The sequence below is a fragment of the Ascaphus truei genome, chromosome 1 (genome assembly GCF_040206685.1).
Source record: "Ascaphus truei isolate aAscTru1 chromosome 1, aAscTru1.hap1, whole genome shotgun sequence".
Lineage (NCBI taxonomy): Eukaryota > Metazoa > Chordata > Amphibia > Anura > Ascaphidae > Ascaphus > Ascaphus truei.
The window spans coordinates 335905772-336031069 of record NC_134483.1 but is presented as its reverse complement, the minus strand read 5'-3'; the positions used below and the strand labels follow the sequence as shown (position 1 = coordinate 336031069).

The window sequence follows — 125298 nt, the reverse complement described above, 5'->3', positions numbered from 1 at the left end:
TCATTTAATGTAACCATGTATTGTTATAACTCTGTGCCCTGGACATACTTGAAAACGAGAGGTAACTCTCAATGTATTACTTCCTGGTAAAACATTTTATAAACAAATAAATAAATATTGCACCATCGGTTTTGTGTTTCTTTGTTTACATTCTCAGGACTCCATGCTCCCCTTCTTTGGAGAAAACTAGACATAGAGGTTCCTAGGAGACGGTTCCCATATTTGCTGAGTTTGAGTCGAGGATTACCCTAAATTATTACTTTAATAGTTTGCACTTAAATAGTACTTGAATATAATCTATTTCACTATTGTTACACTTGGTTTTATTTGATTTCTGTGTAATGCACTTTTTAATGCCTAAATTAAGAGCACATGATTACATTCACTGCTATTACTGTTTGTACGCATGCTAACAGCTAAATATTTTCTTATTTCACTGGTTGTGTGGAGAGCGCCAACTGAAACATACTTTAGACTTATAATATCCATCAAGGAAATGTATGAGGGGAGTTCTCTCTATCGAGACTTCATAACATTCCATAAGGCCACATATTGGCTCAATGTACAGGGAACATTTATATAAAACCAACCAGTGGATTAGCATCACAAAGAGGCAATGATGTACATAATGAGTTGTAATGTTTAAGGAAACAAGAGATTATTCTGCACCTACATGGCGTGTCTTTACGCGAATACCACAAAGAAAAGCGTATTCCATGGGACTTTCGTGTGCAGTATCTATACCATCCACCGGGATATATTTATAAATAAATACAGTATATACACACACACACATTAAGCCGCTTGTATGTGTATATACACGTCTTGTAGCATATAAATATTTCTATACATATATATGTATGTAAGAACAGTGAAGGGAACACACTGATATTAGTGATGGCTGTCATAGGTGCACTGTAATAATAAACCAAGGCCAGTTATAAGAATCACGTCAGTATATTCAAAACAGGCACTCCAGTGAACTTATTAACTATTTATTCATCCAATTCATTTTGTATATATTTTTAAGCTACTAATGTGTGGCAGCAGATGGATTTTTAAGACATTTTTAACCTTTTTTGATCAACAGTATAAGATATTTTGTATCTCTTTCTGGTGTATATACACTTTGGGACACCCTTTATACTCTTGATTCAATAGAGTTTAATTAGTTACAGACGGGTTGCCCTATGTCTGTCCCTGTTAGTTTTTTCATTTGAGACACTTCATGTGTCATACACAGTGGTAAAACTCCAGGACAGAAGAAGTGCACCTATCTCCGCTCGCAGTTGCAGATACGTATCAGTTCTCTATTCAACAATATCTTTATTTGAGTGGTCATAAGCACCTGATAAGTCCATTTAGGGATATATTTATTAGTAAGATGTCAGTGTTTTGTCCCCTTTATCAAGGTGTCTGATAAAGACCAGTTCCTGGGCCGAAACATGGACATGTAATATATATGGCACCAATAAGTGGTATCTGTATATACATTATATTCTTCATGGCAATGTTCCGTTGTCAGCAAACATGGAAACCTCTGCAGAAGATTAAAGGAAAATGTACAGATGCAGGTGAGTGTCCCACAGCTTCACGATACATCATAGCTGTTATGGATACAGTGCCGTATGTCTGCTCACCTGTCTGATCGTCATGCAGATGCATGCCGAGTCTACTACATTTATTTTGCGATCATGTGTCCACATAGATCTTCTGTCCACATAATAGCATACTATCCAGTCAAACAGCAAAGTCTCAGTGAGTGGTTATGGCCATTAGATATACAGTATACTCAACCGAATATGTCCACAATCGTATCTATGGGCTCTGCTTGATATCGCTGTGCTCTCTCATATATGGATTCCTATGCTTTCCAAAGTAATGGATACGATTGTGTGGGTATATCCTGTAGATAGTTAATGAGATAGATACACATACAAATTTATAATATAATGTATAACTTTTCATTCATAATATCTAAAAAATATATACACACACACACATACATATACATATATATATATATAAATATATACATACATATTATATATATATATATATATATATATATATATATATATATATATATCATCATAATCATCATCATATTCAGCCCTTGCTGAACCACTGTTGGATGAAGAACTCCCCAATGATCTTCCAGGTACCGTATTTGCAAGCCTTTCATCTTTATGTTGCTCCAACAAATTTTCTGATTTCATCCTCCCATCTTACTTTTGGTCATCATCTTGGTCTTTTAATTTCCCTTATAATCGAGTCGACTACCATATTTGTCCAACGATGATCATTTCTTCTTGCGATATGTCCGGCCCACTGCCATTTTAATTTCTTCACACTTTTGATGATGTCACAGACTTTTGTTTGGTTTCAAACCCATTCATTTTCTTTCCTGTCTCTTTGGGTAATACCCAGCATACATCTCTCCATACTTTGAGTTGTCTGAAGCTTCAAAATTATCTTCGCATTTAGGGTGCAGGTTTCACATCCATATGTGAGCACAGGCAGAATACATTGGTCAAAAACTTTCCTCTTCAATCAGAGTCCTAGAAATGCACCGGTAATGATGTCCGTTTACGGGTCAAGACAGAAAGCAGTCAAGGATGGTCAAGTCACAGTTCCGAGGTTGAGGCAGGCATCAGGCAAGAATCGTCAGGTCACAGTTCCAAGGTCGAGGCAGGCTGAGTTCAAGACAGGGGATAGTCAGGTCACAGTTCCAAGGTCACAAAAAAATCAATAGCAAGGACAGGAAAAACTACAGGACAAGGAAGCACACCCAGTATAATAATACTTTGCACAGGCTCTGGCTGAGAGCAACTGGCTACTATTTAAAGCCCTGGAGCAGGTGCTGACAATCATTCAATCAGAGGGAGGCTGACTTCCTGGTATGGTGGCGATGTTAGTTGGGGCAAGAGAGTCCTAGTCCGTCGGTCATCTTGGCTGCAGAGCGAATCCTCACATTCAGGCACAGTGGAAGATTCACTTGAAAGATTGTCTTCTTTCTTCCAAATGCGCTCCATCCCATCTTCATTCTACTGTTGATTTCGTTGAAAAGGTTCCTATTCTTTGTTACGTTTCCAAACAAGCCTCCCATGCCTACTCAACCAACTAATGACCTGGAAATTTTTCACACCTTGGGGTTAATGTATCGAGACAAAAGGGAAACTATTCTGGGTCCAAAATACTGCAGAAGATATATCAAAGAAAAAAAAATCATATTATTTGATACATACTGTATGGCAGTTATTTTGTCCCAGAGTTGCTCATCTTCTGCCTTACACATAAACCCTCTAAAGTTAAATTGGCAAAACAAAACTTCACAAAGTTCACATTTTTTAATATGCCATTGAAAGCTGAGTAGTTGCCATGTGACTGCATCCGCAGCATTATATTTTTGAGGCGTTCTACACTTGTATTCTACACTTTCGTGTTCTTAAATAAACTGGAAAGTTCACATTCTCTGTTGGAACTTCTTTGGAATCTGTAATACCTTGCTTTAGTGCAAAGCAATACACTATAAATAGCATAAATACAATATATAAATATATGTATATATATTTTTTTATATATATATATATATATATATATATATATATATAAATAAAGAATAATAATGAAAAGGGCAGACACACCTGAGAGATCCTGATATCTAGAAATGTTAGGATCTCTCAGGTGTGTCAGCCATTTTCATTATTATTATTATATATTTAGCTGAAACACGGCCCCCCAATCTCACATACTGTAGGGACCAGTGCTGGGGAGATAGCCATATTACCAGGTGTGTGATGCTATATCTGTAGGCTGCAGGAATTCTGAGTCGTCTGCTTAGATGGTAATGAGACAGGAACAGGACAGGCTTAGGTGAATCTATGTGTTCTTCTTCCTTGGTGTTTCAGCGCCTCCAGCTGTGATGGAACCGAGGGTATGTGGGTGTCAGACCCCATCACTGCACTCCTCACACCTCCTGCCCAGTGAGTGACAACAGGCAGAAGTATAGTTGAACAGGATTTATTGGATAGTATTCTGGCAGCAGTTCTTTCTAGCAGCATTGTCTCTCTGAAGTCCCAGGACTTCAGATGGTGCTACCCCGGTAGTGTGGGGCCTTGGTCTGGGTGTTCTCTAGGCCTCCTGGACCTAGAGTGGGCAAGCTCATCCTCGCAATGGGAGAGACTTACAGCCCTTCCTCTCTCCACGAGGAGCGGAGGCAGACTCTCTAACTTTGGTGCTCCTCCCAGGAAAACTCTGGAAGGGGTGGTTCTCATGGACTGCACCCACCTCTAAGGGGCTGTACACAGGCCATGAGTCACCATATCTCTTCCTTCACTTTCCAGAATAGCAGAAGGGGGGTCACTGGCCCATATATTAACCTGCTACTGCCTAGAATTTAACAGGACTTACATAACAGATATAATATATGGGGAAAGAAAGGTACATTGGGACATACCCTGTTATATAGCATTTCTATTTTTATGTCATTTTATTGTATTGCTTTGCACTATGTTTTTTTTCTCAATCTAACCCCCCCTTTGGGATTACTATGACCTTAAAGGTTTAACTGTGAGTGCCCACACAGAGTAATTGCCCGTTCCCATCATATGGCACTGGGGTGACTCAGCAGAAGTTAAGCTCCATCGACTTGTGCCTGGAAACAGTGACATCACAAGGAGAGAGAGAGAGAATGAGAGAGAGAGAATGAGAGAGAATTTCCTTTGTTGTTTCCCCATTTAGGTAGCGTCCCACAAAGATGGCTAGTTTCACCATTTAAAGGTTCATGGAGAGGCAGACTATACTCAGCGTCTGCCTCAACAGGCCGTAGCCCAGAGGCATAGTTCGACCTGCCCCAATGGAGGGTCCATAGCTGGACTCAATCCAGACTGCCACAATGTGGTACGCAGTGCCCACCGGAAGGACACTGATAACGACAGGAGAGTAGTACTAAGATCGACAAGGGTCCATACAAGATGGAATCCTTCCGAAGGCACCCAGAAGAGGGTTTCCTTCGGTAACACAAAAGGATTAAGCCTCAGCAACCTCACTAGCAGGACGACATGGGGCAGTTAGGGAAGTAAGGTTCAGACAGCACAGGGAGTATGCAGTTATGTCCATACCAAGATTACTGTGTATATGGATGTAACAATAAAGATACTTTTGAATGAATAAAGTTCCTGGCACCCATCATTGCTATATCATCGCCCAGACACACGAATTCAACAACCTGACAAGGTAATCAACACTGAGCAAACCAAGATAAGACATTGATGTAAACTTCCTAGGAGCCGGGCAGGGAGGATTACATTATAAGCGCTTTTTATAAGTGATAGTGTTGTGCACTTTTTCCATGCTTGTTTATTGTAGTTATTGGGAGTCAGTCATATATCTATGCAGGTCCTTTGTAAGTCAACGTGTATTTCATAAACTTCTCCAATGTAAATTTAAAAAAATGCAATTGGTACACATACTCCAAATCTCACTTATTTTTGGTCACTTACACCTTCCAGCCTCTAAGTCACAGTAGCATTATCCCTTTCTCAAAATTACAAACATCAACTTCCAAAGGAACTCATCATGTGAGATTTGGGGGTTTTGGACTAAGGTACAAACAAGTTACTTTTAATAAAAACATGCTGCCTGTCCAGAATGAGACTGTATTGAAAATCGACCATGCCAAAAAATGTATGACTCCTAGCAGGAAGGTCACCAGGCTGCTAAGGGATGAATGAATGTGCACTTTCAGGCTGACACGCTACTCTGAACTGTTCTGTTCTGTCTAATTGTCGCATTCAAATAAAGCTGTGGTATTTTGAATCGTTTCCCCCTTCCCCGGCCAGCGCAAGGTATGCTGGGAGTTGTAGTCCCTCCTCCTCCTCTTCCCCAGCTCTTCCTCTCCCGGCCGACACGAAGCTGCATCATCCCAGGTCAGCATTCTACCCCCGCTACCCACCTAGCACTGTGTATTGCCTATAGAGAGAGGGGCACAGGGTGGTCATGTGATAGGGTCCCTGCCTACACCCTAGTATTACCTACTCCTGCCAGCCTTGTTTAATGCGGCAGCAGAAACCTGCTGACACATTTCAATGGGGGGCGCATTTCCTTATAGCAAAAAGAAAAAGAGAGGTGGGTCAATTGCATAATTTCTGGCTTCATCATCCTCATTGTAGCCCACCCGGCACTCTCTTTGTGCTGTAGAATGCTTGCTTAAGGATGATGGCTTCTGCTCCACAGCATAATAATGAATTAAAAAGTATATTAGAGGGTGGCACACAGAATTTAACAAGGTAGTTTGCAAGCAAAATGCATTAAAAAATGAGTTACGTGTACAACACTTTTTTTTAAAAAGCATTTAACGTCATTCTCATTCAATAGTTGTACGATTACGTTGTAACTTGATTACGTAATTGATACTATTGAATATCTTTTTGTTTTTCTTAAACGTATGGCGTCCGTAAACGTTTAAAAATATATCTATGCTACATCATGTACTAGTTCTGCACCCGTTGTGTCAGAGTATGTATGTATATCTATATTTATATAGCGCCATCCATGGACTTAGCGCTTTACAGCAGTAACACCCGTGACATAATGGTAAAAAAGCGCTTCATACATAAAAGTAGACATTCGGCAAAGGTGTTGCTGCCCTGGAGAGTTTACAATCTTCGAAGTGATTGTAATGTGTATGTATATGCCTGCCTTGAGACAGGTCCTGTTTGGAGGACCGAAACGGAGGGAGATTTGTATCATAATGCCGTTTACTACAAAATTGCTAAATGTTTCTCAGGTTTTTTTTTTGTCCATGAAAAATATGTATGACCCATATGGTGTAAGTACTGTATGTAGTTCAGTGTTTTAGCTGAGGAAGAATGTAGATTTGTTGTAGGTTGCGATACCTTCTAAGTGACTATATATATTTTTTTTCTTGGCTGTCCCCACTCCTTTGATTTAATGCAGAGAGGTTGGCAAAGGCATTAAAACTCCTTAATATCACACATGCGGGAGTCACCAGGCTAAGGCCGTGCATATAGTGCTGTCGATGGCGACACGGCGGATGACGTCACTCGTCGCCACCGGCAAAAGTTATGTTTCGCCGGGCGGCGGTGGCACAGGATTCCGGCAATTTGATTTGTTCAAGGGCCATCACGTGACGCAACAGCCCTTGAAAAATCAAATTTTGCCGGCTTCCGGTTTCCGCGCCGTCGCTTTGTCGCCGTCACGCGCACTATAAGCGCACGCGGCGGCGGCAATGTATTTGTTTTCGGGCGACGTCGAATCACCGGCACTATAAGCGGGGCTTAAGGGATGTGTGTAGGTAGAGTAATGTAGGTAATTCTACTTGAGTTGGAATAGAAAGCTTTAGTGAATAGGTTTCATAGTTACCACTGACTGCTTTTCCACCGTAGTGGCACCCAAAGCACATTACTTTGCACTGTAGGTGGTTACTGTGTCTTTATAGACAGCGGCTCTTTGAGTACTGACACTTCTCATTCATGCACAGATACACAAATGCTGCCCTTCCCGTGCTGGGACGCTATGTTGCTTTGTGTGACTTGTGTTATCTTCCACAAGTTCAATTGAATGAAACTGAAATGTTCCCTAGCAAGAGGAAGACTGCCTCATCACAGCATGTTGCATAGGGCCCCCAAAGAGCAAATGGCTCAAATTGCAATGAATGTCCCAATAGCAACAGATGTTTGGTCTTTGCAATGCTCAGGCGGCGCTTATAGTGCCGGCGAAGGTGACGTCAGGCTACGGTCGCTGGAAAAATCAAATTGAGATGACTTCCAGCGAACGCAACCAAGCCGGCACTCCGTCGCACGCGACGGCAGCAATGCATTTGTTTTGACGCGACATTGTGTTGCTGTCGACGGCACTATAAGCGCAGCCGTACTCACATCATAACAGCGTCAACAATAAACACTTTGAAGTGGTAATTTCTACTCAATTGGCAGGCTCTGGTACTTACGGGTTCTGCTCTAAAGTGTTGGTGCCAATCGGACATTAATGCACAGAAACGCCCATTGATGTCAGTGGGAGTTTCCGTGCATTGGTGCCTTGTGGACATAACCGCTCTTATGAGTATGACCCCCCTTATAAAGGTCTGCGAGTAGCTTCCTCTCTCTTCTACCGGAAGGAGGGGTCCTGTTGTGACCAATTGTCTTATAGATTTAACCCTTTTATTGGCAGAACACCTGGGGGCACAAATTGGCAGACATTGTGGCTCCAGGCCATGTTATCTGGAGTTGTTCCAAGGGCATTTAAAGGGTTAATTTTGAAAAGGGGACCTCGGAAAAATAACAGAGTAACCTAGAAGGGCCTGCAGAAGATCGCAATATATGATAGTACAATGCAACAATCCCACCCTTTTTCTTCTAGAATCAAAACCAAAACGCGCTATTCTCAACACCCCTGGTAATTGAGATAGTAACATTTTAATTTGCCATTTTTTCTATTTTCCCTTTTGGGAAATAAAAATGGAATCTGGAGCAGCCGCCCCCCCCCCCCCCCCCGTTCCCACAATAGGAAACCACAACGTCCTCAGCGCTTGACATCGTTGATTTCTGTTGGATGACCCCAGCAACCATCTTGCTGTTTTTGTTTTAATTTTTACCAGTGCATGAAAAGATTAATTTCTCAGGGGTTGCGAATATCTCTGTTCAGCTCCAGAGGCTGAGACGTGGGGGGTTGCTTTGTAAACGAACATTGCATAAATTCTCTATTTACCCTGTTTTCTTTTTTCTTTCTATATCCACTTTCCGGCAGTGCACAGAAGACAAACTGCTCATCATGGCCGCGGACTCGATGGAAATCGATGATAGTTTATACAGGTTAGGAATAGTTTATCTCTGATACCATGAAGAGAAGTAGTGGATGTGAGCTGGCAGTGCTGTCAGGGCGTGGGCATCTCCCCTCCCCCTGAGCAGGGAAAGAAGCTCATCTGTTCTGACAATTTATGACTTCAGAGGTCAATGCAGAAATGGAAGCCGGGGTAGCGTTCTGCATAGTCATTTATGCATCCACACAGCTTTAGAAGAGCATTATTACTCTGCTCCACCGATGTATCTAAACAGGAAGTTATACTCTGGTGTTTGGGGGCAGGTGTAATGTGTTGTGACACACAACTTTTTACATGGCACTCTTTAGGTCCTGTTCACTAGGGCAGGGGGGCGCAAACTTTTTTCCCTGCGCCCCCCTGCCGGCTGTCCCCTCACTCCCGCGCCCCCCCCAACCCCAACTTACCCGCGCTCCGGCGTAATGACGTCACGTTGCCATAGCAACGTGACGTCACATGACCTCGCAGCGTCATTTTGACGCCGCGTTGCCATGGCGACGCAGGGAGGAAGCCGCCGGAGCCACGGTAAGTGAGGTTTACAGAGGCGCTGCAGCTCCCCCGGCACTTAATTTAAGTGCCTTCGGGAAGCGCGCGGGGCCTCTGTAAACCCCGCGCCCCCCGTTGGCAGTCTCGCGCCCCCCCTGGGGGTCGCGCCCCACAGTTTGCGCACCGCTGCACTAGGGCACCTTTTCAATATACTCTAAATCCTTGCGAGGGAAGCCGTAAAGGTGCAATCCCACATAGTCAGCCAGCTACATTTCTTAGGGGCATCTGGATGGGGAACCATTTGTCAATAAAGTGTTTTCTTTACCTTTATCCCACCCTGACCTCACCCAAATAACCAATAAAGTTAAAGGGTTGAGGTGGGATGGGGAGTTCTGGCTGTACAAGCCCTTGCTGAACACAAAGGGACATCACATAAAAGGGAGCAGCCAGAGAAAATCTAACCTCTCCCAAGTCCAACTTAATAAAAAAATCATTAAAAATACTTACAGGTGTCAGATTTGGGAAAAAAGGTTACTAATTACCCAGTTAACACCCCTTAAATATGTCGCTGTAATTAGTTCAGATTTGTCCTAGGATGAATTGCCCTTTTAAGCCTTATTCACGAGTCCTCCTCGTGTCCAAAGTGCTTGTTATTGTCCTTTGTGACAACCACAGTCCAAGTTAGACTTTAATAGTCGTCCGGTGAAAGAGGTACAGTATGTCATGTGCCACCCCAGCCAACTATTACAATGCCCTCTGCCACATACAATTACAGCTACTCCTACACTCGGCAATATACTGTTGACCTTGGAAAATTACCTCCTACACGACTGAGTCCATATGTCCTAGCTAGAGGCCTGCAATGCGTTGCAGGGCCCTCTGGCACCAAAAGGTTTAAGAAGTGAGTTTCTTTTGTCTGTGTTGACTTTCTGCGTTTAATCCTTTACATTGTTAAGCTTCACATGATCATGAAATGAAAACAATAGTCACTCTTTTTGGTGCGAGACGCTGTTAATGATTTTCATTTGTTTTACAGCCGGCAGAGATATGTTCTTGGTGACACAGCTATGCAGAAGATGGCTCAGTCTCATGTTTTCCTTAGTGGGATGGGCGGACTTGGTGTGGAGATAGGTAATGTCACGGGAGACCAGGACTACTACCAAAGATCAATATCGCCAGACAGAACACGAGCATTTATAAAATTAATTTATTGGAAAAGTATATCCACAACTATACAAAACACACAAACATCACACATACGCAACTGGGGGATATCCTGCATATCTAGTCGCAGGCACCTCCTTGCAATGATTTACCCTGTCTCTCTTCTTGCCCAGTGCCTACGGGACTGGTTTTCAGGCTTGAGACCAGCACTGGAGTGGACACTGCAGTTTCTTCTTGTCACAGCCACATCTCTGTAACTCTGCAGGCTCTGTCTCCTAGGGGTCTCCCTCCCCACCTTTTTATACACTTAAAATATAATATTGCAACACTCAGGGCCAGGTGCTGCCTACATGCCCAGGCCCTGATTGGTAGGTAGAACTTCAATATAACATTTGCAACATAACAAGGATACAGGGAAAGGTCACAGACCAAGTTGCAACAATTCTCCTGCAAACATTTTAATTCCTTAGGTGCTTGAACCAAGTAAAGACATACATATATACATAACATATACAATACCAATGTATTTCTGACAGGTAGGGGTAATGACAGACTTCACCTTTATTAGCAGCAGCCATATTTACCCCTACCGTCACACCTCCCCCCTTAAGCGGAGAGCTCTGGGGTAGTGACCCCAACGGGTTCATACCCAAGTGTGACACCTGAAGGTCCGAGCTAAGCCGGCCCAGGATCGTCCTGCCAGGAAAGTCCATCAGCATTGCGTGCTCACTCCCTTTTTTGTGCTGTACGGTAAAGTCATATTCTTGGCTGGTCAGACTCTACCGCAGCAGCTTGGCGTTATCCCCTGACACCCGCTGCAACCAGCTCAGGGGATTGTGGTCATTAATGACCGTAAATGGATAAATGGGTGGCCATACACATGGTTGAAGCTTCCTGAGGGCCCATACTATAGCCAGACACTCAATCGTAGCATTATCAGCCTCCCGGTCTAATAACTTGCGGCTCAGGTACATGATTGGGTGTTTAACTCCATCGGCACCCACCTGACTCAACACTGCACCAATGCCAAAGTTAGAGGCATCAGTTTGAATCAGGAACCGCTTATCATTATTGGGAGCTGCTAGGATTGGAGCGCTTGCCAGGGCAGCCTTGAGAGCTGAGAAGGCACTCTCACAGTCCGGTGACCAGGTTACCGTGCGAGGGAGCCTCTTTTTAGTCAGGTCAGTGGCCACAGCACTGTAATTGGGTACAAATTTGCGGTAATACCCGGCGGTTCCCAAAAAGGCTAGCACCTGTTTCTTAGTTCTGGGAACTGGCCACCTCACAATGGATTACACCTTAGCGGGCTCAGGTTTGAGATGCCCTCCCGCCTACCCTGTGCCCGAGATATACAACCTATGCCATCCCTATTTGGCACATAGCTGGCTTTAACGTTAGCCTGGCATCCTGGATGCTGGATAAGACTGACGCTACATGCTTAAGATGGTCAGCCCAGGAATTACTAAAGACTGCCAGGTCGTCCAAGTACGCCTTAGCCTACCCTTGCATTCCGTCTAGCAGATGGTTGACCAGACGCGGAAAGGTAGCCGGTGCATTCTTCGTCCAAATGGCATGACGGAAAACTCATACAAGCCACTTGGGGTGATAAAGGCCGACTTCTCCCGCGCCTCCGGGGTCAATGGGATCTGCCAGTATCCCCGGCTCAGATCCATGGTTGTCCGATACCTTGCCCCGGCGAGCTCGTCTAACAGCCAATCCATATGTGGCATGGTATAGGAAAAAAGTTTGGCAGGAAGCAAAGATTGCGCCGCATCACGAACAAAAAACGGTGAAGAGGGTGTAATAAAAACGATTTATTCCTAACCGGAGAAACTCACTTTGAGAGAGCTTGTGGGAGCGAAACATGTCAGTGTGTTTCTTTGGTTGGGAATAAATCGTTTTTATTACACCCTCTTCACATGTTTTTGTTCGTGGTGCGGCACAATCTTTGGCTTCCTGCCAAACATTTTTCTTGTGGCTATTTCATGCAACGCACACCTCTGGAGACAAATGCCCTGCAAGTTTGCAATTGTGGATACAACAAGACATCTCACAGTGAATAACATCTAATTTATAATAGAGATTCCTTCATTGTAAGGAGGTTGTCATAGTTACTGGCATATGGTTGACTCATTGCATGCTCTAGTTAGAGCTAGAGTCTAGCCTAGTAACATCCTCCAATATATGAGAGAAGCTGTTACTCTATACATGTGCAGAATTTATACTTGCTAGAGGGTCAGGCACCGTTTAAAGTATTATACCTACCAGTGAAGGACTGATACTATTAGGTATCCAGGTTCTAACAAAGACCACTATGTATCCCATCCCTTGAGCCCCGGTGTATCCCCTTGAAAGGATTATTTTTTCTTGTGGCATGGTATAGGCATCCTACACTGTCTGGGCATTTAACTGCCGGTAGTCTATGCAGAACCGGGTGGTTCCATCTTTTTTGGGAACAAGGACCACTTGCGAGGCCCAGGGACTCTTTCACCTGGAGTACACTCTTATCTCAATCTCCTCCATGCTCCGCTTTACCTCCACAGACACTTGGTAGGCGGACTTATGAAGGGGTCTCTGATCACCAGTGTTGACCGGGTGATCAGAGGTGAGTCCATCCCGGCTTGTCCGTGAACAGACACCCATACCTTCATAACAACTCTTGCACCTGCTACCGTTGGGAAGCCGCGAGCTGGGACCTTATCCCTAAGTCCTCCCTGCATAGTCTCCCTGCATAGTCTCCCGTAGGAGATCGGGCAGAGCTCTGCTTGCCACATCTCCCAATGGTGGGCTACACACGCCATCACCAGCGGTCCACTCACATGATATTCTTTTAACATGTTGATGTGGTAGCTCCGATGTCTACCTAACTCCTGATCCAGAGCTACCACGTAATTTGACTCGTTGACCCACCGGATTACCGGATACGGACCAGACCAGGCAGCTAGGAGTTTGTTCTGGCGTGTTGGCTTCAGAACAAGCACCTGCTGCCCCAGGTTGAACTCTCTACTACGGCATTTCTATCAAACCAGCGCTTCTGCCTGGTCTGAGATCCCTTGATGTTAGCCTGCACTAAGTCTATCAGATCTGCCAACCAATCTCTGAGCTCCACCACATACTGGAGCACCGGTGCATCCATTGTGGGCATCTCCCCATCCCTCCTGGAACAGGTCGAGCAGTACACGGACCCGTGCCCATATAGAAGCTTGCAGGGTGAGAAACCGGTAGACTCCTGTGGCACCTCCCTGTATGCGAAAAGTAGGTGCTGCAGGTGTGCTTCCCAGTCCCCTCCCTCGGCCTCCACAAACGCCAGCAGCATCTGCTTCAGGGTGCCATTGAACCACTTGCACAGTCCGTTGGTTTGAGGGTGATACGGGGCCGTGCAGAGAGAGGTCACCCTGCACGCAGCCCAGAGACTTTGCAGCAGCTCACTCATGAACTGTGCTCCCTGGTCAGTCAGGATCTCACTAGGAAAACCTACCCTAGTGAAAATATTTATTAGTGCCTCTGCCACCTTCCGGGTGTCAATGGAGGTAAGAGCTACCGCCTCCGGGTACCTGGTCGCAAAATCCACGACCGTTAAAATAAATCTTTTCCATGACCTACTGGGAATCATCAGAGGCCCGATAATGTCTTACCGCTACCCGCTGAAATGGTTCCCCTATCACCGGTAGCGGCTTCAGGGGGGCCTTCGCCCGATCACCTTGCCTCCCCACTCGCTGGCAGGCATCACAGATGCAGCAGAACGCCAATGCCTCCTGTGATACCCACGACCAGTAGAAACTCTGGGTCAGCTTGGCTCTTGTATGGGTAACCCCCTGATTCCCTGCCAATGGGATCGCATGCGCTAAGTGCAATAACTGTGCGCAGTACTTAGTAGTTACCACTAACTGACATTTGGCTGTCCATGGTCTGTCCGAAGCTGCCAGGGCTTTTTCCCAGTGTAAGAGTTCACAACACCACAGGATCCGCTCGGATCTGGACTCGGCCGGTTCAGCAGCACGCTGCCTCAAGCCCTCCAAGCTCGGGTCCATCCGTACAGCATCCCGGAATGTCTGGCTCTGCTCCGGCCCACTGACCCTCATCGCACAGTCAGGGATATCAGTCTCAGTCAAGCAGGCTCGATATACCTGGTCAACCTTCTCCAGAACATCCACGACTTGGGGTTCCAAGGCCTGGGAAGTGATGGGTTCAGGATTGGGACCCTGATCCGCAGCTGAGTCTGGGATGGGACCCCGGCGACTGGCTCTAAGTCACCACAGCTACGGCATCGTCATCCTCGTAACTGCATCGGAGTCCACCCAAGTCATTGCCCAACAGTACAGGAGCATCTACGGCGGGCAGAATGCCGACCTCGCGGATGCCTTGGCCCGCGCCTTAGTCCAGGAACACATGTGCCACTTGGAGGGATTTGCTGCCCCCATCAGCCAGTCACCCTCATTTCCTCCCTGGGTAAAAGGTGTTCTGGCCCGACCATATCAGGCCGAACCAGAGTAACAGCGGCACCGGAATCCAGCATCCCAGCGGTCATCCGGTCCCCATAGGTCACTGGTCGAAGGTGCATGATCCTGACATCCGTGGGACCAAGACCGACCGTGGCAACCTGTGAAGCTGGTTCGACTGGAACAAAGGGGTTGGTCGCTTGGGTCGCTGCGACTAGCATCGGGAACGTAGGTGAGGGGGATGGATCGTCTGGGCTGCCTATTCAGGCAACGGTCCAGGCCACTGGGGTATGTTGCTCAGCCCCTACACCCTGGGGCTGGAGAAAGAAGCTTGGGACAGTCGCCTTTCGTGTGCCCCGTGTGGTTGCACCTGAAGCATCGCCGTTCATGGACGAGCTCGGTAGGCTCCGGCTGGGTGCTGTTAGGCACTGCTGCTGGCTGCCAGGAGCTCATGCTGGTTCGACAGGGTGCCCGACTGGCACGGGACCTCTGACTTCCCAACGATGGTCAGCTCTAACCCCTGAGCGCTGCGCCTCATACGCTAGCAAGTCGGCGATCAGCTGCGTCTTGTTGCGGTTTCCGGTAGGTATTCCGCACTCCTCACACCGGAGTACGATCCGGTCGTTGGTCCAGGACCTATAATTGTCTGACATCCTTGTAGTATTGTCTGTACGTTGACTTAGCTACAGGGACTGGTAAGGGTGTGTCTGAGTATTGTACAGTTGTAACTCTGAGTTCTGTGGTCTTCAAAATGGAGACCTCACTCAGGACAGATATTCCCTGAAGAATATTGGTGCTGAGCCTGGCGATCCCACCCCTGCCACCAGAAGATAGCCTGTCACGGGAGACCAGGACTAATACCAGGGATAAATATCACCAGACAGAACACGAGAATTTATAAAATTAATTTATTGGAAAAGTATATCTACAACTGTACAAAACACATAAACATAACACATACCCAACAGGGGAAACGGGGATACCCTGCATACTAGTTGCAGGGACGTCCTTGCAGAGATTTCCCCTGCCTCTCTTCTTGCCCAGTGCCTACGGGACTGGTTTTCAAGCCTGAGACCGGCACAGGAGTGGACACTGCAGTTTCTCCCTGTCACAGCCACACCCACAGGCTCGGTCTCCTAGGGGTCTCCCTCCCTACCTTTTTATACATTTAAACCATAATATTGCAACACTCTGGGCCAGGTACTGCCTACATGCCCAGGCCCTGATTGGTGGGTAGAACTGCAACAAAACATTTGCAACATAACAAGGATACAGGGAAAGGTCACAGACCAAGTTGCAACAATACTCGTAAATAAACATATTAACCCCTGATTCCTGAGGTGCTGGAACCAAGCAAAGACATACACATATCATATAATACAATACCAATGTATTACTGACAGGTAGGGGTAATGGCAGACTTAACCTTTATTAATAGCTGCCATATTTACCCCTACCGTCACAGGTATGTATTGGTTTATTTACTCTGGTTGTGTGCATATGTATTTTTGTTTACATGCCCTGTATACTGTGATGCTTCAACGACCCCATTTTGAAGGGGTTTTTTTCCCAACACTGTTTGACGTACACAGATAGAAGAAACGCTTTAAGATGCACAGATCAGTTTGTATGTTTCAGGTCCCCCAACCTTATTCTTAGAGAATTTAACTTTAGAGTAACTCAATCGCTTGTCAGGTCTGTTATATTGTTTTGTACTGTTACCTTCCTCTCTGGTCTCCAACATAGAATGAAAGCCTATAGCTGAGCAAGCTTCTCCTGCACAAGTAGTTTCTCTCTTCAATTTAGAGGCTGGAGGGATGTTGGTGTAGGCAATGCGGGTCTGCAGGTGCATGGTCTTTGTAGGGCTGCAGTTTTGGGTAATTCTTGTACCCATTGGCTTATATTCCACATACTCGTATAGTACACAAAATAGACAGACAGAGCCCCTGGTGGTAGCACTCTATTCCAAAATGATATGGTGATTCTTTAAAATAACTTTATTAATGACAATAACGTTAAAATATTGGGGTCTAAAACAAAGATTAAATATTCCAAGTGTGTGCGTCTCTATTGGATAGATGTGTCCAGAAGAGTGTACATAATTGGGTTAATGTCCAGTGTTTGGGTAGTTCACTGGCCCTAGTGTTCCTCGTGTAGAGTGAATTGACTAGTTGGTGCTCTTAAGTATGGGACCTATGCTGTGCTATTGCGTGATGGCATACTAGTATACAGCACACCTCAGACATCAACAGCTATAGATGTTTATGTACCAAGCACCATACACCCTATTCAACATACCATCTATTGTATAGGGAGGTGACGGGAACATACAATAGGTGCACTTTGACCAAGTTTTGTTCAATACAACAACTTTATTATGCTTTAGCTGCCATCACGCAATAGCACAGCATAGGTCCCATACTTAAGAGCACCAACTAGTATATTTTACTGGGGCACTGCATGTGTGGCCCAAACTGCTGACAATCCAATAGTACTCTAGTCAATTCACTCTACACGAGGAACACTAGGGCCAGTGAACTACCCAAACACTGGACATTAACCCAATTATGTACACTCTTCTGGACACATCTATCCAATAGAGACGCACACACTTGGAATATTTAATCTTTGTTTTAGACCCCAATATTTTAACGTTATTGTCATTAATAAAGTTATTTTAAAGAATCACCATATCATTTTGGAATAGAGTGCTACCACCAGGGGCTCTGTCTGTCTATTTTGTGTACTAAGTTACATGCCCCTTGCAGCACCACTCCCTCTGTAATATATCCAAGCTGAAGCGGGGGTACACCATAAGTTTCTAATCGTATAGTACATAGTCATACATTTAATATTGCTCAATGCAGCAATGTATTCATTTCCACGGGTGGGACCTCCGCTCAGAAGTGCCGCTTTTAGGATAAAAGTAGCCAAATAATTGCAAATATTATTGGGCTTTCACAAACTACCTCATGAATAAAATATTCATTTAAGCTTTTCCGTCCATTACCAGAGTACTGCTGAGGTGGTTTTTTACACGTCATACGAGTAACAAAAATCTGCATTAATCCATCCCACCCATAGTTTATTGGTCTAACATATATTGGACGTCTTTGCCCTCTGTGCTATAGGACACTAGTTTGTTGAGGCCCCTTCAGCACAAATAGGGTTAAATGATATAGTAACTGTTACTATGTTTATTAAAGTCTTCCCCTACCGGGTTCTGATACATAAGGCCAATCCTTCCATCTGTGAGGCTCTCAGAGTTTATAGCAGGGTATCTCCCATGTAGAAAAGGAGTCTGCACATTTGCAGACACATATTTCATAGCTTCTCATTTGCAAAGTGGCTTGGACAGCAGCCACCTCTTAGTGAAGGACGCTCATTACGTACGATAAAGGTTCTTTTACACCAACTGTTGTAGCATCTGTAAATGAAATACTGATATATTAGTTTTTTTTTGTTTCTTTTAGCCAAGAACATTGTTCTCGCTGGAATAAAGGTAAATCTAAAAATTCTTGATTGCCTTTTGTTTTTTCCTCTTCTTTAAATCCGGATTTGACTATTATTTTTGAAGTTGCAGTTTAATCCAGAGGAAAGGCAACAGAATCCTTTTTAGTTGTACGGCATATACTAGCTTTGTCTTAATTGAGATGTGCTTTTTCAGCTCCCATGTTTTATTCCGTGCAGCAGTCTTGCCTTTGCATTGGAAGATTTAAGCTTCAGTGATCTGAATGCCATCACCACAGTTGCTCGACTCGAGACGTTTTGAATGAATCTACATACTGTCCGTGTTCTACAATATGAGCTGATAACAGCTCATGTACGTCTCATTTTTTTGTTGAAATAAGAAATAGACCTACAGTAGGTGATCTTGAAACCATTCTAATCACTGTGCTATCCCAAAAACGTATAAGCCGCTATGTATAATTTTTGGTTGGTTTCACTAGAGTTGCCATTATTAAAAATGTAAATAAAGTTTTGGAAAGAAAGTACATTTTAAAATATTTTTTACTCCTTTTTGTATTGTTTTTTTTTAAAGTCATAGTTCAGGTTCTTTGCAACTGAAAGACAGGTACAAGCTGTTGTAACATTTATCAGGCTCTATGAATGTGGGAGTACTATTGAATCAATACATGTTTCTTATCGACATCAAATTTTATTCTGATTATGGGCCTTTCAAATTGTGACACATTAGCTATTGGTCTTTGTATTCTAGAGAAAGTAAACTCCTGTCAATGCCATACATATTCTTGATTGCATTCATGTATCTTGTCAGGCTCTGACTATTCATGACACCAGACACTGTGAAACATGGGATCTTGGAACCAATTTCTTTATCAGGGAAGAGGATGTCAAAGCTAAAAAAAACAGGTTAGTGCACATATAATCCTGTACATAATAGATTTTTTTAAAATACACAGGGAAACTTATTTGAAGCAAAGTACTTTGTGGAAATTATGGTGCATCCAAATTATTTGGGTATCAGGAACATACTGACCCTGTTAATCTATTAACTGGCAGACTATTACTTTCCAACTGACTATCTAAGCAAGAGCGAAGGAGCCCTACCCAGAAGTGCTTACACATTAATTGTGCCTCTAGGGAGATAAATGACCATATTTACCAAATAATTCCTTGCAGTCCATTCACTTAAATGGGTCACACAGTGTTTTCCAGGGCATGGCACCGTTCCAAAGTGACTTGCTCAAGGGCACAAGGAGAGCTGACATTTGAATTTAAACCAGGTTTACCCACTTCCATGGCAGTGTTCTCCCCACTAAGGTGCTCCAGTAGTGTCAATCAAACATCACAAGGGTTTGTCGCATTCTGTTTTGTTAACTCCCACCCAGTGGTTCTGTTTCCGTGCAAAATGGAACCATTGCTACCTAGGACTGAGAATGTCATGATAACCTGGAGTTATGTTGGTAACACTTCATCTAGAGACAGCGCTTTACAGTTAAAAGTAGGACTTAATTTTTTTTTTTAATGAGGACACTCATAAAATGTAAGGCGTCTCATGATTTCAGGATAACGCTGCGTTATCTTCAAATGTGCCGTTATTTAAGTCTTGACGTTACTCCAACACAGATCCTGAAATAGGGCTTTTGCTAAGAAGAGAGGGAGAGCGAGGTGGAGATATCTCCGATGTATTCGGGTATGTACACGGATATCGCTCTACGTAGAGTATTGGTTAATCATTTTGTAGGTATAGACGTTAATGGGCACCCTCCTAGATCAGTCTCCATATCTCCTCCTCTAGCAGAAGTGCTATTTCAGTGTCTGGACGGGAGTAACACCAGAGTTAGGTCATTACTTAAATAACAATACGTTATAGCCTAGTGTTAACCTTAACGGGGTGAATCTGGGATGAATATCATTTAGGCTGTAATAAACCATGGGATGAAAACCTGGTTAACGTCACATTATTTGCTCTCTTGAAGACAGCGTTCTGTTTAACGGGTGTGAATGCCACAGGTTAACCGAGCTTGGTAATCTGGGCCTAGGTGCTTTAAAAATACAATTTCTTAATTGAAGTATAGTCCTCATATCAACAGGGAGGATTTAAAAAAAAAAAAAATAGACCTATTTTTTTGTGGGTTTTGTATATTGGTATGAATTACAGTCAAAAAGTGAACCCATTGTTCTGCAGTGCGTAGCTGTTCCCCTCTGGCAGTGAAGGGGTTAATGGTTCCTGCCTTGTTTATAGCTTCCTACCCCAGTTACCACCTGATGTTTTTTTCAACCCCACTTTGTAAATATAAAATGTGCTGATACATGTACAACCACACTGCATGCATACATATAGTGTCTGAACACAGGCATACACACATATACATACACACACCGATTTGCATGCTCACATGGACATCTTTACTTATTTACTTTACACACTGGTGAAATGACAAGCCTGGACCCTTTCGGGTGCGTGGGTGCTACAACCCTGGTCATACTCTGTGTGGCAATCTGTGGTTTACAAATCTGCTTCTCTACAATGAGAGCAGTACAGCTCTCTTCCTAAATTAAGCTGACAATCCCCATTCGTTCCAGAGCCGAGTCCTGTCTTCGCCACATTGCAGAGCTCAACCCTTACGTCAGCGTCTCGTCATCTACCGTGCCACTGGATGAGACCACCAACCTCTCATTCCTGAAGCAGTATCAGGTATTGCGGGTGCTATTCAAGACTTCTCCTTTCCCCATCACAGTGTTTTTCAACAGGGGTTCCTTGGATTCCCCGGTGTCCCTAAAGGGCTCCCTGCAATTTTCAGGTCATTTGAAAATCGTACTAAATACAGAAAAATGTACAATGCATCTGATCTCAGACACGCTAGTAGAGAGGGTTAGGGTTCCTTACAATGCATCTGATCTCAGTCACACTATTAGAGAGGGTTGGGGTTCCTTACAATGCATCTGATCTCAGACGCGCTAGTTGAGAGGGTTGGGGGTTCTTTACAATGCATCTGATCTGAGACGCGCTATTAGAGAGGGTTGGGGTTCCTTACAATGCATCTGATCTCAGACGTGCTGTTAGAAGTTTGGGGTTCTTCAGAATTTCACCATATAATTATAGGGTTCCTTAACCAAAAAAAAGATTTTAAAAAAACACCGCTCCATCAAATAACTACATTGTATGCGAAACCAGTACCAACGGTTTCTTTTTAATAAGTGGTCTGTAGGATTTCTGTATCTAGGAAATGTTAGAGCTGGGTTGAGACGGAGACTGTAATTTTCCTCTTGCATCTCTTAGCGTCAATGTATTAATGGAAAAGTAGTCGTCAGCATGTGATTTTGTCATCCTCCTTATGAGGAGATAGGAAGAAGTTATATGATGCACCAAATGCAAGAAACGTAATTAAGAAGTTTGGAATTTCAAACAACGCCAAGCAAGAAATTGGTTTGTGTGTGTCAAAGCAAACGTTTCTGGATATTAAAACTTCGAGTCTTTGTGCATATGTTTCTTTTTCTTATATGTTCCTCCCCGCTTGCCTCTCCTGTTTCTGTGGACATATGATGTTAGACTACCAAAGCATTCATGGTTCTTATATGAAGTCATGTTGTTTGTTTTTATTTTTTTCATCCATTGCTTTGACTTGTGTGACTCTTTAATTCTCACTCTACCATCCATGTCTCTCCTGAGGCCTTCATTGGTATAAGGATTCAGTCAAATTAAATGTTATTTCATTTGCCCATAAATTATGGGGGCAAAAAAAGGGAAATTTAAGTAAACCTTGTTAAATTTTTAGTGACTTAGTATTCTTGTACCAAAAGACCCACAACGTTTCTTATTGTATTTTTTTTAATGGTACTTATGGGATATTTTTTTTATTTTTTGGACACTTGCTCAACATTTTAGCCTAATTTAACAAGATGACAAAGGATGGGATGTGCATTTTAACATGCTCGACACATTTCTCTCTGGTTATAAAATCAGACTAAAAGGGCCTTTATCATACAGACCATTTGATATATGTAGAGAGAGATCTAGGGATGGCGAGTTAAAGGTTGAATTATAAGTTCAGGCAAGAGTTGATCACATGTAGAAAACACAAGCTGAATCCAAGCTTCCTTTTCACCTTCTTAACAAGTCATCTCAGGACCCGGCTTTGGCGCAAAATCAGCTTCTTTTTCAAATCAGGCTGATGTAAAACTGCTGCATGTTTTCTTCTCATGTTTGCACAGTGTGTGATACTAACTGAAACCAGACTGTCCCTGCGAAAGATGATCAACAACTTCTGCCATGCTCAACAGCCACCTATCAAGGTAATGCCTTAAAGTAGCAAACGTAGACACCCAAGACTATGTACGGATGTAGCCAGACTTAACGTTTTCCGTTTGGTGTCTGAGGCACTGAAGGATTAACTCGGCGGTGGTCTGCTTGAGAAGCATGATCCCCCGCCCCCCCCTCCCTGCTGCAGCGCGATCGCAGCAGACACTGTCCCCAGCGCCGCAGAATTTTGCTTATTTGTCCGCAGGGGGGCAGTAAGTCTTGCCACATCTGTAAGTACAGAGCCTGCATATGGAGGTACATATACAGTGGTGCACTCAGTTTATCCTGCACTATTAGCAGCTATTAGTTTTACTGGGATAGATTAAATAGGAAGTATCCTATTCTTGGCAGCTACCCTTGTGGAGGTTACACATTTTGTAAGTGTGATACCGTGTGATTGGGTTATTAGCCTTGTGATTAATAAAAGTTACAAAATGTCTACCTATGTCGACAGTCAAAAGAGAATATGAAATGTATTCGTCGTACTGTAGTTGCCACAAACATGTAGGTAAAAGCACTAGACCATAAAAGACACGCATTTCTGAACATGTGAGATTTATTAGTAAAGGAGATGATAAACCTGAACGTGTGGAAAATTGAGGGGGGTGGGGGTAGAAAGCACCATGTGGACATAGGCTGCTGCCAAAAATCTTCAGAAGCAGACGTGTCAATCACGGCTCTGCTTCCTGAACTTTAGCTCCATAAAGCTTTATGTAGCGCTCCACAAGACATTGTGGGGTGTGACTTGGAGAAGCAGACTAGTGATCAGCAGCCTTTCTGTAGATGTTCTGCAGCAATGCTCGGGCTTTCCTGCACCGGACCGGCGGTGGACGAATTGCTTCCTGCGCTGGACCAGTGCAGGAAGTTTCATTTTTCCAGCCATGATGATGAGCATCCAGTTTTCAGACACTTTGGGAAAATGTGTATTGGATGCATGATATTTTTGAAAGGTTTCAGGCGGCAGAGTGCTGGAGTGTTAACTCTTTGTAACATTGTGCATTTTTGTTTTGTGTGTGTTGTCCTCTGCCAGTTCATCAGCTCGGACTCATATGGTGTATGCGCATGTCTATTTTGTGACTTTGGAGACGAGTTTGAAGTGCTGGACACCACAGGAGAAGAACCAAAAGAGATCTTTATTTCTAATATAACACAGGTAAGGTGTGTGTGTGTGTGTGTGTGTGTCTTGAAACACCATCAAAGTTTAAAAATGGAAGTGAACTACGCCTGATTTATTTCTGAATGAATCGTGTGCAGACTTTTTGCATGAAAAGCTTGCATTATATGTTACATTAGTTGCGTGATTTGCAGAGTTCAGCACATTTAGGAGATTCATATCCCTTTTTCTGTGGTATTTTGGACTTGGAGTAGAGCTTAAACTGTGACAGGCTTAAACTGTGTTGCTGCTTACAGCTCTAGTTCTTAAACAGCAAACTTAAAACAAAAATAAATAATTATTGTAACTATCACTAAACATCTAATTTATTACAAGCACTCAATCACCCCAGGGGTGATGCATACTTTGTCTGTTTTCCAATGAAGGAGAAAGCAGCACACTCTTAAACTGCACTTTTGAGCCCCTATGAAGGTCATTATATTACATTAAAAAAGTACACAAGGAATTGAACTAGGCTCCCCTGCTTCAAACTTGGTGTCATTGTTTACACCTGAGGTGGGAAAAAGCAGGAATTGCCATGTGAACACAACTGCCAAAGCTTTTGGGTCTTTTATATAGCAATGAAAATAAACTGTAACAGAAATGTTGATAATCTGCTTTTAAGGGGTATCACATGGAGCTCACTTTTACAAATCTTCATATATGGGGGAAACGCCACATTTACAGAGCCTGGGAAATAAAGTCCCGTTAAAGCCCTTGCACTGCTGCATGAGCAGTTATTTTAGCTCACTATTATCAGCCTTGCATTATCGGCATTGGACACTAGAAATGACGTTTCATCGATGCTTCCAGGCGGCTTTCTGGAGATGGTAGAGTTTCAGCCACCAGCCAGGCTTACCTAATAATAACATTTCTCTGTTGTCAGTCCAATCCTGGGGTGGTCACCTGCTTTGAGAACCGGCCACACAAGCTTGAAACTGGACAGTTTGTAACCTTCCGGGAAGTCAATGGAATGGCGTCATTGAACGGGACCATGCAGCAGATCTCTGGTAAATTGCTTCAGACCATTACACAGAATATTTACACACACTATGCTCCGTGACATTTTCCCTTGGCTCTTGCACTGCTTTTTGCCGTCAGAGGCCTGCAGCACACGGCAAAGGTGGCAAAAGGGAGCGACTACACTAAAACTCCTCCCAGTTCTCGGCACATTATGCCACTACCAGCTTCACATTGCAAAGTCGGTAACCAACCTCACACTGATGACTCAAACGGTCGAAACAGCTGTCTGGGTAGGTTTATTGGCTCTGCACTTCTTTATCCCAGGCTGTACTGAAAAGCTGTGTAATGCGGCAGGCATACACTTACAGGGGTCCATGTTAAAATGGGCAAGAAGCAAAAGGTGACACTGTGTGCTTATTTCCATGTCATTACCCAGAATCCCTGGCTACAGTGGAAGCACTGTATGCTAAGGTATAATGGTGAAAAGCAGGGCTGCAGACCTGTCTTAAACATGTGGATGTACTCACGAGTGATATATATACATATAGATTTTTTTTTAATGTTTACAAGCTAACTTTAAAAAAATGATTTTAAAATACTTATGGGTGTCAAATTTTGGTGAGAAAAATCAATGGGTGGGCATTGATCCCCCAACTGTAACCCTGAAACATTTCACCGCCATTAGTACACTTTTGTCCTAGGAGGGACTGCCCCTTTATCACAAGGGGGTAGCCCATGATTCTTGACAAAAATACTCTGTATCCCTCACCAAACCTAGTTCTGCTCTGAATCGCCTTGCTGACTTCTGTAGCATTTCAGATCTGCTTTTACACGAAAAGATTTTATTTTGTAGTGGATGTTACAAATGACTGTTGTACGGTATTTTATATCTCCTGTTTCTATATATTGTTTTTGTTCTTGTTTTTAGTGATATCCCCGTATTCATTCAGCTTTGGAAATACATCAGACATGGAGCCTTATCAACACGGAGGGATAGCTGTTCAGATTAAAATGCCCAAGTCATTTTCCTTTGTAAGTAGCATCATGTGCACAGCCAGCCGGGAACAGACATGCTGCAATACTTCAGTATCTTAAGCAAACCTGTGACAAGCCGTGAATGACCATACAAAATCAGGGTCCACTGCAAGTATTAATTCACTTAATGCTGTGAGCTTGAGACTATAAATAGGGTACGCACAGCATGTTTTTCCGCTTATGGTCTGGCAAGATTTCGCTAAAAGCTTACTCATTTGGCAACATTATTAGCCCTTTGAGGCTAGATTACATGTTTTGCAGGAAATCGATTTTGGGGACAAAAACACTAAATATTTTGCACCTGCAATTTGGAGAGTTTCACACATCTCTAGTCACCAGTGGGGAAAAAGTGGAAAAGAGGTTGTTTTTGGGGGGGGGGGGGGGGGAAGATGCCAGTCCAAAGGAAATGGACCAGAGTAGGAAGAAGTAGTTTTGAGACTGATGTATAGAGGAACAATAGTCTGCAGTAATATGTAGTGTTGATTAGAGCGTAGGTCATGGAGTGGATTGGCTCATCGGGGCACTGGGCAAATGCCGGTGAGACCATGGGCAGCACCGGCCCACAGCACGCCTGTGCTATGCATACGGTTAGAGGCCCCACGCTCTTCCCCACAGCAATTGAACTGATTGCCGCGGGAGAGAGCGGGACCTCTGTAACAGAGCAGCCCTCCTCCATGAACGTCGTGGCTTCATGTGACGCTATGGCGATGTGTTGCCATGACGAGCAGTTACATGACGCAGTGAAGTCATGACGTCACAGGAGAAGTGCCAGCAGGTAGGTGAAATGCCAGGGCCACATTTCACCTTTAATCCGCCCCTGCATAGGACTACATAAAAATGTACTTTTCGATCTTCCCTCTGATCTCCTTCAGACCTAATAGAATTTTTTTGTTGGTTAGCACGGCCCCTACCAAACACCCAATTTAATGATCGCATCTGGCATTGTGCCATGCATGTAAATTAATAAGTAGCAGAGCTGCAAAGTACTTAAGTATTTTCTTTTTCTTTCTTTGTGTTAGTAGAGTTTTTGGAGAGGCGCAGAAAGAAGCCCTCAGTTTGTCAGAAGACCTCTCAACCTGAGCATGAGTTGACGTCTCTTATTCAGAGACAAGTACGTTCTTGTGCTTTGTTACATTTATTATTTCGTTTTTTTTCTCCCTTCCAGGAAAGACTGGAGAAGCAGTTGGAGAAACCAAAGTATCTTCCTGCAGATTTCAGCAAGCCAGAGGTGAGGATATTGCTTTCTATTCATCATAGATCATTAGTTGAATGCCCGTAACGCAAACCAATTTTACATGTATATGGGTCTTGCTGCCCTTCTTTCTATACAAGTTACAATACTTATATTCTGTTATCTGCTTTTAAAACACTATACATTTGTGCCATATACTGTATTAACTTTGAGGGTCTGATTTGCCAGGTCCATTGTTAAAAAGGAATAACAGACGTACTCTTAATTATGGAAAATGAAATTAATGGGAAAAGCATAACAAACCGGATATACATAGAGTGCCAATATAAAAAATAAAAAAAAGTACTGACCGTGCAAGCAGCTCTGTACATCACATTTTGCAAGCACAACCAGTCTCTGCCCCATAGAGCATACAATCTAATTTTGGTGCCTGAGGCACAGAAAGATAAAGTGACTTGCCCACGGTCACAAGGAGCTGACCCCAGGATTTGAACCAGGCTCCCCTGCTTCAAACTTGGTGTCCCTGTTTTCAAAGTGAGTACCTATATTCACTCCAGGCCTAGACAAATATATTACATTAGCCGCATAGAATGCTTCTGAAAGAACTCGAGAATTGGCACAAGTATTGGAAACCCTGTTACTAAATATGCGGTGCTTCAAAATTTGAGCCCCCGTATTCATTTATTGTCCCTTTTCTTACATTTTAGCTGCATTATATACTTTAAAATGTGAAATGATGTTTTATTTCTCTTCCATTTCATTTCTCTTCGTATTCATTTACTTGTCCTTCCTATGTTGAACACATTATCTTAGAAGATATTTGCCATTACATAACTTTGGCTGCGTGTTCAATTATACAGAGCTATTCACAGGACACACAGAGCAGTTTTACGAAAGCAGTCTCTTCTCGTGGTTGTAATTTGCGTGCCAGAATAGATAAAGACCAAAAAGACCAATTACCTTCTTTCTTCCTTCTCTTGTAGGCACCCTTGAATATCCACGCTGGGATGCTGGCGTTGGATCGTTTTCAAGAGAACCACAGTCGCCTACCAAACATAGGGTATCTGTCTGGCGAGCGGAGTAGTGAATCCATAAACCATTTAACACAAGGATAAGCTTAGGAATGAGTGGATCGTGCCATTCATAGCTTACTTAGCCACCCAATCAATCAGAGACAAGTGTAGCTTTACATACGCGTGTGATAGCAGTGGAACCATTTACTGTGCACAGGTTTATTCATGGTGGCTTTCCATCGCTTTCACAGCTGCTGTGCTCTTCATATTCCATAAATACTAAGCAAAGAAAAAGTCATCCCAGTTGTGGGCACTCCAAACCCCCCAGGACAATGAAATGATGGCAGGTGATAAAAATTGACCTTTAATAAGTACTGTAGTTTAAAATAATGGGAGTAACTAAACAACGATATATAACGGCACCAAATAATACACCCTAATAGAGTGCAAAAGTGAACTAAGCGCTGCTCTCAGCTCTGCCACAGATGCACACAGCTTAAAGGATCCAACCAAAAAGTAAATGTGGTACAGTAAATAGCAACACCCACATTGGAGTTGCTAATGTTACTGTGACCTCCTCTAATGATGGGAAGTATTCCTAGGAAGTCACTTGTATAGCTTCAGTATAAATCTATATAGCTATTGTACATAAAATCAGTAACGAATAGACACGCAGCTATGTATACATTTTATTTATATATATATATAATCGGTGCCCTGTCGCTTGTAATGAGCAGCACACTCCACAACACTCTGCTTGAGATACACTGCAGTCTGTGCACGCACCGCCATGCGCCCATGTAGCAGGGAGGACTGGGGCCGTTACCTCAGTGTTAGACACTGCTCTATGCCTCTAACCCCACCAGGGAGCTCCGTGGTAATATTAGCCAGGCATGGAGAGGATTAGGTCATTTCTTACCTTACTCCCATTCCTTTACGCTTCATATCTGTTGGCATTTGCTGTGTGTCACTTGTTACACTCTTCACTTACCTTGCTGTTATCCACGTATATTGGCTACAGTGTATCTAAGGCTTTGTCCACAGTAGGGCAGCCCGCGCTCCTCCGCGCTGACACTGAGGCTCACCTGCTCAATCAGGAGCGATTTCATGGACTAGCGGGCGAGCCAGCATGCGCAATCGGGAGGCAGAGCTATGACGTCACAGGGTCAACGGGTCGAAGCGCCAACGTTCCGGCATCAACATCACGATGCTTCACCCTGATTGGATGTTGGCAGCCACGTAACGTCCTCAGCGCGGTTTGAAAACATTTTCTCCTGTCGGATGAAAATCCCTGCGCCTCAGCACGCCTGCGTACGCTCGCAGAAGCCCCCTCTCGAGACATCCTCATTGAGGATGACGGGGCTCATCGCGGAGCGTCCGCACTGCTCAGAGCTGTCGGTCCTTCTATGGACTCAGCCTTACGCAGAGTGTTGTGGAGTGTGCTGCTCATTACAAGCGACAGGGTACCGATCCCTTTTTATATATAATTGTATACATAGCTGCGTGTCTATTCGTTACTGATTTTATGTACAATAGCTATATAGATTTATACTGAAGCTATACAAGTGACTTCCTAGGAATACTTCCCATCATTAGAGGAGGTCACAGTAACATTAGCAACTCCAATGTGGGTGTTGCTATTTACTGTACCACATTTACTTTTTGGTTGGATCCTTTAAGCTGTGTGCATCTGTGGCAGAGCTGAGAGCAGCGCCTAGTTCACTTTTGCACTCTATTAGGGTGTATTATTTGGTGCCGTTGCATATCGTTGTTTAGTTACTCCCATTATTTTAAACTACTTATTAAAGGTCACTTTTTATCACCTACCATCATTTCATTATCCTGGGGGGTTTGGAGTGCCCACAACTGGGATTACTTTTGTTTTGTTTAGTATACACTTCACAGGCCCTTAAATTTTCCCCCAAAATCACCCTCCCCCACCCCCCTAGGTAGGATGCAGTGGTCTCCGGAGCTGAACCCTGTTAATTTCAGCTCCGGGGAGCCCCTGCTTCCTGAGATACTTACCTCCTTAGGGGCTGCCGGTATCTCCTGCTCAGGTTTAGCTGTCCCATCACATGGTCCAATAGGAAGCCATGACGTCATAGCCGGCTTCCTATTGGCCCATGTGACCAGAGGATTTGACCCTGAGCAGGAGATACCGGCACCCCCTAAGGAAGGAAATATCTCAGGACGCAGGGGGTCACTGGAGCTGAAATGAATGGGGTTCAACTTCGGAGATCCCCTTCCGGTACAAGCACTTGCTGAACACGCAGAGGAGGAGCCAGAGTAAATCAAACCCCTCCCAAGTCTAACTTTTAAAAAAATTATAATAAATACTTCTAGGTATCAGATTTGGGTAAAACATAACTACTCAGGTGTGACCCCTTAAACATGTCACTAGAATTAGTTCACTTTGGTCCTAGGAAGGATTGCCCGTTTAAATGTAGTATCTATCTCTGTGCCCAAATATTCAATATTATGAGAAATGGGGTGTTTACATCGACCAAAATACGCATTTTTATCATCTTCAGACACTGATCCTATGACCCATTTTCCCAAGCATGCAGTCAGTCTATTAAATGTGCTGTGAGGGGGAGGCCTTAGTAAATACCTCTGTTATTGACATGCATGTTTATAAAGGGATTATATTTAAAAAGCTTGCAAAAAAAGCAACTAGAGGTGCGGCATCTCAATGGTGTTATGGATGCCAAAGGCAGTATAAAAGCCGGCACTGGTCCTTTTTACAAAAATGTGGCAGCACCGCTCTTTTTCAAAAATGGATATTTTATCACTGTTCTCTAAGGATTCTTATAGTCGTGCTGTTATTGTTCACACTTGCACTAAAATATTTTATTTGCCCTTGTAAGTGAATTTGACTGGGAGTGTTAGAGTGCCACCTTTTTGTATTTTTGTCAGTATAAAATGCATGTTCATGTTTCAAATGTACACTTGAAAACCAAAGTTACCAATTCTTTTGCTTCTCAGATTCAGCGACATGATACGGTTTTAACGTGGGCATCTTCTTTCCACAGATGCCTTCAGGATGCTGAAGAGATGCAGAAATTAGCAGAATCTGTCATCGAAACGCTCCAGAGCAGAGTAAGTATCACAGACCAGACTTGTTCAGCGCCGGTGGAGGAATGCTACAATCTATCCTTCTTTTTTTTTATATATATATATAAATAAATGTATTCGTTCTATTTAATGCCTTTAAAATTGGCTACTAAAACAGACTTTGCTTCTCTGTTCAAACTTCTTCTATTTATTAGTAAACGACAGGGAGCCCCAATGCTACATCTAACATGACAAATCATATCCACGGTTACTACCCTGCTAAACGTTTGCAATGAAATCCAGGGTGGAATGGAACTGGTGCAATATTCCTAGATCTTGCAAAGGCTTTTGATACTGTTGATCATGCTATCCTGCTTAACAAACCCCAGAGCTCTGGAATAGGGAAGCATGCTTTAAACTGGTTTCATTCCTACATATCAGGAAGATCCCAACATGTGTCCATCTCAGGCACTAACTCCAACCTCAATACACATGTATGCAGATGACACAATCTTATATGCACATAGCCCTAGCCTCTCCAACCTTGAACACATACTTCAATCTGACTTTTTGAGACTTGAAAATTGGATTTCCCAAACTAAACTGTTTTTAAACACTGACAAGACTGTAAGGCTAAGGCCCCGCTGCCTCAGACCACGCGCCCGCACTGCAGACAGGCGGCGCGTGGAGAGTCACTTGGGGCTTTTTCCGGTCCAAAGGGACCATTTTTGCGGGGGGGGGGGAGGGGGGCGCGGCTATGACTGGGGGGGGTGGCCATGACGTGAGGGGGCGGGACCGGCCCTCAGCCGTTCAGCCCCTCAATCATGTATTAATAGACACTAAGTTGTTTGATGTTGCATTTATTTAATGAATGTACATGTTGTATACAACCACTCCATAATAGCTCAACTGTTCAGCCCCTCAACTGTTTAGCCCCTCAACTGTTTAGCCCCTCAACTCCTCAACTGTTTAGCCCCTCAACTCCTCAGCCGCTCACACACACAGACAGGCACTCAGGCACACACACACATACATACACACACACAGACAGGCACTCACGCTGCTTTCCCCCCACACTCTCCTCCCCACTCCCCAAAGCCTCCCCTCCTCATTGGCTCACAGCCACACCACGTGACGTGCGCCGCTTGGGATTACAATTCTCTTGAATCCCCTGCCGGCTGACGCGTCACAGCGTGTAGTGAGCTGTGCTGTGAGGGGGGACTGGGACCGGCTCGGGAGGATTCCCCTGCTGGTGGGGAACGCTCGTGCGGCCGCCCGCACCGCCAGGCGCAGCGGGTCCCAGCCCTAACAATGGTATTTGGGCTACATTTCTAAAGCTTCCAATGACTGAGCTCCAGATCCGAACCAACGATAACACCACCCTAACTCATGTTACTAGTTTTAAATTCTTGGGCATTTGGTTTGACTCCCATTTAACATTTGGGTTGCACATTGATACCCTGACATCCAAAACCTATGCCAAACTAAGTGTACTTTACAGGAACAAATCCTCCCTAAGTCTGCGGGTCAGAAAGCGTATCGCACAGCAGATGCTAATGCAAATTATCAACTATGGGGACATAGTATAAAGCTCGGCACCCCAAAACCACCTTAGCAAACTTGACACCCTTTACAATTCAATATGTCGTTTTGTTCTCCAATGCAACTACAACACACATCACTGCGAAATGCTCAAAGAACTAGATTGGTCATTACTTGAGTCTAGGCGCAAAGTTCATCTTTCCTGTCTTGTTTTCAAATAATTTCTGGGCAAGCTACTCATCTATCTGAACAAGCTCATCACCCCTACCACATGCAGCACTTATCATCTGAGATCAGACTCCAAAAGACTGTTCATGGTCCCAAGGTTCATCAAAGTATCCGGCCGCTCCTCCTTCTCTTACCGTGCACCCCAAAACTGGAACAATCTACCGGAGACTCTCACTCCCGCCACCAGTCTAAGTTCGTTCAAAACTAAAGCTGTCTCACATTTTAATCTGGTCTGTAACTGTTACAAACGCCTATAATATATGTTATCTCTAAGGCTGAGTCCATGCTCCATGCTTGCTCGCTGAGGGTTGCGGTTGCTTACCGCACGCGCCGTCAGTGGGCCGTCAGGGGGCGGGCGCGTCACTGGCCGGGGGCGGGCCAGTGACGTCACGGAGCTGGTTCGCCCTCATTGGGCGAACCGCTCACGTGACCGGCCTGTCGCGCCGGCAAGCGGGGGAATTTTAAATTCCCCTAAGACCTGCGCTTCCGCAAGCGCGCGGAAGCGCAGGTGAGCCCCTACTAAAGCCGCTCTAATTGCGGCTGTAGGGGCTCAGTGCTGAGCGCACGCTTCCGCCAGCAAGCAGTAAACATGGCCGTGGCCTAACTGTGCATGCAATGTCTTGTATATTTTGGTACTTACCTTTACTACTTGTGCACCTTTCCCATCACTATCTCTTTTAATGAGAAGGCTGAAACAGGAGTTCACCCCCTCTCTGTGCATAGTGTTACTAAGCTTTCAAGACCTCGTTAGTGCGGAAGATTCTAAAGCTTATGTATAATTCCCTCTGTGTGTGAATATCGTCATCACGTCCCCCTGCTTCGCTGCTCATCTGTGTTCACTTCACCTCAGATGCTCTTAGAAACAACACCTGATTCGCAGCAAAGGCGTCAGTAAAAGTGTGTCAGACATTTGCTGATACAGCTGTTCAGTTATTGGTCTTGGGTAAAATATTTCAGATGTATATTGATGCTTTTCCATCTTTATACTGCTCTCACAGCTCAACCTCCGTACAATCCCACTTACTACTTCCCCAACGCCAACTCGTTCAAATAACAAGCAGCTATCCGAAACACACCAACCTGCTTATCCCCATGTACCGTATATTTCCACTTACCCTTCCTTATAGATTGTACGCTCATTGAAGCAGGGCCTCTTTACTTACTGTATGTTAATTAGGTAATAATCCCTGAAGAACAGGGCATTACTGGCCAATAATGCCCTGGCTGGAAGAGTTGAAGGCCCGAGGCGAAGGCAAGGATGAGTTTTGGGGGGCTGAGGATTATTCTTTGGGTCAGGGGGATCACTTGGGAGTATTGATCAGCAGGGGAGATTCATCAGTACCCCCCTTGAGTTTGGTTATGGGGATCCCTGGGCAACATTTAAAACGGGAATAAATAATACATAATATTGGTAGGTAGGCGTGGATGACACTGGGGAAAGCAAATGGGAGAAGGAAAAAGGGGGGGGGCGGGAGAGGGAAGGGAGGTAGCAAAGAGGTGGATGAATGCCCCCTCAAATGGATTGCCTTTATGCACCAGAAAAAACATATTACCAGATGCCAGCAAACCATAAAATAAACAGTGATCTAATACCAGTATACTGCCTGCGCGCACGCCTGCAGCCCAAGCGATTTGTGAACTTGGCTGCAGGAGATTGTACACGCGTGGCGGGGGCGTCACAAAGCTGGTTTGTCCTCATTGGCTGAACCAGCTCATGTGCGCTGACGTCATGTGATTTGGATTACATCAGGCAGGGGGGCCCGAGAAATTTCATTGATGAAAAGGGGGGCTCAGCATAAAAAGTTTGCTCACCCCTGGTATAGAGAATAGAGTGCAGTGACAGGTAAATGAGAGTAAATACAAAACAGGTGAGGGAGTTGGTTCGTGACAACAAAACACTACAAGTTCGTGGTTTTAGTGTTGATCAATGGTCACTGTAACAATTAGTGCAGCATATGCAGATGATAGTAGAGTTGACAAGCGGAGTAGAAAAATGGACTGCTGATGCTGCAATATGTTCAAAGAATATTTCAAACATAAAGCACATACCAAAAAATCCCCTACTGGGGCACTTACAGTTGCTCATGCCCTATAGGCACATAATGGTATCTTTAAACGGTCTCTTATCCTCCGACACTATGAACCGGTGTGGGTCGTCAATGAACCTTCTGTCACCCCGAAAGCGGCTGCTGGGGTTGGCGTACCCTGGTATCTGGTTCCGTCAGCTTCCTACTGCTTGTCCAGTCTACAGACACACACAAAACACTCTGCACCCCTCCTCCACCCACAAAACATACACTGCAGACACACACACAAACCAACAGCCACCACTACATCCACAAAGCTCAGACCAGTAGCCCCCTCTTTACACCCACTCCTGTTCCCGTGGAAACCCACACACTATTGTCCAGGCTTGCACAACATACGGCCCGTGTGGCCTTCGATGGACCCCCTTCCCCCCTCCCCTCCCCCCCCTTCCCCGGTAGGGAAAGGAAGAGTGCGCTCCAGGGTAGGAGAGCGCTTCAGCAATCTGTTTGAATGTGCGCTCTGTCCTAATCCCCCTAACACCCCCCCCCATCCCCCTCAGCCTGCTCCAGCAGGTGGACGCGCTCCAGCAGTTAAGCACGACCTGAAACTTCCGGGTCTGCTGCTAGAGCGCGCTTCGCTCACGCTTCTGTTGCCGCCGACGCCACCTCTCTTGCCGCCAATGCCAACATCATCAGGTAGGCATTGGGGGTGGGGGGGTTCATTCATGCGGTGGGCTGCTGAAATGGAATGGGCTGTGGGGCCTGCTGAAAGGCCTCGGGGGGGGGGATGCTGACTTGGGGGGGGGCTGCTGACCTGGGATGCTGACTTGGCGGGGGGGGGGCTGCTGAAATGAAATGGGCTGGAGGGCTGCGGAAATGACTTGGGGGGCTGCTGACTTGGGGGGGGGGGGGCTGCTGACATGGGATGCTGACTTGGGGGTGGGATGCTGACATGGGATGATGACTTGGGGGGGGAGGGGGGAGCTGCTGACATGAGATGCTGACTTGGTGGGGGGGATGCTGACATAGGATGCTGACTTGGGCGTGGGGCTGCTGACATGAAATGGGCTGGGGGGGGCTGCTGAAATGGGGGGCTGCTGACTTTACTCGTGCGGCCCGACTCTGTTTTCCTTGTGAGGTGCAGGGGGGGAGAGTGATGTGAGGTGCAGGGGGGGAGAGTGATGTGAGGTGCAGGGGGGGAGAGTGATGTGAGGTGCAGGGGGTAGAGTGATGGGAGGTGCAGGGAGGGATGTGTTTTATGTGGGGGGGATTGTGTGTTTGATGTGGAGGGGGGTAGTGTGTGTTTGATGTGGAGGGGGAGTAGTGTGTGGGTGATGGGGAGAGATGGGGCTATGAGAGATAGATGGGGAGTATCACAAAGGTTGATAGTGAGGGGTTCTGGGGGAGATATGAGGATGATGATGATGAGAGGTGCTGGAGGAGATGATGATGATGATTTTACCCGTGCAGCCCACATTTTTTTTCCTTGGAGCAGTTCGGCCCTTCTCACTTTACGAGTTGTGCAGGCCCGCTATAGACACACACATCAACAAAACACTCTGCATCCCTCCTTCACCCACAAAACACTGAAGACACACACTGCACCCCCTCCCCCCCCCCCTACACCCACAAAACACACACAGCAGACACACACAAACAAAACAGACTCTGCTGGCCCCTTTACACCCACCAAACACACAACGGACACACAAACCTTTCCTCTCACTCTCCTGTGCGGAGCTCTCTGCAGGAAGGGTGGGGGAGGAGCAAGTGCCTTACTCCTGCCTCCTGTCCAATCACCTCCCCTGTCCGAGTGATGATCTCTTTTTAAATGAGAACTGAAAGCTGATTGGCTGAAATGAAATTGGCTGATTGGCATTATCAAATCGGAGAGCAGGAATTTCAATAATGCCCGGAATTTAACAGCTTTACCCTATAATATGATACTTTATTGTTTTTGTTCTCCAACCCTATTGTACTGCGCTATGGAATATGTTGGTATGTTATAAATAACAATGATAATAATCTTTGAGACACTGTCCTTTAAAAGCTATCACATGCAGAAGAGCCCTCTGACCAACCTACATTTGCCCAGAACTAATACGGTTGCTGGACCTTTGCACACTCTTAGGATGTCATGTTTGTAGTAGAAGCCTTTAGCATTCCCACTCCCCATTCGTGCATGTTCTGTAACTCCACCTGCCTGTTTTTACACTGCAGCCACTGTTGGATGAGCGCTTGGTGAAGTGGCTGTCCTGGACAGCTCGGGGATTTTTGGCTCCTCTCGCAGCAACTATGGGAGGCATCGCCAGCCAAGAGGTCTTGAAAGCAGTGACCGGAAAGTTTTCTCCTTTGCAACAATGGGTATGTTTCTCCCCTGTTCTAGAACTCGGCCATCGACTTGTGTATAGAAAAACTTATGGGCTGTGTTTACTAAAAAGTGCTGCTCCATTTGACCTTCCATACTTGAAGACACCTTTACGACCCATTTAAGTGAATGGGCCATATTTACTAAGCTACTGTATGGCACGTTGTACTCTGTTACTCTTGTCTTTCTGTGGGTCAACATAAACATTTTATATAGATGTGGCGGTCAAGCTGTCATGACTTTTTCATCTGGACCAAGGACATGTACATTCTGTGTTGGCTCAAAAGTTAATGACCGGTAATGCACCAGTGTATGATGGTTCAGTTAAAAATGCATTTCTTACTTGTTTTAGAAGGCTAAGACGATTAAAGCCCCCCCAAAAATAGTGTGTGCTCTGCCTTTTAAATTAATTAAATGATTGTGACCATTAGGCAGGAAAACCATTACTTCCCATGAGCAATAACTGCGTTTTCTACAAACTCTAGGTTAGGGGGCGTAAACTTTTGATGCTGCGCCCCCCCTGCCTGGCCTCCCCCGGTCTTGCGCCCCCTCTCCTACCTGGCAGCAGCGTTAAATGCCGCTCCGGGGTGATGTCACGTCACGTTACCCGCGGCGTCATTTGATGCCGGTCACGTCGCATGGCCCCGCAGCTTCATTTGTCGCTGCGTTGCAATGGAGATGCGTCTGAATCCCGGTATGTTTTCGTGTTGCAGAGGCCTCACGCGATCCCCCAGCATTCATTTAAATGCCTTGGGGAGGAGCGCGGGACCTCTGCAAACGCCCGTGCCCTCCCCCCCCCCCCCCCAGACAAATCTTCCCCCCCAGTTTGCGCACCGCTGCTCTTGGTACACTTAGAAAACGTAAACTGGTTATCTGGGGCTAAAGCAGAACAAGCCAGATAGGAATTGCTTAAACAGGCAATCCCTTCTAGAACCGAAGTATACTAATGGCTGTGACCTGTTTAAGGGGTTAAATCCCAGTGATTTCTTATTTATTTTTTTATCAAAATTACGCCAAAAAGTATTTAAAATAAATAGTGTTCATTTGCAAGCATGGTAAACGGAGACATAGGTGGGTTTGATTCCCTCTGTCCCCTCCCGTTTATCTGATGTCACTGTTTCTTCAGCAGGTGCCTGTACAGCCAGAGTCCGCACCTCTCCCTGTCTCGTTATCTTTATTGGTTCTCAGAGTGGGAAGGTGCAGAGCACAGATTCCCAACCCCAGTTCTCAAGGACCATTCACAGCGCAGGTTGTAAGATACAGTACCCCTGCTGGAGCGCAGGTGTTCAGTCAAAATGATTGGGCCACCTTTTCTAATGAGCGGATAGCCGTAAAACCTGCACTGTATCGTGTTTCTTGAGGACTGGAGCTGGGAATCTCTGCTGTAGCGGAAACATTTGATTGGCAAACATTTCTCCCATTCACAGGCCCTGAAGAAAAATACAGTGCGCTACATTTCCAAAGAAACTAAATCCACGAAATCTTTGCTTTTAGCGTTGTACATTTGTTTAAAATGGCGACCGTGGCTGCTGGGGATATTTTTTGACAGGGTGGAAACCAGAGGCTATTACTGTGCTATTTTCAGCTCCAGGAACCCGCTGGTTCCCAAGATACTTACTGGCTCAGTTAGAGGTGTCTCGGCCACTTCAGGGAAAACAAAATGGCTGTTCAAATATTGCAGGTGCCAAGACGCAATAGATAGCCACAGTGTCCTACAAACGGGGGGATTGCCGTTTTAAGGAAACCAATAAATTCTAACTACATGTTTTATTTTGGTCCGCTATCAGGGGTTGCACGTTTGAAAAGCAGTTAAAAGGCCGCATTAACAATAAAAGTATGTTATTCAATCCTGCTCATTCCCCCCCCTCCCTCCCGGACCCCCAGCTAGGTTACAATACCTTTTTGTTTTGCTTTGCACTGTAACCGTGTTCTCCAGTCTATCCTCGGCAAGCACTTTACACTCTTCTATTTGTAGTTACTTTCTTCCGTTTGAATCAGCCAGAGAGGTTTATGCTGCCGAGTTCAGGGTTTTTTTTAACTTGCAGGGACGTGACAAATGATGGCTGGGATCCCAGGATTGATACTTACTATTATAATCGCCGATTGTGTAGCTTCTCCTATTGCTCCATATACACACTGCCCAAATATTGATACAAAGCATTAGTACATCGTAACACCCATTCAAATGCATGTTTGAGCTCTATACAAAACCCCTTACATAAGCATATGTTCTCCCCCCCCCCCCCCAAAAAAATAATATCCCCCCAGGTGTGAAGCAGGGGGTTTCTGGATCTGAATTGTGTTCATTTCAGGTCCGGGGACCCCCTTCTCCCAGAGATAGATATCTCAGTAGTGGCTGCCGGTATCTCCTCCTGCACAGGTTTAAATGTCCCTGTCACGCGGGCCAATAGGAAGCCGCAAGGGATGACGTCACTGCTTCCTCTTGGCACGCGTGACCCGAAGTTTAAAGCCGCAATTTCGATAGCTGAGCCGGAGCGATTACCGGCACTCGATATAGAGGTAAGTATCTCGGGAAGCAGGGGGGTCCCTGGAGCTGAAATGAATGCGGTTCAGCTCCGGAGACCCCCTGTTTCACACCTATAACTATTTTTTTTTTTAAACGAATTGCTGCTTTAATTGGTGAGGCTTGTACAGTATAACAAGCGCATACATTTTGAGAAACATCTTGAATTTTTTTGTGTATTCATAGTTTTAACATTAAGTCCAAACAATGGTTTTTTTTTTTTTAATTGCTGAAAGGTTTAAGTGAAATAATGCACAAAGAAATAGGATATAGAACTGTAGCTGTAGCGTCTGTACAGTGTTCCTGTTGCTCACTATGCTGTTCTGTCATACTGTATGTTTTCAGCTTTATGTGGATGCCATGGACATTGTCTACTCATTGGAGAAGACCAGTCGAGATGAGTTCCTTCCAAGGTACAGTCATCCTTCAAATTCTTCATCCGATAGTTGTCTATAGCTGGTCTTGCAGGGTTGTGGTATTCTCTGTAAGAACAGTTTTATGTGCACTATTTTGGATACATTGTTAATATAATGATACTTGTAGACAGTCAAGCGTACCCATATAAGAGCCACAACTACAAAAAATTGTGACTTTGCTGAAACTTCTTCGCATTGTTTCATGGACTGTTGGATGTTTGTCAGTGGTCTGCGTGATAGCATCTATCAATATACAGAGTACATGGCATCTTGTCATCCTGTCAGTGCCCTTCGATCCTCCACCGCAGTTTATACCTTCTAGGTGATATCATGTTTTGTGTTTCGATGAACATTTACCCAGGGCCGCCTACAGGGGGGGGGCACTTAATATAATACATTACTCAGGAATTATTTTTGAACTGTGGCTTAATGTTCCTCAGGATGAAACACAAAACAGGATTAAATACCACACATTGGTGGACAAAGAACAAATTCTGCACTCCTTCCAATTGGGCTAAAATATACTAGTGACATGTTAACATTTAGATCCTAAGTCTGTGTGACAAAGGAATCAAAACATGATTCCAGCCTGCCAACCTCATGTTTTCATCAAAAGATGCAACCAAATGACTCCTTTGTCACACAGACTTAGGTTCTAAATGTCCACATGTCACTAGTATATTTTAGCACAATTGGTAGGAGCGCAGGATCTGTTCTTTTGATTTCAATATACATAAGGCCAATCCTTTTACCAGCAGCACACTTCTAAAGGGAGGAGCGTGGTAATATGTACAGTCTACCCAGGGCTGCCGACAGGGGGGACAAGTGTCCCGGGCCTGGTGGCAGAAGGGGGGCCTGGCTGGCCGGCACTGCAAGTTGAGCCCAACCTCTGGCCAGGCCCGGCTGTCAGTCACAGCCGTGCCCCGGCTCTCCCTCAGCTGCAGGCCTTTCCCTCACTCTGTCCCAGTGGGGAGTGAGGATATTTTTTATATGTATTGGGGGGTTTGGGTGTCTTTTTAATATGTATTTGGTGGGGGGGGGGGTTATGGCATGTACGTTTGTGTGGGGGGGATTGATCGAGAGTGGGGCAATTGACGGAAGGTGAGGGCGAGAAACACATGCGAGGCGGGAGGGTGAGAGGGGGCAAGTGAGGAAGAGGATGTGAAACGGGATGGGAGAGAAATACATGGGAAGAAGGGGGGGGGGGCGTAACTCTAGTCCTGGGCCCCAGGAAATCTGTCTGCGGCCCTGCGTTTACTGTCTATGTAGAGATTGGTTGTAAGTGCCAAAATAAATTAATATTGGGCTTTAAGAAGGTGGAAACAGAGGTTGCTGGGGTATTTCAGAGATGCTTTTTAGAGCAGATGTAGGGAGCGGTGGAATAAAGAGTGGCATGCTTGTGTCGAGGCGGAGTGTGTGTGTGATGGGGTATAACTGCAGATGAATGATAGAGACAGAGGTATGTAATGCCTTGAAGGACAAAAGAAGCTTAAAGGAATACAGGGTTTAGGCGGGAGCTAGCAGAGAGGGGTAGTTGAAACGATCCTTGCTGGAGAGTATAGGAGAAATGATAGGCAGGAAGGCTTATAAGAAGTATATTACAGTAGTCTTGGTGAGAGAAGATGAGCATGGACAAAAAATGTTTAGCCATAGATGGAGATGAGCCAGTGTATATCGTTGCTATGTTGCGCCGGAAGAAACCGGATTTAGCAAAGGTGTGAGCAGAGAAGCAGGGAAGAATCAAATGTGGCAGCGAGCATTTGTGACGGGATCTATGCTGTGCTGTCGTCTGTTATTTCATCTTGATCACATGGTGCATTCCGTAATGTTCTATGTTGATGAAAAGACTTTATTTTATTTTTCTACAAATTGCTTTACAACTCGGCCATGATTACTTCAACGTTGGAATGACAGTAAAACTTTTGTATTTGTCAAGTCTCCGTCTAAGCCGTCAGAGAAAAGTGTGTGTGTGTGTGTGTGTGTGTGTGTGTGTGTGTGTGTGTGTGTGTGTGTGTGTGTGTGTGTGTGTGTGTGTGTGTGTGTGTGTGTTATTTTACATTTGTTGCTGTGATTTAGCAGTTTCCCCTCGAATCTTACATTTGCAAAATAAACTGTAAAAAAATAAAACACTATGGCTTCTTAACACCAAAGTGTATATGTTGGTGAGTGGGACTGCACCTTCGAGACAATTCTGTGCTGTTTCTCCCCCCCACTCTCCCTGGAAAAAAGGACCATCCAGTTCCCACACCTCACATCATCCTTGATAAATCATTCCAAGTATTACCTGGCTTATGTCTCTGGTGGGCTTTGAATTGCAGATTCGACTCTTGTAGATCAGTTGGTCTAAAGGTAAATGGAGATGGGCAGTACACTAAAGGGGAAAAAAGAAAGCAGAGCAGCCAAGGGTGGATGTGACTTGCTGTATTTCAATCTATTTTGTACTGAGGTTGATCAACTTTCGAGCACGTTATTTCCTGGATGATGCCCTTTTTTTTACCACTGGAACTGTATGTGAACTTGTTCCCCAGATCTCCCTTAAACAGATCATTGGGTGTAGCCGAGTACATTCCTGCGATCATCTGATTCACTAGCATAGTTGCTCTTTCAGCTGTGCTATCATCATTGTTTCATGCGCTTAATGATGTTTATTAAACGCATTGTACTTGTTTGCATTTGCATCCACAGAGGAGATCGATATGATGCTTTACGAGCTTGCATCGGAGACTCTTTTTGCCAGAAGATTCACAACCTAAATGTTTTCCTGGTGAGTATCTTCCCGTACAGTCGTGTGGTTATAAAGGATCAGAGGGGCTCTCGGTGAATCGGATAATCCTTGCATTCTTGCCCGATGGACAAACCAGGAGATTGGGAACAATGCGCGCAATTTAGTTTTTGTAGTTTCTTTCTTAAAGCTTACCTGAACCAGGAGATCCCCAGAGCTGATCTGTGACACACACACCCCCCCCCCCCCCCCAGGTTCAAATAAGCTTCTTCTTTTTTATTATTATTATTTAAAAAAATTTTACGAATAAAGGGAATTGCGGCTTTAAAAAAACCTTGCTCAGTCGCTCCTAGAACAAGCATGCACAGTCCCAATGAGTTCTGTGATAAGGTATTTATTTGATGTACAGAGGACAGCTGTTTGTCAAAGTGTATGCAACAATGTCATCGGTAACTTTTCATATAACCCGTGAACAATTCACTTGTACAATCCACGTGCAATTTTTCCTCCCAAAATATAAATGCGTTTCTAATTATAATAAAATAACATTGCAGCATTGAAGCAGAGAAGGTTTTGTTTCTTCTACATATGGAAACAAAGAAGGGTGGGACGCCGTGCTTGGTCATTTCTTCCATGTAGTAGCAAGGGAGGGAGTAGGTGGGTATGATGCCTTGTATTGGACCAGCACGTAGGTCCGAAAGCTTTATGACATTTCCACTACAGTAGAATCTCTGTTAACCGGCACTCCGTTTTATCCGACATGCCTAAACCCCCCCTCTCACTTACCAGGCTCAGCCGTGGCACAGGAGTCCGGGAGCGGGGCGGCAGTAGAAGACGAGGTCAGCGGAGGGAAGACGTTAAGACGGGGGGCTTGGCTGTGGAAGGGAAAGACATCCGATCGGAGCAGGAGCACAGGAGACTGCAGGGGTGGTAGGCGCTGTAGCGCCTGAAGTCAGACGCTGGTCAACGTCAGGTGTTACTGCGCAAACCTCGCCTGCCGTCTCCTGTGCTCCTGCTCCGATCGGATGTCTTCACCTGTCACTGCAAAGTCACCGCCGTCCACTGTCACAACGTCTTCCCTCCGCTGACATCGTTTTCAACTGCCGCTCCGCGACTCCTGTGCCGCCGCCAAGCCTGGTAAGTGAGGATGGGGGGGGGGGGGGGGGTGCAAATGTCAGATGGTACTTTCCATATTATCCGACATTTATTGGTTATCCGACACGGTATTGGTCCCGTTTAGGTTGGATAACAAGAACTCGACTGTACTTGTACTGTATTGGTCCAATAAAAGGTATCACACAACCTACTCCATCTTCCTCCTTTGCTACTACATATGGAAGTAACATTGGTGAATGTTACACTGTTACTCTATACAATTGTGGTTATTTTGTTTCTCCATCATTTTGGTTAACACGTCTTAAAACTTCAATTGTTTTTTTACAGTCATAGCCTTACATTTCCCTACAATTTATGAAATTGTTGTACACAGGTGAAGTGTGAAATGGTTCTGTACTTTATTGTTGCCGAAAAACTGAAATCCTCCCCTTTCATTGTGTAGGTTGGATGCGGTGCAATTGGTTGTGAAATGCTGAAAAACTTTGCACTTCTAGGCGTTGGCAGTGGCTCAGAGAGAGGCACGGTGAGTAGTAGTAATCAAAGAGCAGTCATGTGCTACATGCAACAAAGTGCAGGAGGGAAGCATGTTTCAGAGAGAGGAGTGCTAGAACAAGGTCATGCAGGCAGGAAGGAGGATGTACATCACAGTATAAAGGGTTGTGGATTTGCAGAAGAGCCTCCCAACACAGGTGGTAGAGGCCAACACAGTAAGGGCTGGGACCCGCTGCGCCCGGCGGCGCGGGCGGCCGCGTGAGCGTTCCCCACCAGCAGGGGAATCCTCCCGAGCCGGTCCCAGTCCCCCCTCACGGCACAGCTCACTACACGCTGTGACGCGTCAGCCGCCAGGGGATTCAAGAGAATTGTAATCCCAAGCGGCGACGCGTCACGTGGTGTGGCTGTGAGCCAATGAGGAGGGGAGGCTTCGGGGAGCGGGGAGGAGAGTGTGGGGGGGAAAGCAGCGATTTTAAATAAACTGCAGCACCAAGGAAGTCCCCCCTGTTCCCTCCCACAGACTCTCTCCTCTTGGTGGGGGGTCCCCCTTCCGATTTCCCCCCCCCTGCTCCGATTCACCCCCCACCCCCTGTGTGTATTTGTGAGTGCCTGTCTGTGTGTGTGTCTGTGTGTGAGTAGTTGAGGGGCTGAACGGCTGACGGGCGGTCCCGCTCCCTCACGTCATGGCCGCGCCTCCCACGTCATGGCTGCGCCCCCCCACCCGTTTTGGCCACCCCCCCCCCCCCCCTGCTCGCAAAAATGGTCCGGAAAAAGCCCCAAGTGCCTCTCCACGCGCCGCCTGCCCGCAGTGCGGGCGCGTGGTCTGAGGCAGCGAGGCCTTAGCCTAAGGCTATGCTGAATATGAGAGAAACCAGAGAATCTAATTGTGTGTGGCGTTTCACAGCGGATAGAAGAATGGGCAGACGAGGAGAGTCACATGGTTTCTTATTCGCTATCAAATTCTATGTTGCTAACCCCTCAGTGGTGGTTATACAGTACAAGCGTTCGATAAAATGCCTGTCTGTCGTGCGTAACAGATGACAATATACAGGGAGGAGACGAGGGATGATCTTTTGATGGATATTTTCAAAACTCTGCTCTAAAAGTCCTAACTCCCATGGCACTCTAATTTTTGTTGAACAGCAGCCACTTGGTTGTGCTAGTTATCATGTTTAGGTAGGGCAGCATGTTTCAGGTTTCATTGACTGGAAAAACGTAATTACAGATCAATATATTAATTATAGTATGACAAAGTGTGTGTAAAGGTCCCATTTGGGACCGAGACATTGGAAGGTGGATGAATAAACTACCCTTTTTGCAAGGGGGGAAGGGGGGTGGTAGTGTGTCATAAAGCAGTCGTCATTAACTTTAGGTTGGCTTTTCCTCTGTGCACATCTAGATCACCGTCACAGACCCTGACTTAATTGAAAAATCCAACTTAAACAGGCAGTTCCTTTTCCGACCTCATCACATACAGGTATGTTTCTAATCAATTACCCTAAACCGTATCTCATAACGTTGATATATTAACCATCCATAGCCTGAATTTAGAGGCCGAGCAAAGGCTGTAAAGGCTTCCTGCAAGCGGGGCCAGTAACACATGGTAATGCGCTGCAAGAAGTTGTCGTAGTGAAAGAAAATTATAGCTTTGCGTAAGCTTTGTGTTTCATCTTCGTTACTCCAAATCATTTGTTTTTCTAATGGATATGGATACACTACATAATACGAATAATTGTTGCAGCGTTAACCTATGAACCTCCTCTTCTCCTTAAAGATCTCATATATATATATGTGTATATATATATATATATATGTGTATATATATATATACATATATATATATATATATATATATATATATATATACATATATACAGTATACTAGAAAAAAAGAGAAAGGAAAAGCGCCCAATCCATGTGTAAAATCCAATAATAAAGGTTTAATTGACACGAACAAAGACAAATGCACACACACTTTGCCAGTATATAAAAAGCGTTCTATGGGACAGGCCCATGCACCAAACATGTGTCAGACTGTAGCAAGTTCCTTCCGTTCCGTCTCGCTGTATGAACTGCAAGGCTTCACTGCTGCTGGTGTCACTGTCTCAGCGTCTCTCCGGCAACCCGAATGAGCAGCCTGCAGTTCCTGTTCAGCACGGCACGTCTTGGATCAAATTCAGGGAACTTCTTTGCTGGTGTCTGATTTTGGCATCTGAACTGCTCCACCACCGTAGTTCATTAACCACATGACCCTACGCGTTTCTGCCGACTCAGCGGATTTCATCGGCGGATACATATATATATATATATATATATACATATATACATATATTCATACATATATATATATACACACATACACGCAGCCTTTGTTTACCTTTATTGAAAACAAATAACCTAAGCTGCCGATCGATTCGTTCTCCTGTGATCGACCAGCAAAGTTCCTGCTTCCCTGGGTTCACCTAATGGCTGCCTTTTCAGTTTCATTCAATCCTTTAGTCAGTATAACTCAGCAGCTACAACGTATTCTTGTAATTTACCTATTATTATAGTTTACAGCTCAAACTGTTGAACATTTGCAATACATTATCACAAACAGGAAAGTGTTGCATTGCTTAGGTGTGCTAAAACCTGCTATAGAAATCAATGGATGCTTCGTATGTTAAAACTCATTAAGAATGACCTTAAGAGTTGAATAATGAAAAAAAAAATGCAGTAAATATTACAGAACTGATTTTTAATAATAAAAAAAAATCTCCTTTAACAGACCTTTATATGAGACTAGTCATGAGGTGTCATTCCACAACAGTATACAACAGTTGTACACATTGCAAAAATAAATTGAGCTCAACAAATACTTCTTTGCAACATTCATTATTTTGATCTTGTTCCAGTCTGATCCCTTTACCTCTGCATGCATAATGTTATACTTTATCATCTTATCAGAAACCGAAAAGCTGCACTGCTGCTGCTGTAACCCAAAACATCAACCCACAGTTGAAAATCGACGCTCGCCTGGACAAAGTCTGTCCTGCCACAGAGAACATTTACAGAGATGAGTTCTACACCAGGCAGGATATCGTCGTGACTGCACTGGACAATGTGGAGGCAAGAAGATATGTAGATAGGTAAGTGTGTGCCAGGGTACGTAATCGCTGCATCTGAGACTTTCCCTTCCCCTGCCTGGTAGGTTGTGTTCAGCGCTCCACAGAACACGAACTCCCCATACAGAACGAGCTGAAAGACCGTGACGTAACCACTGTGTCATGATGCGCCTGGGGTGCCGGACCCCATAACGTGGTGGCTACATCATGTGGCACGCACTACGGAATTTGGTTAGGAAAGGCTTTATACATTTTTTTTCCACTGAAGCCATATATTGGGTTTCTTTTTTGTTGCAGTCGTTCTGTGTCAAACCTCTGCCCTCTTCTTGACTCTGGGACCATGGGGACAAAAGGGCACACAGAAGTGATTGTACCCCACTTGACCGAATCGTACAACAGCTATGTAAGTATTGTAATGGGAGGATAGGTGCTTCCCCGTGTCACAGCGCCATGCACCAATTACAACACAACCGTGGAAACAGCCGTCTTACAGCAGGGATCGGAATACATTTATGAACAGAAGGGCCACAAGAGCATTGTAATGTAATTTTAAGATAGACTTAAAAAAATATTATACTTGCATTGTGCAAGCATCTGTATTATCTGTATTATCTGAATTATATATATTTATATGCAAAAAATAACTAGCGTTCCAGCACTCTCTGATTCATACAAAGTCCATAAAACTAGGTGTATGCCACAAACGTAAATAATTTCATATATGCACAAGATAATGTAGCACAACTTGGAGTAACGTTTCGGGGGGAGACCCCTTCCTCAGGCCCTCTGAAACGTTGCCCCCCTGGTTACCCTCCACCCCTCCCCCCATTTGTGTTGTCCCCACTCTCCTTGCCTAGTGTCTATCCCACACCCTATCCCTGTGTATTGTCACCCCTACCACCGTGTTTGTTTATTCATTTGCACTGCATTACTGTAAGTTGTGCTACATTATCTTGTGCATATATTAAATTATTTACGTTTATTTTTTGACTATTGGTTGTGGGGGAATTTGGGTCCTCCTGGTTCCTTGAGCACCCTGCACATCTATATTTATACGGATTTAGTGAGTGCTGTCTATCCTATTTGTGTAGGCGCATATATATTTATATGACGATGTTTAGAAATGAGTTTCGGTATTAAATCTTGCCCCAGCTAATTTCACTGCAGTTAAGTACAGACACTCCAAGGCCCTTCCCACATGGGTTTTTGGCCCACGACCAGCAGTTGAAGAGCCCTGTCCTACAACTGAAAGATAAATCAAACTGGTCTGTATGCTGTATATATCACTAAAGTAATGGGTTTCTTCTAACTGAACTGGTAGGAATAAAAGGGTAGTTTTACCTGTTTAATGCATTCATTCAACACATGTTGAGCAGTGTTTTGCACATCTATCCAGGGCTATGGACCATTTATACTAAGCAGTGCTGCTTCATAAGACACTATCGGCACCAGAAGACACTTTACTGCCTATTCAAGAGAATGGGCAGTAAGGTGTCTTTTTAAATATAACCACAGAAAATATGGCCATAAGGGGTCAACATTTTCTATGTTATTTATCAACCAACAGGAAGTTTTGCATAATTACACAATTGCGTCACAATAATTATTACTTGGTATTCTGTTGTGAATAGATGTGTTTCTGGTGACTTTTAAGATTTAGGTTGGCAAATGTAATCTAAATAACCATTTTTTTATTTGCATTTATTTTTGTAGCGTGACCCGCCTGAAGAAGAAATCCCGTTCTGCACTTTAAAGTCATTTCCAGCAAATATTGAGCACACTATCCAATGGGCAAGAGATAAGGTGAATTTCTCGCTGCGGAGGGCCCTAATGATGAATAATACTGTTTCTAAGACTGCTGCATTCACAATGTGTTCTAACTTGTTTTTGGTTCTGTCTCCTCTTGATTCCCAGTTCGAGAGTTCATTTTCCCACAAGCCTTCGTTGTACAACAAATTTTGGCAGACGTATACATCTGCACAAGAAGTGTTGAAGGTATGAATAGGGAGCTGTGCTAATAAGGATGCCCGTACACTTGACTGATAAATTTGGATAGCACAAGTCTGACACGGTCTGCACAAAACATTTAACACTTTATTAAAAGCTACTCTCATTCGTTTTGTTGGGAAATAGATTTATAGAGCTGTATTTATCAAGCTGCACCTGAGAGCAGATAGGCTATTGAAATGAGTACATAATATAGCCACTGCTGTAGAGTAAATGAGATGCCTTGGCCCATATATATTGGGCAATACTGTTCCACAAGACACCTGCAAGTACTAGAAGACGCCTTACAAACCTATTCAAGTGAATGGTCTGTAAGGTGTCTTCCGGCGCCAAAAGATGTTTTATGGAGTAGCACGATTAGGTGTAAATATGGTCACCATTTTTTTTTTTGTTTTGTTTTTTTTAAACGGATGAACTTTTCAGTTTCTAATATTATTCAGGGGTGGAACTAGTGATCGGGTGGACCCCGGTGCAAGTAAAATGATGAAGGACTTACCTGTGTGCGGGGTGTGAGGGGCCTTTTGTAGCGACGAAGGGAGTCCACCCAGGTGTAAATTGCAGAAGTTGGGCCTAACGTCCATGTTGGGGCGGCCTGACCTCTCTGCAGCCGGATAAGGCAGGCAGGGACTGGGGGGGGGGAGGCTCAGTGAGCCCCCTACAACTACAGGATCACCGTTCTGGCTGCTGAAATAAGTGCAGGAATAGTGTTCCGGTACGGGGGAGGATGGGTCCCGAAGAGTCACGGCCCTGGTGCAGCTGAACCGGCGGTATTTCCACAACCGCTTCTGATCAATCATAACTTAGCCGTGCAGGTTACATTGTCCTTGGTATCTGTGGTGTTTTGTCATTGTGGGTAACCAGGAAATTTGTTTAAGGAGCTGCAAAATTAACGGCCGCACTTGTCAGATTTATATTTGTTCATTTGTTCTAATATTAACCAAAGAAGTGGGATCTCTGGTTTGGCTCCTCCTCATTGATTGGCTGTCATGACCAGCACCCATTTCCACCTAAGTCTGAGTCCCCGCTGGCGCTCAAAGCATGCGTGGCGGGTGTCCTGCGTCTGCTCGCGCACGGGGGGGGGGAGGGAGGGCGGCATTGCCTAATATTGAGCGAGCGGGAAAGTATAAAATTTGTATTTATCTAAGCGCTGAGCGTGTGTGCACGCGCTTCGCGTGAGCGGGGACTTGCATATATATATATATATATATATATATATAGTCACCTCGCTAAGTGCCGCCAGCTCAGCGCTAGCGGGGACGCAGCCTAAGTCTGACACTGTAAGAGGTGTCAACTTTCCCGGCCATTTGCATGACATTTTTATTCAATATATTTTTTTCTTCTTGTAGCACTGACCGTGTATGCAGCTCTGTACATAGTTTTCCAGGCACAGGTCCCTACCCCATAGAGCTTACAATCTATTTTTAGTTTTTCAAAATCCAGGGGAGCGAAGGATGGATGCCAAAAAAAGAAGAAAAAATATATATAGTGTAATACATTCAAATACAATAAATTTAATAAGATGGGGCTCCCAGATTCCTACTCACATCTTATTAAATGTATTGTATTGAATGTATTACACTATATATATATATTTTTTCTTCTTTTTTTGGCATCCATCCTCCCCTTCCTTGGATTTTGAAAAGCTGTGTATTTCTAGACTCTTGAAACGGTCTAAGTGATGGGATTGAGTGATATCTGGTTTGCCTTTATCTTACTATACACTTTATTACACACTCTTTATTTAATTTCACTGGTATATAGTTTGCATGTTATTGGTGAAGTATTGGGTATATTTATATTTTATAATTGGGAAGTGTCAGAGCGCCGTCTAGTGATTTTTGTTATAATCCATTTTTAGTTCCAGAGGCACAGGGAAATAAAGTGAGTTAGTTATCTAAGATCATAAGTACTGTAGCCGACACCAGGAATGGAACCAGGCTCCCCTGATTTAATCTGTGTCCGTGTTTTCAGTCCGTGCTCATGCAGGAAGCTTTGTTTACTCGAGCAAAAAAATGGAGCAGTGTGTCAAAACAAACGTCTACTTCCGCTTTGTTTCCCTTGATACTGTACATTATCCCGGTGCAAGAGGGCAAAGTATTATAAGCCATGATTATTGCATTTGATTTGAATGGCAGTAACCTCCTTTCTGTTCCCAGAAGTCTAACCGTTCTAAGCAAATGTCTTGAAACTGTTAAAAGGTTTATTGAACAATCTGATGTCCCCCCTGGTGTGTGTCTTCCCTTCCAGAGAATACAGTCGGGAGAGAGTTTAGAAGGTTGTTTTCATGTTGTTAAACTACTTAGCCAGAAGCCTAGGACTTGGCCACATTGTGTGGCGCTTGCAAGACTAAAGTTTGAAAAGTATTTTAACCACAAGGTTAGTATAAATCTAATGTTGTAATGCCAGCTTGTGACTTGTTCTTTAAGATCATTGTTGACTCCTTTAACCCCGTGTTGCTATGCAATAGAGCAGTGTTTCCCAACGCCAGTCCTCGTGGGCCATTAACAGTGCAGGTTTTAAGTATTCCCCCTGCTTGAGCATAGGTTCAGTCAAAATGATTGAGCCACCGTTGCTAAAGTGGATAGCCTTAAAATCTGGGCTGTTAGTGGTACTTGAGGACTGGAGTTGTGATCGCTGTTGAAGTTACCCTGGCCAACAAATATTGAATCTGATATATATATATATATATATATATATATATATATATATATATATATATATATATATATATATATATATATATATATATATATATATATATATATATAAAAAATAGAGAGCAGTTGGCACACTGTAAACAGATTATCCACTGATGCTTATCCCATATATGCACATACACAAAAAGATTTTACCAGATGGAGATCCAGGAAAAACGAGACAGCACACAGTCAGGGAAATCCAAAGCTGTTGTATTCAGGATAAATACATAGGCACTGCATCCAACGTTTCGGTCATCAAAACGTGACCTTCCCTGATTTTGATGACCGAAACGTTGGATGCAGTGCCTATGTATTTATCCTGAATACAACAGCTTTGGATTTCCCTGACTGTGCTGTCTCGTTTTTCCTGGATCTCCATCTGGTAAAATCTTTTTGTGTATATATATATTTTATTATTTTATTTTTTTGAATCTGCTATAAATTTTATGCGGTTTGCAATAATGAGGTGGGATAATATCACATACATACCCAGGGATAGATGCTAGCAGCGCTTCCCCTTTCTATTTAATTATTTTTTCATATAAAAGTTGAAGTAGAATTGTGTTAATAAAATTAGGATTTAAAAAAAATCGCTCCATATTGGTTTATTTCCTCACATCAAATTGTAGGCGAACTTGTATCTCCTCCTATAATAAGACATGGGTAGACCAGAGAGTTCTGATCGTTAAAACCACATGGAAACCGCATCTAAAACCCGCTCCTTCATAGTGCTGTGTTAAGGATCATGCTCCTGTGATTTTATTCGTTGAGTTTCCTCCGTGCTGGAGTCAGAGTCTTTGCATATAATAGTACGGTTGTACAGTACTGCCAGGCAATAAAGGGTTTGGTTAAATCTTGTCCCTAGCCGTGTTGAATTGAATGAAATATGTTGCTGTGTTCATCCTAGGCGCAACAACTACTGCATTCATTCCCTCTGGATACACGATTAAAAGACGGAAGTGAGTAGAATTAATATCTGATATTAGGATTTTCTTCAACTCTCTGAAAATGTTTTATAATGGACTTCTCTCCCCCTCCCCCCCCCCCAGGTTTATTTTGGCAGTCTCCAAAGCGGCTACCTTCTCCAATAGAGTTTGATATAGAGGACCCATTGTAAGTATGTTTTAATACGTGAAGGAATCTTTAAAAGGACACATTGGACTTATAGAAGGCACTCGTAGCCATATGCACACATTTACACAAACCTATAAATATATGGTACATACTAGACACACAGATACATGGGAATAGGCGCACACTAGATACGCACACTTCCTAATATGGATAATGCAATAAATCCGTTGTGTTGTATTGTAAATGTCTTGAGTACTTCTTGGTCTGCACTGCATACAGCTTAATGTAATGTTTGTTATATCCCCAGGCATTTCAGCTTCATAGTTAGTGCGTCCAAACTTTTTGCACAAGTGCATAGTATCCCTTTAACTGAAAAGGTAAGGAATTGAGAGGTGCCAAAAACCTGAAATGCAATAATTATTACTGCTTATCCCAAACTGTGGTGGTGGGGCGATGGTGACACCAGCATGCTAGAGAAGATTATACTGGGGTGATATAGGGACCCCAGCATGCTAGGGAAAATTATACTGGGGTGATATAGTGACACCAGCATGCTAGGGAAGATTATACTGGGGTGATATAGTGACACCAGCATGCTAGGGAAAATTATTCTGGGGTGATATAGGACACCAGCATGCTAGGGGAAATTATACTGGGGTGATATAGTGACACCAGCATGCTAGGGTAGATTATACTGGGGTGATATAGTGACACCAGCATGCTAGGGAAGATTATACTGGGGTGATATAGTGACACCAGCATGCTAGGGAAGATTATACTGGGGTGATATAGTGATACCAGCATGCTAGGGAAGATTATACTGGGAGTGATCTAGTGACACCAGCATGCTAGGGAAGATTATACTGGGGTGATATAGTGACACCAGCATGCTAGAGAAGATTATTCTGGGGTGATATAGTGACACCAGCATGCTAGGGAAGATTATACTGGGGTGATATAGTGACACCAGCATGCTAGGGAAGATTATACTGGGGTGATATAGTGACACCAGCATGCTAGGGAAGATTATACTGGGGTGATATAGTGACACCAGCATGCTAGGGAAGATTATACTGGGGTTGCTTAAGCACAGGGTTTCACACACTTGTCTTTACGAACCATTAGGATAAACAGGTTTTACAAATGCCCAAAACCTTACACCCGCATTTGAATTCACCCTATTTGGATAGATATCTTGCAGTACTTATTCAGGAATATTCTTTTTTTTTTTTTTTTTTTTTTTTTTTTTGGTTCACGATGTCTTTGCTTACTTTTTGTTTCTAAACAGGACTTGTCACAAGAAGTCCTCATGAAAATCGCATCAGCAATGACCATCAAAGGATTTACGCCTTCAAACAAGGTATGTATATTTGTCAGCGATACCTGGCTGTGCTTCCTTCGCTTGTTGTGTTAAACCTGAATCTAATGCTTTCTGTTGACATATCCAAATCTTACTGGTCAGAACCATATTAAATGTATCAATTGCATTAGATCAGATTTTGGTAGCTTTCCCAGTAGCCGATATATACCTCCTGTATACTTTTGACTCCTTCACACATGACCAAAGAAAATATAAAGAATATGCACTTACATGTGGCCCTATTCTATCTGTTTGTCTCCTGTTATAAGACCTACAGTGGCTTCTGAAATGCCCCGTGCCGCCTCCTTGACTATTGTTTTATTAGCTGCCTCATAACTGTCTGCCCTACAGCCTATAAAAACCAACTCTTGTGCTGGGCTCCTCTCGCTGCATTTAAGATCAGTCTGTGTTTCTCCCCTTGCAGGCTTCCAATTAAGTTCTGCATTTAATGATACAATTCCTCTCCTTACTTTCAAGGCACTCCACTACCCCTTCTTCCATATCACCTCTAACCTTTCTCCATGACCCCGTTTGTTTTGTGTGCCCCGTTCAACGCGGTCTCCGATCTGCACCGTGTGTGTTCCTCTGTCGAGCCTTCAACTTTTCTCGCTCCTCCCTACCTCTGGAACTCTCTTCTGGTCACTATCCACTGACCTCCTTCTCTGCCCAGGACACACCTACACGATCCTCTCCAAATGCTCTCACTCCTCTCCTTAGCCATTCTTGGTGAATTTTTACACTTGCACGTACTTGCTTAGGTCTCTCAAGGACCCTCCATGTATATTACATGGGCGGGAACTTGATTCTCCCATTATTCACTTTGTATGTTTGATGCACTTATGAAAGTTTTGCATCATATCTCCTAGATTTCCCTGCAATATGTCTTCTTTACTATCTGTGAGAAGTGTGGTGTACAGCGTTGGTCCTTTATGAAATAAAGATGTCTCTCCCTCTCCCTCTCTTGCTCTCACAGAGTCATTAGTATAGGTGCTAAAATGTTTGGTGCGTAGTCTGTCGTTCTTAAAAGCTTTTTTTCCTTGCAAAAGCAGTTTGCTTCCCCTATTAAATTGCGATTTGGTAAATATCTCCTAACCTCTGGTCCATAACACGTACTAAATCTGCCATTCTATTTATGTGCACTTTTGAGTAGCTTTCTGAAAATCTGCTGTTTATTAAACTCTTCAGTTTCAGAATCGTGTAATGTAGTGAAGTTGCCTAGATCCATCAGTCAGCCCCTGGCTCCGACCCTTGGGAGCTGTCCTAGAACCTAAGGGAGTGGCAGCAGCAGCATGTTCCATCAGCGCAATAGATTTTAAACAAGTATTTATAACTAGTTTGAGTACTTGGCAACCAAAACGTGTACATCTAGAGTCTTTCCCTTTTTTTTTGGTTGTCCTTCAAATTACGTGGCTGTTATTATTAGTCAAAAGAGGTAATGGGAAAGAAAAATTATTCTCAGATAACATTTTTATGAAACAGACCCGAACGAAAATATAAACTGACGCAAATGAGGGAAATTGTTACTGTGGGGATGGGGGGGAGGATGACTTTTTCTAGGGAAGCCGATTGCATGAAGTCTTTTTGTGGGAATGCTCCTTTAAGGAGCTAGGCTAGGTTAGCAATAGAAGTTGGTGTTGCATTCATGTAAAAGTACAGTAATAACATGCCCTTAGGCTGCAGTTGTCAAACATGAGAAGCAGAAGAGCAGAAATTGCAGACTGTAAAACGCCTACATATTTAGTTATGGCACTCGTACATGTATGTGGTTACAGTACAAGAGTTGCAGTAAGCATGGCTTGGTGCTTCAAGAACGGTTTGTAATAAAATATTACAAAATAACGTTATTTAGATAACCTCACCTGGATTTCCATGTCAATATATTAATATGACATTTTATTATTCTGTGGTTCCGGCTTATCTTGGAACACGGTAGACCTGCCTTCTTGCTCTGTGCTGCTGTATGAAACATAACTTGTGAAGGAGGGCTAGCTTTGGGAGATGAAACAAGAAGTGAAGAATCTCAGTGCACTGCAGCCTTGCAGTTGCAAGCCTTGTACTTGCAGTAGCACAAATCTAAGATGTCTTGTATTCTGAGATCAATACGTTTTATACAGTACCTTAATACTCTTGAAATAGTAGTCTGTGCGTTAATGCATACAGTACTTTAAGAAAACAATCCTTTTGAGTATGGAAGCAAAGCTCTTTGATTTAATTGTTGGGCATGTTAATACTCAAAAAAAAAAAGGAAATCTGTTTCAAAACAGGTCACTGATTCTCTAAAAGAAAAAATGTAAATTTTATTTTGTAAACTACACTTGGTTGAACTGCACGCATATATTAAAAAACGAATAGACGATACCGTTCTGTGGCTAACGTAATGCTTTTATCTGTGCGAGCTTTCATGATACACTGATCTCTTCTTTCGGCGGTGTTACAATAGATAAAGATAAAGCAAGAAAGGGTTTTACTTAAAAACAGTGCATCTTGGAATGTATCTGACTGAAGCCTATCCCTCCCCCCTGTGCAGTATGCGATTTATGACTTAAGGCAAACTGGGGGTCGTGAGATTTGTCTGCGGGGGGGCGCGGGGTTTGCAGAGGCCCCGCGCACTTCCCGAAGGCACTTAAATTAAGTGTCGGGGAAGCGGCGAAGGCCTCTGTAAACTGCACGTACCTAGGCTCCGCCGGCTTCTGGAGACGCGTCGCCATGGCAACGTGGCATCAAATGACGCCTCACGGGCATGTGACATCGCGTTGCTATGGCAACGTGACGTCATGACACCGGAGCCGAGGTAAGAGGGGGGGGGGGGCGCGCAGGGAAAAAGATTGCGCTCCCCTGACCTAAGGTGTTAAATGGTCCCTGAATGTTAGTGATGTAAGAGTGTGTGTGTGTAAATTTATAAAGTGCCCACAGTGTATACAGCGCTTTACAAAAGGTGTGTGTGGGAGTGTATACCAATGGTGTTGGTAGTTGTAGAAATATAAGAGGGTGTTGCATTACTATTAATGTGTGTAGATACTATGTGGTCCTTATTGGTATATAGAGATAGAAATACACTGTACATATGTATGTGTAAGAGACAGCTGTGTGTGCATTCATATAGCGCAGTATGTGTAGACATGGCCTTTAGCACTCATGTGAAGAGAGTTCTCTTTTTTCAGGGTAGTGACTTGTGAAGCTGCGGTCTCAGTTTAGGCCACCGCAAAGTGTCCCGAACAGTTGCATAAATTTGTATTCATGCAACCATCTCTCTTTCGGTGTTCTAAGATTACCTTTGAGTATGGCAACCTTCAGATCGTTCATCTTATGGCCAGAGCCAGAGAAATGTTCGCCGACAGGACTGTCTCTTGTTCCGCGTGTGATACTGTGGCGATGCAGGTTCATTCTCTTGTTTAGCCCCTGTCCCGTCTCACCTATGTAGTAGCAGCCCCCTGGGCATTTCATGCACATGATGAGGTACACGACATTGCTGGAAGAACAGGTGAACCTTCCTCTGATTTTGTACTCCAGATTTTTTTTTCCTCCTCTGTGTGTATATGTACAGCTCAACCCCGTTATAGCGCGATCCGCTTATAACACAATTTGAACATGGACCCCGAATAAAAAAAAAAAAAAAATTACATTTTTTTTGCACATTTTTTTTGCACATTTTTTTTGCACACTCCACACTCCACAATCCACACTCCACTACACACACTACCAGCGCTCACTGCACACTGCACAGCCCACTACACTGCACAGCCCACTACACTGCACAGCCCACTACACACACTACCAGCACTCACTGCACACTGCACAGCCCACTACACATACTACCAGCACTCACTGCACACTGCACAGCCCACTACACATACTACCAGCACTCACTGCACACTGCACAGCCCACTAAACACACTACCAGCGCTCATTGCACACTGCACAGCCCACTGCACACACTACCAGCACTCACTGCACACTGCACACACTCACTGCACACTCCACTACACACACTCACTGCACACTGCACAGCCCACTACACTGCACAGCCCACTACACTGCACACTGCACAGCCCACTACACTGCACACTGCACAGCCCACTACACACACTACCAGCACTCATTGCACACTGCACAGCCCACTACACACACTACTAGCTCTCACTGCACACTGCACAGCCCACTACACGCACTCACTGCACACTGCACACACTACCAGCACTCACTGCACACACACACAGCACACACCACACTCTCATAGCACACAGCACACTCTCACAGCACTCAGCACACTCTCACAGCACACAGCACACTCTCACAGCACACTCTCACAGCACACTGCACTCGCAGCACACTGCACTCGCAGCACACTGCACTCGCAGCACACTGCACTCGCAGCACACCGCACTCGCAGCACACCGCACTCGCAGCACACCGCACTCGCAGCACACCGCACTCGCAGCACACCGCACTCGCAGCACACCGCACTCGCAGCACACCCCCTCCCACTCCCCTTCCCTACCTTTGGTGTCGGCTGCTGAGATCTGAGCGGAGCTGGCATCGGGAGGAGGAGGGGGGGTGTGGATGCCGGTAGGGGGGTGAGTGAGGAGCAGGCTGGGACTCGGAGGGCCGCGTGGGCTAGGCCCAAAACTGATTGTGCCGCGTAGGAGTGGTGTGTCAGAGACACACAGACTGAGGGCGGGAGCGGAGGGTCTCTGGATGCCGGGCGACGGGCCGGTAGTGTGGGGGCCTCGGGGGGGGGGGGGGAGGTGGATGCCGGTGGAGGGGGATGGATGATGGATGCCGGTGGTGGGGGGGGAGGTAAGGAGCAGGCTGCGGCTGGACTCGGAGGGCCGCTGTTGGCGGGCCTGGTGGCTGCTGGGGGACGTGTAGGGCTTCCGGCCACCTCCCTCCTCCCGATCGGGCGCGCGGTGGCCATTTTTTATTTTTTAATTAGCGCGACCCCGGTTCTAGCGCGGTCGGATCAGGTGGCCCCCGAGGACTGCGCTATAACGGGGTTGAAATATATATATATATATATATATATATATATATATATATATAGCAAATATTCTTGTATGCTAATTTGCATGTCTTAGGCAGGTCTGCAACCCCACCTTTCACCATTATCACACAGCACTTCCACTGCAGCAAGGGATTCTGGGAAATGACATGCAAATGGGCACACAGTGTCACCTTTTGCTTCAAAACCATTTTTAACATGGTTCCCTATAGGCTTAAGCTTGCTGCATGGTCACAGCTTTAAGCACAGCCAGGGTTAAGATGCATAGCCAGGAAACCCCATAATTTAACTAAGTATGGTAAACCCCATCCTCATTGCTTCATTGCATAGCCAGTTAACCAACCCCACACTGAGGAGACCTATTAAGGTCGAAACAGCTGTCTGTGGGTGGGCTTTCTGGCTATGCATCTTAACCCTGGCTGTGCTTAAAGCTGTGACCATGCCGCAAGCTTAAGCCTATAGGGAACCATGTTAAAAATGGTTTTGAAGCAAAAGGTGACACTGTGTGCCCATTTGCATGTCATTTCCCAGAATCCCTTGCTGCAGTGGAAGTGCTGTGTGTTGGGTGATAATGGTGAAAGGCGGGGTTGCAGACCTGCCTAAGACATGCAAATGAGCATACAAGAATATTTGCTATATGCTTTGCTGTGGAGGTTTTTTGTCACTTTTTTTACTCACCATAACTTAACACATATATATCTTATACTATATTAGTGAAAGCGCTGTATGTTTGCCTGCCTGCCTGGATGTCCGGTGTCCCTAGGGGAAATCTCATTGGTCCCTTGGCCCGCCCGCCCCCGCACACCTCTCATTGGCCTGAGGCGGAGTGACGGGCCAAAGGACACACAGGGACACACACACACACAGGGAACACAGGGACACACACACACACACAGGGAACACAGGGACACACACACACACACAGGGACACACACACAGGGACACACACACACACACAGGGACACACACACACACACACACACAGGGACACACACACACACACACACACACACACACACAGGGACACAGTGACAGACACACACACAGTGACACACACACACAGTGACACACACACACACTGTTACATACATTAGCGGGGCTCACAGTGTTAGCAGCACCCGCGCGCACCTCCTCCTCTCCCCGTGTCTCCCGCGCTTTCACCCCGACCCCCCCCCCCTCCCCCGGCGCCGCTACAGTCAGCGGGACACACACACTATTATTACCCCTTCAGCGCCCCCCCCCCCACCCAGTTTCAGCGGCCGTGCGAGACCCCCCCTCTATATCTCCCACCTCTCCCCCCCCCACACATATACATGCCCCCCCCCTCCCCGGCGCTACAACTCACCCCTCCCCGGCGGGGGAACAGCCAGTGGCCAGGCAGGCTGCCTCGCGGCGCCGAGTGCCCAAGATGGCGGCGCCCGGGACACAGCGGGGGAGCGGCCACAACACGCTGCCTCCCGCCTCAGATCCACGTGGGACCTGCCGGATGGGTGAGTGAGCGGCCTTCACCTCCCCTCCACCCCCCCTTCACCTCCCCTCCACCCCCCCCCCCCTCCCCTCCAGTGTCAGTGTCAGTGTCTCCCCGATACCCCCCCCCCCCCCCCCCCGGCGCCGCTACAGTCAGCGGGGGAGCGAGCGAGCGAGCGCCCGGGACACAGCGGGATAGCGGCCACAACACGCTGCCTCCCGCCTCAGATCCACGTGGGACCTGCCGGACGGGTGAGTGAGCGGCCTTCACCTCCCCTCACCCCCCATCACCTCCCCTCACCCCCTTTCACCTCCCCTCACTCCACTTCTCCCTTCCACCCCCCTTTACCTCCCCCCCTCCACCCCCCCTTCACCTCCCCTCCACCCCCCCCTTCACCTCCCCTCCACCCCCCCCCCCTTCACCTCCCCTCCACCCCCCCCCCTTCACCTCCCCTCCACCCCCCCCCCTTCACCTCCCTTCCACCCCCCCTTCACCTCCCTTCCACCCCCCCCCCTTCACCTCCCTTCCACTCCCCCCCCTTCACCTCCCTTCCACTCCCCCCCCTTCACCTCCCCTCCACCCCCCCCCCTTCACCTCCCCCCTCCTCTAACCCTTCCCCCCCTCCTCTAACCCTTCCCCCCCTCCTCTAACCCTTCCCCCCCTCCTCTAACCCTTCCCCCCCCTCCTCTAACCCTTCCCCCCCCTCCTCTAACCCTTCCCCCCCCCTCCTCTAACCCTTCCCCCCTCCTCCACCCCTTGCCCCCCTCCTCCACCCCCTAATCCCCTTCCCGCCGCCCTTCGCCTTCATGCCCGCCTTACCGCCTCCCCACCCCCGCCTCTGCCTTTCACCCGCCCTTACTCCGGCCGCCTCTGCCTTTCACCCACCGCCTCACAGCCGCTGCACGCACTCAACAGACACCCGCCACACTCGACACATACCTGCCGCCACACACACCTGCTGGCTCCCGCCCCTACGCACCGACATCACTGACCCACCGCCTCACACCCTAGCAGGACCCCCACTCACAGACAGCACTCACAACCCACGCGCCAGCCGCCGCCTCACACCCTTGCAGGACCCCCACTCACAGACAGCACTCACAACCCACGCACCACCCGCCGCCTCACACCCTAGCAGGACCCCCACTCGCACACAGCACTCACAACCCACGCGCCACCCGCCGCCTCACACCCTAGCAGGACCCCCACTCACAGACAGCACTCACAACCCACGCGCCACCCGCCGCCTCACACCCTAGCAGGACACACGACTCAGATTTTTACATCACTTATGCCACCAAAATATACATTGTACTGTGGTGTGGTTACAATAAACCATTTTTATACAACATCGTATTACATTTTCTTCCATCTTTCTTTTCAATATTATTATCCAACCTTTACAACAAACAGTCACCTATTGTTCCACGATTTATAAATAATACTACCTATTACGCATTTACATCCTGGGCAACGCCGGGTCTCTCAGCTAGTATATATATATATATATATATATATATATATATATACATACATACATACACACACACACACACACACACACACACACACACACACACACAGAGGCAGTCCTCGTTTTACAACGCTTCGCTTTACAACGAATGGCTTATCCAACGCTATGCAATGCATACCGATATTCATTTTTACAACGCCAAAATGGCTTATCCAACGCTCTTACGACGCTTTGCAACGTTGTGTATGTGTGTGTGTATATATATACACATTCACATAAACAACGTTGCAAAGCGTCGTAAGAGCGTATATATATATATATATATATATATATATATATATATATATATATATATATATATATAATATGATACTATATAATATTATATTATACTATATAATATATTATTTATGTTATATTATATATATAATACAGTATATACACTATATAATTTATGTGTGTGCTGCATATCTTATTGCCTGCATAAAATATTTGGTGTATTTTAGTGTTAAAAATGCCTTCAGGAACGGAACCTTTCATTTAAACAGTGTTCCTATGGGAAAACGTGTTTCGCTTTACAACGTTTCGCTTTACAACGCCATTTTGAGTAACGCATTGTGTCGGATAACCGAGGACTGCCTGTATCTATATCTCGAAAGATCGCACAAATAAAAGCATTTCGTTAGCCACAGAACGGTATTGTCTATTCATTTTTCAGTGTGTGTATGTACATATGTAAACACAAACACACAGGCTTGTGCCGCAATCTAATAACCCTTACAAATCCCAAATAAGTCAATAACCAAGGAGTCGGGTAAAGATACCCTCTGGTGGTGCTTAGGACTGATATCATATAAAACACACAAAAAGAACAAAGCAAGTCCTATATGAAGCACTTAGATTGACATGAGAAATTTAAATAAACAGATGGACTTCATTAATAATCACAGAAAAAAACAAAAACAAGTTAAAAAAATAAGTTTAAAAAAACCTGGCGTTTCCCTGTGACACCGCATCACCACTGCTCTAGATGCCATGGTAGGGAGCTGGGTGGTGTTAACCGACGCTACACCTGTATACTGAAGATCGTATGACCCTCTGCTTCCTATTGGTCCATGTGACGCGGGAGCTTTAAACATTAAAGCCCAGCTTGCTCAGCCAGAGCAGATACCAGCACCTACTTCGGAGGGAAGTATCTCGAGAAGTAGGGGGTCCCCAGAGCTGAAATGAATGGGGCTATTGGGGTAATGCTCAATTAAAAAAAAAAAACATTTTAATTGGCTTGGATTGCTCTTTTAATCAGTGACTGGATTAAAGCAGTGTAAAGGCCAGAAAACAGAAATGGTGCTTTCTGTTAGACCCTCTTCAGCAAATGTTGCAATGTAATAACCATTGGGGCGGCATATAAAGGGATTAGGTAGGCACTTGAGGTAAATATAGGCACATATGGTATGGTAAGCCTAGTGAGACATCCCACAGTACTCACAATAGTGGCTAATGTTCCTGAAGAGGGTACTTCAAAAGGCAATATGAAGGACTTTGAGATTGAAAGGTACTGGCTTTGTATTTAATACTTAGTGTGTGCCTGCTGTCCCCTCCTCCAGTCCCGGCGTGCAGTCCGTAGGTGTACACCTTGATAAAGTGCTGGGGAGCGCGAAACATGTTGTTGGCACACTTGGTTTTTTTCTATGAGACTTCAATAAACTATGTTTTTTACGGGACCACCGAGTGATCTTTTGCTTGGCTCAGTGCTCCGTTACTACACAGAGTGAATGGATTAAGAAGTCTTTTATATAGATTTGCTGAGCAGTGCTGTTACATAGTAACTTGGTAAATTTGGACCGCAGTCTTTTTTTTTTTGTCCTTTTGACTTACATTTTTAAAATCCAGTTGCACTGCTTCTCCATCACAGATCGTAGAAACAGACGAAACCGTGAAGAAACCCGACCAAATCCCAGTGACCTGTGAGGATGAGAGAATCGCAGTTTTTCAGCTAGAAAAGGTCATTGCAGCTGGCCAGGACTCTAAATGTGAGTTTCCCCATCCTATTGTTTTGGGAAGAAGGTCCCAAAAGCTGACCCGAGCAGCGCCGACCTTTTCAGCCAGGAATGACCCGCTCCACGGCAGCTGTCTCGTTGAAATATTGCCGTTTCCACTTACTGGAAGGAATTTCCGCGAAAAATGCAGTTTGACTAATTGCCCCACAGACTTCCGTGGACTATCACTCCGTTAAATCAACGTATTTGTTTTGCATCACATCTATAAAATAATGTCATATTAGGACTGAAACTTGCTATTCGTGTTTTAAGAAATTGGGCTTCTGGATTATGTAGCTCCTTTAATCTAGTGATGTCAGGAGGCTGATCATTGACATTAAGTGGCAGTCCTAGTGACCTGGTGGTCTTATGACACCAAAGTGCAATCCGGTGACATCACATTTTGATGAGCTTCAAGTCTAAATATCTGTAAAAAAAATAATCACTTTTTTCCAGCCTAAGAAAAATAATTAACATTACTAATCATAACTGAGCAGGGGGGAAAAAATAGGATTTTACACGTACATATATAATTTAATTGAATTCTAATATCAGTCATTTTTTTAAAATCCTTACATAATGCTGTAGTTTATGCATATACAGCTAAACCCCGTTATAACGCGCCTCGCTATACCGCGATTCGGTTATAACGCGGTTTTCCCGTGGCTCCCGTTTAAAAAAAAAAAAAAATGTTTTTTTTTTTTTTTTTTTTTTTTTTTTGCACACTGCACACACTCACTGCACACACACTGCTCATTGCGCACACTGCACACTGCACACACTGCACACTGCACACACTGCTCATTGCTCACACTGCACACACACTGCTCACACTGACACACACTGCACACACACTGCACACTGCTCATTGCTCACACTGCACACACACACTCACACACACTTACACACACTCACAGACACTCACAGACACTCACACACTCACACACTCACACACTCACACACACACACACAGCAGGCTAAAATTGATTCATACAATTCTAGCAGTTCCCATTTACTGAATAGCAAACTCCCATTTATAGTTATTCCTACATCTATAGCACACTCCCTTTCAATAATTTGTTTATACACCTATTGCAGGCATCCAGCAACTTTATTCATTCATACGCCTGTAACAGGCTTTGATTCATTCTCTCTCACACCTGTAAATGGCTCCCAATTAATGTTTACACCTACACTGTATAGCAAACGTCCACGTATTCATCTATAGCAGTTTTTCCTGTATTGATTTATTCTGCCTTTGTAGGGTTACCTTATGCTTTAGTGTCTGTTCAAACAAGAATACTGAACACACAGGCAGAATTGTGATGTGGAAGTGTGTGTGGCAGCCTGTCATATCAGAGAATTGCAGACCAGTTTGTAGTTACAAAGGTCCAGGGCACATGACACTCAGATGTTGCACAGCTATCAGGTAATCTGTAATTGTATTGCTGTACTAATGTACAAAATAACACGAACAGAATATAACAATCAGAGTGCCTCACTGCACTGAAAATTAAGTATTATAGGGAATGTGGTCACAATCTGAAATTGTTTGGCTACCACCTCAAAGTGGGGTTACACAACATGGACAGCCCACACCAGTCATTCAATATGATTGCCACATGGTTTAAATGTCACTCACTACTGTACTTAAGGCAGTTTGTTATTTCCAGCATAAATAGCATCCAACACTTCAGTGGCTTTGAAATCACAACTATTAACTTAAATGCCATTCTCTGGATCAGAAGACATTTGTTAATTGCTGACAATTATAAAAAGCACAACAGGATACTGCATGATGCAATGACAACATGCCACAGTCACAAGACTGCAAGACGCAATGACAATACACAACCATACATGCACATAGCACTGCATGATTTAACAGCAGAACACACGACACAATAACAGACAAAACGACACATGGCACTGCGTACACAATCACTCCACACTGTTTGAGACAAACACACACAGTGGTTGGCATTACCCGCAGAATTGTGGTGCAGGATGGTGGGAGGCATGGTGCGGACTATAGTTCGGCACACAGGGGGTAGGAGATGATCAACAAGGCTCAGCACAGAGTAGCGGTGCAGGAACAGCGTGTCAGATCCCTGCTCTCGCCGGACACATGGCTCATACAGCTGGTGCAGACCGGAACTGCTTCATGTGCGAAATGTCTGACTTACTAATACTGAGCATGCGCAGTTGCTTTAAAAGTGCACGACATAGCCACTGCATCATGGAGGCCCGCGGTGACGGGGAAGCGGGGACCGGAGGGACATCCCCGCTCCCATCTCCTGCCCCGCGGGCTGTCCCGCGGTGACAGGGGGAAGCGGGGACCGGAGGGACATCCCCGCTCCCAACTCCTGTCCCGCGGGATGAATATGCGCTAAAGCGGCGGCCATTTTTTTTTCCGCGACCCCGTTAGTAACGCGGTGGTCTCGGGGTGGACCCCGAGGACCGCGTTATAACGGGGTTTAGCTGTATATATTTTTTTTTTAATAATTTGTATTTAAATGTAGTATTTTACAAATACAAAGAAATAGATATAGCATGGGGTTATGAGTATATGATTTAAATCCGTTTGTGCTTGTTAAATCTTTTTTTTGTTTGTGAATAAAATGTTTTAATTACATTTTATAACCATATATGAAACTTTGACGATTCAGGACACCATGTACGTCAAGCTTGCTAGGAAACTAACATCTTGGCTTGTATGAATACCTATATTTGTCGTGTTTGTCACGGAGAAGGCTTCGAGTCTCTAACTTTCTGTCTCCCTTTTTGTCTTCAATGTTTCGGAACCGGCAGGCGACCTTCAGATGAAGCTGCTATCATTTGAAAAGGACGACGACAGTAACGAGCACATCAACTTCATCACGGCAGCATCTAACCTGCGAGCCAAGATGTACAACATCGAGCCAGCCAACAGACTGAAGACCAAGCGCATTGCAGGGAAAATCATCCCTGCCATAGCCACAGCCACTGCTGCCGTGTCTGGGCTGGTGAGTATCTTGGTGTGCGCGTCTAACAAGGCAAACGCGAAAGAGAGAGAGAGAGAGACATGGGGGCTGCGTATAAAGGTATGGAAAAGTGCACAGCGCCAAACAAAAATCTGTTTGCCTGCATCTGCTCCAAAAGTACACATCTAGTTAATCAAGTTTTTTTTGCGTTTGATACAGATCCTCGGTTAGAGGAGCTTATGGAGCGTATAAGATGGTGAAAAAATGGCGCACTCACTCTCACTAAAATATGTGTGTCTGGTATCTCCTCCTGTAACCACTCCCCCAAAACACAAACTGATGCAAAAGGGGAAAAAGTGGTGAAAATGACCTAGATACATTGAGGGTCGGAGCGAGTAAGTCCCACAGAGGGGGAGGGGAGGGGGGTGTAGGCGCTATCCTAAATGCATACATGACAAATTCTTGCAAAACATATTTGAAGAAAAACACAGATAATCAAAGGACCAGGGAGGGATGCCATAGTCTGTCTTTGTTCATTTAGTTAACTTATTCATAATTATTTTGTTTGTGGACTGTATAACTATACCATTCTGTTAGCGATACTGGTTGCGTTTTTTTACACTCCTACAAACATGTGAGAGATGCCAGCTGTGTCTTATGAAATGCAACAATATAACAACGAAAAAGAATTGTAGAGTGCTGTAAAAATAGTACCCACAGCACTCGTGAAAGAACTGTCATTCACAGAAGTGATGTGCAAAGAGGATCCTCCAACTTTTAATGGTAAACACCAACAAATGGCGAGACCACATTGCATGGTTATGCTAAAAAACCAGTATCCCACATTCCCATACAAAATGAGGGAACCCACCAATGTGGGAAAGCCAAGGCAACACAAGCACGGATGAAATGTCAATGCTAAAGCAATATTAACAAGAGCAGCTAAATATAGCTACTAAGTGAGTGTCCAAAAGTACAGGGGGCTACGTACCAGGCTCGTTTCCACCTGGGAGTGCTACTTCCCTTTTGCATGATCCTCTGGTTTGTCTAAAAATGCTGCACAAGTCCTTTCCCTGAAATGTATGGGGCTGTATAGGCCGCCTGCATCCACTGATCTCTCCTGCTGTTCAACCCGCCCCACACAATCACCCGAGCACAGTGTTCCTATGGAATGTCAGGTGCAGAAATTAGTCACAACCTGTGGACTGAAACATTCACGTTGTATCATTTGAAAACTGGCTTTTCTAAAATACGCCTTCCCCGTGATAGAGAGAACTTTAGTCCTGTTCACAGGAATGGACCTGAGCTCTTCTCAAGCACGGAGACGCAGCTCTCAGCAGATTGAATAAGTGTCAATGTCTGTATTTTGAAGACTATTCATATCCAATTAGATTAAGACTTTATAATTAAAAAAAAATATATATATATATATAATGAAAGGAATCAAATAGGGTTTGTCCTAATCTGCTTTATTCATTATTTTGAGGAATATCTCAGAATTTTCTTTATTTAGTAAACCAAATTTGTTTCTAAAGAAAACAAGGAGATTTTCCTTTGTGCGCGTGTGTCTGCTTTAACATTTGTAAAAGGATTGGTTCCACTTCTGTTGTTGTGAATTAAGAGATTGGCACACACCTATTTAAGCATGAGATATCATTTGTTTTCCTAGGTTGCACTGGAGTTGATCAAAGTCGTGGGAGGGCATCCTTTTGACGCTTACAAGAACTGCTTTTTCAACCTCGCCATTCCAATTATAGTGTTCACCGAGACAGCAGAAGTAAAGAGAACGCAAATAAGGTAGATAACGCGCAGAGGCCATAATCGCATGTCCCTTCATGTTTGCCGGTTATCTCAGTAACTGCAGCACTGGTTGTCTGCTTTTACCCATCAGCCTTTGCAGAACACGAGGCTAGCGCAAGGCTTGTGTGCTCAACACTGATTCCATGCATAGAGCACAATAGGAAAGTGCTCAGTGCTAACAGGTCATGGTCCATTTTCCATTTATTTTCTTATTTCTTATTATCTTGCTGCTGATCTTATTTATGAATTAATTCCGTTAAAACTAAGATTGTAATTAGTATTTTAAAAGAGCAGTGCCTTTTATATACCACGGAGCAAAACGCCACTATTTTTAACTCCTAATACTTATTGGGGAAGTTATCGGGTTTAAATCACCCTTGGGATACAAAATGGCTGCCAATAGGAATCTGCAATATCATCAGTTGTAGCTTCCTATTGGATGAAAAAAGAAATGGGGCAAAGATTCCCATACGAGATGCAATGTACAGCTCTGCTCCCACATTTCTTAATGCAGGGTCTTCCATTTATTCAAGAGCCGTGCAGAGTGCGCTTGCATATACTCATGGAAGATACTGCATTAAGAAATGTGAGTCGAGCTCTACTTTGCATCTTGTGTGGGAAACTTTGCCCTACTGCTTTTAATGTCTATGTTTTGCTGGCCACACATATGGAGATTGCCCAATAAATATTGGATGACCATTTAAAGCCCAGGAAGTAATACCGTTGGCTTCACCAGTAAGTATCTCAGAACCAGGGGGTCCAAAGAGCTGAAATAAGGGCGCTTCAGCTATGGTGGACCCCCGGATCCAATCCTGTAAAAAAGCAAACATAGGTTAGTTTGGGTAAATTCCTCCTTTAATAAATTACTTCAGTTTTGGAAATGAATGCAGTGCATTATATTTTAATAGTAGCACTTACATGGTTTATCGACCTCATGGAGTTTATAGTTGCCATGGGAAAAGCCCAATGGTGCAGCATAATCAAATATTTGCTGACACTTGATGATTGCTGCCTATTGTCTTATTGTGTACACTGTTTTAGTGACTTATTTTCCTTAGGTCATGGACTGTGTGTTGGTTTTGTGTTTATTTGCCGTTTTACTAAACGGCCACTTTATAACTTTGAAGGCTGACTTCATACGAGCGATCAGAACATGGAACAAGCCACCCCAGGACTACCTCGAATCGCGTTGTTCAACAAGTCACACATACGGCAACAAAGAAGGAAAATAAAAACATTTGTCAGCTGATTTTCAGAGCATGTGCAAAAACCTAGCCTTGACACAGGCGTTTTTGTTGCCTTGCTAGAAACTAGACTGAAATTTGTCCATAAAGTATTCCCTTGTTGAAGACATATATATATAATCAAAAAATAAATAGATGATACCGTTCTGTGGCTAACGAAATGCTTTTATTTGTGCGAGCTTTCGAGATACACTGATCTCTTCTTCCGGCGATGTTACAATGAATGAATCAAGCATAGGGAATACTTAAAAACAGTGTCTCTTGGAATGTTATCTGTGCTTGTCCTTCCCCCGGTGTGGATGAGATTTATGGCAAAAGGTGTTAAATGGTTTCTGAAAGTTAGTGATGTAAGAGTGTGTGTGTGTGTATCTGTGTGAATATAAATGAATGGAGAGCCCACAGTGTATACAGTGCTATACAAAAGGGGTGTGTGGAGTGGGAGTTAATATAAATTGTGTGGGTAGGTGTGGAAATATGGGAGATAGTGGCATAACTAAAAGTGTGTGTGGATACTATGTGGTCCCTATTGGTGTATAGGGATGGAAAAACAAGGAGTATTAGTATGTGTAAGAGACAGCTGTGTGTGCATACATATAGCACAGTATGTACAGACATGGCCTTTAGCGCTCATGGGAAGAGAGTTCACTTGTGTCAGTAATGACTCATAAAATTTCGATCTCTGTTTAGGCCACCGTTAAGTGTCCCGAACAGTTGCATAAATTTGTATTCGTGCAACCGTCTCTCTTTCGGTGTTTTAAGATTACCTTTGAGTATGGCAACCCTCAGATCGTTCATCTTATGGCCAGAGTCAGAGAAATGTTCGCCGACAGGACTGTCTTGTATATAGCAGAAAATAGCCGTGTTAGTCCAGTTGCGATTGAGTTCTTCATTGTTTGTAATTATCCTGCTTGCCTCCATTCTTATCAACACTTTCTCTCTTCCCCCCCCCCCCCCCCCAGCATCCCTCACCCTCCTCTCCTTCCCTTGTCACCGTCCCCTGGCTTCAAACACTTTTAACACCCTACCTTATCTACAGTACATATCTGTTGTTTTTTTTTGTTTCTCTACACTGTTTTAGCCATTGAATCCTTTGTATATCACTATTGCTTGACCTGAAGAAGAGAGGAGAACTCTCGAAAGCTTGTCCTATGACATAAATTGTTAGTCCAATTAAAAAGGTATCACCTAATACTGAAGAACTCATTTATTCTGCACTCTATATATATCTTAATATATAAAATCGAAAGGTTGGTACTAGCTGCGGTGAATCTGATTGGTCCTCAGCCTCTGGCCAATCACATTGCTGGCTCTTACGTCACCCAACTGCCACTCTCTTCCCCCTCGGCCTCACCACACACACCACACACACACCACACACCACACACACACACACACAATATCCCTCTGTCCTCTTCCCCCTTCTCCCCCCCCATCACACTCTCACGTGCGCCGCCCTGCACCGGCTCCCGGACGGAGGGGAAGCGCGGCGCGGCCCTCCTGCGCCAGCCGCCATTGCTCCCTTCCCTCCCCGGCGCTCCCTTCCGTCCACGGCGCTCGGTGGCCGCACGGCCCAGGACATGGCCGCAGGGGGGCCAAGCAGCCTCCTCGGATCTGCGCCAGTCCCACTCTCCGCCACCTCTCACTCCCGTCGTGTGTGTGTGTGGAGGGGGACATTTTACTCCTGCCAACAATTTGTGTCTCACTTTCACCCCCCCCCTACCCCTGCCTTTCACCCCCCCCTACCCCTGCCTTTCACACACACCCCACTACCCCTGCCTTTCACACCCCCACCTCACTTTCACCCCTGCCCTTCACCCCCCCACCCCTGCCCTTCACCCCCCCCTACCACTGCTCTTCACCCCCCCTACCCCTGCCCTTCACCCCTGCCCTTCACCCCTCCCTACCCCTGCCCTTTACCCCTCCTACCCCTGCCCTTCACCCCCCCTACCCCTGGCCTTCACCCCCCCCCCCCCCTGGCCTTCACCCCCACCCCACCCCTGGCCTTCACCCCCCCACCCCTGGCCTTCACCCCCCCCCTCTACCCCTGGCCTTCACCCCCCCTACCCCTGGCCTTCACCCCCCCTACCCCTGGCCTTCACCCCCCCCCCTACCCCAGCCCTTCACCCCCCCCCTACCCCTGCCCTTCACCCTCCTCCCTACCCCTGCCCTTCACCCTCCCCCCTACCCCTGCCCTTCACCCCCCACCCCCTGCCCTTCACCTCCCACCCCCTGCCCTTCACCTCCCACCCCCTGCCCTTCACCTCCCACTCCCTGCCCTTCACCCCCCCACCCCTGCCCTTCACCCCCCACCCCCTGCCCTTCACCCCCCTGCCCTCCACCCCTACCCCTGCCCTTCACCCCCCTACCCCTGCCCTTCACCCCCCCTACCCCTGCCCTTCACCCCCCTACCCCTGCCCTTCACACCCCCTACCCCTGCCCTTCACACCCCCCCTACCCCTGCCCTTCACACCCCCCCTACCCCTGCCCTTCACCCCCCACCTACCCCTGCCCTTCACCCACCACCTACCCCTGCCCTTCACCCCCCCTACCCCTGCCCTTCACACCCCTGCCCTTCACCCCCCTCCCCGCCCTTCACCTCCCACCCTTTACTCCCCTCCCCGCACCCCCTCCCCGCCCTTCACCCCCACCCCCCCCCGCCCTTCACCGCCCCGCCCTTCACCCCTCCCGCCCTGCCCTTCACCCCCCCACCCGGCCTTCACCCCCCCTCCCGCCCTGCCCTTCACCCTCCCGCCCTGCCCTTCACCCCCCCTCCCGCCCCTCCCCGCCCTTCACCCCTACCCGCCCCATCCTCCCCGCCCTTCACACACCCACCCACCCGCCCTTCACGCAAGGCCCTTCACGCAAGGCCCTTCATGCACCCACCCCTCCCCGCCCTTCACGCACCCCGCCCCTGCAATCCCGGGCAACGCCGGGTATATCAGCTAGTACATATATGTATGTATGTATGTATGTATGTTACCACACTGACAACAATGATGATAATATAATATTTGTCTTTTTATGACATCAATTTACACATAAATTGTATTTTGTAGGTAAAAGCCCTCTTTGAACTTAGTTTAATTTTTTTACTGAAGCACAGGGACATGGCATGAGTCAAGGTCACAAGGATGTCTAAGGGGAGTTTAAGCTAGGTTCATCCACTTCAAAAGCAGTAGCGTTACCATAGACCACTCCTCCACATTACTTAGTGCTGCAGAGGCCAGAAACCCATCGTAGAGAAGAGCAGCGAGTAGGTGGTCTCTCCGGCACTGACATGCTTAAAGCTTCCTTGATGTTGGAAGACATTGGTGCCTCTTCAATATGCCGGGAAACATATTATTCTAGCCAGGGAACCTTAAAGCCACATCCCCTGACAAGAAGCCGACTTCAGAGCATCTTGAACAGGGTTTATTGATGCAAATAATGCTCTTTTCATGATCTCTTGTTCATGTTTTTTTCTTCTCCCCTTCACAGAAATGGCATCACATTTACCATTTGGGACAGATGGACCATTTATGGGAAAAGAGACTTTACCCTTTTGGATTTCATTAACGCTGTCAGGGTAAGCATACCTCCTCCATTTTTGCTTGAATGGTGGCCGTGAAGAGCTGCTCATCCATCTCCCTTGTTTCCTAACTTAACCCGTTCTTCCCTTTTCCTACATTGCATTTATCCACACTCTAGCTCAGGGCCCCTATTTAACTTTGAGGAAGCCAGGGGATCAGGCGATGAGACAAAAGATTTCTGCACAGTGAATAAGGACTTCAGATATAATATTCCTTTGCATTGGCTTCTGCTTAGATATTTTTCCATCCTTTTTAAAAGTATTTCAAACTACTTGTAACTTTAAGTTTCTAAGCAACACTAGAAGGCCTCACCCTCGCATGGATTTCTCTTATATGTCAGGTCACTGATCAAGCATAATATTTGCTTTGGATTACTTCTATAGCCAACACTAACAAATGCCAATTTAATCTTGCAGTGCCTTTTCATCTAAAGAGTTCCAAATAATGTATTATTGGCTGTGGAATGAAGCAGATGTTCTAGTTCAAAAGCTAGTACATGCGCTATCAACCATTGTAATTGGAAATTAGATCTAACACCCTGCCTTCCACATATTCCCTTTTCCAAAGAGAATTAATATCCATATCTCTATTATGTACTTTACCGTACTATGCATGGCGCCCATATACCGTTTGTAACTAAAGTTTTTCTTGACTGCAGAGTTTATTACAAATGTTGGCTACATAGGCATTCATTATATTGTGCTGCAGTACAACAGCCCCCAACTTTGTATGCGTTTTCTGCTGAATTACTTGGCATGGAAATGACAGTGAACACTGTGCATATATGTCATGTACATTTATATAGGAAGAATACGGCATAGAGCCAACGATGGTTGTACAAGGAGTCCGAATGTTGTACGTCCCTGTTATGCCTGGACACGCAAAGAGGTTGAAACTTACGTAAGTGCTAATTTCTTTATTTTTTTCCTTTCCCATTAAGCCTGATCCTAAAATAGAAGCTTTATATTCTGGAAATACCAAGGTTGGCTTCAATCTTTGCTGTCTTTCAATGAACCGTACTAACTAACATGTCATATTTGACCGTCTGTCCCTTTTCAAATGAAATCGCCTATATCACTAGTTATCTGAAAGCTTTGGTTCCTTGAGTAGTTTTCACTGTAGGGAAATCTAGATACGTTCAGACGCAGAAGTTGTACATCTAGGTGAACACAACTTTGCTTCTTCAACTTAATGCAGGTTGTATAGTGTACATACATCAACCCTTTTGCAGCATCTCCTCCTTTGTGAAATATGCCGCAGAGGTGCGCAAACTGGGGGGTGGGAGAATTTCTGGGGGGGGGCGCAACGGTTACAGACGCCCTGCGCTCTTCCCCACGGCATTTACATTAAATGCCAGGGGAGGCCTAAGGCCTGTGTAATTCCCTTACCTGCTGCCAGCCGGGTCTTCGGCAATGCGGCGTCAAATGACGCGCAACATTATATGACGCCGAGCAATTGGGAGGGGGGGGGGCGCGAATGCTGAGGCTCCCGGGAAGGGGGCCGCAGCTCAAGAAGTTTGTGCGCACCGCTGATCTATGGAGTGCAAGAAAAGTAATAATCCGATAAAGATAAAGCATCCTTCTTTCTCCTAGAGAAAGGACTATTCAACAGAATGGAAGTGCTCTCCTTCATGTACCTGAACTCGCTTGGTGCTCGATCCTGGCAGGGACTGCAGCTGCCGACATCAATGCATTCTTTAATAGGCGAAGGCACGCCAGACTTCTATACAAAAATAGCAAATCTTTATTCTAAAATATCAAATGTTTCGGAGTAGTCATTACACCTTCATCAGGACTACACAAAAGATACATTTTCTTCACATTTGGGTTTTTTTTGGTTTTTTTTAATGGATTATGCTATTACTATTAGATTCCTTTTGGAAGGGATGCCCGTAGCATCATGTTGCTACCAATCTCTCCAGCTGGGAAATATTTCTAACACCTCTCTACATCCAGGAGAGTTACTTCACACCAATTAAGAGTTTGTTGAATCCGCAAACTTTAATCCTAATAAGATTTATGAAACTCATTAATTTTAGACTAATTCAGGCTGTTACAATTTCCAAAGCTAATATTTTGATGTGGTGTTTGTTAGAAGGGTTTTTTTTTTTAAATCTATGTTTTTTCCCCATTACAGAATGCAGAAACTGGTGAAACCAGGGGCAGATAGAAAATATGTTGACTTGACTGTGTCATTTGCTCCAGAAATAGACGAAGACGAAGATTTGCCAGGGCCACCTGTCAGATATTTCTTCAGCCAGGAGAACAATTAATAGCACGTGTGCCAGTGTTACCTTGTGTGTATGTGTTGGTACTACTTGTCACAATTAGATGAAGCCTTAATTAAGAGGAACAAGTGGAAGTAGTGAATTGCACTAATACTTTGCATAACAGAAACTGAGTATATAATGTCCCCAGTGCTTTCTTGTTATGTTTTTCTTTACCAGAAGATTTGGTTATTCAATTGATTGGGATGCAATACTCCATGCTATGACCCAAAAAGATCAATAAAACAGGATGCAAGAGGGAGGACCAAGAATACTATTTCTGACTGTAATTTGTTGTACCTCCTTTCCTATAAAAGTTTGTTGAGTCTGTTAGAACATTTGTACAGTATATACAAAGTCTCTGTGTGCCTTGCAGTAGAAGTATCAGTCAAGGTATGAACACACCAGCACTTCATGCTATAGAAAAAAAAACATACATACATACGACCAGTTTTCAAAGATCAACTTGTTTGCTGTCGGACGTCCGGCATCAACATTATGCCAGATTTCCGGCATTTGCGGTCATTCGCATGGCTGCCCCGGCTCATGCAATCGGTAGTGAAGGGGCGTTTAGATCAGGCCAACGTCTGTCTGATCGTCCCTTATAAAACAAGATTTTTTTCCCCTGAAATTCCTGGTATATAAATAGGCCTCTGGCGGGCCATACCAAACACTTCATAAGGGCACACTAAAGGTTAACCTGCTGATCATTCAGTGAACACGTGAGCAGAACCTGCACCAAGAGTGACTGACTGGTTTTGGAGAGGTTTATAAGGGGGCCTCCAAATCTGAGCAACTGGACAATATTAACCAAGAAGACCTTCTATTTCCATATAAAAGAGGTGGGAGGGCTGTATTTCTGTTTCTATTGTCACCAGTTAAAACCTGTTTGACTCTCTCCTTGTCTAGTATTTAAATGGCTACACTTACCCTCTTTTTAACCACCAAATGAGGATTGTTATTGACATAATGCGGATTGTTATTGACATAATGCGGATTTCCCCAATAACTTGAATTGAATAAACCCTTTCACTACTGGAAAAATCCACAGAGGTTCAGCATGGGAAGAAGAAGAAAAGAGCCAGGTTATCAAATGATAGTTGTTTGTCTCATTGCTATGTTTTCCTTTATGCTCAGGGGCCTCAATTGTCCTATGCAAGTAAGGCCAATACACATGGAGAAGTATGCTGTTTTAAAGATGTAATATTTTGGTTAGAGGACTGTCCTTTTCGGAATATAGTACAACTGAGAAAGTAGATATTTGAATAAAGGAGCAGTTCATATTTATTCTTTGAGTAGTTCTTGCATATGTGCGTTTTCAACCCGTTTAAATTCCATACGGACTTTTTTTTATATACGTTACTTTTTTTTCTTCTAGGTCTCTTAAAAAAGGCACTTGAATTGCCTCTTTAGACATTCACCGTTGTTATTTTTTTTTTTTTTTACACAAGATTGAAGCAGGGCGTCTCCGGAGCTTAACCGCATTCATTTCAGCTCTGTGCCCCCTGCTTCCAGAGATACCCCCATAGCTGCTCAGGCTGGGTATCCGGGATCACACAATGGCCACTTTACAAAGCTCCCACGCCCTGCAGGCCAATGGGAAGCCATGACGTCATCAGGTTCAGCTTCCTATTGGCCCACATGATGTGAAGCTTTAAAAACAGAGAGATATAGGCGCCCCTTACAGAGTTAAGTATCTCTGGAAGCAGGGGGTCCCAGGAGCTGAAATGAATGGGATTCAGCTTCAATTCTGTGTAGAAAGATAGAAATGAATGTAAAAATAAATCTTTAAAGATGAGTCTCATTTCAACTCTCATTAAATCTCCAATGAATGGGTTATTTCTTGTCTCCAGGCTTTCAATCTAAAATGTATCTTTTTTTTTTTTGTAGCAAAACATAAATTCCGAGTTATGGTACTGAATAAAGTAACATTTTGTCCCACTGGAGAAAAATGCTGTTGCTATTCAACAATGGTAATTACTGCAAAACAACAGATTGTTTTTTGTTCCCCATATTCCTCTTTTTGAATAATAATAATAATAAAAAAAAAAAAATTACCACCAAACGTAATTTATTTTTCAGCTATGATTTAATGATCTTGTGATGCAATTTGCCTGTGAGTCCTCGCGGTTATAGGGCCATCTGCCTGTGAGGTATCCTCCAGCACCGGAAGGTGTTTTATGGCAGAAGACTGCTTTGTAAATATCTCTTCCCATTTTGGAAACAAAGGATTTTTTCATAACAAACCTGTTACAAAGACAACACTGAATTTGGACTGCAAACAAGGTTTCTTTGGCCTTGCTAGTGAAATAAGCATATAGCAATGCCTTAGGCTGCGGTCCCAGTAATGTCTGTGACACGCGCGCCCGGCGGAGGGGGGCGGCGCGTGTCACAGCGCTAACCGCGATCTGCGGTCTGTGAGGAGAGGAGAATCTTGCGACGGGAGGGGGCGTGGTCGGGGATTTGCGGGGCGCGGCCATTACGTCACGCGGCTGGTTCGCCCTCATTGGGGCGGTGCTTACACGCACAGTGCACGCCGCGCCGTGCGCACAGGCTGTACTGGGACCGCAGCCTTAGTGTGTCATATGTGCCTGTAAGTTGTCTTGTCAGATGTTTGCGACATATCCTAATGTAAGATTTAAAGGTAGATAACACCCCAAAAATGGACAAACTGCTCATTTGCATGTCATTTCCCAGAATCCCCGGCTGCAGTGAAAGCATTTTATGCAAAGAGATAATGGGGAAAGTCCGGGTTGCAGACCTGTCTGAGACATGCAAATGTACCTAATGGGTGTGTCACTTTTTTTTTTTTTTTTTAACTCGCCCTATTTATTTTATTCTAGTTCTACACACTACCTATACCCGCTTCCAGCTTCACATTGCATAGCCAGTAACAAACCTCACAATGAGACCCAAAAGGTCGAACGAGCTGTGAGGAGGTATACTGGCTATGCACTTCTGTAACCCAGGCTGTGCAGAAAAAGTGACGAGTAAGGTGAAATTTTGTCACACTTGTTCCTTACCTTACCCATAAAAGCCCCAATTAAATATAGTGACGAGAAGTAATGCACAGTTACCGATGCATTATTTAAAGTGTGCATTATCCTGGGACTTAACATTGTTATTTAAGTCATTGTTAAACTTGACGTTACTCCCATCTAGACCCTGAAATAATGCTGTAGCAGTGTCTGGATTGGGAGGGTAATGCCACAGTAAGAATTAGGTGTTATTTCCCTCTGCTCGCTCTCTTCACTCCAACTAAAGACCTATGTTGATGTCTGAGGGTTGACTTACATAATATCACGTGACAATAACTCTATTCTTATGAGATGTACAGTTGTTGTTTTTGTATGTAGTAGGCTTTGTGGATACGGCAGTAGCTCAGGAAACCTAATGTCCGTTACAGTTTTAGGTAACGTCCTGTTATATTCCCCGATTTATACTTATATTCCCAAGTAAAGATAATTTAAAAACCTCAATGAATGAGGGGCACAAAAGGTTTAATACTCTAAATATTTTCTGTAAACACTGTTTTAAATCAACAAGAAGTTTAATGTTATGCGAAACAGACTATTGCAGTTAGGTCCGGAAAATAATTGGACACTGATACAAGTTTTGTCATTTCGGCTGTGTACCAAAATAAATTCAAGTTACAGTTAATTGTAGGCTAAAGCAGTAACATTCAGGGCATTATTGAAAACCCTGCTCTCTGATAGGTTAAAATTCCGGGCATTATCCACAGTAATGCCCTGAATTTCAGCAGTTTGCAAAATGCAGTTTTCAATCTGTTTATTTCCAGCCAATCAGCTTTCAGAACAGCTGAGACAGGGCAGGGGATTGGTTTGAATTAAGTAAAAGCTCTGAGACATGGCATGGGATTGGTCAAAAAGTATCAGCCACAGGTTGACTCCTCCCCCTCCAGGGCTGACAGATTTTCTGAGCAGATTCAGTTGAATGGGGGGGGAGAGGGACTGCAAAAAAGTAAGTGTGTTGTGTGTAGAGGTTCAGTGTTGTGTGTGTGTGTGGGGGGGGGAGGGGGTGTAGAGTTGCTGTGTTGTGTGTAGAGCTGGGGGGGAGAGTGTAAAGTTTAGTAAGTGGTTGCATTTTTGAGTGTAGCGTGTGTGTAGCAGCAGAGTGAGCTGCTGCTGTGTGTGTAGAGGAGGTGCTGTGTTGTGTGTCTAGAGCTCGTGTGTGTGTGTGTGTGTGTGTGTGTACAGAGGGGGTGGCATTGTGTGGATATAGATATCTGCAGTGTAAGAGTATATAGAGGTGGTTTCATGTATTTACCATTTTATTTGAATAAAAAATCTATTTAACTATACAAAAGTGTCTATTATTTATGAAATAAGCCTACATTTAGCCTATAATAGTAATAATCCCCTCAGAACAGGGCATTACTGGCCAATACTGCCCTGGCTGGGTTAAAGACCCTCGGCTTTGCTTCGGGCCTTCAACTCTTCCAGCCAGGGCATTATTGGCCAGTAATGCCCAGTTCTTCAGGGATTATTACTTAAATAATGAATATGTGCTTAAAGTGCATTATATCAGCTTTAATTTGAGTGTATTCACATCCAAATTGGAGAAAGAGTTTAGGAATTACATCTCTTTAATATGTAGCTCCCTCTTTTTCAAGGGACCAAAAGTAATTGGACAATTGACTCAAAAGCTGTTTCGTGGACAGGTGTGGGCTATTCCTTCGTTATTTCATCATCAATTAAGCAGGTAAAAGGTCTGGAGTTGATTACAGGTGTGGCATTCGCATTTGGAAGCTGTTGCTGTGAACCCACAACATGCGGTCAAAGGAGCTCTCAATGCAAGTGAAACGGCATCCTTAGGCTGCAAAAAAAAAATCCATCAGAGAGATAGCAGGAACATTAGGAGTGGCCAAATCAACAGTTTGGTACATTCTGGGGAAAAAACCGCACGTGAGCTCTGCAACACAAAAAGGCCTGGACGTCCACGGAAGACAACAGTGGTGGATGATCGTCCACGAAAGACAACACTAGTGGATGATCGTCCTTTCCATGGTAAAGAAAAACCCCTTCACAACATCCAGCCAAGTGAAGAACACTCCAGGAGGTAAGCATATCATTATCCAAGTCTACCATAAAGAGAAGACTTCACAAGAGCAAATACAGAGGGTTCACCACAAGGTGCAAACCATTCATAAGCCTCAAGAATAGAAAGGCCAGATTAGACTTTGCCAAACTATCTAAAAAAAATCAGCCCAGTTCTGGAACAGCATTCTTTGGACAGATGAAACTAAGATCATACCTGTACCAGAATGTTGGGAAGAAAAAAGTATGGAGAAGGCTTGGAACGGCTCATGACTCGAAGCATACCACATCTGTAAAACACGGTGGAGGCAGTGGGATGGCATGGGCATGCATGGCTTACAATGGAACTGGCTCACTAGTGTTTATTGATGATGTGACAGAAGACAGAAGCAGCCGGATGAATTCTGAAGTGTATAGGGATATATTGTCTGCTCAGATTCAGCCAAATTCAGCGAAGTTGATTGGACGGCGCTTTACTTTACAGATGGACAATGACCCAAATCATACTGCGAAAGCAACCCAGGAGTTTTTTAAGGCAAAAAAGTGGAATATTCAGCAATGGCCAAGTCAATCACCTTATCTCAACCCTATCGAACATGCATTTCACTTGCTGAAGACAAAACTTAAGGCAGAAAGACCCATGATCAAACAGCAACTGAAGACAGCTGCAGTAAAGGCCTGGCAAGGCATCGCAAAGGAGGAAACCCAGCGTTTGGTGATATCCATGCGTTCCAGACTTCAAGCAGTCATTGCCCTCAAAGGATTCTCGACAAAGTATTAAAAATGAACATTTTATTTATGATTGTGTTAATTTGTCCAATTACATTTGAGCCCCTGAAATAAGGGGACTGTGTATGAAAATGGTTGCCATTCCTAAACATTTCATACGATATTTTTGTTCAACCCTTTGAATTAAAGCTGAAAGTCTGCACTTCTATTGCATCTCGGTTGTTTCATTTCAAATCCATTGTGGTGGTGTACAGAGCCAAAATTATGAAAATTGTCAGTGTCCAATTATTTCCGGACCTAACTGTATGTAGGAAGTTGAACTTACGATCTGATAACCAAATTGCGATAGTGTATGGCTATCGAGTTCACCACAGAAACTGAGAAATAAACCTAAGTTACCCAGTGGCATCATTTTTGATTACTAGGACAATACTCTGAGGTTATTCTATAACGATGTTACTTATAGATAAACGGGTAACCGCATTGCACTGCATACAGCTACAGTACACCCTCTGATCTAAAACAATGATTTAACGAAAGTAGCGGTTCTGTATATTATTTCTGGAGCCTCTTATTCTGTTAAACCATGTTGTCTAGTGGACAATGTGGCTCTCCATTTTTAAGAGTTGTTACATTTATGCTTTAAAAAAAAAAAGAAGAGGTATTTAATACAGTCATATTGTCTTTAAATAAAGACTTGTTCTATAAGTGGAGTTATTGTAAAATAAAAAAAAGTAGTGTTAATGGTAACATCACAATTCTATCACTGGAGAAACTGCTCATGAGTTTATTGCTGCTCCCTTTAATATGAACTTGGTTTTATATCATAACTGCTTATAACATTAAAGATATAAACTCTAAGATTAGGCTCAGTAAGAAATGCTTTTTTTTTTTAACTTGGTTTATTGATTTGTCAAAAATGTGATACTATTTTAATAGCTTTAGAAATTCAGTTAAATTTAAGTTTATAAAAGAAATAATAATAATGTCAACCCGCTATCAGTATAATTGGCTTACTTGGAAAGATTTGTCCACCGATAACCCTTACAGTGCCCCTTTGACATACATGGTACTTCTTAATTTTCTAGGGCAGCGTTGCGTAAACTGGGGGGCGTGAGACTTTATTGGGGGTGCGTGGGCCGCGCAGTGGTTACAGAGGCCCTGCGCTAAGGGCGCAAGGCCTCTGTAAATTTACTTACCAGCTTCTTGACCACGCGTCTCCATGGCAACGCGGTGTCAAATGACACCCGTTACCATGGAGACGTGACGTCAAATGACCCCGCAGCGTCATATGACGCATCATTAGAAGCGAGGAGGGGCACGACCGAGGAAGCAGCTGGTAAGGGGGGCGCAAGGTGTTTGGGCACCGCTGTTCTAGCGGTAGCACAGACAGACCGCTCTAATCTAAATGGAAGTGGAGGTTTCTGGGACCGGCTCTATCACATGATGCAGTACTGCTGGAGTAGCGGTTTTATTGTATCTTTTGAAAAATGAATGTATATTACTTCTCAAAAATACTCAATCATATCTGCAAATTATGTTTTGATGATGGCACCGTAAGTAGTTAAATACTAGATGATTTATTTAACCCCTTCAGGGCTTTCACACTTTTTTCACCAGTCCATGGAACAACTTATATACAGGCATACCCCGCATTAACGTACGCAATGGGACCGGAGCATGTATGTAAAGCGAAAATGTACTTAAAGTGAAGCACTACCTTTTCCCCACTTATTGATGCATGTACTGTACTGCAATCGTCATATACGTGCATAACTGATGTAAATAACGCATTTGTAACAAGCTCTATAGTCTCCCCGCTTGCGCACAGCTTTGGTACAGGTAGGGAACCAGTATAGCTGTTCAGGACATGATGACAGGCGCATGCGCGAGCTGCCGTTTGCCTATTGGGCGATATGTACTTACTCGCGAGTGTACTTAAAGTGAGTGTCCTTAAATCGGGGTATGCCTGTATATATATTTATTTATATATTTATTTATATTTTAGTGTAGGTACCTGCATTACAGGTATGCCTTGACGTGGCATGCAGGCTTACAAATGCTTTTGCCAAAGGGTTTAACAAAATTACCTTTTTCATGATATTATTATTTTATCTTAGCCTAATTGGTAGGAGCGCAGGAATCGTTCTTTTTGTTTTTCTATATGTAAGGCCTCTCTTTTTACCTGCAGCAAACTTCTATAGGGAGGGGCGCGGTATTATGTACAGTTTTTTTACATAGTAGATAAGGTTGAAAAAAGACACATCCAAGTTCAATCAATGCTAAATTTAGAGGACACATACGTATCCTAGATTTGTATTCACATTATTTTGATCCAGAGGAAGGCAAACAAAAAATACCAGTGAAATATCATCCAATGAGGTCTCATAAGGGGAAAAATAAATTCCTTCCTGACTCCAATAATGGTAATCAGATTACTACTTGAATCAATATCCTTCCCATGTTTACTTATTTGGTATATCCCTTCTGTATACAGTATACCTTTCTAAAAAGATGTCCAACTTTTTTTTTTTAATCCAATCTATTGTATCTGCCATCACAGTCTCCATGGGTAATGAATTCCACATTTTAACTGCCCTTACTGTAAAGAACCCTTTCCTTTTGTTGCTGGTGAAATTTCCTTTCCAACCTTAAAGAATGACCCAGTGTCCTTTGTACTGCCCTGGGGATGAATAGTTCTTTTGAAAGCTCCTTGTATTGACCCTGAATATATTTGTATATAGTTATCATATCCCCTTTTAGACGCCCCTTTGCTAATGTAAACAAATATAATTTAGCTGGCCTCCCCTCAAGTCAGATTTTCCATCCCCTTTATTAATTTGGCGGCTCTTTTCTATACTTTTTCTAAATCCATAATGTACTTTTTATGGAGTGATGCCAAAAACCGTACTCCATATTACATTTACTTTACACACAAAAAAACAGAGCTAAGCAAGCAATTTTGATGACTGGCAAAAAAAAAAAATTACCGAAAGACACAGATTAAAGAATGTAAAAACCTAGTTTACTACAGAAAAGTTACGTTTTACAAACATATTTTTACATACTTTTTTTCAGTGTCAATCGGCTACATTTAAACTATTTCTCATGCCATGATGCTTTGTTCACTTCTATCCTAGGCAAGACTACTGCCCCTTTAAATGCACTAGCTGGGTTTGTCATGCTGATGATAAGAGTCTCTTTTTTTTTTTGCCATGGACAATTTATGACAACAGTGAGTATGAAGAAAGACCGCGCCGCACATCATCGTTTTTATGCCAGTTTATCAGCTTTTTGACACATCATTGTCCCACCTTGTTATGGGTACATTAAACAAAGATGCAATGTTTTGGGAACGCTCCTTTCTGCATCCATGATGACGAGCTGAAATAAATATGAGGCAAGAAGCTGATGAAATGGCATAAACCCTGGTGTGCGACTGGATGTCTTCACACACTGTGTGACACGATACGGGTGACGACAAGGCAGCAGAGCATGGCCTGCACGTCAACCATTTTGAATTTGAAATAAAGATGAGAGGTTCATCTCTTACTTCCATTGGAAATGTGAAAATTAGACAGTTTGTTCTAAATTGGATAATATAAAGTTTAGAGTCAGGGCTGAACTTTTACCTTCTGAGGCCCTAAGATATGTCAAGTTTAAGAGACCAGAAAATTAAATAGATTTATTATTCTCACTGAAGGAACCATTGAAAACATAAAACTGAAATGAATGACAGGATAATACTAGCATTGTTAGATACAAAGATGATGGTGTAAAGCTAAAATGAACAGTGTATGCACATCACATTCATTTTAATATTAAAACATTTCCTCATGGATGATGTCTTCAAATGAGAAGCGACAAAGTTTCTCACTTTCGATGCGTATGGTCATTTGAACACAAATGTCCCTATTTATAGAGAATTTTCTTCTTTCCCATATCTTCTTTATTTATCATCCGATTTTAAAACTTCAAATGCATTAATGGTTTTCTATTTTTGAAGCTCTTCATATTATGAGGCCCTAAGCTGTAGCTTAGTTGTACGGTGACCAGATGTCCCGGTTTAGCCGGGACAGTCACTGGTTTTAATGAGCTGTCCCGGTGCCCCAAAAATTGTGAAAATGTCCCAGTTTTTCTGGACATTCTCGGTTATTAATCAGCCGGTGTCCTCCCGGAATTGGGCAGGTAGAAGGAGATCAGAGGATGCTGCTGCGGAGCCGATCACATTGGAACAGCTATAGCCGGCAGGAGGAGAACAGGGCTGTCTGGCTTCTGGTCAGAAGGTGACGCAGAGTATTCCTGCTCTGAGCTGCTCCTCACTACATTGTGTGTATCTGTGGAGAGGGAGGGAGGATGGGGTGGAGAGAGGATGGAGAGGGGGTGGAGAGAGGATGGAGAGGGAGTGGATGGAGGAGGGTAGGAATAGAGGATGGGGAGGGAGTGGGGGGGAGGATGGGGAGAGGGACGAAGGAGAATGCATGAGAGGATGAGGGAGAGGGACAAGAGAAGGTGGGGAGAAAGGATGGGGGGAGAGGGGAGGAGAGAGGATGGGCGGAGAGGGAGAAGGAGAGAGGATGGGGGAGAGGGAGAAGGCAAGAGGATGAGGGGAGAGGGAGGAGAGAGGATGAGGGGAGAGGGAGGAGAGAGGATGGGGGGGAGAGGGAGCAGGAGAGAGGATGGGGGAGAGGGAGAAGGAGAGAGGATGGGGGAGAGGGAGGAGGAGAGGGAGGAGGAGAGGATGGGGGGAGAGGGAGGAGGAGAGAGGATGGGCGGAGAGGGAGGAGGAGAGGATGGCGGGGAGAGGGAGGAGGAGAGGATGGCAGGGGGAGAGGGAGGAGGAGAGGATGGGGGAGAGGGAGGAGAAGAGAGGATGGGGAGAGGGAGGAGAAGTGACGATGGGGAAGAGGGAGGAGGAGAGGATGGCAGGGGGAGAGGGAGGAGGAGAGGATGGGGAGAGGGAGGAGGAGAGAGGATGGGGGAGAGGGAGGAGAAGAGAGGATGGGAGGAGGATGGGGAGAGGGAGGAGAAAAGAGGATGGGAGGTGAGAGGATGGGGGAGAGGGAGGAGGAGAGAGGATGGGAAAGAGGAGGAGAGGGTGGGGGAGAGGGAGGATAGAGAGGGTGGGGAGGAGAAGAGAGGATGGGGAGAGGATTGGAGGGAGGAGGAGAGAGGATGGAGGGAGAGGGAGGAGAAGAGAGGATGGGGGGGTAGAGGGAGGAGGAGAGAGGATGGTGGAGAGGGAGGAGGAGGAAAGAGGGAGGAGGAGAGAGGATGGGGGGAGAGGGAGGAGGAGAGAGGATGGGGGGAGAGGGAGGAGGAGAGAGGATGGGGGAGAGGGAAGAGGAGATTGGATGGGGAGAGAGGATGGGGGTGAGAGGGAGGAGGAGAGAGGATGGGGCAGAGAGGATGGGGGGGAGGGGGGAGAGAGGATGGGGGAAGAGGGAGGAGGAGAGGATGATGGGGGGACAGGGAGGATGGAGGGAGGATGGGGGAGAGAGAAAAAACAAAAAAGGGGGGTCGCCGTTTGATTTAATTTGTTTTCGAAATATTTTTTAGTGTGTCCCGGATTTTACATTTGAAAATCTGGTCACCCTACTTATTTGGCTTAAGCGTATGTACGGTACTGTTTATAGGAACTACTCAGCTGGTGGCTTCTTAACAAACTAATTCAATTCTATAGAATAATCTTGGTTTCGGGTTCTTTTGAGGAACCACACTCTTGGTGTTTGAGTTGTTACATGACCAGAAGCAAGTGGGGCCGCCATGTCTGCGCATGTGCAGAAGGGGGGCAGCCGAGTTCGCATATGCACAGAACAGAGGGGACTGCAAGTCTGCGCATGCGCAGAAGGGTAGGAGACGCTGAAAATCACCAGTTCTGCTTTTCGCTTTGTGGCGGCACCATGGAACGGAACCCGCCGTATGAGCGGGGCCCTACTGTATACAATTTTTTTTTAAACGCTTTGTTTAGTGACCATTTGCAACATTATTTATTTATAAAATGTTTTACCAGGAAGTAATACATTGAGAGTTACCTCTTTACCTCTTGTTTTCAAGTATGTCCTGGGCATCGAGTTATGATAACAATACATGGTTACAGTAAAGGAACAGAGGTTATACAGTCAATTAGTTAATTCACAGACATTTCATGGACAGTTAGAGTTGGAAAATTGGGTACAGGGGATAAAAGGGCTAGTGAGTTTCAGGTTGAAATAGAGCAATTGTAACATCACGAAATATTAGCAAATGGCTCACACTCTTTAGATGCGCCAAAGGCTGTCTATCTTTGGGGTGATGATTTCCTCAAAGTGTAGGGGAGCGCAGGTTCAATATGAAATAGAAAATAAATAGAACATAGTGCACTATGTTCTATTTATTTTCTATTTCATATTGAACCTGCGCTCCCCTACACTTTGAGGAAATCAACGCTAGAAGTGGATACAACAGACCATCCATTTAAAAGGGTTTAGAGCTGCAATCTTCATTTTATATTTCACTTTTTTCAGTCACCATATGATTATTATTATTGCACCTACTTTAAAGGTTTTATGTTATATTCACTAATCGAAGGCACCATTATATGCCCTTTATTACTGCGCCGATCCTTTGCACTTTGTTGCAGTTTGTTTTTTCACTTATCTTTGGGGCGACACAGATGTAGGTTGGAGGGGTTCAGATTGAATGCAGCTGTGGTTTCAAAGTTATTTGTCCTCCTGTGTCATTAACATTCCGGAGGGTGGGGCTGATGAAACAGCAGTAAGCAAACGCAGAAATTAAACTTTAGCATGCTGGTTCTGTGCAGAGGGGAGCAGCTCGTGGGGAACCCCATCAGGCATCTGCCTTTGGGGCGACGCAGATGTAGACTGAAGGGGTTCAGATTGAATGCAGCTGTGGTTTCAAAGTCTTTTAAATAGCCTTGTGATTTAATACATTGTGCTTAATACTCATAGTTCCACAAGGAAATTAGGTCTTGATGTGGATACTTGCATGTTCTTAATGCTGTATATTGTGTTTATAAACCAATACATTGTCCAGAAATGTCTTTGAATTTGGGTGTTCTTGTATTTGAATGCAGCATGTTACGGATCAATAATCAGACACCAAGATGAGACATTTCTGCTACATGTGTTGATGATCAAAGTAATTCTCGTCTTACCCAAGTGAGATCGAGCTGTTTCTATATTTCTAATGGGTCAAACAATTAAGTGGGCACAACTTTTTGTATGCTATCATTGGAAGTGATACCGACCAGTAAATGTGATGTATGTTAGACTCTCTTATAGAGTAACTTTTTCATTCAATATTGTTGGCTGGAAATGTGTATATGTAACAATGTGTGACGTGCTCATCTCAAATCAGGAAGCAGTCCCGAAGGGCTGAGGTAGGGATGCAAATAAACCGACCAGAGCCAAGGGACAGAGTCCTGTAAGAGTATCCGTAGTCGGTAAGCAGGCAGGGGTCTGGAAGGAGAAAGGGCAGTGGGATGGTACCCGTAGGCACAAAGGAACAGTGATTGCAGTGTTGAATTGTGCTTCATGGAATTGCGTGAAGACTCGGCCCACGGGAGCAGATCAACCCAGTCGTCCTGTAGCTCAGAAACAAAGCATTGCAGGAATTGTTCTAAGGACTTATTGGCCCTTTCTGTGAGTCCGTTGGACTGGGGATGGTAGGAAGAAGAAAAATGAAGAGAGATGCCCATTCTTTGACAGAAGGCCTTCCAAAATCTTGAGATAAATTGGGATTCGCGGTCCGAGACTATATACGTTGGGACATCATGAAGGCGAAATATCTCCTTAATAAAGCTTTCAGATAGTTGCGAAGCTGTAGGTAGTTTGCTAAAAGGAACAAAATGAGCTTGACAAGTAAAGCGATCGACTACTATGGTAGTCATACCCCTGGAGGGAGGCAGTTCCATGATAAAATCCATGGATAAGTGGGTCCACAGGTGGGTGGGAACGGGTAAAGGCTGGAGCAACCCACAGATCCTTGGCACCTTTGTCTGGGAGCATATAACACAGGCTGCCAAAAACTCCTTTACGTCTTTGCGGATCTCTGGCCAACAAAAGATTGGTACGAGGAAATCGCAAGTCTTCCTAGCCCCCGGGTGACCAGCTGCCTTGGAGTTATGACCCCTTTGCAACACCTCACTTCGGAATTGGGGGGGAACAAATAATTTAGATGAACGTGTGGAACGTGCCGACGCCGGCACCCTGAGCGTGGCCTTAGTCCCTCTTTTCCTCACTCCCACCCCCCTCTCTACTCTCACTCGCCCCCACCTTCCGTCAATTACCCCACTCTCACTCAATCACCCCAATAAACTGTAAAAAGCCCCCCCACTTCCCCAATACACAGTAACAAAAAAACACTCGCCCGATACATAGTAAAAAAAAAAACACTCCCCAAATACACAGTAAAAAGCCCCCACTCCCCCAATACACAGTAAAAAGCCTCCCCCCACTCCCCTAATACACAGTTAAAAAATACCCCCAGTCCCCCAATATACAGTAAAAAAAATACCGCCCAATACAGTACAAATAAAACACCCCCCAATACACAGTAAAAAAAAACACTCCCCCAATATACAGTAAAAAAAAAAACAACACACGCCCGATACACAGTAAAAAAGAAAACACTCCCTCAATACACAGTAAAAAGCCCCCCCACTCTCCAATACACAGTAAAAAGCCCCCCACTCCCCCAGTACTATAGACTACGGTTTTGATATAGTTGATATGGACAATACGATTTGAGCAGAAAGAAAGCCAAGTTTGGCTGCTTGATGAGCCCACAAATATCTCTGTAAGGAAGGACTATGTTTACATACATCCAGCAAATCAATGAGCCCGGTGGAGCACCATAGAAAGTGGAGCTGCAAAATTTGTAGTGTGTGCGCGCGCGAAAAAGGTCAGTGCTCCAACTTATAAAAATATAAACTACAGTAGGTGTGATTCTATAGTGTTGTTAAGGGTAAAAATTATAAATAATGAACCAGTGCAAAACCAATGTGATAAAATTGCTTAATAAAAAATAATAATTATATAATATGAATAAGTAGTGCACTGATATAAATGTGTAATGTGAAAAATCAAAAGGACAGAAAAAACTAACAAAAATCAAAAAGAACATTTTAAAAATAAAGTCTGTAGGTAAATCCCGAACTGTCTACAGACCATTAAATAGCCACTGAAAATTGATCTCAGCTGTCTGAATTAACAACTTCATTGTTATGAGAGACTAGAAGGGTGCTAACTAGTACAAAGTTAAATTATACTTTTGATATAAAGAGGGATGTATATAGATAAAATATAACTATACAGAAATAGTAGTATGTCAGATTCCTTGGGAAAGTAAATACAGGCATACCCCGCATTAAAGTACGCAATGGGACCGGAGCATGTACTTAAAGTGAAGCACTACCTTTTTTCCAACTTCATTGTTATGAGAGACTAGAAGGGTGCTAACTAGTACAAAGTTAAATTATACTTTTGATATAAAGAGGGATGTATATAGATAAAATATAGCTATACAGAAATAGTAGTATGTCAGATTCCTTGAGAAAGTAAATACAGGCATACCCCGCATTAACGTACGCAATGGGACCGGAGCATGTACTTAAAGTGAAGCACTACCTTTTTTCCACTTATCGGTGCATGTACTGTACAGAAATCATCATATACGTGCATAACTGATGTAAATAACGCCTTTGTAACAGGCTCTATAGTCTCCCTGCTTGCGCACAGCTTTGGTACAGGTAGGGAGCCGGTATTGCTGTTCGGGACGTGATGACAGGCGCATGCGTGAGCTGCTGTTTGCCTATTGGGCGATATGTACTTACTCGCGAGTGTACTTAAAGTGAGTGTCCTTAAACCGGGGTATGCCTGTATGTATAATTTGAATATGACAGCAGAGAGAGGACAGTCATTGCGTATATTGCTATTGAAGTACTGGAAGACAGGATTTAAGAGAAAAAATGAGTTGTCTGCTAATTGTTGATGGTGATGAAGATACAGTTTATCACAAAAATTATGAATGATTATCAATGATATGTGACCATTGTTAAGTTAATATAAATAGAATAGCATGACTCGTTAAAGTACACTGTTGTTTGGACCCGCCATTGCGGCCACTCCCTTTCGGCACTGGCACATCCATGTGATCCTAGCATTGCCTCAACTTAGATTTATTTATTTATTTTATTTATAAAATGTTTTACCAGGCAGTAATACATGGAGAGTTACCTCTCGTTTTCAAGTATGTCCTGGGCATAGAGTTAATATTGACAAATAAAACATGGTTACAAATACAGTTACATAAGATACATAAGATGGCCGAGATCTGAGGTTGCTTTGCCCCTACCAAGATGGACCAAACCAGGAAGCAGCCTCATTTTGCCCACACTACAACTACAGGAAGTGGCTTCACTCGCCCTATTCCAAGATGGAGGATGAGATTGTGTACACCTGGGCTAGGCCTTTATAAGGAAGCCATTTCCATCCAGCCAGTGCCCGAGTTTCTTGTAGTCCACGTTTGTTCCAGTTTCTCTGCACTAGTCTTGATCTCTGCTTGTGACCCCGACTACTAACCTTTCCATCCACCTTGACTTCTGCCTGTGGCCCTGACTACAAAACCTGCCACCTGCCTTGATCTCTGCTTGTGACCCGACTACAAGCCTTGCTGCCTGCCTTGATCTCTGCCTGTGACCGCGACTTTGCTATCCTTATCAGGACTCAGTCGTAAGGCCTGTGGTCAGTCTCCATATCCTGCCTCAGCACTGCGGGTCAGTTTCCTGGTCTGAGGCGAGCACTACCACAACTACAACAAGCTAAGAATGAACAAAAATGAACCAAAAGCCTGTTTCCTTTTCATTTACACAAAAGGGGAGAACATAAAGCCCAAATTTAAGCTGGCCAGGGAGTGGGTTTTCAGGGCGTAGATCCATTAATAATAGCATGTTCTTGTATAGTGCTGCTAGTTTTACGTAGCGCATTACAGAGACATTTTGCAGGCACCGGTCCCTGCCCCATGGAGCTTATAATCTATGGGGGGGGGGGGGGGGTTGGTGCCTGAGGCACAGGGAGATAAAGTGACTTGCCCAAGGTCACAAGTAGCTGACACCGAGAACTGAACCAGGCTCCCCTGCTTCAAGCTCACTGCCAGTCAGTGTCTTTATTCACTCAGCCGTTCCTTCTGGATTCTTTTCTCACAAGTGCACTATCCCAGCCTCCTTGCCTAGCCTAGGTCACATGGTCGGTGCCAGTAAATTTGAGGACATTGGCATTACACCGTGCACGTCATTTACATGGCATGCAATGGGTGTCTCAAATTATTTTCTGATTGAGCCAACATGCTCCAGGATTCTAAGTTGTTTGCGTAATTTGCCAGCATATGTCTTCTTGCAAACGCAAGTAGCCTGATAAATGGTGCCTGTATAAAGGCAGTTGATGAAATGCCTAATGTGATACAACATTGTATCATCCCCATTCCAGAAGGTTTTAATGGGGGTGATTAAGAGGACAAGCTTTGCAGCCATGACACATCTGAATTGTAAATACAGAAGTTACATTTTGATGTGGTTTGAGTGCAACTTATGAGGAGTATTTCTTCTTTCATTTTCTTAATCAATATGGGAGAGAACAAGGGCAGACACATTATTGTTTTAGTACTTGTAGAAGACAGAAAATGGTGTATCTTAGCAATGTTGCAGAGAAAGAGACGGCAAGATTTAGTGACAGCTTTTATATGAGGGGAGAAGGAAAAGGACGTGTCCACTGTAACCCCTAGGCACCGTACTAGGGAGAGTTGGTGGAAAGTGTTGTTTAATGACTGTAATGGAGAAGGGAACAATGGCGCTCGGTCTGAGTGGGAATATGAAGAGCTCTATCTTAGCCATGTTAAGCTTGAGACAAGGAAGGGGCATCCCGGCAGATATTGCTAATAGCACTATTATACTGCTAAACGATATGTACTTTGAATAATACACCTACTTACTTTCATAGGTTGTCATTTAACATCATATACTAACAGTATTATTTTGAGACTTCAATTAAGGCTTCACTATACTCTGAGTAGCTTATCTAAATGCACTAATGTGATTATGAATGACATTGGAGTCTGTTCGTACTTAGCATCTAAAGCAGAGATATTGCTACTATACGTGAATTGTTTCTTCTCAAATAGGAACATTGCGAGCGATACATCTAACATATATAAGGATACATTTATGTCTTGTGAGTCTTATGTGACTCCACATTCTCTGTACTGTGATTAACTGTAGAAGGGATGCCTATACTCGGGGAGTATTAACCCCTTGTGGGGCAACTTGCCCTTCCCACATACTGAGTACTCCCTATCCCCAGTATTGCACCACCATCACGATTTTAAACACTTTATTGTACATATGCCCTCACATCCTCTGTCCCTTAATTTGATATTAATAAAAAATTATTATTTTACATTCATGATCTACTATTCAACAGAATGTCTTTAAGGGATTTTTTGTACCCTGGATAAATGTTATCCCCTAATTTTCTTTTTTTTCCAAACATTTTTATTAGGCATTTATATGGTTAACAGACATCGTAGTTTCCATACAGCCTACTACAAAAATAATTTTTAGGAGGATAGGATAGAAAAGAATATCACCCAGTTGGATGAGGCCTCTGGGCCACCTTGTGGCCCTAAAAGAGAGAGGCTAGAAAAAGAGAAGGGTGGAGAAAAGAGGGGGGGGGGAGAGTTAGGCCTCGGACATGGTGAAGGGAAGAGCGCTGACGCTCATGCTCTCCTGCTTAAGCAGGAGCTTTTTCGTGTCCCTGCATGAGCGTCAGCGTGCGCGCTTGTGAGCCGGACAGGAGGCAGGGCGGGAGGCGGGGCTAGTGCACAACGTCACGGCGCCGACGTCACGGACTGCCATTGGCTTTTGACAGTCACGTGACCGGCCCTGCGCTTCCCTCAGCGGGAAAACTTAATTTTCTCTGTCGGCTGTCTAAAGCCGTGCTGATAGGGATAATGTTTCCCCTCAGCGCGGCTCAGCGCAGCTCAGCAAGGTCTTTTTGACCATGTCCAAGGCCTTAGCCCCTCCCCTGGTCGCCGAGAACCAAGACCCACCAATTTGGTTTGGTTTCAGGGGAGTCTATATCATCCAGATCCAGTGCTCTCTATCTCCTGATAGAGCCAGACTTTGAATTTCCCCTATTTAATCAGCCAGGGCTCCCAAATTTTATAGAAGGCTTCTGTAGATTGTTTGAGGAAAACAGTTAACTTTTCCATATGCATTGTCTCGTTAATCCTCTTTTTTAACATTTGCTTGGAGGGGGGAGATACTTTCTTCCAGGAGCCCACAATTGCACATCTCGCTACTGTGAGAATTAAGGAGATTAATTTCCTCACTGGTCGATCAATTTCTTCCATTGGTCTGGCCAGTAGGTAGGTCAGTGGATCAATAGTGAAATAATATATTGTAAATATTTTCTTTTGTCGTAGTTCATATAGAAGCTCCTGAGGCAGAGTCCCATATATCTTCCCAATCCTCTCTGTCAATAACTGTATTTAATTCTGCTGCCCATTTGAGCATATACTCATGAGCAGGAAGGTCTGCTGATGTCTCCAGTCCAGCATATATTTTAGTTATTAGACCTTTTTGATGAGTGCCGACTTGGCACATCTTTTCAAAGTTAGTGAGAGGGGGGAATTCTAATTTGAGGGAGATTTTTTGTAGGAAATGCCTAATTTGGAGGTATTTGAACGTGTCCAACTCTGAATTTTCATATTTAGTACGTAAATCTTGGAAACTCAGGAACTTTAAATTGGCTCAATAGGTCGGCAATCGTCCCAATCCCCTTTGATTTGAATTAATCGGAATGTTTATATTTGCATCCAGTGGGAATTTAGGGTTATTAAAAATTGGGATAAGTTGTGAGCCGACGGAGGAGAGCCTAAATTTGGATTTGGATTTCTTCCATACGTCCCAGGTATGTCTCATCGCTCCCAGCTTAAACTTATGTGTTTGCATAGCCCCTCTCTCCATATTCCAAAGGCAAGCTGGCAGAGAAGGCGTTCCAGCGTGGTGGGACTCTATATCTTGCCAGCAATAGTTGCCTGGATCGACGTTCCACACCACCACTTGTTTTAACTGAGCTGTCTGATATGTCGGGAACTCCCAAGCCCCCCTCGCTCTTGATGCCATTAAAACTGATCTAGCAATCCTAGACCTTTTGCCTTGCCAAATAAATTTAAACATTCTATTTTGAATGTTTTTAGGTCAGAACCAGGGATACGGACCGGGAGTGTCTGGAAGAAGTAGAGTAGTCTAGGGAGTATATTCATCCTTACCGAGATCATTCTGCCGATCCATGAAATCTGGTTACCTTCCCATTTATCCAGATCTTTTTTAATTTTCCCAAAAAGAGCTGGGTAATTGTGTTAATTTAAGGAGTGGTAGTTCCTTGATACATTTACTCCCAGATATTTAATGTATGAGGAACTGCATCTATAATTGAAATTTAGCTTGAGTAGTTTCACTTCTGGTTCTGATAAGTTTAGATGTAAAGCTTCGGATTTATCGTTATTAATTTTATAGCCAGATATTTTCCCAAAATCCAATAGTTCCCTTTGAAGATTGGGAAGGGAAGTTTGGGGACGAGTCAAAATTAGAATAATATCGTCAGCGAATAGGGAGATTTTGTAGTTTATTTTCCAAATTACTATGCCCTGGATATTTGTATTCTCTCGTATTTTGGATGCTAGAGGTTCAATAGTTAGAGCGAAGAGAAGGCAGGGGGGGAGGGGGGACAGGGGGCAACCCTGTGTCGTACCATTTATGATATTAAACCTTTCACCTATTCCGCCTGGGAGCCTATCCCCCTAATTTTCTATTATCCATAAGTGCAACATTTAAGGGATTCTTTTGGTTGTAGGATCTTCTATGCATCCTACTTCCAACTTGTGCATCTATGCTACAGAGAAGCCTGTTTGGAGAGGATCATGTAGGTTATGGTAGTTGAAAAAATGAATAATGCATAAAGAAACAATTTGTCCCAGAGCTTTAGGCTGAGCCCGTGGTGTGGGAGATCGCGCGGAGGCGTCCGCACGGAGCGAGATCAGACTGCCTTAAGGCAGTTATCGCACCCATAGACCGTGTGAGCGCAACACGTGGGTCACGTGAGCAGTTCACCCAATGAGGGTGACGCCCCTAGGAACAACCCCCATGGCCCATCGACCATGGTCAGGGAAAGCACCCGCTTTCCCACAGCCTCCGCACGAGCGAAGGCATCATGGCCCGGACCTCAGGGGCAAAAGACAAGAGACAGACAGTGCAATAGTTAAAAGGGGAGGTGGGTCATGTGTGTTAATCTTAAGAATAAGTCAGACAGTAGCATGCTTAAAAAGAGATACAGAAGTGTCAGAGCAAAGAGATGAGTTATAGATCTGAGTGAGGACGGGGACCAGGGTCAAAGCGACAGGTTCACGGAGATGAGGGAATGTGGTTAAAGCTGCAATGTGGTGGAAATTGACACTGTACATTGTGTAAAATATGGCTGATACAAAGGAATGAGATATTCTATGGTATGTGTTGCAGTTCTGAAGAATTCCCTGGGAGGGAAACTGAAAATGTAGGGACAATTTGTAAAGAAACCAAAGAAAATTGAATCATCTAACGTGGCACTACATACTTAATAGCTCCCAAGTTTTGCATGGTCTACATGGTTCATCACCACCTGTGACATTTTTTTTTTAAACTACACATATCCACAATTTGACTGTCGATCATGTAAAGATTCCTTCACAGATCAGTGGATCTGTATATATGCGTGAACTTGTAAAGTAAACTCCTTTTTTTTTTTTTTGCGTTAACAGTACATTAATTTGCATTGTATCTACTGTAATATGTCACCAATAAAATCACTACTCTACGGGATGGTTGGAAGTGTGGCTTAGTAAAATAAAATAGCATTATATGCAAAGTATATCAAATAGTTTTGATATTATTAAAAGGTAATTTATCACATTGATGATCCTGCACATGCCTAAGAGTAAAATTATTAGCAACTGTTCTGAACGTGCCACTCCATTTTTTACTTGATGACTATATTATGTAACATTTTCAGTAGCCATATAGTTTAGAGCTGTGAACATTTATTGCTGACATTTGGCAAATCAGGGAAAATTAGCTTTTTCCTTTTTTTCCCCCCCATTAACAATTTTGAGAAAATGGCAAATGTAGCAAAAATATTTGGCAAGCATTAGAGGTCAATATGCAAGGTTACGTGGCCCTATATTTGCTGCCAATTCTGGCATGATTGTGAACAATGCGAAATTCCAGTACGGCTAGTAGAACTCCTCTTGGGTATTTGAAACATGTAGTGCCCTGTGAGAGGCTGCAGAGCTCAAACCCTGACTGTTAGGTCTGCTACAGTATGGTGTTTTAAATAAACTCCTGATTGAACACAGTTGAAAAGGAAGGAAGTTACTGCCTGTCCGTATTCCTGAACCAGCAAGAGAGGAGGGTCAGAGAATGATTGCCTGGGACTGGCTGGGAGTCAAACGCAGCCCCAGCACCAAGCTTGCAGGGACCCAGGCTTCTTGTTCCCAGAGGGATTTACCTGGGAACAGTGGGGCCTCAAAACCCTGCCCCACAGATAAGCCTGCAAGGAAACAGGCTAGTAATTGCCCAGCAGAACAGCAGAACTTCACATCCTGCAACAGAAGGTTACCTTGAGACAGCTGAGACTCTTGCCTGCTAGCAAGATAAGGACTTTAAGAGGCTGTTTATGTTGTGCTGCACTGTCGAAGTGCCTTGATATGTTTGTTTCCCAGTCCTGGAAATAAAGTCCTTTATATTGAGAAAGAACTACAGTATGGACTTCTAACTGACCTCTCCTACAAGGCAACCTGTCACAAGCCCATATTTATTATCAGTGCCACTCCGTAAAAGACACCTAGGTGTGAGTGAGCCTTATGGTATCTTAACATGTCTTATGAAATTACACCCCTTAGTAATTGTGGTACATAGTATTTTATTTAGTTTACACTCTACATGGAGATGGTGAAGGCATAGGTTGCTGTGCTGAAATTCTATTTGTAATATTCATATATATGGATTTTGGATAGATATTTTTACATTGTAACATAGTGCTCCACAAACCATTGGGATCCAGAAAATACATTACATAGAAATTTATATTAAAAATGCACTCCTGGCGACACTGTGTTAATTTCAGCACTGGTGACCCCCTGCTCCTGATATGCTTACCTCAGAAGAGGGTGCCGGTAGCAGCCCAGTGGGGGCTATCAATATAGCATCTTAAATGTCCTGCGGACCAATAGGAAACCGTGACTTTATCCTTTATGGCGTCCTATTGGCTCGAGGTGACGTGGGAGCTTTAAACTGCACAGAGATACCGGCAGTACTTACGGAGGTAAATATCTCTGGAAGCAGGGAGTCTCTGGAGCTGAAATCATTGCAGTTCAGCTCCGGAGATCAATATTAAAAAAAACCATAATGTGTCGCCAGGAGTGCTTCTTTAAGGTCTAATGACTCAAGCAAGTAAGATGTGACTTGTGGAAGAAAAACACATGTTTATGGAAAAAAAATTGACTTTGCATACTTTATTAGATTGCAATAACATCTTTGAGATTACTGATAATTAAAATAGAGTCAAACTCTCTTTCACTAAATGACACTGAACATTGACTATTCAAAAGTCTTTTTTTGAAGAGAGCAACTTTACAAATTCACTGTATATTACTTTCTACTCCTGAGTCTGAACGTCCTCCATCTCGACTGGATTCAGAAGAAGCATTATTAATGGCATCTAGGACAATTAGCCGTGACCATTTCACCGCTGGGATATTTGGCCACCAGGACAGTTCACCGACCAGGTAATGTACTCCCTAACCCCTTACCCTAAAAGTCCTAACCTTATTACCTAACCCTAATAGCCCTAACCTTAACCCCTTACCCTAAAAACCTTAACCCCTAATCTTAACACTCATTGTCCTAGATGCAACATCTACCTCAGAGCCGGAATGGCCACGGCTAATGGTCCCTTTCTGTAATGAATGACTGGTGCAAAGTCAATGGTGAAGATTTGTCTCTAAATGCTAATCTTGTAAATATTTATGAAAAATTATTGTGACGTCAACTTTTTACAATATCCTAGTCTACTTTCATTACATAAAAGAAAAATGTATATTATAAAGATATTACAAATATATTATTTCTTTTTTATCCTTTGTCATTGAGATGCACTATTTGTCTTTTGCACTCTTCTTAAATCTGAGTCCGTCTTCAGTTTCTCAGGTTTTCTAGGAACTTTAAGTTGCAAAGAACGTCCGGCATCTTCCTTCCACAACAGTGATTTGTGCCTAACACAACGAGCCCACAACCATTTCTGTCAATTTAAAGGAGTAGTTCCCCCTACCCGTTAATTTCAACTCAGGGGACACACTGGTTGCTGAGCTACTTGCTGAAGAAGGTGCCGACGGAACTGTCCTCTCCAGGGGAAATACAATGGAGATTTGAATCTCCAGCGGCATACGGGTCAATAGTATGTCGCGATGTCATCCGTCACAGTTTCCTATTCACAAGCATGACACTGGGGATTTAAACCTAAATGAAGTACCGGGGGTAGAACGGTTTCCTCGGGACTGGAGTTAATGTGGTCCAGCTATGGAGACCCCCTGCTTCCTATACATGTTTAAAAAAAAGGGGGGGCCGAGAGGGAACTGCTGCTTTAATATATTATTTGAAGTATGATGTTACTATTTTTTAACAAATGCTTCATTTATTTCCTTTAGCCTTGGCTTTCTTGAGACATTTTTGTTCCTCTTCACTCCTCAAATATGTGGTCTGAAAGATAAACAAATAGATATGTTTACGTTTACTTCAGTGTGCACTCCACGTATGGTCTCATTCATGAAACCACTGTCTAACATAATTAACTTGAACAACTTTAGCACACGCTAACATCATGAATTTCAATGGATTTATCATGTGTTAAACTGAGTGATTAAGGGAAACAGCCTAATGCATACCGGTCTGGCGGTTAAAGGTACATATAGATTGGATGGGGGTAACTTCAATGTTGTGGTTATATTGGGGCACTGCATTATAAATTGAAACATTGGCTTTATTAGTTGGCACTTACCAAAGTGTCCCTTACTTGCAGTGAACGTCTGTGCTTCTATGTATAAGTCTTCCCTGGGAATACTGTCAATAGAAATAAAGAATAAATTAACAGCTATTGCTATCTTGTCTTTTGTTTTTATTGGCAATAGTTACCAACGGGAAAAAGTGGAACAAAAACCAGCCTATATAAAAAGGTTTAGTTATTTTGTTATGTGAAGTAAATGTACTTAAAGCTGCAGTTCAGTCTTTTTTTATTTATTTATTTATTTTTTTACTTCAATAGTTTCATGTGGGCAATCTCTAATTACCTAAAGAACTGTATAGCTGCAGGTCAATTCGTTCTCCATGTATTGATCGGCGAAATTTGGTGACATAATTAGTGAAGGTATCTGTTTTTCTTCTGCTCCTGTCTCTCAGTGGAAGCTCATGAATATTCATGAGCACTCCTGCACTGACATGTGCTAGAGGGAGGGCAGGGCTGACAAAGGGGTGTGCCAGGGCTTGTGACAGGACATGAAGGGACAGTGCCTTAGCAAATGGCTGTTAAAATAGAATACAAGAAAATTGGTCTTTCAAAGTTGTTTTTTTAAAAACAGAAAATGCTAAAAGTATTTTTTCTTACTACAGAACTGATTTATTAAAAAAAAACAGGCATGCAGGATATTGACTGAACTGCAGCTTTAATTGTTATATTATCTGGATATTTATTGGTTACACAAAAACCTCAATGACTCTCAACATACAGTATGTTCCATGTGATAAGAGTATTACTTCATTGGCAACAGAATTATATTGGGCAACAGCAAAATACTGTCAAGCAGAAATCCATCACATAATGCTTTCTTTTTTCCACTCAGGAGGATTTCCAAAGCATGAGAGCCCTGATTTTACCACTGGCAGTTTCCTTGTTCAGTAAATATGTGACATATTTATTGCACCTGGCCTTTTCAGCATAAAAAATGCCTCTGGCAACATTCTCATTGCCTGTTAACATGCCAGGAGAAACAAAGCTAAATGTTTCATACATAAGTGAGCCCCTGGTGGTAAGACCATGTGGTAGTGCTCGCTGCTCAGGTAATTAAATGGTTAAATGTGAGCAGGATAGGGATTGCTTTATCATGTACACAGCATATCTATAATTCTAACACCACTAACTTTTATTAGACTATCATTTATGTTTTAGTTTCTATGGCTGTCAAATAAGCAACAATGCGTACAAAATAACATGAATGAGGAAGTACTAGACGCAAAGTATTGTCATCAAGATCGAACATGACTTTAGACAAATTGATCCTATTTAAAAAAAAAATGTAACTTCTAAAAATATGACACAGGGCAACTGCAGATTAAAAAGCCTATTACACGATTTATCATTCCCACCTGTCAGCACATATACGGTACCTGTTCTACATTAACTCGTTCACTTTGTTAGCAAAGAGGTTGATCTAAATATTATTTTTATAAAAGTACAAATCTGATATGAAACAAGCATCCACAGTGAGCAATGTGATGGTTGTTCCATGTGGATTAATGTTGGGATCATTATTGTAAATGTTAAGCCTTCCTTGGACACAGCCATGATATACCATGTTATGAATAGAAGGCACAGATACAGTAGACGTCAGATGAGGTCTTCTGTGTAATAATCAGTGGCCTAATCATAAGCCCATCCTTACTTCTCTTTAAGGCTTTTATGTTGTGAGGTAAATGAATTCCATTATTCTGTAGCACCACCGAATAACTTTTATTGAGGTTGCACACCGTACGTTATTCTTAGTAATATTGAACAGTAATTTCTCATTTGTGAGTAAGCACGTCAATTTCTTGCAGGCGGTGAAATCTCTCAAACCAGATTAGATATGTTCCAAAAGAGAATCTCAGAAAAGCCACTAATTGCGGTGCACTCACAATTGCCCTTAAAATGAGGAAAGATAGCACTGATCACATGGATGATGTTATCCAAAACAATGTATAGAACTAGAAAAGTATATAGAGATATAGCTGAATGGTGCTATGTGACCACACACCAATGTCACAAATGCGAGATAACACATGGACGAGTAAAAGTCCAAAAATCACATACTATGACTAAAAGCCATTACCCCAAACAGCAAAAGTGCCAAGTAGAGGAGTGTATTGTGTACGCCGCACAGATTAAAGAGGGGGGGAGGGAGGGGTCAATGGTGACACACGATGGGATCAAATAGAACTAGTGAGGGAAGTGGGAGAAGAACAGTAACAACCGTAAAGGGATTGAGTAAAATCTTACTCCCTAAATGATGCCTGCCTCTAATAGTCAAAACAGGCTAGTGAACGAATGGTAAGCATCACTAGAGAGGTAAACTGAAGGTAATGAGCACCAACAGTACAGGAAACAGAACTTAAGTATAATCTTTAATAAATAGTAAACCGCTACTAAAACCCAACTAAACAGACTCAAACAAACACTTTAACTAAAACAAAAGCGGAAGGAGCAGGTGGATTCCTACTTAATCTAAAGCCCACGTCTAGAAGTCAAAATGGGTCCTAAGCGTCAAATTGGAGAAATCGGGTAGTCGAACTGAAATAGTTGAAAGGCAGCACTGGAGTCCTAAGGATAGGGTTAATATTATATGGCTCACATAGACCATACTCAGTCCTGAAAGCAGTAATAATCATGAGATCATGCAGGACATGCAGAAATGTGGCGTCTGCTATACTAGGTCTCCAAAGTCCCCAATAGCATGATGATGGTACCTGATGGGGCACAATGGTAATCACAAACAATGATAAAGGTATTAGTATAATAATCTTGAGATCACAAAGGACACGTAGAAAAACTGTGTGTGCTGAAATTCATCTCTAATGTCCCTGGTGACATAATAATGGTACCAGATTTGGCACAATAGTCATCACAGATGATAGTGAAAGTGTAATATGTGACGCTGGTTACCGGTAAGGAGCAGATGTAAGCAGCTGGCAGTGTGGACGCATTGTAGCAGGCTCTGGCTCATGTATACACCACAAGCTTGATAGCGGGATAAGATAAGTCCTTCTATTATTATTGTATTTGTTTCCTGGACCATTGAGCCTGGGATATGTCACCAAAGATTAAGATAAGTCATATTATTGATTTGTATTTTCTGTATTTAGGAGCTATATTACACTTTAACTTTATCATCTGTGATTACTATTGTGCCTTATCTGGTACATTATGGTCTATTTATCAAAGTCGGCAAAAATGCTGCACTACAATTAAAATTTAAACCAATTGGACGTTCGTCTCTGAGAACTCTGGTGCAGTACTTTTTACTAAATAACCCTGATTCCTCAACACTGATATGTGAATAAGGAATAAGGAATAAGACTCTTGGGCTGGGATTCAACAAGCCGCGAAGTGGGGTATCACACCTTGATCCGGCAGTATTGTACTGATATTCAAGTCAATGGCGATCCTCCCCATTGCAGCTTGATGAATTCCAGACTTAGAGACATTGATACAGTGACTTACACTGCCAGACACAATCTATTACACAATCAGGTTATGCTGTGTAAGTATCAGTGTGTCTATGTGGTTTATGTACAAGCTCTGAATAGGTGCGCACGTGTCGAACCTCGTAGTGTAATTTATAAAAGCTTGCTCATTATTTTTTAAGACTGCTTGCTTTGTTCTGCAGCTTTTTAATTAGATGCAAACGAATACAAATGTTAAAAAGGGGTGTGTTTTATCCAAACTCAACATGCAATAGAAATGTGTAGTACATGGCAGGCAAGGTTTGTCTGGTTGAGGTGAGAGTTTGGACAGCTTTTTACCGCTAGGTAAAAAGGGGTCTACGATACAGAGCAAGCCTTTCATGATGCTAAAGTCACAATCAGGACGGTACTGTAAATAAGGGCCGTATTCATCAAGGCAATGTGGTGCAAAACTGGTGCAAAAACATCTATTCACTTCAATGGGATATGTTTTTCTTTGACACCTATGGCAAACTTTTCTGCCTCTGAATTGCACCACTTTTGCCTTGATACCTTTGGTCCAAGGTCTTCCTAAACCTAGGGAAAACCTGAAAAACAATTCAGAGGAGAAAAAATGAGCAACCTCCATTAACTGTAACCTTAGTAAATTAACCCCCCGTTACAAAGTTTAGTGGTATAAGCGCTCCAATGCTGGATCCTCAAGATAATATATAAACAGAATAGTACATAAGTCAGGGCACAGGACACCGGGCTAGGGGTACATGAGAGAATATAAATCTCTAGTGTAATGAAGTTCTGAAAAGGGACAACAACACCTGAAGGAAAAGAGTAATGGGACTGAGCCCACTCCCCAAAACCTCATTGGGATAGTCCCAGAACTGCTATAACAACACATGAAAGCATTCTTGATATACTCACAAATATATAAATGCCCCTGTCCTGTGTCCCTGGTAAGGCTTGGTCCCCACTGGCTACTGCAGCGCCGGCTATGGCGGGCGCTGCGGGGACAAGAGCCACCCCTCAATGGTGCTGGGCCGGCTGCGAGGGGCGGCCACAGCACTGAGCCGACAGTTTTTCCAGGAGTCAGGAAAATTGAGATTTGACCCAGCGACGGAGCGCATAGCCACGCCCCCCAGCGGTTCAGCAAATGAGGGCGAACCAGCCTGGTGACATCATGGCCGTGCCCCCCGTCACTCCTCAGTCACGCCCCCCCCCCCTGCCTTTCCCCCTGCAGCTCACTGCAGACCGGGGAACTCGGCTGCACACGCCGCCAGCCTCGCAGGCGCGCGTGCAGTGGTGGCAGCGGGGCCGTAGCCTAAGGAATGCTGCTCATGGTGAATGTAGATACGCAAAAATAGAGAGTTTAGTGCACAGCCAAGAGAGTGGGTTCAAAAAAGATCTAAAAAGATTATTTTATTAGGTCCATTAAAAATAGAGGTATCACAGACCAACCTACGTGTTTCGTGTGCGTTGCACTTTATCAAGGAGTCAGTAAGTAAGCCAAATTACATACCTTAAATACACATATAGAAATGCCCCATTTTGCGCCAAAAACGCGGTGACGTCACCGCGTCAGGGCGTGTTATACCTCTATTTTTAATGGACCTAATAAAATAATATTTTTATATCTATTTTGGACCCACTCTCTTGGCTGTGCGCTGTACTCTCTATTTTTGCATAAATTAACCCCCCGTATGTTTAAGAATCAGCCTATTGTAATTATTTTCTACATTTTTACATGTTAGAGTTGGTGTGCTGCAAGACTTCTTATTTATTTTGTCTCTGAAAAAGCAACAAACATAGAAATAAAAGTAGACATGAGAAAATCGGTTAACCTGATTTTACATAATCAGAATCGAAATATAATAATATCAGTGCATTTACTTCGATTAAAACCACCACGCTGGTTATAATAATTTCAACACTGAAGGCAACTAAATCCAGAGTGCTACAGTATAATGTATTAACCCCACAGCTGTCAGAGGGGCCCCTCTAGTAGTGAAGGAGTTACATTCTATAGTCTAGACAACCAAATCATTGACATATGCCTTTAGGCTCTTCCAGAACAGACGTTTTAATAGTCTGATGGCATCCAGGCTTCCTAGAGCAAGACATCTGCAAATAAATTATTGGTATTGGGTTAATGCAATTCTTTGTTCAAGTCCATTATTTTTGTAGTAAAAGGTCATTAAAAAGCTATTTCTGTTGAAAAGAGAGAAACATGTAATTATTACGGTTCATGTAGACCTTCTTTTCTTTTTTCTGCTGAAGTGGCTTATTTGTGTCAGGTGACACATGGCCCAACTGTGGTCTCTTATTGGCCTCAGGAGTTTTCTTCTGGGCTTCTGTCCCCATTACAGGGTTCTCTGTAAGGAAATAACACAAGGGTGATGTGTATCAAGTTCCTGAAAAGCATGTCTAGGCGCACATGTGGGACAGTAAATATACCGTTGATAAAATAAGGACATAAACCCTCCACCATACAAGAAAACGAAAGAAACTCATGAATGCATTTATATGTTTTGCACAGGTGCCCATCACCTGCTTTACCCTAACATGTCCTCCTACAGTGATTAAACTGCAGATAAGGATTATGGGTAATAATATCCAAATGAGCACACTGGGCTAACTACTTATATAAAATAAATGTTAACATTGACATAAACAATACAATAATATATATTATAGGCTAAAGCCGGGCATTACTGAAATCCCTGCTCTCTGATTGGTCAGAATTCCGGGCATTATTCATTCAGTAATGCCCGGAATTTTTGACAACTTGCCAACTCACCTCAAAGCAGAGATGCGGGGGCTCGCGCTGAGAAAAAAAACGGCAAGTTTAAAACTTAACTGCAGCAGCCCTGCTCTCCTCACTGATCACACTGAACAAGCAGCCTCACCCCCCCTCTCTCCCACAGCTGCTAGTGCTGTCAGAAGCTGCTGTGTCCCAACTGGTAACTTTGTTGCTTGCAACAAAGTAATATTTCTCACCACATCTATTGCCTGTGCTACTGTAAGGTAATTTGTATTTATTTTTATTTAGTTATAGTTAATATCACAGTCCCCCCACTTCTCTCCCACACCCCCTCCACCCCCCTCTCCCCCCAATTCTCCCCCTCAGCCCTTTTCTCCCCTCACCTCTCCCCCCCACGCCTCTCTCTCTCCCCCCTCACCTCTCTCTCTCCCCCCTCACCTCTCTCTCCCCCTCACCTCTCTCTCTCCCTCCCTCACTTCTCTCTCTCCCTCACCTCTCTCCCCCCCTCACCTCTCTCCTCCACCACCACTTCTCTCTCCCCCTCCTTCACTTCTCTCTTACCCCCTCCTCCACCTCTCTCCCCCCTCCACCTCTCTTTCCCCCCCTCCACCTCTCTTCCCCCCCCTCCACCTCTATCCCCCCCCTTCACCTCTCTTCCCCCCCTCCACCGCTCTTCCCCCCCTCCACCTCTCTTCTCCCCCTCCACCTCTCTTCTCCCCTCCCTCCACCTCTCTCTTCCCTCCTTGCCTCCCTCTTCACCCCCTCGCCTCCCTCTTCCACCCCTCGCCTCCCTCTTCCCCCCCCTCGCCTCCCTCTTCCCCCCCTCGCCTCCCTCTTCCCCCCCTCGCCTTCCTCCGCCCCCCTCGCCTCCCTCTTCCCCCCCCTCGCCTCCCTCTTCCCCCCTCGCCTCCCTCTTCCCCCCCCTCGCCTCCCTCTTCCCCCCCCTCGCCTCCCTCTTCCCCCCTCGCCTCCCTCTTCCCCCCCCTCGCCTCCCTCTTCCCCCCCCTCACCTCCCTCTTCCCCCCCTCACCTCCCTCTTCCCCCTCGCCTCCCTCTTCCTCTTACCCCCTCGCCTCCCTCTTCCCCCTCACCTCTCTCCCCCCACCACTTCTCTCTTCCCCCCTCCTTCACTTCTCTTCTCCCCCTCCTTCACCTATCTCTCCGCCTACACCTCTCTTTCTCTCCCGCCCCTCAGCCCTCTCATCTTCTACTTTACTACTTTTTCCTACTCAGGTATATACACTGATAAAAATAAATGACTACAAAAATGTATCTTTTTTTATGAAAAATTAAAAAAAAGCCTACATTTAGCCTATAATATTAATAATCCCCTCAGAACAGGGCATTACTGGCCAATAATGCCCTGGCTGGGTTAAAGTCCCTCGGCTTCGCTTATTGGCCAGTAATGCCCTGTTCTGAGGGGATTATTACTTAATTATGTATGTGAAGAGCCTACCTGAACAAGGGACATACCAGAGGCAATACAAATTATATTGCTATTGAATTGCTGAATAGTTAAAGGGACAGTCCTGCCAATGGCTTAAGGCAGGGGTGTGCAAAGTTTTGATCCTGCATCCCCTGCCTGCTCACCTCCTGGCTCGCGCCCCCTTCCTGCTCGGTTTCGGCGTCAAATGACGTAGTGGGGTCATGTGACGTCACGTTGCCATGGCATTGTGACGTCACATGACCCCCGCTGCGTCATTTGATGCAAGGTTACCATGGTGACACGTCGCTGAAGACCAGGTAGGACAAGCTGCAGAGGCCTCACGCGGTCCCCCGGCATTCAATTTAAATGGCTTGGGGGAGAGCAGGGGACCTTTGTAGCTGCCACGCCCCCCCCCCCGGAAAATCTCCCGCCCCCCACTTTGCGCACCCCGGGCCTAAGGTTAGTGGCATGTTTCATAGGTTAAATGCAGCTGATTTACACCTGAAGATATTTTTGTAACATTTCCATGGTAGACAAATGGTTTGGAAGGGTTTTACAAGCCTTCTCCATTAGTTAAAATTGTAAGCTGATCTCTCTCCCTTTGTTTGCAAATTATTTATTGTGCCATCATTAGTCAGACATAAGTAGCTGTTATGGTTGAATCCAGTGTTCCAAACAAACAAAAAAACAAAAAGTGATACAGGCATACCCCGGTTTAAGGACACTCACTTTAAGTACACTCGCGAGTAAGTACATCTCGCTCAATAGGCAAATGGCAGCTCACGCATGTGCCTGTCAGCACGTCCTGAAAAGCAATATGGGCTCCCTACCTGTACCGAAGCTGTGCGCAAGCGGGGAGACTATAGAGCCTGTTACAAATGCGTTATTTCCATCTGTTCTACACGTATAGGACAATTGCAGTACAGTACATGCATCGATAAGTGGAAAAAGGTAGTGCTTCACTTTAAGTACATTTTCGCTTTACATACATGCTCTGGTCCCATTGCGTATGTTAATGCGGGGTATGCCTGTACATTCTTTTATACAATAAGACAGGGTGATTGAATGTTCCTAGGAAAGTCAACTACACAGAAACATTGATTATTTTTATTTTTAACCTGTTATGTTGAACTGCACCTTTAAATACCTGCAAGCTTGTTTTATGAATGGTTAATAAGTAATACAATTAATGAAATGAACCCTAGCACAAACTTAGGCAATTCTAGAAATGTTGCTATTTGTAGAACTGCATGAAATCTTATTAGTTTTCTTTCACAGCCCCCTGAGCATAGAAAATGAACGATTAAGGTGTAGTAATGCTCACAAACATACTAAGACAGGTATAAAAAGTAAAGTAAAAGTGACTAACTAATTAGGGAGGAACTGCTTGGTAGAATCTAACTTTGACCAGAAGTCTCATCTATGTATACAATTGTACGAAGCGTTGTATGAAGTTGACAAGTGAACTGAACAAGGTAAACATGTTGTGTAGCAGCCAAGGACAGGATTAAGTTGACATTGTTGTGTAATCTAAGACAATAAAAACATAGCAACAAGTCCTTCCTCATAAAAGAATGTTTTCATACCAAATTGTGTCTCATATATATTTGTGATGAATGGTTTCAGCTTCCCGCGGGTTTCCTTAACAAAGTGCTCTACAACTTCTTCGAGGCTGCCCAGTGTAACCTAGGTAGCAAGGGGAAATAGAAGTAGTATTAGATTTATATCGGTTTTACTCCTAGAAAATGTACTGATCCTCCAGAGTCCAGAACATTCCTTATATAAGGAGAGGTATTCTATTGTCAGGTAATGCTCAAGTGCTATTTAAAAGCATTAAAGAATTATCCTAGTTTTGCAAGGCAGAGGGAACCCAGAAAGAGGATGATCAGGATAGAAAGGTGTGTGTGTGTCCAGTACAAATGGAGGGAGACAAAAGGAAGACTGCAAGAGATAATCGCCGACACTGAAATTCTAACTGTATCCCACTGGGACTCACATTATATTTTAAAGTATTTGACTGTAGATATTAAACCCTATTCAAGGATTACAAAGAAATATTTATTTATAGACTGACAAGTTAGTCTCATCATGTATTATAGACAAGTATGTAAGTAGCAGAGAAGTCAACCCGTAAGAACCAAAATCTGGTTTCTCGACATGAATAAAAAATGTAATAGGAAAATATTGGCGTGTCTATCAGTGAGCCTCCATTGAAGATTGACGGCTCATGCTAAAAGTCAGTGGTACGGACTAGAAATTAGTGTAAATCACAGAAAATCAGTGAAAGTTGACAGCTCTGAAGTACATCATCAATCAAGCATGCAAGAGCTTCATGTACAGCAACATTAAACTTACTGCCTTTTCCAGTTCTATGACGTAGCCATTATCTGCATTTAATACTCTGTAATGCTTAACCTGGGACATGCTGTAGGGAAAAACACAAAATACCAATAGTTCAACTAATCAATTTATTGAGATTTTGAAAATGACAACTGTATACTCCATATGTTGTTTTCATGAAGTTTAAAACAGAGAACCATAAACAAAATTCTAGCACTCAGTAACAAAATATTATATATAAACAAAACAACAACAAAAGCACGAGCTCCATAGCATGTAACTGTTTAAACAATTGAGTACATTTATTAAAAACTGCAGCCCAAAGGAAATGCACTTACAGGATTAAAAAAAAAGCAACCATACGTGGGAGAGAAATCTCTGTGTGAAGACATCAACAGGGGTGGGGGAGTCCAAGATAGGCAGGGTGCGTGCACCTGATCAGCTCGCAGCAGCAACCAACTCCTGTCACAAGCTGGCGCCAGATCGCTATGACTCTCGGTGCCTCCGCGTCCTCTGCTCCTGCATAGATCAATTACCTGCACTGAAATTCGGCTGACTGGAACACTAGGGCGCCCAGGACTCCACGTGCACGCACCCACACGTGATGACGTGACAAGCCCTACGCGTTTCATCACGTTTGCGCGACTTCTTAGTGGTTGGCTATATTACTTATATCTGAAGCTGCTATACACTCCCAGGATCTTCTTTGGGACACTTACCTCTCTGGATTTTTTCAACAAGTGGAACATTCTTTTTGGACTTATCATTTATCACTATCACATTATGGTTTGTTGTAATATCTAGTTAAGTTAAAGATTTGCTATTTTTAATTAAGTAATTATATTAGTTATTATATATTATATTTTACTTATCACTTATCACTTATTTCCACCTGAGCGCTTGTTGCAGGGTACATGCAACCACACACGCGGGTTCTCTTGATAAGGCTTCTTTATTGAGCCTTAAAAAAATACAGCACACAAAAACAAAATAGCTTCTCTTCAGCATACAAAAACAAAATAGCTTCTCTTCAGCAGACAAAAACAAAATAGCTTCTCTTCAGCATAGAAAACAAGGCAGCTTCTCTTCAGCATGCAGGACACCGACAGTTCATCACACATGTACTTTGAAAAACAGACCTTATAGCAGTAATCTCTTCAGTATTTCAGTCCTGTCTCCTGACCAGCTAGCCTGCATGTGTGTACAGCCTGGGGGTTTTAAAACACATTGATTATGCAGCTGGGGTCAGACTAATTAAGCAGCCCTTCTCAACTAAAACTTAACCTCGTCACTGCTGCACTGCAAGCCTAAACATAGGTTTGCCAGGTATATGGCTGGTGACGTTCATTTACCCTGTCACAGCGCTACATATTTTTGTGTTGTTCTTTTTGATATATATATATATATATATATATATATATAAGTTATGGTGGGTGAAAAAGGCAACAAAAAGCCTCCACTGTTAGCAAATAGCCAATAAAGAATATCACTTGTGAGCACATTCATGTCTTAGACAGTTCTGCAACCCTGCCTTTCAACCATTATCACCTAGCTTACAGTGTTCCCAATGCAGCAAGGGATTCTGGGAAATAACATGCAAATGAGCACACAATGTGGCAAGTGAGAGGAGAGATGGAGTGTGTAAGAGAGGGTGAGGACAAGAGGGAGTGAGAGTTTGATGCAGGGGAGAGAAATACATGCGAGGCAGGGGGAATTGAGTAAGAGTTGGGTAATTGATGGAGGGGGGAGAGTGAGAGGGGGTGAGTGAGGAAGAGGGAGTGAGATGGTGGGGAGAGAAATACATGGGAAGAGGGGGGGAAATAGAGGGGGCTTGTGAGGTGTGAAATGGGGCGAGCTCGCAAGACCGCCAACATAGGGGGCGGGAGGGGGGCACGGACATAACTCTAGTCCTGGGCCCTGGTAAATATGTCTGTGGCCCTGCAAGGGGAATACTGACATCACTGGGGAGTATATAGGAGAGGAGAAAGGTTCTGGACGGTGAGGTTCCTGGATGGATGAGAGGAGCCTCGGTGAGTGTGGATAGGGATTATGTGCATGAAGTAATAGCAGAGATCAGCCCACCCCCCTTGTTATGTTACAAATAGGGACAGGGCACTTATAGTAAGTAAGGATCTTAATTAGATGGCCAACGGAAACACGTAGGTACCAAACAGGTGGGGACAGACATGCCACAGGGGCCTGATACAGAGGGCTCCCAGGTGTCAGCGTATCAGCTCTACATGCTGATCCACCAATGTATTCTCCCGAACCTGTAGGGAACTGGTAGTTCCCAATCAGGAACGTGGTGTAGTCGTTACCTGCACAGAACCGGCTACGATAACAGTAAGGGCTCGAAGTATATGGAGTATAACAGACAAAGGTGGGCTGGTCCAATACAAGTAACACAGCCAAGTAAATGCACCTCCCTTTGAGTGTTGAGTGAGCACCTAGGGAAGTACCATATCAATAATGTAACCAAAGTATGTAAAGCAATGTACAACTATGTTGCGTATGTGTTTCCCCGTGTCTGGGGACCTGAATAAATTCCTGGCACCCATCATTTTCACCCTTGCTATCTCATCACCCAGCCACCTGACTCCAACACCTTGAAGTGAGGTAAACTATGCTTAGTAGCCAGATACAGCGCACCGATGTAAACTCCCTAGTTCCCTAGGAGCTGGGCAGGGAGGGCTACAGCAGCAAGATGCAAGGCAAGCACACATTGAAGCCTACGGTATGTACTAAGTGTAACATATGTCAACATCTGTTCCAGTAAAGGCAAAAATAATTGATGCACTGTTATGAACTGCACTAGCATACAGATATAAATGTATGTACCAAAAAATATTTTTTTTGTATGTCATAAAATCAATTAAAAGTGCATAAAACGTGTCCACCAAGTTTAACTTGGTGTTTAAACTAAAAATACTGTTAGCGTAGAAGTACTATACATGAACGCAGAAAAGTATTTGCCACAGTATGGTTGTTTCATTATATATATTTAACAACATTTATTATTTCCACAGTATGGCTATTATAAATATTACACTAATTAATATTTACTAGTTATAAATAAAAAATATATAGAATTTTGTTTTTAATTTAAATTGTATCAGTCACATTTTCAACATGAGGAACGCATCAAAAATAATTTCAAACAACAAATGATGCGTCATATACATTAAGTTTTGACACAAAAAAATGTAACAGGAAATGTTTGTACATAAGCCCTCCTGTGTTGAGAATACTGTATAGTGTTTATTCATTGTTGAATGATAAGGGGGATTAAAAAGTAGAATACAGTCTGTGTTATTAGCACAAGGTGTGTCTAACGTTCTTCTGCACTTTATGCTACTGTAAGTAACCAAACTTGTACAGTGTATGATCACAGCAAACTGCAACTACTGTACTGTGCCTCTGGCCTGTGTGTTTAGGAATGGCCTTCCTCTTTAATGTCTTAGTAGGAGATCGTAATACACCCAACAAAGTGTACATATGGAACTAAAATATTTAAATTCATTAAAGTCTGTGGTTTGATTAGTGAATCTAATCAATAGTGGGATATCATATTTCAGAGACCAGTACCTTAATACTGCTCAACCCCGTTATAGCGCGGATCCGCTTATAACGCGGTTTGAGCGTGGACCCCGAATTAAAAAAAAAAAAAAAAACTGCATACATTCACAGCACACTGCACACACTCACAGCACACTGCATACATTCACAGCACACTGCATACACTCACAGCACACTGCACACACTCACAGCACACACTCACAGCACACTGCATACATTCACAGCACACTGCATACACTCACAGCACACTGCACACACTCACAGCACACACTCACAGCACACTGCACACTCACAGCACACTGCATACACTCACAGCACACTGCACACACTCACAGCACACTGCACATACTCACAGCACACTGCATACATTCACAGCACGCTGCACACACTCACAGCAAACTGCATACATTCACAGCACACTGCATACACTCACACTCACAGCACACTGCACATACTCACAGCACACTGCACACTCACAGCACACTGCATACACTCACAGCACACTGCACACACTCACAGCACACTGCACACTCACAGCACACTGCATACACTCACAGCACACTGCACACACTCACAGCACACTGCACACACTCAGAGCACACTGCACACACTCACAGCACACTGCATACACTCACAGCATTGCATACACTCACAGCACACTGCATACACACACAGCACACTGCACACACTCACAGCACACTGCACACACTCACAGCACACTGCATATACTCACAGCACACTGCACACACTCACAGCACACTGCATACATTCACAGCACACTGCATACACTCACAGCACACTGCACACACTCACAGCACACTGCACACTCACAGCACACTGCATACACTCACAGCACACTGCACACACTCACAGCACACTGCACATACTCACAGCACACTGCATACATTCACAGCACGCTGCACACACTCACAGCACACTGCATACATTCACAGCACACTGCATACACTCACACTCACAGCACACTGCACATACTCACAGCACACTGCACACTCACAGCACACTGCATACACTCACAGCACACTGCACACACTCACAGCACACTGCACACTCACAGCACACTGCATACACTCACAGCACACTGCACACACTCACAGCACACTGTACACACTCAGAGCACACTGCACACACTCACAGCACACTGCATACACTCACAGCATTGCATACACTCACAGCACACTGCATACACTCACAGCACACTGCATACACTCACAGCACACTGCACACACTCACAGCACACTGCACACACTCACAGCACACTGCATATACTCACAGCACACTGCACACACTCACAGCACACTGCATACATTCACAGCACACTGCATACACTCACAGCACACTGCACACACTCACAGCACACTGCACATATTCACAGCACACTGCACATACTCACAGCACACTGCATACATTCACAGCACACTGCACACACTCACAGCACACTGCATACATTCACAGCACACTGCATACACTCACAGCACACTGCATACACTCACAGCACACTGCACACACACACACTGACACACTGACACACACACACACACGGTCTCACACAGTCAAATACACACACACACACACACACACACACACACAGACACACTGTCTCTTTAAGGGAGCTTGCTCTCGCAAGACGGAAGAAGGAAGCAGAGACAGGGAGAAGAGCTGCCAGATGCCGGGTAAGTGCTGTGTGCTGTTGCTGCTGCTCCACCGGGTCTGGGAACACTGGGAGAGTTCTCAGCTTTCCCCCTCTGGCGGACACAATACCACCACAAAAAATAAAAAAATAAAAAAAAATTAAAAAAAGGACCGGGCTATAACGGGGTTAAGCTGTAACATGTATACCAGTTCACCTTAAGCGAAAGTACATTCATTGAGACCAAACAAGTCAAGTTTTAAACTTGATCACAGTTGCGTTTCAAAGAACAACTGTACAGTAAATAAACATACCACTTGTGGTGCATTTGCATGTCGCAGACAGGTCTTTAACCATGTCTTTCCCTATTATCTCTCAGCACACAATGCTTCCACTGCAGCCAGGGATTCTGAGAAATTACATCCAAATGAGCACTGTGTGTCTCTTTATTGTACTTCTCATCCATTTTAGGCTTGTCTGCGCAATCAGGAGCGATTGCATGAACTAGCAGACGAGCCAGCGTGCGTGATCGGGAGGCGTGGGGAGGTGGGGCACTGACGTCACTGGGCCAATAGCCCACGACGCGCCAGCATCACGGCGCTGTGACGTTGACGATGCTTCGCTCTGATTGGAGGTTTTCAGCCGACAGCTCGCTCAGAAACAGGTTCTCCTGTCGGCTGAAAATCCCTGCGCCTCAGCACGCCTGCAGACACTCGCGGGAGCCCCCTCTTAAGACATCCTCATTGAGGATGACGGGCTCATCGCGGAGCTTCTGCACAGCTCAGCGCTGACTGTCCTTCTATGGACGCAGCCTTAACAGAGCCCATGAGGGGAACACACGCTTAGTAAGGCTACAAACTGCACGTCTGTGACAGGGTGAATGAACGTCACCAGCCATATGCCTGGAAAACCTATGTTTAGGCTTGCATAAACCCCAGCCGCATAATCAAGGTGTTAAAACCCAGGCTGTACACACATGCAGGAGAGCTGGTGAGGAGACAGGACTGAAAATGCTGAAGAGATTACTGCTGTAAGGTCTGTGTTGCAAAGTACATGTGTGATGAACTGTCTGTCTCCTGCATACTAAAGAGAAGCTATTTTGTTCTGTCTGCTAAAAATAAGCTATTTTGTTTTGTCTGCTGAAGAAGAAGCTATTTTCTTTTGTTTCCTGATGAGAAGCTATTTGTTTTTGGTGTGCTGTATGTTTTAAGCACACTGCACACACTCACAGCACACTGCATACACTCACAGCACACTGCACACACTCACAGCACACTGCATACACTCACAGCACACTGCATACACTCACAGCACACTGCACACACACAGCACACTGCACACACACACACTGACACACTGACACACGGTCTCACACAGTCAAATACACACACACACACACACACACACACACACAGACATACTGTCTCTTTAAGGGAGCTTGCTCTCGCAAGACGGAAGCAGGAAGCAGAGACAGGGAGAAGAGCTGCCAGATGCCGGGTAAGTGCTGTGTGCTGTTGCTGCTGCTCCACCGGGTCTAGGAACACTGGGAGAGTTCTCAGCTTTCCCCCTCTGGCGGACACAATACCACCACAAAAAATAAAAAATAAAAAAAAATTAAAAAAAGGACCGGGCTATAACGGGGTTAAGCTGTAACATGTATACCAGTTCACCTTAAGCGAAAGTACATTCATTGAGACCAAACAAGTCAAGTTTTAAACTTGATCACAGTTGTGTTTCAAAGAACAACTGTACAGTAAATAAACATACCACTTGTGGTGCATTTGCATGTCGCAGACAGGTCTTTAACCATGTCTTTCCCTATTATCTCTCAGCACACAATGCTTCCACTGCAGCCAGGGATTCTGAGAAATTACATCCAAATGAGCACTGTGCGTCTCTTTATTGTACTTCTCATCCATTTTAGGCTTGTCTGCGCAATCAGGAGCGATTGCATGAACTAGCAGACGAGCCAGCGTGCGTGATCGGGAGGCGTGGGGAGGTGGGGCACTGACGTCACTGGGCCAATAGCCCACGACGCGCCAGCATCACGGCGCTGTGACGTTGACGATGCTTCGCTCTGATTGGAGGTTTTCAGCCGACAGCTCGCTCAGAAACAGGTTCTCCTGTCGGCTGAAAATCCCTGCGCCTCAGCACGCCTGCAGACACTCGCGGGAGCCCCCTCTTAAGACATCCTCATTGAGGATGACGGGCTCATCGCGGAGCTTCTGCACAGCTCAGCGCTGACTGTCCTTCTATGGACGCAGCCTTAACAGAGCCCATGAGGGGAACACACGCTTAGTAAGGCTACAAACTGCACGTCTGTGACAGGGTGAATGAACGTCACCAGCCATATGCCTGGAAAACCTATGTTTAGGCTTGCATAAACCCCAGCCGCATAATCAAGGTGTTAAAACCCAGGCTGTACACACATGCAGGAGAGCTGGTGAGGAGACAGGACTGAAAATGCTGAAGAGATTACTGCTGTAAGGTCTGTGTTGCAAAGTACATGTGTGATGAACTGTCTGTCTCCTGCATACTAAAGAGAAGCTATTTTGTTCTGTCTGCTAAAAAGAAGCTATTTTGTTTTGTCTGCTGAAGAAGAAGCTATTTTCTTTTGTTTCCTGATGAGAAGCTATTTGTTTTTGGTGTGCTGTATGTTTTAAGGCTCAAATAAATAAGCCTTATCCAAAGAACCCACGTGTGTGGTTGCATGTACCCTGCAACAACGTCCATTTGTCAAGATAGCATGGGTGGTATAGATGTGGTATAGATACATTATTGTTGGAGTTTCCAAAATCACGCCCCCACATTGCCTTGCCGCTGCGGATGCAAAGCTTTTCGGGGAGTGACATCGGAAGCTTTTGCTGTAATTGACAGATACTGTATACCACCCACACCAAGGTGTAGTTTGGGGCCTTATTAAGTGCACAGTACGCATACGGGCCCAGGAACCCATTATAGTGTCTGGGATCCGCCATTACATATTTTTTGCCGAACTCCTGGGAGACCCCATACAAACCCCTAGGGGTTCCCGAACCCCCTGTTGGGAATCACTGATCTAGTTAATTATCTGATATGGAGGGTTTCTGAATACATCTAATTACCTTACCATTAAGGTGGACAAAACTAAAACTATTTTCAAACCAACGTTTGAAATATAACAGTCCATACATTTGAAGGCCCCTCCAAATTGACACAATTCAAAATGATTGCACTGCCTGATTGAGCAAATTGCATAATCCTAATAGATATCATCTTAGGCTGGAATGACTAGGGGGCCTGTGTGTAGGAAAGCTTTTTATGGAAGTCTCCCAGCTACAAAAGTTGTTTACCTTAAGCCGCGATAATAGTGCGCGCAATGGTGCGTACAAAATACAGGACCTCTAATAAGCCGGCCACAGTGGGCGTGGCAGAATTTTGAAGCGATAAACTAATTTGTTTTTTCGCGCGATGGCCGCGTCACGTGAGCAGTGCAGCAAATGAGGGCGAAGCAGCCTGGTGATGTCACGGCCACGCCTCCCCATCAGAGTGCACGGATCGCTCGGGCGACAGGCAACTCTATGCATTCTGTCGCGCACTATAAACGAAGCCTTATTTGTTACGCCTTTGCAACCAAGAGGCTTTCTTGTTATAATATTGCTTTGACTCTCTCCTTCCCTAACTCCTATAATCACTTCCCAAAATCTCATGACGCAAGTAGAACAAATAGAGCAAATGCGTATAGGAGGAGAGAGGAAAGAACCCTATATGATGCACTCAGCCCTACTAATGAAAATAATAAACTTTTATTTAATGATAATTGAAAAATGCAAACATAACAAATATATTTAAAACCTAAAAAGTGTACTGTTCAGTTCTGATGTGCAATCACTCTATGACCAGGTAGTGTCATAACTAGTGTGAAGCACAGTAGAATAGAGAAACTGTTGATTCTCACAATACTAGTATGAAAATGGTTCAGTAAATGCACAGTGAATATAACCCTGTCAGGGAAGTAACTGGTGTGCAATCTACATAGGTATTGTGATACACGAGCACTGGGAGCATTGATAGTGCAGTACTGTGTTACAAAGCTGCAGTAGGGCACATAGCACTGCTGCATACACGAGAAGCCAAATGCAAACCCAGGCAGGGAAGGACCCCCCTGATGATAGATCAATGGGAGCGCTGCTGGGAGGTGGGTGCAGGTAAGTATACCCCGTGGTTGACCTCATGAGGGAACCCCAGTCTGGCAGCGGGGCCCCAGTCTGGGGGTTCCCTCATGAGGTCAACCACGGGGTATACTTACCTGCACCCACCTCCCAGCAGCGCTCCCATTGATCTATCATCAGGGGGGTCCTTCCCTGCCTGGGTTTGCATTTGGCTTCTCGTGTATGCAGCAGTGCTATGTGCCCTACTGCAGCTTTGTAACACAGTACTGCACTATCAATGCTCCCAGTGCTCGTGTATCACAATACCTATGTAGATTGCACACCAGTTACTTCCCTGACAGGGTTATATTCACTGTGCATTTACTGAACCATTTTCATACTAGTATTGTGAGAATCAACAGTTTCTCTATTCTACTGTGCTTCACACTAGTTATGACACTACCTGGTCATCTAGAGTGATTGCACATCAGAACTGAACAGTACACTTTTTAGGTTTTAAATATATTTGTTATGTTTGCATTTTTCAATTATCATTAAATAAAAGTTTATTATTTTCATTAGTAGGGCTGAGTGCATCATATAGTTCTTTCCTCTCTCCTCCTATACGCTTATGTTTCACCCTGATAGCACCTCCCTAGAAAATCTATTTTGAGCTGAGCAGGATTTTCCCCTCCCCACCCCTCCCCCCACTGACTGCATCAAATAGAGCAAATCACTGATACATTGACAGATAAATAATTTGAGCTCACTTTCCCAGCAGATCTCTGCGAGAAACCTTCCCTTGTTTGTTCAATAATTAACTTGACGTACCAGTATAAAATGGACAGTATTTTATTCTTTAACCAGTTAATACCTTTTAACAGGCTTAGGAGAAATCCTCCTGCCACAAGGTTAACAAGGACAAAATAAAAGAAAATTAAACAGAAATGCATAAACAAAAGTCTCTAATCTATTAAATTAACTTGCCTCCTAGGCGCCTGTCTTTTCCCTGGCTGAGATCCAAATGAGCTTCCCTGTGTTCTCAGAAGCCAGTCTTGATTAGGTGTCTGTCTTTTGCAAGAGGGAGTTTCCAGCAGTCAGGCAGCATGCCTGACCAACGTTTGTGTGTGCTGCCTGTTTGTTAGTGGTGGCGCAGAGCTGGCCTTACAAGCAGGCGGGCAACATGGGCCCGGTGCCTTCGGAGGCCCTGCGCTCCCTCCTCTCCCTGCTTCTGCCGGTGCTGGAATCAAACTGATGCCAATAGGAGGGAGGAGCAGGGGCTTCGGACGGGCAACACCGCCTCTCTGCCCAAGATATGAGAGAAGTGTGTGTGGTTTGTTTGTTTTTGAGAGGGGGTGTCTTACCTTCTCCGGAGTGGCCTTCCTCCTGTAGCATTGCATTGCCATGGTGACTGACGTCAAATAACGCCGCTACGCCATGGCAACAACTGTCGTAGTGATGTCATGAAACCATGACGCTGCCAGAGGAGGGCTGCTCTTCAAGGTAAGTACCCTGAACTTTTTGCACAAGAGGGGCCCCGCTGCCAGCATGCCGCCATGAGCCCTGCAAAGGCTAAGTCCAGCCCTGACCTTGTCTTTAAACCTAGTCACACACTCCAATTGACACAAATTGATATATATATAGCCTGGCCTTCGACAGCTATTGCTAATTCTGGGACTTTCCTCTGTCAGTCCTGTTAGTACAGGCAGTGGAAAGGTTAATTCCTTCACATGGCCTGCATGTAAGTTTCAGCCTTGAATCATGTAGCAATATTCGAGGGCAGGCTTTGCAACATGAGGTATGTCAATCAAAGGGGTGGATATTGGTTGGAACGCCCCCTGCTGTGTGTGGGTCAATCTGTATCCAACTTTGACTTGTAATGATTCAAAGTTAGAAACACTCCCCTGAGATGTCCAAATTGGGATATACCTCCTAAATTAAGTTATCCTTTATGAAGAGAGATCAGTTAGGCCTTGGGCATGGTCAGCGCTTATGCGCTGACCCGTGCTGAGGCGCGCTGCTGCTTGGCAGTGAGCCCCTGCAGCCGCAATGAGAGGCTGCAGGCTTTAGCAGGGGCTCGCTTACGCTTACGCAAGCATAAGTGTTAGCAAAATTTTAAATTCAAGCGCTCAAGGGAGCGCAGGGCCGGTCACGTGAGCGGTTCACCCAATGAGGGCGAACCAGCTCTGTGATGTCACAGCCCCCCCCCCCCCCCGACACGCCCCCGGACGGCGCGCGGACCAAGGCCAGGGAAAGCACCTGCTTTCCCTCAGCCTCCGCGCGCCTCAGCACGGCTGCAGTCCTATGGACGCAGCCTTAGTCTGAGGAGAGATATTGAGTAGAGCTGATAGAGAAGCGGTCTCTCCCTCTTACCCCACCTGGGTAAGGAGGGAGGGAAATTATGTTGCTGTGAGCAGAGAGAGAGCTGAGCAGGGCATAGGCATGCAGAGTGGGAGATATGCTGTGTACAGACTGTGATGCTGTAATGCTGCTTTCCTGCAATAAAACTACAAAAGACATTGCTGTGTGGATCCCTGTCTCTGCTATGTGAGGAGTGTCAGTGGGGGCCTCTCCTCTGCAGACCCCAGTAGGATCCCTACTGGCTGGAGGCGCTGAACACCCAGAGACAACAAGAGCAAGGTAACCTGTCCCATCACCTACTGTCCCTGTCCTGGTTCTCCCCCACAACATCGCAGAGCTCTCAGCCCTCCTGTTACCAGCAGGTATACAGCATCAAGACACCTGAGCGTAACCTGGGATGAAGTGTACTCCCCCCAATCTCATGTCGGGTGGGGTGAAAGAGGGGTACATATACATATATAATATTGTGCGCCTGAGCTTCGAGCTCGCTAATATTGTGTATGTCTAATTGTACAGTGATGGAACGTCACACAGATTCAAAAACGAAGTCACTTGTGCCTTGTTTTTTATCTCCTCTTTTGAACTTGATGATAATTATTACAATTAGTGAGGTTTGTAAATGACACATACTCTGAAGACTCTCGGATAGTCACAGCATAGTTCTTGGAGTCTGCACCGGGCCTCAGAATCAGGTTTCCCACAGATGGCATCTTCACGAGCATGTCTGCGGCTTCTTGCCGAGTTACCTTGTGAAAGCACCTTTTAGGAAGTGAGGGGAGAGTTAGAAAGCTTGGAAGTGGCACATCATACTGTAACTGCCAAATAAACATCTCTCTGGCACAGCACACAGCACACATTTATAAACAGAGTATTGTATCTGCATACTCTCCATTTAAGCCCTTCACTGAAACTCAGAGAGTGACTGTTTTAATTCTGCAAGTTTCCTACTATTCTTGTCACCGCTTCTAAACGATTGTGTTAAGTTCTCCCCATTTAAGCACATTACATTACAATTGCTTTTTTTTGTTAATGGCGAGCAAGACTGCCCCATCCATTTTGTAGGATGCAGCAGACTACTACGGGCAGCACAAATCACCAGAAAACATTCACAAGTGTAATCAGAATAATCTTGAGCCAGAGAGGGAGACAACATGTAATCTTGGTACCATGAAGTAGACTTTTAGGGCAGGTTGGTAACAATAACTTATCTTCCCCCTCGCAACCCTACCATTTCTTTAATCATATCTGATAGAATATTAGCAGTTAACAGTTCTTCAAAATAATTATTTTTTTTCCCTTAAAGCATTGACTCTTTCAGTGGGTCTAAAAAAATTGTAGCCCTTGTTTTAACAGGACTATACTCTCCTGCATTCAAGAGGGTGCTACTACAGTGGGCCATATACAGTGATGTGGGACTTGCAGAGCATCTGGTTTTCATTGGTTTATCCATTAATTAACCAACTTGTAGAATGACAACGCTCAACCTAATACATAGAATTAGTAAACTCAGATGCACTGGCATATGGACATATATGGGAGACAAAAGTTAACACTAGGTTAACACTAGAACCCAGATGACTGCACTCTAATACTCACTCTAGTGTGTCAATTGAAGGGAGCAAATTAACTCCTTCAGTGGGATATTGTATACCCTGACTACTATAGTCGATCTATATATTACACTCTGAGTGCAGTCATCTGGGTTCTAGTGTTAACTTTCGTCTCCCATATTTATCCATTAATTACAACAGTGCAGCTCTGTGTTTTGACTCATCTCGGTGACGGCTGAATGAGTCAGGCTAAAAGCAATATGATTTTCAGGATGTTATGCTCTGAATAATTAATCACATGATAATAGTTAGAGGAAACGTTTATATAACAATCAAATACATTTTAAAAGGTGATATCATATTTAACAACAAATGCATTTGTAATACAGTTAAAGTACTGTGAACTCCTTTCACAACAACTAATATATTCTGTTTTCATTAGGAACTAGTTATATACAGTATTTGGAGAAATAACACTGCAGCTATGTCAAGGCTGACAGCACCAGAACTGCCTAATTCAGCAGTTCCTACAAAAAATCCCAA

At 44.3% G+C, this 125298-nt stretch overlaps 2 protein-coding genes across 10 annotated transcripts in view; one reads left to right on the top strand and one right to left on the bottom strand.

Moving 5' to 3' along the window:
- The first annotated feature begins 5835 nt into the window (after window positions 1-5835).
- UBA6 (ubiquitin like modifier activating enzyme 6) lies at window positions 5836-78647 on the top strand. Its single transcript, XM_075607647.1, has 33 exons — window positions 5836-5930; window positions 8770-8834; window positions 10362-10456; window positions 18402-18430; window positions 19208-19302; window positions 20980-21091; window positions 22609-22689; window positions 23727-23849; window positions 24736-24859; window positions 25741-25844; window positions 27013-27075; window positions 28023-28099; window positions 31085-31151; window positions 37124-37267; window positions 40141-40208; window positions 42897-42975; window positions 44492-44572; window positions 45941-46018; window positions 47488-47669; window positions 47943-48048; window positions 49359-49448; window positions 49560-49640; window positions 51900-52028; window positions 53259-53310; window positions 53401-53464; window positions 53733-53802; window positions 54714-54785; window positions 64639-64756; window positions 67574-67767; window positions 69395-69522; window positions 74247-74334; window positions 75144-75238; window positions 76475-78647. The coding sequence occupies exons 2-33, from the start codon at window positions 8794-8796 to the stop codon at window positions 76608-76610; spliced, it is 3066 nt and encodes a 1021-aa protein (XP_075463762.1). The 5' UTR covers window positions 5836-5930; window positions 8770-8793; the 3' UTR covers window positions 76611-78647.
- A 20738-nt stretch (window positions 78648-99385) lies between these two features.
- Window positions 99386-125298, bottom strand: part of STAP1 (signal transducing adaptor family member 1) — a 145296-nt gene continuing 119383 nt past the window's right edge. For all 9 annotated transcript variants that reach the window (XM_075607586.1, XM_075607610.1, XM_075607568.1 and 6 more), the window contains 6 exons: window positions 123836-123964; window positions 111506-111575; window positions 110737-110836; window positions 107204-107335; window positions 101536-101597; window positions 99386-101237 (listed from right to left, as the gene is read on the bottom strand). In XM_075607586.1, the coding sequence (XP_075463701.1) occupies window positions 101572-101597; window positions 107204-107335; window positions 110737-110836; window positions 111506-111575; window positions 123836-123964 (457 nt within the window). In that variant the 3' untranslated portion in view covers window positions 99386-101237; window positions 101536-101571. The remainder of the gene's footprint in view (window positions 101238-101535; window positions 101598-107203; window positions 107336-110736; window positions 110837-111505; window positions 111576-123835; window positions 123965-125298) is intronic.

Bases quoted from the DNA above. Each gene is read 5' to 3' on its own strand.
- UBA6 (XM_075607647.1), top strand. From the start codon at position 8,794: ATGGCCGCGGACTCGATGGAAATCGATGATAGTTTATACAG. The intron at 53,465-53,732 runs GTAAGTATGTTT...TTATATCCCCAG, and splicing joins TTTGATATAGAGGACCCATT to GCATTTCAGCTTCATAGTTA. The intron at 53,803-54,713 runs GTAAGGAATTGA...GTTTCTAAACAG, and splicing joins GTATCCCTTTAACTGAAAAG to GACTTGTCACAAGAAGTCCT.